Here is a 144,179-nt window from a genome sequence, read left to right on the forward strand (position 1 = left end):
TTCAACACACTGGTCCCGGCCCTGGGTTTCCTGACCAACCTCCAGACATCGATTCTGGGGTTCTTTTGGTCAGGAATGCACTGGGCCCCTGTAGGGGTTCTTCATCTACCCCTGAAGGAAGGAGGACAGGGCCTGAAGTGTCTGCACACTCAGGTCCGTGTCTTCCGCCTCCAGGCCCTACAGAGGCTCCTCTATGGTGCAGGCAGTTTGGCGTAGAGCACACTGGCGCACGCCATCCTGCGCCGCATCCCAGGGCTCCGATATGACCGGCAGCTCTTTTATCTCCATCTGGGAGGTCTTCCGCGAGACCTCTCCGGGCTGCCGGTCTTCTACCAGGACCTCCTCCGAACTTGGAAACTGTTTTTAACGACCAGGTCCGTGGCGGCCACCAAGGGGGCAGATCTCCTCGCGGAGCCCCTGCTACACAACCCCCTGCTCCGTGTGCAGGTGGCGGAGTCCCGCTCGGTGCGCCAGAGCTTGATCCTGGCAGAAGTCACGAGAGTCGGAGACCTGCTGGACTACAACCGGGGAGACTGGCTGGATCCCCTGATGCTCGCTCGGTGCATGGGGCTCTCCAGACCTCGTACCCCCCGGTGCGTACTTCAGGAGGTGAAGGCCACTTTGCCGCCCGCTGCTCGAGCTTTCCTCAACCGGGTCCTGCTCGAGGGCACGCCCCGCCCACCCTCTACCCCAGGCCCGCTGGACCTTTTAATTGGACCCCTGCCCCGTAGACCCAATCGACCCCCTCACCCCTTTACTGCGAGCCGGCTGCATGAACTGCAGCCAGTATGCTTCCAAACTGCGCCAAGGAAACATCTATACATGCTCGTGCTCCACACCCTTCACGCCCTCACCCTAGCGTCCCGCCCCGACACAAAGTGGCGAGACCTTCTGCCACCTTTGGAGGGTGAGCAGCCCCGGTGGGCCAGCCTATATTCCACCTTGGTTCCGAGGCCCGTCGGGGACATCAGTTGGCGGCTCCTTCACAGAGCTGTGAGCACGGGCACGTACTTGGCACGGCTCACCCCCATCCCAGATTCTTGTCCCTTTTGTGGTGTGAGGGAAACCCTGGCGCACGTATATTTGGAGTGCACCAGGTTGCAGCCCCTGTTCCGGCTCCTCACAAATCTTTTATTATGTTTTTGGTTCCATTTTTCCCCTCACCTTTTTATTTATGCACTCCCCATCCGTGGCCTCACAAAGTCGCGGGATCTCCTAGTTAACCTCCTCCTGGCCCTGGCTAAAATGGCCATCTATAAAACCAGAGAGAGGAGGTTGGCCGATGGAGTTTCCTGTGACTGTGGGGCCGTTTTCCGATCCTCGGTCCGTTCACGTATCCGGGCGGAGTTCCTCTGGGCGGCGTCCACCAACTCCCTTGATGCTTTTGAGGAGCGGTGGGCGCTGTCTGGGGTTCTCTGCTCGGTGTCCCCGTCCGGTTCCCTTTGTTTGACCCTTTGATGGGGGAGAGAGTAAGGGACCCCAGCCCCAGCCATTGCTGCTGCAGACACCACCACCTTAGAGGGGTCCTTTCACATGTGGGTGCACGTGCCCCCCCCCCGGATTGTCCACCCCACAGCCTGCCCCTCTTGTTGGGTGCTTTAAAAGGAGGGAATTGTTGGTGACACTGGGCGTGACGCCAGGTAACTCGAAGGGGTGGCAGACCTTGAAAGTCGATGAAGCCCCCTTGCTCTGGGCCACCAGATAACTCGGAAGGGTGGAAGACCACGAGAGTCGAGGAAGCCCCCCGCCCTGGGCCCAGGCAAGCTTGAACACTTCCTTCCCCTGAAGCTAATGAGAAAACAATTGTGATTGGTTGCTGTGTTACACATTGCATATGCTGTTGTTTTTGTTTTGTAAGTGTGTTATGCAAATAAAAACACTCTCCTGCTGCAAAAAAAAAAAAAAAAAAACACTCTGCTGCTGCCCTCTGGCCATGCTGTATCACACACTTTAGAATCATCTTAGTATGAAGGGAGACTCTAACAGGAGATTCCACTGGTACATGAATGTGATGTGGTTAAAACAATATAGAAAGTGAGGTTCTTAGGTACTAGAGGGATTGGTGTGGAAAATACTTTTAGACAGAGAGAGAATGGAATCGGTGTAAGTGCTAACTCATTCTTGTCCCGACTGATGATCTACATTTGCGACCTCCTTCTTAATAGGTGAAATTGGCAGATGTAATTACTTTGCTTGTCTATAAAAGTAAACAAGGCTGGTATGCTTAGAAAAATAGGATATTGAGAAAGCCTGTAACTCATTTGGCTTGCAAAGGATGCTGGACTGGGATTTCAATTGGTATATTACAGTAAAATTGCTCTTCAAGGAGGTCTGATGTTTGTTCACAGTGAAATTTTTGTACTATGTTTTTTAGTAAAAGCTGTGACCTGATTTATTCTTTGTGACCCAGAAACTTCTTGATACCAACCGGCAGAGGGCACAGGGGGTGCATAGGATTTTACAGGGCTCCTCTGGGTTGGATATATGCATAATAATTCACTAAAAGGTGCACGTGAGGTCTCTACCAAGAATCAGTAGCCCACTGGTCATCATAATCATTGCAAAATGTATGTATGGATAATATTTAATGGGTTGTCTCTTTATTTAAAATTATGGTCCTAAGGTTGGCAACCAGGATGTGACATATCTTGGACAGGCTCCTTTCAGGCAGGGGATAACAGAGACTTATCTCTCTTCCTGGTCATCGTCTATTGTGTGTCTCACAATGAATGCCTTTTTGCACACTAAGTGAGATGCTGAGTAAGAGATTATGAAATCTACAAGAGAGGTGTAAACAGGAAAAAACAACCATCAGGGAACATCATGTTAATGAATAAAATGGATTGTTCTGATACATCTGGAGGTGCAAAAAAAGACATGGGGACTTTCACCAAGACAAGCTGATAGTGTGACTTGTCTCAGGATAGGAAGCTCACAGCCAAGCCTGGCAGTAAAACACTGGAAGGATTTTGTTCTATAAGACATGAAAGTATCTGGTTAAGTATATAGGTTCCAAAATGTGTGTTATGTGACAATTTGTTTCCCATACTTCTACCTGTCATCACTTGGATCTCTATAGTTTGATAAATAAGCTTTTATTTGTTTACACTATAAACATATTCAAGTGTGTGTGTGTCAAGGTGATCTGAGGTAAAACTGGTAAGCTGGGGTGTCTTGTTTCATTAGAAGCAGTGAATATGTGACTAATATGAGTGTCCAATGGAACAGGAGCTGGACACTCCAGGGAGTTGCTTGGAGGGCTCAGGGGTTGGAATGTGCCTATCACTAACCTGTAAAGAGAGAGCGGGGCCTATATAGGCCTACAGGGGAATGCTTGTGTTGCCCATGGCTATTGGAGTTGGGGAGCTGACCCCTGGCAGACACAGACATGGCTTCCCATGCTAAGGGCAAGTGGTAACATGGTGCCTCACAGCTCTGGATACCTCTGGGAAGCATCATGTTCTTTCTGCAGCAAGTAGAGAGAAGAGGTTGTGGCTTGACAGGGTTCAATTTGGAAAGAAGAGTCCACTAATGAGAACAAGACTTTTAATAAAAATTCTGTATTGTCCAAAAAGAATAACTACCAGTGTTTTTGCCATGCTTTCTACAACCAAAACTATTTAATATTTGCTACACCTACTCTAAGATTTGAAGAATAAACATATTTATTTAATAGATTCCCCCTAAACAGTCAAACTTAGAGAGTATAACACTCTACATGCCAAATGTTATCTACATTAGCACCTCTTGTTAACTAGACATTAGTTTTACTTATTGCATTTGCTGTGCCAGATAGCACCTACCGGTTCTGCATGCTCAATTATCTATTCTTAACAGCAACGCATTATTTTAATATCTGCTTTTTACTGTAGTCAGCAAATATTGTGTATTTTGTTTAAATTGACATGTCCTATCTTATTATAAAATATGAAAAGAAATGGCTGGGACTCTCAGGGTTAGGCAGAATCATTTCACTGTGGTTTGGCTCACACATATAGCATATTTTCTGTCAGGCAAGCCTCAACAAGGCTATGAGAATCAAGAGCAACCAATAAAATAAACAAAAAGAGTAAAATGTGAAATGTGAACTAATGATCCATTGTTTTTACTTTTTTATTAAATTAAATACAGATCTCCCTGCGTGTTAACCTGCTGTTGGACTAGAAAATGTATGCTTTTTATAAAATGCCTATTAACTAAGATTAATCAAATTTAAGATTTCATGCCTACAAACAAATCTCTTTTCTGCTCTGAATACCACTTTATGTGTGTTAGCCAAAATTGATGGCAAGATTTGTGTTTAGAAACAATAACATCTGAAAATAAAGTGGCAAACTTTAAGGGTCCTCATTGATTGTGGCTTATTATGCAATTGTCTTAATGCTGAGCTGAAGGGTAAATAGGAGCTGCTCATCACAATCTCACCATGAAATCAAGACAGTGAGACTAAACAAGTTGAACATTCGGCTGTAGTACCAACTGTAGTTACTGATTATACAATAGGATCAACTATCAAAATACTGCAATAAAAGACAAAGAGACTCAAGAATAGGATGACTTCCAGTTATCTGAATGAAGTAATAAATCATCCTTCCATTGCCTGTTTTCTTGCAAAAGATGTGGGAAAACAGTAGTTTGTTGTGAAGTAGGTGAAGGAATATTACTGAATTATTAATTGACGTGACACTTACCTTACTCTACTAAAGTGAAACTTCTTGCTTGGAGACTTTTTATACACTGACAAAGCTCTATATGTTTGATATCTCAAGAAGATCATTTGAAATTTCTTCACTTTCAACATTTTTGTGCTGGAAAGATTGGTTGCTCACAAGATTTTCCCCGAAGATGAGATACCCTATATGATCCTATTCACTCGCCAAAATATTTAATTTCACAAAAAGAACAAGGGGAAAAATTGCCTCAGAAATACTGACCTTTATTTATATCAGATAAATTTACAATTTGTATATAACAGTACTCCCAAAGGAGTTGAAGCCATAAAAGAGTAAACAGAAATGGTTTAAAAATGAATATAGCATTTATATTTTTGTCTTCAAGAAAATTGCTTTAGAAATATCAAGGTGACAGTGGGTGACATAGGATTGCTACCAAAATGGCCAGATACAGGCCTTCCCACGTAGGTTGCCTTGCTGTTTTTATTTGCATACCATTATACAAAATACTCCGCCATACAGTTTTACTGGGAGGTTTTGGCAGTCACCCAACATGATTTATAGTATACTACTCAAATTGCTGGTATATGTTCTGTCTTTGACCCAGTCAGATTTAGATTTTTGTAGTTACCAGCAAGATAGGTCAATAGGGCATTCTCTAATATTGACCAGTCTTTTGGCTACAGCTACAGTTAGCTAGATGCAGGCCTGTATACTTCTAGAGTCTATTTTTGTAGCTGTATCTCTCCAGTAAATTTAGCATTTCCTAGAAAAGGCTGAATATATGCTTGGGTTGGGAGAAGCTGTTCCTTAGTCATAATTTTAATACTGATAGACACAATATATCCCAAGAGAATTTGTTATATGTGATTTTCATTTTAAAGAGCAACAGATTGCTGAGTGGGGAGATGCTCCCATTATAGAATTTCCTGTTTTAGATGAGTTCTCATTTTTTAAGGATTATCACTTCGTTGAGAGGATTCCCTCCTTAGGAGACTTACAAACATATGAAACCTGCTTCCTTTGAAAGTTTTCACCCATCATAAAAGACTCCTCTACCCTTTGAGATTTATATTAGGTTTTTGCCCTATATTAGGTTGTTTCTTCATTTAAGTGTGTATCTTTGCATTGAGGAGAGAGTCAATGACCATTGCTTGATTTCCATCATAAGAACTGGATCACCTGGCTTCGGGATTTGGGAATAAGCATGGAGACTTTCAATTCTAAATGATAGATCAAATCCAGCTCAGGTTAGGAGGTGCACTACCTAACACCTGTTTGGTGGCCTCTGCTTTCAGTCCAGAGCTTAGTGGACAAGACAACCCATTACAAATAGCATCTGTGTTGCTAGTCTCAACAAAGAATCCAAACTGTGAATAGGCATGAGGACTAAACAACCCTTCATTCGTAAAGGTCATCCTTCCCAGGTCAGGTTTTGATAAACTGACAGATCATTGTGGGGAAGCATGCAATGTAGCTGCTCAGTATATACCTTCTCTCCTGATTGTTATCCTGACAAATTCCATAAACATACAAAGACATACTGGGACCAACAAGGCTACAAAAACACTGCAATAAACATGCAAAGAAATGTCTATTACTGAAGATGAGGCCTCTGCAAGATTACTCTTCTCTTAGGGTTTTGTTGTTGAAAGTGAATTATGTTTCTTTATATTAATCAGTGCTGCTTTTGTGACTAAAGCTTGGTTTAACTGGGTCAGAAAATGCTATGTATTTATAAGCCTCTAAGTGAAATCATATGGCATTTCCACCTTAACAAATCTAATGGGTGGAATTCAATATGAAACATACAGTATAAGTTATCTTCATAACTCACTATCATAGACATAGGTAAACCATTAATTCTTATATATTGTTCAAGAAAATTAATTCAGTTTCATGAAGTACTTTTTAGGAGATGGATCAATACCACTGTGGCCCCGGGAGGAAAAGCAGAAATGCAGACTATCCTATAAATAGGTGATAGCATAATTCATTATTATAGGCAAAGAAAGTACCAATAATAAAAATAATCATGCCACCAGTTTAGGGTATTTTTTTTGTGAGGGAAGAAGGTCCAATTTTTAAACACCTTCAATTCCTTCCTCGGTCCCAAATATTAACTGGGATTTATTATCAGAAATTGCATATAATCATTGTGTGACCAAATAGTTTTGGCTTGCAAAAGAAAGAAAGCCTTTTTCTAGGGCTGTAAACCAATTAAAAAAAATTAATCATGATTAATCACACTGTTAAACAATGATAGAATACAATTTATTTAAATATTTTTGGATGTTTTCTACATTTTCAAATATATTGATTTCAATTACAACACAGAATACAAGGTGTACAGTGCTCACTTTATATTTATTTTTGATTACAAATATTTGTGCTGTAAAAAACAAAAGAAATAGTATTTTTCAATTCACCTCAGACAAGTATTGTAATGCAATCTCTTTATCATGGAAGTTGAACTTACAAATGTAGAATTATGTGAAAAAAACCCTTGCATTCAAAAATAAAACCATGTAAAACTTTAGAGCCTAGATGTCCACTCTGTCCTACTTCTTGTTCAGCCAATCGCTAAGACAAACAAGTTTGTTTACATTTACAGGAGATAATGCTGCTCGCTTCTTATTTACAATGTCACCTGAAAGTGAGAATAGGTGTTTGCATGGCATTGTTGTAGCCAGCATCGCAAGATATTTACATGCCAGAAGCACTAAAGATTCATATGTCCCTTCACGCTTCAACCACCATTCCAGAAGACATGCATCCATGCTGATGATCTGCTCGATAACGATCCAAAGTAGTGCGGACCAACACATATTCACTTTCATCATCTGAGTCAGATGCCACCAGCAGAAGGCTGATTTTCTTTTTTGGTGGTTCGGGTTCTGTAGTTTCCGCATTGGAGTGTTGCTCTTTTAAGACTTCTGAAAAGTCACCTCATCCATGAATGGATTTACCATGAAAGAAACCATGCGGTGGCATGGGGGCCCCCCAAAATGCAGGACAAATATCTGACAACCTGCCCCTGAGTTCCATCCGGCGTGCAGCAGGGGTCAGGCATGGACCTGTCAACAACCAACAGCACATCGTACAGTTTCAGAATATATTGATATCTATGCATAGCTATCTCTGCTTCTTAACTAATTTTCTATTATAATCACAAACTGTGATTGAGTTGGTCTTTAGGACTCTTACTTGGGATATTGTTCATTCACCAGAACCTTGGTAAAATATCATTTTTTTCTATGACACTTTCTCCATCTATTTCATATCTGCAAATATTATATAGTCTTACGTGTCTTCAGCTAATTCCAGAGACATTCATAATGTATGAAATTTCCTCACTAATAGCCCAGTCCTGCAAAGTAAGCACCCTCAATTGCCATTGGGTATAATGGAAGTTGAGGGTATTTACCATCTCTCAAGATTGGGTGGGATCCACAAAAGTACTTTGGCTCCAGACTTAGACATCTAAATCCCAGATTTGGCTCCACTATGATCCACAAAACTCCCTCCAAACCCTGCCTAAACTCACTCAATGCCTAAGGTGTAGTACTAAAAGTTCCCTAGGCACGAACGTTTCTGCCTCTGGGTGCATACTCTGCTGCCTCACTCTAAGCATCCAGACACCTATCTCCCACCTAAGACCCAGAGCAATTCACAAACCAGGGAAAGGCATTTGGCTGCCAAACTCATGTGCGGGACCCGATCTGACAGGTGTGCTCAGAGGACACCAAACAGATTGGGTTCCACTCAAAATCTGGCCAGAGGAGACTGTGGGGTGCCCATTCGATAACTTTTAGCCCAGTGGTTAGAGCACTGACCTGGGCTGTTGTACACATAGGTTCAGTTGCCATTTCTCTGCCAGAGGAATAGAAAGGATTTGAACAGGGGTCTCCTGCCTCTCAGGAGAGTTCTCTAACCACTGAGCTATGGGATATTCTGTTGGCGAGGGTGGGGGGAGGCTTCCTCAGTCTCTCCTGTTGAACCTGTTCTACTTTGTATAAATAATGAAAGAGTGGTTGGACCAGGGGGATTGGATCCGGGTCTCTCACCTCACACCCAAAGACTATTCCATTGTTAAGTTATAAGGTGGGGGTAGTGGCACCACTGCCACCATTTTGTTTGCAGTGGGGCATGTACTTAACTCATTCCCTCAAAAAGCAGCATAGGCACCTAAACTGCCTGACTCCAGACAGCTGATTCCTGTTGGTGGATTGCTAAGCAGAGATAGGTACCTCCCCACAGCCCAGACTAAGGCTATGTCTACACTAATGTGGTAAGTCGACCTAAGTTATGCAGATACATGAATAACTTAGCTGGAGTCGACGTAGCTTAGGTCGATTTACTGCGGTGTCTACACCACACTGTGTTGATGGGAGACACTCTCCCATCGACTTACCTTACTCTTCTCATTCAGCTGGAGTACCAGGGTTGACCAGAGAGCGATCTGTGGTCGATTTAGCGGTTCTTTACTAGACCTGCTAAATCAACCCCTGGTGCATCGATCACCAGAGCGTCAATCTGGCAGTAGCGTAGACATAGCCCTAGGCACCTATCTCTTAGAAAGGGGCGGACTTAACTCACACTTCTCTGATCTCCCCCGGCTAGCATAGGCAGATCCTCACCTGGAGTGCTGGCTTTTGTGGATCACATTCTAAGGTGACTATCTCTCCCTGTTCGTTAGCATAGGTGCCTAACTTGGCTTTGTGGATCATAGTGTTGTTACTATGATTTTCTAGGTGCCTAAAAGTCACGTGTCATGACACTCAGCACTGCACCACTTAACTCCTTTTGTGGATCCCACCCTAAGTGCTCTGGAGCTTATATTGCGTATATGTTTTCATATTCTATTGTAAACTGATCCATAGATATCATTTTTTAAAGTAAATACATATGAAAACAACAGGACAGGTGACTTTCCTCCTGATATTGTTTTCTCAGGTTTTGAGTGTTGATGTGATTTCACTGCATACTCTAATCAGAACAACAAGCATTCAAAACATTAAACTATCCTCTCACCTAATTGAAGGTTTGCTGGATTCTGCAGAGAGATTTTCACTAGATGAATGCCTGCTTAGTTTTTCCTGCAATGCTGGTTAACCTGACTAGGGTTTGTAGTGGAACTCCTCTAGTTCGCAAAGGATCCCCAGACAGAATTAAGCAGCCTGAGCAACAACATTTCTTGGACAACAAAGGCCCAGCTCCTCAAAGGTAATTAGGTGCCTAACTCCCATTGAAATAAATGAGAGGTAGGCACTTAAATACCTTTGAGAATCTGGGTAAAAAAGCTCCAAGTGGGAACCAGGCAGGGCAGGTTCAAGTGATCCTGAGAATGTTTAATAATAGGAGAGAATAACTACAGATGGAAGGTTTGGCATGAGAGTAGCCCATATATTCAACACACCTGTATACCTGTTTGTGAGGCTTCCCCTGCTCAAGTTATTACTCCATACACCTGATCTAGGAACATGTTCAGGAAATAATATAGCCATTTTGGAAATCTGATAGTTTACTTCATTTTAGCAGTGGTTTCATACACAGTATTTGAGGTTTAAAAGACTAAAGCTACCATATTGTATAATGTAAAACTACTGACAGGGCTGGATCCTTAGCTGGTGTAAATCAGTTTAGCCCCATTGATTTCAGGGGGGCGATGTTGATTTACATCCTCTGAGGATTGGGTACTCATTTTGTTTTTCCCAATAGGATTTCTTTTCTGATCTTTTCCAAGGGGGAAAACCTTCCTCACTGTCGAAAGAATGTTAAAGTTGTTAAGACAAGTACTCAAAGATTAGGAAATGCCAGAATTAAGGTTGTCTGTGCAACCTTAATTTGGCTTTCATGTGCCTATGAATTAAGAGTATGTGATCACACCCTATTTTTCCATAACACTCTTGCCTTATTCAGTGCACAAGATAACAAGGAATGGGAAACAATTTAATATTTCTTTTATCTTCCTCACTGAATCTGCAGATCAGAGCCTTGTTTATCATCCAAACCCTGCACTGAATACAGAATTATGAATTTCCTCATGGTCTTTTCCATAGTGAATATCATGGTGGTATATGAATCCTTCACAAAGATGAAAGAATATCTGAATGCTTCATGAAGCTCCCCGGTGATGTAGGGAAGTATTGTTATCCCCATTATACAGCTTGTAACTGATGCACAGAGAGATGCACTGCATCCAAGGGTGCTAAAGGAGTTGGCAGATGTGATTGCAGAGCCATTGGCCATTATCTTTGAAAACTCATGGTGATTGGGGGAGGTCCTGAATGACTGGAAAAAGGCTAATGTAGTGCCCAACTTTTAAAAAGGGAAGAAGGAGGATCCTGGGAACTACAGGCCAGTCAGCCTCACCTCAGTCCCTGGAAAAATCATGGAGCAGGTCCTCAAGGAATCAATTTTGAAGCATTTAGAGGAGAGGAAAGTGATCAGGAACAGTCAGCATGGATTCACCAAGGGCAAGTCATGCCTGACTAATCTAATTGCCTTCTATGATGAGATAACTAGCTCTGTGGATGAGGGGAATGGCTAGGCAGCAGTTCTGCAGAAAAAGACCTAGGGGTTATAGTGGACAAGAAGCTGGATATGAGTCAACAGTGTGCCCTTGTTGCCAAGAAGGCTAATGGCATTTTAGGCTATATAAGTAGGAGCGTTGCCAGCAGATCGAGGGACATAATCATTCCCCTCTATTTGGCATTGGTGAGGCCTCATCTGGAGTTCTGTGTCCAGTTTTGGGCCCAACACTACAAGAAGGATGTGGAAAAATTGGAAAGCATTCACCAGAGGGAAACAAAAATGATTAGGGGACTGGAACACATGACTTATGAGGAGAAGCTGAGGGAACTGGGATTGTTTAGTCTGCAGAAGAGAGAATGAGGGGGAATTTGATAGCTGCTTTCAACTACCTGAAACGGGGTTCCAAAGAGGATGGATCTAGACTGTTCTCAGTGGTACCAGATGACAGAACTAGGAGTAATGGTCTCAAGTTGCAGTGGGGGAGGTTTAGGTTGGATGTTAGGAAAAAAATTTTCACTAGGAGGGTGGTGAAGCACTGGAATGGGTTACCTAAGGAGGTGGTGGAATCTCTTTCCTTAGAAGTTTTTAAGATCAGGCTTGACAAAACCCTGGCTGGGATGATTTAGTTGGGGATTGCTCCTGCTTTGAGCAGGGGGTTGGACTAGACGACCTCCTGAGGTCCCTTCTAACCCTGATAGTCTATGATTTTATGATTCTATGATTAACATCAAAATTGTCAAATATGTACACCAGTTTTGGCTGCTCAGCTTGAGACACCTAGGGCCCAATTTTCTAGAGTACTTCGCATTTTTACAATAAGTGATATGTTCAGAGCACTTCAGCTGCGGTTGTGAGTGCTCAGTTCTTTTGCCGATCAGACCCGCGGTGTCTCAAAATGGGAAACCAGAAAATGAGAAACACACAATTTGTAGCCGACTGTGAAAAGTTTGGTTTAAATGACTTGCCCAGCATCACACAGGTACTTTGTGGTAGAAACAGGGATAGAATCCAATTGTGTAGGATGGCATGCAACTGCCTTAACATCAAAGGCTGTCTTTTCTGTCCCTAGAGTCCTGTGTCTCATTCAGTACCCACCTCCCAACTTCTGCAACAAATAAGGCAAGGTCCTATGGATAACAGCTTAATTCACTGCAAAATCTGATTAATTCCCTGAAGTCCTGTGGAAAATACAGAATGTGATCACATAATTTAAGTCTATACCATAATGCATATGCACAAGCTCTGCCTATAATAGTCATTTGTGCCAGTTCTGCCTGTAAAGAAGACAAAAAAAAGGCCTTGCTCTCATACACTGGCAACCTACTGTAACTTAATATTTTTACAGTTCCAGAACACTGTATTTATTAATAAATTAATTACTGATATTTCATAATGTCAAAGGGTAGAGTGTGGATACCATTTTGACTGGTGAAGAGGTGTTACCGTCCAAATGTAGCTGCACAATAACTGGGAGACAGTTGCAATGATTGATAAGTTGTTTAGCCAAATCATAGTTTTCATTGATTCCTGTGGATAAAGAAAACTATATTCTGAAACTTGTTTAAGAAAGATACATACGATTTGAATGAATCAAGTCTAGTACCCAGCTTCTGATGAATCCTTCTTGCTTCAGAAAAAAGTAAAGTGCAAACAACAACAAAACCTCATGTCCAAACCAAAAAAGCTGTATGTGTGCAGAAAAATTAATTCCTGACCTTTTTCAGTGATCAGTTTATGCCCTGAAGCATGAGATCTGATCAACCTTATTTTTGCAATATAACTACAAATGTTATTATTGGTCATAAATGTATCTGCCCTTTTTAAAAATTCAGCTTCAGTATTTATAGTCTACACTATATAAGCATTCTAAGTTTTAAAGTAGCAAAATGACATATAACTGATGAGCTGTGCAGTCATATTTTTCATAACCTTATATTTACCATCTGGCTTATTTATCTTTGTTTTACTAGTGCATAGAATATCAGACTGTAATACTTGACATAATGCTAGCACTGAGAAATGAGTTCAAATATGCAGTACTTACATCTCCAATATGTACAATGTTAGTATTGTGTTAATTCCAGTATAGTGATAAAATTATATGATGAAACTCTTTGGGAAATTTCATATGGCACCTGTAATGTTTTAGAGATATTTTAAATATTGCATGCCGTTCCTTCTAGTGGGTAGCAGTAATAATGGATTGGAAAGTATCCTCTGAAATTTCAAGAATCTTCATGCAAGTGAAATTGTGAATATAGTATCTTAAGCAGATAATTCTGGTGCTTAACCGGAGATAGCACAATTGATTTTTATGTGTGAGTGCTATTTTTTTTTGTCTCTATGCAATTCCACGTTAACTGTTCCACTGGAACTCTGCTGCCTATTTATCTTTCTTTCTTTCTTTCTTTCTTTCTTTCTTTCTTTCTTTCTTTCTTTCTTTCTTTCTTTTAAAAACTTTTTCTGCTCTGACCTGTGTAGAAAACATCTCTTTTGTGAGTCACTTGACTAAGAGTGAAGTTGAGCTGTTGACTTGACTGAGCTGAACTTTGAAGGAATAGCACTAGCACCTTTGTCTGAACAGAAACTTCTTTTTCTCACCCTGTTGCTTTTTCAGCATCTTTTTCACAGGCAACAAGTGATGGGTTACAGGGTCTTCTTGTTCTGTAGATGATTGTAAACCAGGGTCCAGTGACATACAGTTGGTACAATTAATAGGTATTGCTTTGTGCGTATTTAGTAGGTATTCATTAGCAGTTAGGTCATTTAAGTACTAAGATCAGGCTTCCTTGTTGTAGCCCATGAGAAGCCAGCTTCACAATTTATCACGTATATTGCCTTGAGCTGCAAAAGCAAAACAGCAGCATACAAGGCAGATGCATCAGTTTTACTTATAACAATTGCAGCAGCAGGTGCTTTCAGAGGAAGAGCAATAATAAGCTTTGCTGTGGCAGTTCTATTTCTATATGCCATTTTATCTGACTCCCAAAACATAACAAAATAGTGCATATGCAGATCCAAATCCTGGCTGGCTGCAAATAGGGATAAAGCCAGCAAACCAGCAGCCAGCAAGAAACTGCATGAGGCAGAAGTTCACTACCCTGATTTTGGCCCTTTGAAATATGAAGGCGATGCCACTCCTATGCCGTCTACTACTAAAACCAGGGAGGAGGGACAGCGGTATCACAGAGAATCGTATGCTCCATTATACAGCAACAACCAGTATGCAAAGACTCCATGCATAGATCATTCATCCACAACCAATTATTCATACTTATGGTAGGAGTAAATTGCTCTGGGCCAGGGGAAGAGAGGGGCACAGTGCAAGGAGCTTCTTAGAACCAGAATACAAACAAAAACATTAATGCTGCAATTGCATTGTGTATTTGTATACATATTCGTACACACACACAATTTGGACATTATAATTCTATGTCTATAGTATGATACTATCTTTATTTAAGAGCTGAAAATATACAGTAACGTAAACTGTTTTTTTTAAAGTTTGTAGATATTTTAGAATCCCTTATTTTTTTAACAAATACAAGATCTCAAATTTTTAAGATATCTTTCAGACCACAAAACTATTCTAATAGCCCTATATCCTTCTTTTAGGCTATCAGATGATGGTATATCATCTATTTTCTCTTCCATGAACTGTTACAGACAGCCATGACATAACATGCCAAGAGAAAATTAAAAAACAAAAGAAAAAAAAACCTCTACAAAAAATGCTTTGGAGCCAAAAGTGAGGTTTTGCATGTTTTTGTGTGAAATAGCATGTCCTGTAGTGAACTAGGTGTTTAAAATCATTCCAAAATTAATATTGGTACAGTATATTTACGATGGGGTATGGGCATAGTTGTTATAGAATTGAGGGGTTGCTTCCTCCCTGCCTCAATATGTCCTTAAAAAATAGTGAATTTTCACTGATGTGTATCATTTTTTGATCACCTAATCACTAAGGACCTGCTTGTACAATAGGATCAGCTCATGCAGACCCATTCACTTAGAGAGTCCCACTGAAATCAGTGGAAATCTCCAGGGGTTTGCATTAGTAAATCCCATGGCAAGGTCAGGGACTAAGTTTCAATTTTTAATTAGTTGTAAAACACAAAATTCTCTATTGTGCAACACATATTTTGTGGTGGAGAGAATATCACTGTATTTCAGGTTTAACTTTTGGTTTCTTTGTTTACATATAGGAATCTTAAGCAGTGCTTCATATGGGACTAAAAGGTTTACTATGTAGCCCGGTTTTGACATCTCTTAACTGGTTTTATAGAATAGTTTTTAAAGCTGGTTTCAGAGATCATTATGTAACTATATACAAGAACCAATAATGTCAGCATGCCATAACAACAAGTCACTGTGGTTCGATTTCAAATACTGCTGTGCATTTAATAGCTTCCTGCATGCTTTGTGTTTTTGTCCCAACAATATGATTGTATTTTGGGGCACAAATTAACAGGTTAGTATTGATAGTTCACATGTTCAATAAAAATAAATTGTGCATATTGTTCGAGACTTTCATGTGGAATTTCTCTTTCCCTGGAAAGCATACGGCAGTCTTTTAAAAAACGTACCACCAGGAAATGGTTTTTATAGTGGGTCCAACTCAGCTGATGTTTAGTTCATCATTTTTCCTTCGCTGCCTCCCTGACATTTTCATGTCAGGCTGTATTCTCAGAACAATAGGATTTTTGATTAGGGATTTCTAAACTGAGTGTGGAAAAAAATCTAAAATCTAGGAACCATAAGTGATTCTGGTTCCTTATTTTTTATTTATTTATTCTCATTCAGGTTTTAATGGGACCATGCATGAGGCGCTATAGAAAACAAGAGGGATGATAAAAATAATTGCATACTGCCAGAATGATCAAAAAGCTTTTGCTCAGATACATGTTTAAAGAATCAAGTAAACAACACTTTTTGTAGGTAATTCCACTCTGAAGTGGAGGAGGCATCACAAAATTTTCACATTATTCATTACTAAATATCCCCACATAGATTTACACATTTAGTTAAACATGCTTAGTTATACAACAAACATATATAAATAAAGTCTCAGTCTCTTATTAAAGTTTCAATAGCATTAACTTTTATGGACTGAAAAATAATCAACAGAAATTATACTCCTCTGGCATGAAACGGAGATTAATCGCAGACAGAATCTGTTACTTGTATTATAATACCAACTGAAAGACTATACTAAACATCTTGAAAGTTAAGCTCTAAAGAGACCAGTAAGGCTAACTATTCCCCATATTTCAACTTCACTACATTAGTAGAAGCCATGTTGGGGGGGGATTTCTAAGGTTTCAGTTTATTTTGCATTTTCAATTATACATCAACACACAAAAAGGGGAATATGGTTCTTTTGATCCACAGTGGGCGTAAATTACAAAATATGAAAATCTTTAGTCCTCTGTCCCATGTTCGCTTAAAAATGTCTCCTATATTACACTTCTAGGTGATTTTACCTTCTCTTAACCATGCAAAAGCTATAGTGTTTCAAAGCTGCAGATTAGTGATGGTGGCAGCTTATTCCTTTTGGTTATCTACAGCACCATCTTAGTGTCTTGAGGCATAAAAGAATATTATCTGTGTGACAGTTATGGCTGGAGCCATCTATACTGTTCATGCTATCAGCACTCAAAGAGCTCAGAATAGAAATCATTCAGTTTAAGACATTTTCTGTAGTTTCATTAAAAGCTTAAAATCATGAGGTACTGCAAGCTATGACTAAGGTAATATGAAAATTTCAGTAAATCTACGATGTGGAAAAATATGTATGTGGTTGGGATGGTTAGGATAGAATTGCTAATCTTTTGTAAAGGCAGTTGACCATAAGCAAGACAACCTATAAATCTGCTTTCCTTCTTTACTTAATTTTCATCACAAATAATGTGCCACTCTGATTGCATGAAATCATCAGGAGTGTCTTCAATTACTGTGTGCAGCCTCTGATCAAAACGACTTCCTTTATTCTGAATCTGGGGGGGAAGATGGGGAGGAAAGGAGGAGGGAAGAAATGCACAGCTAGTTATGTATTACAAATGTCAGGTAACTGTGCAAGTGGATATATTCATATTTAATAATTTCTAAGCTGGAGTTGTGATTGTAATAATGGCTCATTCATATCTGCATTTCATTTAAATGCACTGTTTTGACTCACTGAACATTTGTCAAAGATATTATAGCTAAACTTTTTCACATGACCACTGAGGTAATGACAGCATTACATTACCAGAAAACTGCATGACTTGCTGATACTTCCATTTTCCTCAGCAGCTTATAAAATAATCAAAATGTGTGCATGAAATGGCGGCCTGTTCTGAATTTATTTTAATACCGATAGGCTTATAGAGAGAAATGAAGAAGAGTGTAGGATCTCAGACACCAGAGACAATGACTTCGCACAAAGCTGAATTTTACTAGCAGGAAAGATGGATATATGGGTATTAGACTTTTCATAGCTATAGGAAGGATAATCTTTCAATCAGATTAATGAGAAAATATATTGCATGGGCCCTACAGCACTTTTTGCTTTCCAGGCTAATACGTGATTTAAATCCCAAAAGTACATTTTCAGCATTACAATATCCTTTGATAATAATGTCGCTTGCACAAAGACAGATAAAAATAAAACAGTCCCCCTTGATTTCCCATTTTAGATTTGAAGTATATTTTCTGTTCTTTGCCTGCAATGAAGTGAATTCTATTGAGAAGAGTCACATTTAATAAGACAAAGAGAATTTTCTAATTATGCTACCTGTCAAGATTGGAATCTATGGGATTGCAACTGCAATAGAAGAAACAGAGGAAGCAATTGCATATAGTCCAGTTTACTTTGGTGTATGATTACTATTTGCACTTAGATATTTCTAAATGTAAATCAGGCAAACACAGAGAAGCATGCTTTGAGGTAAACACCAAAAGGCAGGTCTCAAAATGGATTCTACAGTCCTCATTTCAATTTTCAGTAACCAATTTCCCCAGCTTTCCTAATTTATCTATAGAAAAACAGTGGAAACCTGTGAAAATGAAAAACTGCTGAATTACTGTCTGAGTTGCATAAATATGCAGTGCACCAAATGATAAATATAATTAAAGCCAGGAATACTAATGGAATAAGGATGTATATGCATAATTATGCTAGGTAAAGCATTTATGCATCTTACTGGAGGGAAGAAAATACTGTATCAGTGAAGGAAAACAATAGCCAATTAAAATTAGTGCAGTAAGACAAAATACCTTTCTATACAGTTTGTTACCATTTTTCCTAGTCTGTATTAGTTACGCACAAACATTAAAGAATATCTTGCTGCTATAAATGTAGCCCTGAAAGTTATCACATGCTGTCCTTTGGGGGTCTCCAGGGAACCATTCACTGTGCCCCATCAAACATTACTCTTATTTGCAGCACTGCAAACTTGGAAACACAATGGCACATTAGACAAGGAAAATAAATAGTGTCTTCTTGATGGTTTCTCAATATTACAAGTTTACACAAATCTGTTGCACACCATCAATTATTACAATTATTTAAAACAAACAATAAATTAGTTCTCTTTGTAGTACAATAGTAATTTTGATAAACAACATTTTTATTAAAATCACATTTGCCGGGGGTGCCACAAATTATGACAGACCAAATGGGATGCAGCATAAAACAATGCATTACTGAGCTTCCTACAAGCTTTTTAATTTTTTTCAAGCATGGTCATCTTTAATCTCTAACAAATAATATACCTCATTTAGGACTAAAATAAAATTGCATTCTATTCCTTCATTCTGCTTTGTATAAGTTTTAAGCTGACTTTTCTAACTATTGAGTTTTCATCTCTATTTAGCTGTCTCTTTTGTGTTATGCTAAGAGAGAAGGAAAGATGGCCAGATCATTTTTCCCCCCTTAAAAACATTTAAGCTTTGTAGACTTTTTAATAACTCTCAAGTGCTGCCTTTTTGAGTACTGCTATCAAATATCTTATTACCAAGCTACAGACTTAAACATTTACAGTAGGAAGGTTACTAAAAATTCATAAATGATTTGAGCATTCCATTTGGGCTCAGATTCTGAATGCATAAATATGCAGCAGACTCAGTTCCAGACCAAATATTTGGTGTCATCATCTACCCATATGACAACAGCACAGCATAAAATTCATAGCTCTGGTATCTGCTCTCAGATCTTCACTGCAGAGCTCCAAAATTTGGAATAATATGTATATTAGCCGAGCTGACAGCAGCCTCCATGATAAACTGTTGATCTGCCAAGATTCTTCAATTCCCCAAATGGCATCAGTACTTCTACATGTCTTCGACATTTGTAATCATCACTCTCTCCAAAAGGGCATGATCTAACCAAAGGTAGATTGATTTAGCTACTGTTGGACAAATTTTCAAAAGTGGCCGCCTCCAACTTGTTTGAGGAGAATTAGATTGGTGCAGTAGAACTGAGGCAGAGTGAATCGTCTGGACCCAAAGAGCTACAAAGCAGATGGAAAGCTAATGCAATGAACTCCCTGCCCCTTCCATCCCTTTCTCCTTTATGCAGGCATCACAGAGGCTAACGCAGTCCTGGGGATACAGAAAACGTCCATGGAGTGACCTAAAAGGGGAAACGATGGGTCTAGGGATGCAGGAGCTCAAACTCAGAAATTTCACTTGTGAGTGGGAGACTGGGAGAGGGGACGTGCCCTGCTGTGTTTCTCCACTCCCAGTTGTCCATGGGCATGAAAGACATCTTTTAGCTTAATGGGTTCCTGCCACTTCTGGCTGATAACTCTCTGCTCTACTGGCAGGGAACCACTTGGACGCCACATCAACTACCTGGCTGTCATTCAGCAAAGGAGTGATTGCTCTTACACAGGGATGTTAGGAGGTACTGTCTCCTTCAAAATCTCCAGTGACTGCAACATCATGTACAGCAGTAGGTGAGACAGAGTCACTTAATCAATTTCCAGGGAAGAGACTAGTTGGTACTCCTGTGATCTTTCCTCTTCCCGATTCTATTATTGCACTGCAAGTTCAAAACCTGGCCATGCCACATTGTTTCTGGCCAAGTTCCGCACCCAGACAGCCTCTAGGTCAATATTTGGCCCAGGTTTATCAACCTATGCAGATCTGTAAATTGTAGCCTGTCAGTAGAGTGGAGCTCTCTGAATAGAGTGGGCAGGCCCCTAGAGCTTCACTTATTCACAGTGGTGGTATACAGATAGGTATGACTCAAATTCTCAGTCTGGTTTGAGCCTACAACTCTGTACTAACCTAAAAAGGCACATTTTCACAGACAGTTGTATGTCACCATGTACCAAAAAGGGAAAAAACTGATGCCAGTTATGGTCAGTGTGCAGTACTGTTTCATTCTTAAGCAATTGCGGCGGTGACTGCATTTCATTGGTAGATGAACTAATCTCTGTATATAGTTTATTTATCAGATTGTTAAATTTGTATTCCATTTTAGCAATCAGTAGGGTGGAAGGCATTATAAAATGCAAGTTAGTAGTAAAGAGAAGTGAAAGAAAAGGCAGATAAACCCAGACAGAGCCAATAGCTATTTCTAACCATGCAAAGGAGTGGGCCTTGAGCAGATTTCGTCCCTTTAAGCCTGCCTTTCAGATCTTGTGTTCTGAATGTATTTAGGATTAATCCTCTACTTCAAAAGAGGTGGCACTGCTTGTGGAGCAATACTTTTCCTTCCTGCACCATATCTATTGCCCTTTTGATCCTGGTGGAACTCTGTGGGTTTAGTTTAGTGTTTCTGCTCAGAGTGTGGGGAGAGTAATGCGTGCCAGATGCCTCAGACCTGAGTCTCATAGCCCTGGGAAGGGTTGCAGTCCTTCTTCTCCCACTAGACTGTGCTGGAGTGAGCTGGTTTTCCCACTGGTGGAAATATACTGCTCCACCCGAGTCATCATAGAATATCATAGTTGGAAGGGACCTCAGGAGGTCATCTAGTCCTTTAAAGCATGACTCTGGAAAGGGTGAGAGTCCCATGCATTGTCCCCCACTCCCATTCTTTTTCAAGCAGTAATTTGAAAGATTGGGATGATTTTGTTTCAACCTACCGCCCTCTATCACGAAATGCGGAGGGCTAAGATTTACTCTCCTTACGCTGACCATTCATCTGCTGTTTCCTTTGCTAAGGAGCAGTGACACCTGACCAATCTAAGGACTTCATCAGCCCTCCTTGCTCCTACCAAAAAATAGTAGTATCTGTTCTACAGGCCTGTTCCTCACCTCACTTACACTCAACAGAGAGGACCAATTGACTTCACAGCTGGAACTTTGGAGCAAGAACAAGTCCTCAGTAGGAGAGACTTTTCCAATGTCTTCAGGAACCAAGATTATTTGGAAAGGATTTTGATAACATCACAGAGAAGCTGTTTTAATCACAGAAATGCCCTATTGTCCAGCAGCCAAAGCATACTGCCTTCAATGGTGGGAACCAGAGGAGGAGCTACTCCCCTTCACCAAGCCCTTCTTGTTGTCCTTTCTTTACAGGAGCACCCTATGTCAACAGGGACCTTTTCCATTTGTGGTACGTAAAAACACTGCAGAGTGATTTGACTTCTCTCTTTCTTATCTCAATGAAGTCATTGTGCTAAGTATCCCTTCTAGTGGATGGTCAGCTTCCTCCTAAATTAGGGTGATTTTACCATTCCCTCCAATAGTAGTATATCTGTGATGCCTTCAAAAGTGTTTGTATTGGACAACAACTGCAGTGGACTCATGGGCTCAGGACTTCACACTTGACTTCTTAGAGTGGCAAACAGGCACAGGGAGCTTCAATGGAAGCAAGCCCTAAAATAGATAATCCTAATGCTTTTCAGTAAAAGGATGATGATAGTGGGACCAGAGGGTGGGTCTGCTATGGGTTTCTTCCCTTGCTACTTCCTCATTCACAAAATGACTCAGAGTTTCTTCTCTATTTTGGTCCTGCAACATCTCTAGAGGCATCACACCAGAAAAATGTATCACCTTTAGGTTCTAATCTCCCGAGGAATTTCTCTGTTAAAACCTTTAGGTTCTAATCTCCAGAGGAATTTCTCTGTTAAATGGAACTGAATGATACTTACCTTCACATCCCCTTAATCTCTTCCTGTTGGCATTATCTGTGAAGAAAGAAAGAGAGAAATGGGACTCATTTTCATTTTTGCACTTTGCCTTTTGTGTCTGCTTTTGGCATCTAGGTTATTTGGAAAAGTATGGAGGTGCCAGTGGAGAGCCTCCATCAAGGCAGGAGCCACCTTTATCCCCACTTTGATGATGTCTTGAGCAGGGCATGAACAGTAATCTACCTTCAGAAGGCCAGAGATGAGACTGATCTTTTGTGTTTCAGACTACACATTCCCAAACAAATGAGTTGATGAAGAGAAACTAGTCCCAGATGTGTGAATCTTGATCCAAAACGTCTCCCAACAGTTCTGTCATTATCTGATGATCTGCTGCAACAGCCTTGCTTACATATAGAGAGCGAGTGAGGCTCCCTCACTTCTGTTCTCATGGATTTGACCGTGGGCCAGTCAGGATAGATTTATTCTTTATTGTAACTTAAATATTTTTTTTCATTACGAACATTGAGTCAGACTTGGTGGAATTGCCACCAATTCTCCTGTTCTGGTCTAGACAACCATGTTTTTCTCACCTCAAAGGCTTGGAAGTATGTTACCTATGGGTGCTGCCAGGTCATCCAGAACTCCTCCAGGAAGGTCTGAATCCATTCTCAAATCCCTTTGGCCTCAGCCTTTTGGTTTGGAGGAAAAGATACATGAAATAAAGAAGCTCTATGTGGCAAGTTTCCTGGCATTAAACCAGAGGGCAGCCAAATCAGAGACATACTGATATTAAATATATATTTCTGAATTGGTGTGGATGGAGATATCAGCTAGGGTCTGCTCCTGGAAAGGTATCCTAGACTTCCTGTTCATTAGTTGCTTTAAGACCCTTGGTATTAGTTCTCTGTCCTCACTGCTATTTGTAGCTCCTTCCAGATAAGAATCTATTGAAAAAATATGCATATTTCAGGGAAATTACAGATACACCATAATGAGGGCCCAGATTCATAAGGTCAGACTTGAAAAATTCAGATGCTTTTGCAATCTAAATATTTTACAGTATACCTTTATTTCCTGCACTTGCTTCTGTCATCTGCTAAATCCATCTTTCCATCATCCCTATTCCCAACTCTCTCTCACACTCAGTTCCCAGAAGAATACTTGAATATTCAGTTCTTTTTCCTAACCCACAGAACTCCCTGGATATTTGATTCCCTCCACCCAGTAGGCTCCCTACAAGTGATGATTTCACATTAAAGAAGGTTCCTCTGGCCAGGCATGCTTTCTACTTATAAATAATTCAAACTTTAACCTAAAAAGAGTTACAGGTTTGATTTTGGTTTGAGATTTGGATAGATGCTAGTGCTAGCTATTATTTCTTAACTGGTTTGGCTGATATACATCTATGTTTAGGTGTCTGTGTGTTATGACAAAGTTCCTCCTCTACCTTGCTGAGTCTTGCGCTTGTTGGCAGATTTGCTCGCCTCGGAGATTCATGGCAGCCCTCAGTTTGGCCGTTTTCATGAATCCACAGTCCAGGTCAACTCCTCCTGTGTCTGATCAGGAGTTGGGAGGTTTGGGAGGAATCTGGGCCCGCCTTCTACTCCGGGTTCCGGCCCAGGGCCCTATGGAATGCAGATGTCTAGATGCCTCCTGGAACAGCTGGGCGACAGCTACAACTCCCTGGGCTACTTCCCCATGGCCTCCTCCCAACACCTTCTTTATCCTCACCATAGGACCTTCCTCCTGGTGTCTGATAATGCTTGTACTCCTCAGGGCTCCAGCAGTACACCTTCTCACTCTCAGCTCCTAGTGCCTCTTGCTCCCAGCTCCTCACACGCGCACCACAAACTGAAATGAGCTCCTTTTTAAACCCAAGTGCCCTGATTAGCCTGCCTAAATTGATTCTAGCAGCTTCTTGATTGGCTGCAGGTATTCTAATCAGCCTGTCTGCCTTAATTGTTTCCAGAAAGTTCCTGATTGTTCTGGAACCTTCCCTGTTACCTTACCCAGGGAAAAGGGACCTATTTAACCTGGGGCTAATATATTTATCTTCTATCACTCTCCTGTAGCGTACTTCAGGAGGTGAGGGTCGCTTTGCCGCCCACTGCTTGGGTTCACCTCGACCGGGTCCTGCACGAGGGCGCGCCCTGCCCACCCTCCACCCCAGGCCCTCCGGACCCTTATCATCGGGCCCCTGTCCCATGGACCCAACCGACCCCCCCAGCCCCTTCACCGTGAGCCGGCTGCACGATCTGCACATGCTCGTGCTCCACACCCTTCATGTCCTCACCCTTGCATCCTGCCCCAATACAAAATGGCTGGACCTCCTCCCACCTCTGGAGGGTGAGGAGCCCCGGTGGGCCAGCCTATACTCCACACTGGTCCCAAGGCCCGCCGGGGATATCAGTTGGCGGCTCCTTCATGGAGCCGTAAGCACGGGCGTGTACTTGGCGCGGTTTACCCCATCCCAGACACCTGCCCCTTTTGCAGCGTGAGGGAAACCCTGGCACACATATACTTGGAGTGTGCCAGGCTGCAGCCCCTAGTCCAGCTCCTCAAGAATATTTTGTTATGTTTTTGGTTGCATTTTTCCCTTCACCTTCTTATTTATGCACTCCCTATCTGTGGCCCCACAAAGCCACGGGACCTCCTGGCCCTGGTTAAAATGGCCATCTATAAAACCAGAGTGAGAAGGTTGGCCGATGGAGTCTCCTGTGACTGTGGAGCCTATTTCTGATCCTCCATCCATTCACGTATCCAGGCAGAATTCCTCTGGGCGGCATCCACTGACTCCCTTGATGCCTTTGAGGAGCAGTGGGCGCTGTCCGGGGTTTTCTGCTCGGTGTCCCCATCCGGTTCCCTTCGTTTGACCCTTTGACCACACTCCTGTCCCTGTTATTTCATTAGTTGTCCCCCGTACTTATTTGGTTTCCAGGTCCTGTGGATCCTCCTCTTAGGCTGGGGGGGGGAGAATCCTTTAGCAGTAGGCGGGCTTTGCTTTGCCCACCCACTTCCCGGATCCCAATAGGATCTCTCCTGTAGCCATCTGGCCCGACCCTGTCACAGTGCATATAGGTATATAAACACCCCTAAACATGGGCTAATTACCGGCTATGGGTTAGATCTTGCATGACATTGAACATGGGGAATTTCTTTTAGCAAGCAACTTGGGGCTAAGGGTATGCAGACCTTCCCAAGAGATACACAACACTTTGCACCATAAGGTTCCAAATTTGGCAGAAACAAGTTTATAATGACCTCTTTCAAAGACACAAAGGCATGCACACATCTATGCAAATCAAAAGACACAATCTAAGTTCTGTGCAGGGATAAGTAACAATTTTGTGGATATAAGTTTTATAAGAGGGATTTTGAACATTTATGAGGTTATGAACTATAGACATCTGATCTAAGTATTTCTTGAAAATGAGAATTTTGAATTGGGGTGGGAGGAGATGGTCATTTGTGACTGAGGTCTGCGTACTTCTGGAAAACAGCATTAAAAACCCAGAATGGTTAAAACATCTTTTCAAGAATCAGAAAAAAACTCTATTATGCTACCACTTTTTAACCATGAAGTAACAAGTCCTTTTTGACACCAAAACTGCTTTTGTGAAGAAATACATTCATTTGCAATCATAATGAACTGGAAATGCTGACTCCCAAATCACACAAAGAGCTCTATATCCCTAACATGCATTTAAAATACTAAGAAATTACCCTTACTGCAGCAGCAACTAATTGGTTTATTGCGCTGAAGAGCTAGTGACAAGAAAAGCAGTTGGTAGCAGGGCTTTCATCACAAGTTATTCTAAGAAATAACTAATTTAAACCTCCTCAAGCGCAGACACAAACTACTCCACATGGGAGTGCATCTCCAGAGGGTTCATTAAGTAACTGGCATTCTAGATTTTGGAATCAACAACTAAACACTATTCTAACCTTTACCATATGATTGCTTGTAGACCCTGTAGGCTTAGTATATTTGCGAAAGAACTGAGAGTTGCAAATAGCCTGGAATATAAACTAATGTAGAATGTATGAAATTGTATGCAGTACAGCTACTTATGTTTAAATCCAGTAAATGAGAAGATATTCTTTGCTATAATAATTTTAAGACAGTTATCTATTATGATTCAGAGAAATATTGTCTTTTTCCTGTTACAGTGAAGGAATATATTGCTCATGAATACAAGAAAATATTATCCCTGACTTGAACTAGGTATAGTGAAAAATTTGCACATTTCTCCACATGGTTCTGCATATGTATCTTAGACCTGTTCTGTACAGTTCCTGCTCGTCCTGGACCTCTCTTGAGCAGAGATGAATTTACAGGTCTATGTGCACCAGTGTCCTCTATAGGAGGGAATCATACATATTCAGGTGTGTGTGATTGTTGACCTCTAGTGATTGGCTTAGGAAGAAGACACTCAGAGCAATATGAATATTGGTGGTTTGGGCTGTAGGATGTTAAATGCACACATTTCTGAGTTTGGTTTACATGGGTTCACTTCTTTCTAGTCCTCAAGCTTTGTTTTGTGGTTCTTTCATTAAATGAACACCAAAAAACAAAGCAAAACTCAGTCAGAATTGCACTTTTTGTCTCTTTTATGGAAAATAATGTGGCATTTGCAGTTTTAGGATGGTTTCCACCAAAAACCGTAAGTTCCTCCCAGCAGCCATACTTACTGCAGGTTAATGAATCTGTACCAAGTCTGTGGTTTGCAACAAAACCTGAAATCGTGAAAATTTCACCTGGTTCTGAATTTTGTTTTTTAAATTCTGCACAGCTCGACCTAATACTGTTGAGAGCTATCTAGAGATCAGTGAGAGTTGGTTCGGTTTTCAATTGTTGGTTTAGAAAATCACCTTGGTTAAGTTTTGGTTTTATAAATCAAAAATTGGTTCAGATCCTTGACCTATTTCCCTTAAGTTCAAGAGGAAAAAGATAATTTGTTCTATTTTTGGCCCATCTCAACCACTAATGGATTAGGGTAAGTGGGAAAGGCCTACGTTTTTAGAGCAGAAGGTTCTGAATTATATTCCTAGCATTGTTTATGTGCAGATTACATGACAATCGGTGTTTATATTTACAGTTACACATTATTTACGGTGCTGACCATTCTGTCACATTTTATGGTTTTCTCTGTCAATGTCTAAACTAAGATATCTCAAAGGGAAAGGTGTATGCACCGTAATACACCTGTATGTACCGTGCCTACCTGTAAAGTTCATTACATTCTAATATCTAAAAATCAGGAACAACAGAATACCATAAATAACCAGAACACTAAGAACAAGGTTAACTACATTGAAAATGCTGGTCTCTTACTACGTGCCGGGTGCTCTTTAATTTGTTGACAGGAGTGAATGAAGGTGAGGTGTCATCCCTACAAGGGTGGCTCTCACAGTGGGATATTTCCCCATCTTACTGCAAATGAAGGAGAAAGAGATCCTGAGGGAGAGTGATACATACCTGTCCACCTTCCCGTTATTCTTTTCCCTCTCTCTTGGCAGATCAAAAGGCTACCTCTGGGCTGGCAGGAAGAGGAGAAGAGGTAAGAAATTTGAGGAGAGTTGCACAGCATTCTGCAGGGGCAGTGAGGCTGCTCAGTACTCAGGGCCAGCTCTATGTCAGCTGGCCCTGAGGACACAGTTGGCCCTTTCTAACAGCTGGCTCTCTCTCTCACTCTGGGAGAGGACATGGCTCTCCACAGCTCCAGACCAGGATGCTGGTTTCTTTGAAGTGTGTGGTGGGAGGGAAGGGAGAAAATAGGCGCTCTTGTCACACCCATTCTAAACAGCCATAGCCCTCTTTGGGGGGAACTTCCTCCCACATTCACACAGCCTCTGGCTGGCAAGGTTTTTTTGATGTGCAGTATTCCAACCAAACCACTAAGGGTGTTGCAGTGGCTTCAGGCAACACCACCCTGAGTCATCTTGTTTCTTCAGGCAGCCTCTTCTACATTTGCCTCCTGCTGTTGCTATACACACTATCCCTCAGCAAAGGACAGGGCTTCTGGGGTCAAAAAGGAAGCAGGGCTGTTGGGTCCCTGAAGTATGAAATTTACATATATTTGAAGATTAATATTTTATTCACTCTGACCCTCAGTTTTTATTTTTAAGTGTTGCCAGTGGTTCCAGCCCCTGTTCATAAAAGTACGTTGATCCTGTTAACTCTGAGGTGAGGGGGTTAGAAACATACACTGAGGAGTGAATAATATTGGTAAAATTTTCAAAATCACCTAAATTACTTAGGAGTTTATGTCCAGTTTTCAAAGCACATCAATCCTTTAGAAAGTCAATGGAACTTAGGCGAGTGAGGGATTTCTGACTTTTGAAAAAATGACCCTATATCCATAGAATAGTACATTTTACCCTGACTCTTTAGATTAAAACATATTGAATTTTTTCTTTTACTACATTCTCAAACAAATCCTAAAAATTGTTAACGTCCCTCATTCCTCTTTTTGAACTTCTTTGAGGCATAGTTTTCAATTACATATAAATAAAATATCATTCACTCTCATATGTTCTGCGTGCATGAACATTTTCTTAATAAGTGATTTCCATGATAAAGTGTATTAGCAAAAAAATTAAAAATTTCTGGTACTACTACACTGCATATAGAAAGGCAGAGTACTTTTATGGTCCCTCGTGGACATATATGGGAGTAGAATTCAGCACCTCTTTGCTCTCAGTCTAGCACTTAGTTCACTAAATATGATGAATGAAGTCCTGGCACATTGAACTCAATGTATTGTGTTCAACAGGGCCAGGAATTCACCCAGTGGCTTTGCAGGATATTAACACATTTTCCCCCAGCAGCTCTCAAATTCAAATGCTCAAAAGTGGTTTCGGAGTTGTATTGTTGTTGTTTGGGTTTGTTTGTTTGTTTGTTTGTTTTTGCAAATATCCAGAAGTGAAAAATATTTGGTGCTAAGTTTCACTGCCAAATTTAGAAGTTTTGTAAAGCAGCTTCAGTTTCACAAAAAAATAAATTTAACAGAGCAAACATAGAAACATTTCACAATGGATACTTGACCAGCTGTAGTTAGACTTCCAAAGCTCCGACAGGTTTCAGAGTAGCAGCCGTGTTAGTCTGTATCCGCAAAAAGAAAAGGAGGACTTGTGGCACCTTAGAGACTAACACATTTATTTGAGCATAAGCTTTCATGAGCTACAGCTCACTTCATCAGATGCATTCAGTCGAAAATACGGTGGGGAGATTTATATACATAGAGAACATGAAACAATGGGTGTTACCATACACACTGTAACCAGAGTGATGAGGTAAGGTGAGCTATTACCAGCACCAGAGAAAAAAACCTTTTGTAGTGATAATCAAGGTGGGCCATTTCCAGCAGTTGACAAGAACATGTGAGGAACAGTAGGGGGGGAAATAAACATGGGAAAATAGTTTTACTTTGTGTAATGACACTTCCACTCCCAGTCTTTATTCAAGCCTAATTTAATGGTGTCCAGTTTGCAGATTTGACAGTTGGTTTCACAGAAACACCATGCATCATTTTATGGGACACCATACACACTTCCCCATTCCTTTCTGCAGACACATGTAGACCCTTATTCTATTCTGCAGGCATGCACATAAGTAGTCCCATTAGTGTTTGCAGCATCAAGGCCTTAGGGCCAATTTTAAAATTGGCCCTGAATTTGCACACAAGGGGTGAAAACCTGGCCCCTTTAGAGTGAATGAGAAAGCTCCCAAGGGGGCCAGCATGTAGCTACTATTTGGCATACAAAAGATCACCTAAATTGTATGTGCAAAAGTATCTGTTTCCACACTGATGGGTATGGGCGTAAAGTTTTTATGCACAACTTTAGAAGCTGTGTTTGAATATTTGGCCCTTAACCTAATTTGCCTGCTGTTGTGATTCCTTAAACACCTCCCTTCACATGCTGGTAAGTGGCCACATTTCCATTTTTAAACTAAAAGGAGGAAGAGAAAAAGTCAGTCTAAAAGAATGCACTTATGGCCAATATAGAAAATATGACAATTTAGTAGGAAAAAGTCAGAGAAATTTGGTAAAAGGAACATGCAAATGTCAAAGACAGCCCAGGCAGCTCCTACCATGTGATTTGCTCATTAAGGCAGATTGTAGACAACTTTGTACTGCATTTTTCAATAAAAAAATGGATACTTGTTAGAGCAATAACTGAAACGTGGTATATGTGGTAGCTCTGAGATACACAGCATTTCCATAATCAAACACTCTCACCAATGCATAAATAATGGGACCTCTTGTACTTCTTGCTATGTTTAGTGGGGAAAATAGGTTTGCAAGTGAGCTGAAATACTTCTCCAGTTTTCCCTGCTCATTTAAACAAACTTGCGATTCAAAACATTTTCCTTTCCACTGTCTTCATTTTAAGGAAAATCAGAGTATTACTGTGCAAAAAGGCATACAAATAGGGAGTAGTGGGAATAAAAGATACATGCCTGTATCAGGAGCAATGGATCTGCCATATGACGCAAGTTTTGCTATTAAGGAAATACAACAATAGGGGGCTAGTGCAATTTTAGGGGAACAGTTTCTGCACAAAAATTCCAGCTGTGAACATGTGACAGATGCTTCCTTGAATATGTATTAAATTTCTGTGTGCATCTACAATTCACTCAAACCTCTACATACATATCCTTGTAAATATTAATTTCCTTTGGGCACAGAATATGATAATATTGTGGAAAATCAAAAATGGATACATCCCTATTCTTGATTAGAGGCTATATGATTTGAGATCAAAGTTGCAAGAAAAGCCAACCAACAGCTAAGCTGAAAAATTAAATAGTGAAAAGAATTTTATAATAAAAGGGCATAGAATTGATATGCTTTATATCTTAGCACAATTAATGTTACAAGTAATAATACAACCCAGGTCGACAAGCCCTTTTTTTCATAATAGAAAACTGCTGAATTAAAGAGGAAATTTAAGACAGAACTGCCCATGTTGTCTTTTTTCAAAAAAGTGCACTACACTGGTTTATGGAACACTTCAAAACAGGATTAAATGAAAATGAATTCAAATGTATATGTCATCGGCTGTTCTTTCTATCACGAGAAAATTTTCAGGTAGCCAACTGTTTTGAAATAAAATTCCCTGCAGTTGCTATAGTGATGATAATAAAGTTCCTACCTCAATTTGCGTGATAGAGGTTCCTAGCAGAACACTTGAAAAGGTAAGCTAATCAAAATGAAGACCTCGTTAGTTCTCATACTCAAAGCAGCCTCCTTGAATTTAGTTCACAATTACAGGACTCCTCCATTGTTGTCAATTTTATTATATGTACATTATCATAATCTTCCTCAATGTGGAAGTAACAAATTATACAGCACAGACAGTACCACTCTTTTTATAGGTTAAAACCAGAGGATAAAGGATATGTAAGTTTGCAACAATTATCAATGATTGAATCAAAGACATTTCTCTATTAACTATTTTTGCCCATTACAAATCTTCATTTTTTAATCATGCAATGATTGTATGTTATTTTGCTTCTATAGTACATATTGTTTAGGTCTTGTTTTATCTCAGTGTTGATGCAAACTAAATAGCTTTAAAGGCGACAGTTACCTGTCAAAATGGATGAGTCATCAAAGCGATGTCAAAGATAAAACACTATTGTTCAGATGTATGTTCTTTGGCAATAATTTTGTAAAATAACATAATTTACTTTAAAACATTTGTGAAGCTAAAATAGCTCCCCTAATAGCTGGTTTAGAAGGAAAAATACGCAAAAGAGCTGACAAAAAGTAGAATGTCATTAAATATTATTTACATAAATAAGATAAAACAGAAATACTAAATCTGACAAAAAATAAGACTAATCATTGTGAAAACAATAATGTTTTAGTGAGTTCCTTCTAAAAATACCCATTATTTACAATTGTAGTTTAACTACCTGTGCACGCATGTTTCTGTGTGGGTGTTTGTATGTGTTTTGATGTCTCTGTGCACCTGTCATTAAAGTTATATGAGCTACCTACACTCTGCTACTCTATTCTTAAGCATAAATCATGCCCCAATAAGGATAACATTTTATTTGTAAAAGCATTGTTTGTTGGTAAAAAATAGATAAAGACTAAAGTTCAATGACAGCTAATGTTTGATGTGCAAGGACACAAATATTGTGATCAGGCCATGTCATGTAATAAGAGAGATCAAATAAATTAATGAAAAAGGCTGACAGAGTTAATGACCATGATGTCAGTAAGCTTTTAATTAATATCATTCATTATTTTAAAAGTCTTTTATAGATGGACTCATTAAGACTGCATGTTCTGTTATCCAAAAAAGCAAAAACAGTTAGGATGATTTTACCATAAACTGAAATCCCTATCCCATCTAGTGCTGCAGTCTCAATAACAGCATATGCTCTTTGGCCAAATGTGTGAAGCCTTAATCTGACCAGTGACATTCAGGTCATGAGTACACATATGGTATGCCATACTGACTCAATTAACCATCCATCAATTTAATTGCATAATATATCAGAAGATGTATTCCACTACCACTTACAGATAGATGGGAGCATAAAAATAAATAAGACAAAGCAACAATTTTTTGCTGTTTGTTTACTTAAGTGGGACTATTATAAAGATACAACAGTATATTTTATAAAGTATTTTTTGTTCTCGGAAAAAGAATTTTTTGACAGCTAAACTGATCGGGGACTGCTAGTTTTACAAATGATGCTCCTTATAATAAGTGAGCGTAGGTGGAAAGCGCACCTTACAAGAAAATTACAGCGCTTCAACTGATTCTAATCACATTAATGTAGGGATAAGAAAAAAAGAAGGTATATTATTTAAACATTATGTAAATTATGAAGAAAGTTAACACATTGCAAACTTATAAGTAGTGACACGACTGAGTTGATTTATGCAATCACTCCAGACATCAAATCCTTCTGGAATAATATACATGACAAAAAAATGACAACATGGTGACACATTAAAAAAAAGAAGAAGAAAAATTTAAAGCTATATTTTAATATTCTAATGCAAAAGCTTGAAATAATAGAAGTCAAATATAAAGCCTTCCAAACTAGAATAATTCATATGAAGGCAGAGAGGATTTCAGGCATTGGGCAAGATTTCCAATATTTAAGAAAAACCTCCTTAGACTTTGTTACTTTTAATCTGTTGATTTTAAACCCCAGTTTTGAGAAATAAGTGCCAGCTCATCCGCAGCATTAGGAGTTTTAAAGGCTTGAGCTTCCTCTTTCAGTTTTGTCAGTGCACACCTATTTTGTAACCCTCCCAAACAATGACCTGGTTTGCTGCTTCTGTGTGCATCACAACCAATGCAAGGATCACCAACTGTCAGCCACAGGCCATAATGCTATTGCGTGCATCTTTACTTTACATGAACTAACTCCATACTGCAGAGGTTCTTCCCATCCTCTCCCTTCTCTGGGGGTGAAAATCATTGTGGTGTGATTTGTCTTTACTGAACTGCAGTTGTTGCCTAGAATTAGATTTTGCCTCCATTTTTATTTTTAATGGAAGAACAGCCAGCTCAATGTATTTTGCTTCTTAGCACGCCTTATTCAACCAAAACATACCAGAGCTTCCTCATTGTTGCCTTCTTCTACAAAGAAACACAAAATTGGTACCTGCTAGACAAATTTAGGTATTCAAAACCAAGAACAATGTAATCATGTCTCTTCCAGAGGTGCAGCATCAGCATTATTCATGCACTTTTTAATATAGTTCCTGGGAGTTGCAGGGCACAGTGGGCTTGTCTTAGAACCAGTGTCCACCAGCAATTTCAGAGCAACAACAAAAACAAAACAAAAAACTGTTGTTACACAGTATTTTTAGATTTTATGACTCATCTTGGGGTAAATAATGTAGCTCTCTCCTATAGCAGAATAAATGAAAATTGAAATAATGTACCATTATTTATTAGGCACTTCAGAGTCCATCTAATTAGTAAGCCATTTTGTTTATATTTTTACATTTCTGTTCAATATTACATTTCATATATCTATGTGTTAACTCCCCTCCAGAGTAGTTTTATAAGGAACAGATAAGTTTTTACTCTTTCACCATTCCAAGCAACCTTTATTTGCCCTGTTTTCAGCTAGTCACAGAACTAGTCAGATGAGAAGCTTCCTTAGAAGCTTCTGTCCTTTGAACTGGCTGTTAGAGGGAATAACGTTAACTACAGCCTCGTGAAAGATTCAGGCAGGGACATACTTGTATGGTCATATACAGAAGGCAACCAGTTTTATTGTTATCAGATTGATTCCACTGTACATATAGAGAAGCTATTTACATGTGTCTATACCAGGGAGCAGTGCACTTCAAGAATGAGCAACAGAAAACTTGACTGACTAACTAATTAGACATTTTAAATAGCAGGCTTATTTCTTAAGGAATCGTTTCAGTGACTTCTAAATTTCTGTGTGACAGTGTCTGCAGGCAGTGAATCTAAGCCTGCAATCAAGATATATTTGGTCACAAAACAAAATTTGTTTCATGGCAGAATAAAATTAATTTTGGAATCATCATCCAACATCATCCAAACAGGGAACAGAAATAAAACCCTGGGACTTAGGTGACAAATACTGAACCACAAATTTCTCGTACTCAAAGTAATACTTTCAGCTAAAAATTTGTGAGCAATTCATAGCCTGACATTCAGTTGAGTAAAACAGATATTTAACAATCCTAAAGAGCAAACAAATTCATAAAAATTGATGCCTGTTCATTGACAGTTAATGGACAGGAAGAAGAGCTATAATTGCCAAAATAATTATTTGTTGCAAATTGTTCACCCACTTTTATAAATAACATGGTTTTAATATAGCTCAGGGATTTGCTTATCAGATTCACGAGACACTTTAATGTAAAAAAAATATACTTGATTATAAAAATCAGTAGTGAATATGATTAATCCATTTCTACAGATGCCAGCCAATGATTTCTGAATGTACTGGGTTAGCAAATTAAACAGGGCATCCATTTTTAAAATGAATGTAGTGACTGTGTTATTGTATTGATAGATGCAGGAAGCCACATTCCTCTATCCATGGAACATATACAGTACGGATAGTGGCAGTGCAAGCTGCCTGCCAATGATCTGGAGGAACCTAGAATAAATGGACACAAATCAGACGTCAAGAATTATAACATTCAAAAACCAGTCGGAGAACACTTTCAATCTCTCTGGTAACTCGACTACAGACCTAAAAGTCACAATATTACGACAAAAAAACTTAAAAAACAGACTCCAATGAGAGACTGTTGGATTGGAATTAATTTGCAGACTGGACACCATTAAATTAGGCTTGAATAAAGACTGAGAGTTGATGTGTCATTACACAAAGTAAAACTATTTCCCCATGTTTATTTTTCCCCCTACTGTTCCTCACACGTTCTTGTCAACTGCTGGAAATGGCCCATCTTGATTATCACTACAAAAGGTTTTTGTTTTTTTTTCTCTCCTGCTGGTAATAGCTCACCTGAACTGATCACTCTTGTTATGGTAACATCCATTGTTTCATGTTCTCTGTGTATATAAAATCGTCCTACTGTATTTTCCACTGCATGCATCCAATGAAGTGGGCTGTAGCCCACGAAAGCTTATACTCAAATAAATTTGTTAGTTTCTAAGGTGCCACAAGTACTCCTGTTCTTTTTGTGGATACAGACTAACACAGATGTTACTCTGAAACCTCTCTAAGTCCAGTCAGTCTTTGGCCTCCAAAAGCACAGTGCCCCCTAACCTCATGCTGGAGAACTACTCCAGCACTGTCTCAGGGTTGGAAGTGCTCCCTGCAATGCAAAATCACCAAAGCTACTTCTCGCTGCACAAAGCTATTGCTTGGAGGCCTCTCACACAAGTAATGTCAAGGCTTGCTTAGCTAGTGACCCGTAGCACAAGATGTTATGAATGCAGCTCATGTTGATTTGAAATTTGGCTGTTTTCCTTTAAAAATATAACCACACTGACTAAATTGAACAGCAAAAGGACCCTGCAAGAATTCACAAATTTTGAGATGAAGAGGAAACTTAACAAACCATGAAATAATGTTTGAGGCCTTTCACTAGAAAACAAGAACCTGTGTGGCGGGAAATGGAGTTACTTCAGTTAGTAGCTAGAATAACTGCTTGTATTTAACAAAGCAGCCTACTCCCCAAAACAGGAAGGCCACAGCAGGCATAAAAGGAGACATCCATAAAAGGCACGCAACAAACCTGTCTGTAAATAGTCCCACACAGACTTCTCTCTAAATAATTTATCCCATGCAAGAGTTTTTATGGCTTCTGTAGCACTTCTATAGTGAATTGGCTCAGGATCATTTATTTTAAACAAAAAATTGATGCATTACACATATTCAGGATCCTGACTAAATAAAATTTTATGTTTATTCATTAACTATCCTTTCAATTAAAAATGTACAGATAATAAACATAACTTAATTACTTTAGAAAGATATAACATCTGCTGATGGAGGATATAATACTAAATAATAATCACTAGAAAGCCATCTCATTATTCTTGGTTTTGTGTTTGATATGGGTTTGGCCCAAGGCAAAGCCCAGGGCTTTATTTATTTAAAAGGGTACAAAAACAAGGCAATATTCACATTTCATATTAAATATTATTATGGAATTATACAACATCTGTGTGAGAGAGAAGATAATGAAGAGCCATGCAGAATTTAAAAATTTATATTTTGTTGCACATTTCCTCAGACATAATCAGATTTCCTGAGGGGTTATGGGCATACTAATAGCCACTGTATTCTGCTAATTCATTACAAATCTCACAGTAAAAAGATATGTATTATTCCCCACATCCTTAGCTATGCCAGATTTCCATATGACAAGTTATTTGCTATTATCTGGGTTTTTTTAATTGCAAAGTCTGATGAGTTTAAGTCAACATATTTCTTAATGCTCCTTCTGCTTGTCAGCTGTAGCTGGATTGATAAAATGCAAATGAACAAATCATTAACGAGAGCTGGTTATGAATCTCTCAGGCAGTTCAGGACCCTATCAAATCCTGCACCTATTACTTTGTGTGATTGATGTACTATTGTAAGTGATTGTTCCTGATCTTATTAAATCTTATTGATTTTTTCCCAGTTTCTATTTTATGCAGGACCAGACTTGGACTATTATGAATGTTGCTGAACACTGTTAATCAAGCTTACACAGCTATTTTGATGGCAAACAATTAGAACTCTGCAGCAATACCTTGCAATTAGCTTCGGGGATATGGACCTCGGCACTGTAATAATGAAAGAGACCTTCTCCTTCAAGCAAGGTAATGAGATTTACAATTATGACCCCAAATAACCTCTGAGAAATAACCAATCGGCAAACTTAGATGTGTTTATCAATAATTTTTGCCCTTTTTATGAAAATGTATTGTTAAAGTTTTCTTGATAGTATAAATCATTGTTTCTATGAAACAGTGTACAAAGTATTGTAAAAACCAAGGAACATACAGATTTTAAATCCACACTATGTACAATTTGCACTGAATGTTGATTTTTACAAAATGATATGCATCAGTATCAATGAAGTTTTGAAAATGAAAACTAATAAGAAAATACCAATATACTGTATAGTTCGCATAAAAGTTGTATGCAAATACATGCATGTATGTTATTTACTTACTAGATATAGCATGGGCATCCATATGTACATATTTATTCTGCAAACATATATGCATAGAGTGTGTCTGTATACATATATATTTACACAAACCCACACAGATACACTCTATGCATATATGTTTGCAGAATTTAAATATTCAAAATCTCTTGACTAAATTCCTCTTGGAAAACAAAGTGCTCATCAACATTATTTTGAGAAGTTTAATGCAATACTGAACATCACAATGGAGAATTTGTTTTTTTCCTCTATCAAAAATAAGTATTTAAATTGCTAGTTGTTGCATACAAAAAATATCAGTGAACCTTTGAAATGGAAAGTAGAGTAGCCAGGACATCCTGCCCTTCTAAACATTTACAGTTAGTTCTTTATAGTTTCTTCCCAAACTATATTTCTGATCATATAGAAATGACTATAAATGATTGTGTACATATATATGTAAACCATATAAATATATATATGCATCTATAGTGGACATTATCTCTAATAGAACTATTTTGCTAATCAGCATATTTACTAATTTCTTTATCTCTTTCTTAGAGAGAACTCAACAAATGAAGAAAACATTCATATCAGGACACCCCTTGAGTATTAGAAAAACTTAAAAGGGTTTGACAGACCAGTGCATGACTCCATTTCTCCTTGGTGTTACTCTGCAACAATCAGTGCCTTTACACCGACGTTAAACTGGTGTAAGAACATAAGAACTGCCATACTGGGTCAGATCAATAGTCCATATAGCCCAGTATCCTGTCTCTGACAATGGCCAGTACCAGACCTTCAGAGGGTGTGTACAGAACAGGGCAATTTTGGAGAGATCCACCCATGTCTTCCCCTCTAGTCAGAGGCTTAGGGTCACCCTGAACAAGGGGTTACATCCCTGAACACCCTGACTAATAGCAATTGGTGGAACTATCCCCCATGAATTTATCTTGTTCTTTTTTTTAATCCAGTTATATTTTTGATCATGTCAACATCCCATGGCAATGAGTTCCTCATTTCCTGCAGTAGTGACTTAGGCCCAGACACTGGAAAGAATAATTTTGAAATAACACAGAAAAGCCCATCACCACCTCACTCTTTCCTAGTAATAACTGTGATACAGGAGGGCAGAGAGCAGTGGGAGAGTGCTAGAGGGGAAATATATAAACTCAAGGCTAATTAAGGCGTGGTTCCCTGTAGACTAGGGAAGATGGCTGCAGGTTAATTGGAGCACCTGCAGTCAATTAAGGCCCTGTTAGGAACCTAATAAACCCCCCTGCGTCAGGCAGACAAGGGAGGAGGAGGAGGAAGGAGAAAGGACTGGAGCTTGGAGGTGTGTTGAGAGATTTGGAAGACCTGAGAATTGGAGTAAGGGAGACCCTGCCCAGCAGGTAAGGGAGACTCCCTTCCCCCCAACATCTAAGGACCGAGGGTGAGAAACCCACAGGGTTTGAGAGGGGCTGGGACTCAGAGTGAGGAGCAAACCCACGCCCCTCCCCCGCTTCCCTCCTCTACCACCTTCCCGGGCTAGTAGCGGGGCCCCTCGGCACTCAAGAGCAGGGGCAAAGGGTGGCATCTTAGCTCCCTGCCAAGAAAAGTGCAGGACCCACCAAACTAAAATCAGCCATCTTGCCACATGTGGTGTCAGCAGTGGGATTTCTGTGCCGTGAACATAGTCGAGGGGGGTCACAACCACCCTGCCTCAAAATGGAGGATGTGGTCAAAGCACCGGTGCAAGCCACTGCCGCCCAGCAGGAGGCTACTTGGGTCCAGGCAGCTTCCCAGCAGGAGGCCATGCGGCTGCAGCAAGAGACCAATCACCTGCTGATGATCCAGGCCAACCAAGATCGGGCCATGCTGCAGGAACTAGTGAACCAGGTGAAGGCCCTTACGGAGAGAAGCCCCGAGTATGATGGGACGCAGACCATACGGGCCAGCTACTGTCTGCAGAAAATGACCCGGGAGGATGATGTGGAAGCATACCTCCTGGCCTTCGAGAGGACAGCCCTGTGGGAGCCCTGGCCCCGAGGCCAGTGGTCAGGCATCCTTGCCCCATTTTTGTGCTGGAAGGCCCAGAAGGCCTACTATGATAGGACCACAGAGGAGGCGGCAGATTACCCTCGACTGAAGGCGGAGATCCTGGCCAGAGCAGGGGTAACGACGGCCCTGTGAGCCCGGAGGTTCCATGAATAGCAGTAATGCAAAGACAAGACACCACGATCACAACTATTTTACCTAATTCACCTAGCCCGGAATTGGTTACGCCCGGAGGCTCTCAGCTCAGAGAAAATAATGGAGCTCCTGGTGCTGGACCACTATATGAGGGGACTACCCTCGGGCCTCCGAGCCTGGGTAGGCCAGAATGACCCCTCCCTGGGAAGTCTCAGAAATCCAGATGGGAAAGGAGGGCAGACAAAAGACTAGGAACCAGGATTTTGGCAGCAAACCAAAGAACTGCCCTGGTTGGGAGTAGGTCCCAGGGAGACCCAGAAATGGCCCCCAGCATAAGCGGAAGCACCCCAAGAGAAGAAGGGGAGCCCATTCCAATAGAATCAGGCCAGATCGGTCCTGCACATGACTGTTTTGGGCAGGACCAAGCCGATGACCCATTGTATGCAAACGTGAGGGAGGAGGTAAATGGCATGCAAGTAGAAGAGAAAACCAAACGCCCAGGTCCCTACTATATAATCAAGCAGGATCTGTATATGGGGGGAAGTGGTAGAACAGCTCTTGGTGCCACGGAAGCACATAAGGGCTATATTAGAGTTAGCTCATAGTCATCTGTTTGGGGGACATTTAGGAGTAGATAAGACCCTGGATAGAGTCCTAAGGAGGTTCTACTGGCTGGGGGTACGGGCAGAAGTCCAGCGCTATTGCACCTCCTGCCCAGAGTGCCAGCTGCATAGCCCCCAACCTCAGTTAAGGGCCCCGTTGGTACCCTTGTCTATAATTGAAGTACCTTTTGAAAGGATAGCAATGGATCTAGTGGGCCCACTAGAAAGAACGGCCCGGGGCCACCGAAGGATACTCGTCATTCTGGACTATGCTACACGGTACCCCAAAGCCATTCCTTTAAGAAACCCCACTTCCAAGGTGATTGCAAAAGAACTGGTGCAGGTTTTTGCTAGGGTAGGCATCCCTAAGGAGATCCTGACAGACCAAGGGACTCCCTTCATGTCAAGAGTAATGAAAGACTTATGTACCCTGCTCCACATCCAAGCCTTGCGGACCTCGGTCTACCATCCCCAAACAGATGGTCTGGTTGAGCAATTTAACTGAACTCTCAATAGCATGATCTGAAAAGTGGTGGCCCAAGATGGAAAAGACTGGGATACCCTCCTCCCATACCTGATGTTTGCAATACGAGAAGTTCCCCAAGCATCTACTGGATTCTCCCCCTTCGAGTTACTGTATGGATGCCACCCATGTGGCATATTAGACATCGCGAAGGAAGAATGGGAGGAACAACCCAACCCGGGGAAGAACATCATTACACGTGTAGTCCAGATGAGACAATGAAGAGCCCAAGTGACCCCCATAGTACAAGAGCATTTGGAAAAAGCACAAGAGTCCCAACGAAACTACTACAATCGTCGGGCAAAAACATGGAAATTTCAACCAGGAGAATGGGTGCTGGTGCTGGTACCAACAACAGAAAGTAAGCTCCTGGCCAGTTGGCATGGACCCTATGAGATCGTGGAAGCCGTTAGGGAGGTGAATTATAAGGTGAAGCAGCTAGACCGCCAAAGGCCAGAACAGATATACCACGTCAACTTACTGAAACCCTGGCATGAATGGGAGACGTGCCTAGTTGTCCTGCCGGTACCATCCCAGGCAGATGGCCCACAAGGGCAGGTAAAGATATCCCCAGAATTAGCCCCAGAACAACAAACAGAGGTTGTCGAAATGATCCAGAGGAATCAAGACGTGTTCTCCACACAACCAGGCTGTATGACGCTGATCCAGCGCCACATCATCACCTGTCCCGGAGTAAGGGTGACAATAAAACCCTATCGCATACCAGAGGCAAAAAGAGAATAAATTAGGGCAGAAGTAAAGAAGATGCTGGAACTTGGTGTGATTGAGGAATCACACCGCCAGTGGTCCAGCCCTATTGTTTTAGTCCCCAAGCCTGATGGCAGCCGGAGGTTTTGTAATGACTTCTGGAAGTTAAATGAGATCCCAATTCGATGCCTACCCAATACCACGTATAGATGAGCTGGTGGATCAGTTAGGTAAGGCCCGATACTTAACCACCTTGGACTTGACAAAAGGCTACTGGCAGATTCTCCTGGCTGAGGATGCCAAGGAAAAAAAAGCTTTCTCTACACCCAGTGGCCTTTTCCAATATACTGTCCTCCCTTTTGGGCTCCATGGGGCCCCCTGCGACTTTCCAACAATTGATGGACAGATTACTTCGACCCCATGCCAAGTATGCTGTTGCCTATTTAGATGATGTGGTAATCCATAGCCCTGACTGGGAGACGCACGTGGGGAAAGTGGAAGCGGTACTAGATGCTCTTAGATAGGCTGGCCTCATCGCTAACCCATCCAAATGTGCAATAGGGTTAGCCGAGGCCAGATACCTCGGGTATGTAGTTGGAAGGGGTGTGGTGAAGCCCCAATGGAACAAAGTGAAGGCAATACAAGAATGGCCCCACCCAATCCGCAAGAAGCAAGTCAGAGCATTTTTAGGGATAGTGGGGTACTATCGCCGGTTCATCCCTCACTTCACCACAAGGGCAGCACCTCTGATGGACCTGATAAGAGCTTGGGGCCCGGAGCTAGTTAAGTGCACCGAAGCGGCAGAAGAAGCTTTCGCAGACCTAAGGATGGCCCTTTGCAGTCATCCAGTGTTCATAGCCCCAGATTTTAAAAAGGAATTCATCCTACAAACAGACGCCTCGGAAGTAGGACTTGGGGCCATCTTTCACAGATGGTGGGGCATAAGGAGCACCCAATCCTTTACCTTAGCCGAAACCTCCTGCCCAGGGAGCAATGATATGCCGTAGTAGAAAAATAATGCCTAGCGGTTAAATGGGCCATGGAGATTCTACGGTACTACCTGCTTGGGCGGCAGTTCACCCTTGTGACAGATCATGCCCCACTCCAATGGATGCACACAAACAAGGAGAGGAATGCCCGAGTGATTAGATAGTTTCTATCTCTACAACCTTTCCACTTCCGGAGACAGCCTAGATCTGGAAGCCAACAAGGCAATGCGGACAGCCTGTCACGACAACACTGTCTCTCGTCCCAAGTAGCCCTCCCCCGTGGTGTTGAGCAAGGGGGGATATGTGATACAGGAGGGCCAGGGAGCAGTGGGAGAGTGCTAGAGGGGAAATATATAAGTTCAAGGCTAGTTAAGGCGTGGTTCTCTGTAGATTAGGGAAGGTGGCTGCAGATTAATTGGAGCACCTGCAGTCAATTAAAGCCCTGTTAGGAACCTAATAAACCCCCCTGCGTCAGGCAGACAAGGGAGAAGGAGGAAGGACTGGAGCTTGGAGGTGTGTTGAGAGATTTGGAAGACCTGAGAATTGGAGTAAGGGAGACCCTGCCCAGCAGGACAAGGAGACTCCCTTTCCCCCAGCATCTAAGGACCGAGGGTAACCCCACCTAAGGGGGACGAGGATAAGAAACTCACAGGGTTTGAGAGGGGCTGGGACTCCGAGCGAGGAGCAAACCCAGGCCCCTCCCCCGCTTCCCTCCTCTACCACCTTCCTGGGCTAGTAGCGGTGCCCCTCGGCACCCAAGAGCAAGGGCAAAGGGTGGCATCTTAGCTTCCAGCCAAGAAAAGCGCAGGACCCACCAGACTAAAATCAGCCATCTTGCCACATAAGGCAAACCTTTCTTCATTCCCCAATTCATTTGGGATGTAGCAATATCAGTAGGATTCCAGTGAGCTATTAAGCAATCCCTCCAAATGTACAAGCTCCCTATTAGTTACCCCTTATATTCAAACCCACCCCTATTCAGTTCTGCTGTTGAAACTGAGGAGAGTTCTGGTTCTGGGGCTAAACACAGGAGCGGATTGGAGTGCTGTAGCTGGAAAGAAAGCTGACAGTGGAAGATCACTTTTTAAAATCAATATGTTAATCCAGGTTCAAGATGAGATTCTTGGGCTAGGAGGGGGAGTGCTAAGAGAGAACAGTATTTTTAAGGCCTGTCACTTTAAAATATATCTACCTCAATGTTGTGTCAAAGTAGGAACAGGATTATGTTTTAAAATACAGGATTAACAGAATAAACTCTCTTTAACTCATTCAATGCTCCGTGCATCTGGGGAGTTCATCCGAAACAGCAGCATCCATATGTGCCTATGGGTGTATGACATATAGCTATGTTCTCCTTGCAATGATGTTATTTCACAGCACTGTGGGAAATTTCATCGCCCCTGAATACACACACTAAGTCGTGCTGAAGGGGTTAAATGTGAGAGTTTAGCAAACCTGATAAAATTTTTAAAAAGGTGCACAAGCTAATTCACCATATGAGGTTTTCCTATTTCTCCTAGCTTTGAACACAGCTAATAAATGTGAGTTATTTTAATACCAATTTCAATTTTTATCAAATAAATATAAATATGTTTTGCTGGATGTAATGGTTAATGAAATGCACATAATATGTAAAACCTATAAAAATGGTTATAGTTATACATTATTTTCTGACTGTTGGACAACCTTTATAAACAAAGTATAGTATATCAACTTTCTTGTGACAATAAGCAGATCTGTCATCTTGGGACAGCTAAATGAATTATTTAATCAATAAGAGACTACACTCTGATGATAAGAGAAGCTCAGACAAATTAGAAACTGAACCAGGTATATAACATGTCGAGAATGAGCAACACCAGTTGTGTAACATACATTTAATATTCAGTGGGAAAAGATGAAAAAATCCCCAAAATGTACAATAGCTCAGTCAAACCATTTTGTGTACTGTGAAACAGGAAAACAACTTTGAAATTAGTTTGGAAAACCAAACTACAAATAATTTGTTAATGTTTTAAGAAGCTTTGAACTGCTAAATATTTTCTAAATTTAAGGACGATCATTTTCAGTAGTGATTTGTACAACAAAACATTAAAAAGGGGGATGAGGTATGAGAGGTCCATAAATAGTAAGACTGTAAAAAACTCAAGAGTTTGTGTGTTATGTCCAGCTGTATAATCTCATGGGAGGAGTTAGGTGGACACTTGAGGGACTCCTACTGGCTTAAACACTGAAAGCCACTGTTTAAATGCATCTCCTCTTCCCCACCCCCTCAAAAAAATCACAAAAGGACAGCACAGATTCACTGTCGTGTGTAGTAATTCATCATTTTTTTCTGTTTTTCAAGAATTAAGGACAAAGATGTGAGTCAATTTATATCCACTCCCCACAAATTTTTCTAAACAGATCCTTAAATCTTTGGAAAACTGCGCCAATTACAACAGTTATTTTCCTTTTGACCCACACACTTTGAGCATGGTCACATGCTGCATTTTTATTGTTATTTAAGGTGGCTCTCAGCATCCCTGAAACAGCATAAATATGGTCAGCCTTTTGCTTTGAACATCAGCGTAACTGGATGATAAATTATAGTAGCCCCAGAGCTGATGTAACATACACACCTTCCATTTTGAAACAGTTTCAGTAATTTTTATTGAATACGTGTATTAGCATTAAGAATCCCACCTTTACAGCTTTGTCTATTCCCTTTTGAAGATGCACACCTCTCACATACCTAAAACAGAAAAAAGGCCTTTTACACTCAGGGAAAAGTTACATGCTTTACCTGGAACCCCCTCTCTACCTCCACCACCTTTTCTATGCTTTTCCCTCACAAAGAATGCATAAATCCCACAGAAATAAGAGGACTAGAATAATGTACATGTTTAGCAATCTGAATAAGTAGCACATCTATAAATAATGTGTTGGTTTTGATATGCAGGGTTAACTTTAAAACACGCTGATGGTACAAAACACTTGAGTCAACTAAGAAATCTGTAAAAAGAAAAGGAGTACTTGTGGCACCTTAGAGACTAACCAATTTATTTGAGCATAAGCTGTAGCAGATACAGACTAACACGGCTGCTACTCTGAAACCAAAGAATTCTGTGAATTACAGCAGGAAGACAAATTGATATAAGGACTTGCTCCTGTCCCGTTTACAATTGTATGTATTAACGTTGGGTAATTATGGTTATAAACCCCTTGATGTTAGTGGTAGCAAAGTATCTCTTTGCTGCCAATGGGATTCATGACAGCAAATTCCAATTCATCAAACAGAACACCTCTGCACTTCACATCATGCATGATAACTCTCTAATAACAGTGTATCATCTCCAAGAAACATGCATTAAAGAAACATTCATCACAGTGTAATACTACATTTTAAAAGTTATCTTTGATATGAGAACTTGAGGGTTCCAAAAACCTGTCTTTGAGCTTTGTGTTCTTTTGTATGGTCCTTCCTCCTGTTTTTTCTCTAATCTCCTTGGAACTTTCATGTCTCTCTCATTACCATTTGGGAGGTGCTCAGAGGCTATGGTGATGGCGCATGTTGGTAGATTGTAGCAGGAGAATTATTGTTTGCACAAATACTGACTATACATTAAATGTGTGAGTCACATTCTGCCACTTATCCATATATCAAAGTTGGCCTTTCTTAAGTCCCTCTAGAATAAGGTCCATAGTTGGGACAAATATATTGAAAGGTTAGACATAAGTGAAATAAAATCACCCAACCATAGAAGACTCAATTACCAGTTTTAGGATGTTCAGCCTTCGATTTTCTTTAGTTTATTTGCAGAGTAAAGCAATTTGGGTTTTATTCTGTATCTAGTATATGTCATGAGATTATGTAATATTTAGAAAGGCAAAAAAAAGAAAAGGTGCTGATGGCTTGCAGAAAATCGAAGCTGCTTCATTTGGTACCAATGTACACAAAGCAATTAGTTACTTGTCATGATGGGTGTTCCCTATGGCAGTGCACTTTCTCCATTAGTATTTATATCCTCATGCCATTATATATTGGACAGCACTAAGTATATCTGATATGCTCAGAAAATTGCTAGTCATGTGCCATCAAGAAAAGATATTCGCAAACATTATTAGCACACAGGTGGAGCTGGATCACTCAGCTAGATAGCCAGGCACCAAGGAGATTTTTTTTTCTTAGTACTTTTAGAGAATATAAAAAAGTAAACTCTAGCTACTTAGCCTGCAGATATGAAATTACCCCTTTGTTTGCTGGGGAAACCTCTCTTTGGCTAGTGATATTCATGACAGTTGCTTTGGAGTATCTTTTTTTCCTAATAGAGTATGCAGAGGCAACTCTCAGGAAGAAAGTGAAGGGAGAGCACTAGCCCTGTTTAAAGAATTCCAATTAAGAGACTTTAATATGAAGCAAAATTGCATGAGATAGTAAAATATTTCTTCATTTCATTAAGGTTGGTCAGCTGTACTCTTGACTTATTTACCTCTCTCCCACAATACTCTGTCCATTCCTCTACTTCCTAGCTTTGGCTACCCCCCATAGTCACTACTTCTACTCCTGCCTCCACTCTTTGGAAAAAATCTAGGGACTAAACTAGCTTTCTCCATTGTGAGTTCATTCTCTCTTCCCTCTGCCCTGTTCTTTTCCATTCTACACCATCTTATTTTCTCCATTCTGATAGCCTTTTGCTTCTAATCTCCATTGACTCCTAGCAAACTTCAAACTTTCTCCATAAATGTTCTTCCCAGCCTCTCTCTGGTTGGCTTTGGTCAGTTGTTTCAGTTCTTCAGTAACAGCCCTACCCAGCAAGAACTTTCTTCCTTGCTCTCCCATACCTCCATCTCTAGATGCACCATCACTTCTTTAGCCCATGACTCCAATTCCTAGGCCCCCCTGTTAACTGCTACCAGGTCTTCAACTTTTCCCTTTACCTGATTCACTCATACCCTCACTTGTTCCCCCTCTAACCCTCCTTGTTCCTTATCTTAACCATATTTTTATCTTGCTTCTTTGTGTCACAATAAAAACATGTTCCCATGTCCTGTATTCTAAACACTTTCCCCTCCAACTTTCCTCTCATCAGTTCTATCCTGGTTTTTGGCATCTTGACTCTGTTGAAACTGCCCTCGGCAAAGCAGTTAATTATCTTGTCCCACTGTACTCCAGTTGAGGCCTCACCAGTGCCAAGCAGAAAGGGACAGTTACTTCCTGTGTCTTATATACAATACTCCTGTAAATACACCCAGAATGATATTGTCCTTTTTCACAATTGCATCACATTGTTGATCTCCATGTAATCCCCAGAACCTTTTAAGCAATACTGTCACCTCTCCATGTATTCCCCATTTTGTAGTGGTGCATTTGATTTTTTTTCTTCCTAAGTGTAGTAATGTGCACTTGTTGAATTTCATCTTGTCGATTTCAGACCAATTCTCTAATTTGTCAAGGTCATTTTGAATTCTAATCCTGTCCTCCAAAGTGCTTGGAACCTCCCCTCGCTTGCTGTCATCTGCAAATTTTATCTGCTTACTCTCCACTTCATTATCCAAGTCATTAATGACGACATTGGACATATACAGAGGAAGAATTGTACTGGCCAAATTACAATAAATAATTATTAAACTTCTAGCTAAAGCCTAAAACCTACTCAGATCTACAAGGGAAACTATGCTAAACTTCCTCAAAGAAAATATACCTGTCTCATCTGTATCCTCATCCTGTAACTCCTGGACCCAGGACTGAACCCTCCGGGAGTACACTATATGTGTTGTCCCAGTTTGACAGTGAACCATTGATAACTACTCCTTTGAGTATGGTCTTTCAACCAGTTATGCACTCACTTTATAGCAATTTCATTAGATCACGTTTAGAACAAACTAGTTTGTTTATGAGAATGTCACGTGGGACTATGTCAAAAGCCTTATTCAAATCAAGATACAGCACATCTACAGCTTCCCATCTGCCCCAATCCACTAAGCCAGTGACCCTGTCAAAGAAGGAAATTAGGTTGATGTGGCATGAATTGTTCTTGACAAATCCATATTGGCTATCACTTATCACATTATTATTAATGCTTACAAACTGAGTGTTTAATAATTTGTACCAGTATATTTCCAGCTATTGAGGTTAGGTTGAATGTTCTATAATTCCCTGGGTCCTCTTGTTCCTCTTACTTAAAGATAGGTAGTATGTTTCCCTTCTCCAGTCCTCAGGATCTCACCCATCCTCCATGAGTTCTTGAAGATAATTTCTAACAGTCCTGAGATTGCTTCAGATAGCTCCATAACTACCCTAGGATGAATTAGTTTGCCCAGTTTAATTTTATGACAGAAAGTCTTCAAGAAGTTATCTAAAGATGCCATCTTGGTAAGAATTAAAGTACCTCAACATTTTCTCACAGATTCTCTCATACTGTAAGCCACCTGTAGGGCCAGATTTGTAGCCTTTTTGAGAACATAGCTTAACCCCTGCTAAAGTCTGAAGGAAAGCATTATCCTTCCCCAGATCAACCACCATATATTCAAAAGGCTGGGGAGGATTACTGGAGTCCTCTCTTGTGGTACAGGAAGGCTCTGGCAAAAGAAGTTTTCAGGTGGGGAAGCTTTTTTTTTTTGTGAGAGAGGCAGCGGGAGGCATTTCAATGTCTGGTACAGCGTAGGTCATTTGACGCCACTGCAGGACTAGCATTTTGTGGTAAATGGGACACCTGCCTGCTCCATCTCAGGGTTTGTCAACACTGCAATGTAAGACCAGGGTTAAATGGACTTAATTCAACTGACCCATGTTAGGGAACCCTGGGCTTGAGCATCTACATTCTATTTTAACCCTATGTTAAGACATTTCTAACCCATGCTTGCAGCTGGGGCTATGCTGTCCACATTGCAGCGTGCAGACCTGAGTCAAAGCAACATATCCCAGAGTCCCTAGTGCCCCTACCCCCATCAAAATATCACCACTCTAGCCCCAGGACCATGGTGCATTGTGGGGAAAGTTTACATTTGCACATTACTGGATGTTTGAATCAGTTCGCTTTGCAAAAGACTTGATCAGTTTGCTCTCCACTGCAAACCAAGGAGACTTTCTGATAGTGTGCTTGCAGATTGGTGTTCAGAAGAGAAGAGGTTAATGCTGACCTGAGCTTCTGCTGTTTGCAAAGCGGGGCGGAGGAGGGCTTCCATTTTCAATAGCGAGGATTGCAGATTGCTGAGATAGAACTAAGGAATATTCATGGAATTGTGGAATACTTCTGGCTGACTTCTGGGACCTAAGTCAAGCAGAGCTGTGTCTACACTGCAAAGTAATAGGGCTCAGACCCTGGGACCCGATTTAACTCAAGTTCGGACCCTCCAGTCCTGCAGGGTCCTGGAACCCCAGGTCTGAGGGCTGGGTTAGCGCAATTGATGTGAGGAGGGTGAGGCTTGAGCCCAGGCTCAGGCACAGGCTTAGGTTGCAGTGTAGACATAACCCTCAGAGACCTTATGCCTAAACAGTTAACTCCTTTCTCTGTCTCCCTAGTCAGGTCTCAGACCCAGCTTTTTAAAGGGATTTAGGCATAGTGGCAGTCAGTGTTGCAACACCTAACTAATTTAAGAGCCTAAACTGGCCTGAATGTCAGTGGGGTTTTGGCTCCTTAGTGCCTAAGTCCCTTTTGAAAATGAGATTTAGGTCCCTAAATCAGTTAAGCATTGTAACTCTGAGCTCATCAATGCCTAAATCCTTTAAAAAATCTGGGCCTTTATTCTTTGTTCCTTTTCCAGGTGCACCAGAAAGTTGTTCTTCCAAACCACATTCTCCAATCCCAATCAAGGTTGTGTTCAAAGAAAGAACCTTTTACACACAAAACTCAGAAAATCAAGACGAAAAATAATTTTAACAAACATTCATTAAAGAATAAATATGCCTTGTTCAATGCTGTAGAAAGCATCACTAGGCTTTCCCCAAGACTAGTTACAGAATATTGGACTATTACACATGATCAATGGGAGTTGTGTCATGATAAAAACTTAGTAAGGATATTGGCCTTCATTGTGTCCCTGAAAGCCTTTCTGTCTTTGTATAACCAAACCTTCTTCTGTTTCATATTGCAGCTCTGGGCCTTCTCACAAGTGCTCTCTGCTGCCTGCTCTCGCCACAAAGCAGAAACACGGTATCAGTTATAATTTATTTATTTGTATTTCTGAAGTGTGCAGATGTCAGAGTCAGGATGAGCGCTCCATTGTCTAGGCATTGACCTAATACATAGAAAGGGGCAGTCAGTGCCAAAAAGAGCTTACAGTCCAGTTAAAGACAAGATGTAACAAGTTGGGCAACATACAAATGGAGAGAGAGGGAAGACAAAATTACCAGTGATAGGAACATGTGGTTACACAGACTAGCTTCATGCACAATTAGCTAGTTTGGAGTTTATATGGATTAGTAATCCAATTTGACATGACCCTATGTGGAGGAGTCGGTTTTGTTCATTGAAAGTAATCTTTTGTGAGTTGGCATGGAGGAATAGAACAGGGTGATGCACTGAGGTACAATTGCAATCTCGACTCCCCAGCCTGAATGTCTCAGCTGGGAGCAGAGGGAAAAGAGACAAATCTTCCTACAAAGGCTGTTGACTAGCAGTGTCACCACTTCATGGAGCTGCAGTATCCTTATGATCCCAGCATGCTCTTCCCATTGGAGAGAAGACCCACAGAACCTATGGATTGGCCAGGGGTCCACCCCACTGCCACCCTCTTTGCTGCCACAAAGCGAGACTCTGCATTGCTAGGCACCTCTTTGTGGCTGACCCAAATCCAGCCCCACCTCCTGAGTAGTGTAACCACATCTGGTTAAGTTGACATGGGTCGCTTCATGCTTACTAAGACATGTATTTGTCACAGCACTTGCCCTTAAAGTGAAGAGATCTGTGTCTCTCATTATGCTGGAGACAAACAAAAATTCAGTAAAGAGGCAATACTGATAGCTCAAACCTTTTACATTGTTCTCCCTCCAGAATGGGTAAATATTACAGCCTACCATTTATGCAGGGAATAGTGCAGAAAGAATAATTGTATATGTTTTAAAGAATCAGGAAAACATTGCGTCATTGTAGAGAATACATTGCATTAACATCATCAATACAGGAATCTATTTTTCTCTGCAGCCAAATGTTATTTCATGTTCCCAAAATGCCATTTTTAATACTTACAAAATATACTTTAACATTTTCAGTGGATAATTGAGCTATGTGTGTATTTTAGGACAAATATTGGGAAACACCATGTTCAATATCAATGTCTATACCATTTAAACAATGAAAGCATCAGGTAAGTAACAACATTTGGACAGCAAGTCAATATGACTATGAAAGGTCTCCAATAATGAGCAAACTCAGACCAATACACTGTTTGAGTATTTGGCCTTCCTATTGACAAAGGTTGCTTTCAATCACACTCTATCTATTACCATATCAATCATCACTCTAAATGAATACAACATTATCATTGACGAAGACATCACTTAAGCAGAGAAACCACAGGTTCTATAAAAACAAATAATGAAACTTAGGTTGATCACAGCATGAAAATTAGACCTAATCCTTAATAATTCCTATTTGGTAAAGCAAACAAATTGAAGGTAAAAATGTTAACTCTGTTTCTGGCTAAGGATCTTGAAAGAGATAGAAATTGATATCACATGCTTAATTATTAAAGATAATGCAATCCAATACTTTGTTTGCTACACAAATTAAGATATGGAATTGAACTGATGAAAATGATTTACGTGCAGGATTAAAATATTGGCAGCTTTATAGAGTGAAATGTCACTATTCTGCTGTACCTTCAAGTTTTACATTTCCTCCTTTGAATCCCTGTCAGCCTTCATGAACACTAGAGAGTTTAATCAATGCTTGCAGTAGCCATAACATAACACTGAGTATTTTACCTGTGTAATAATCAAACTGCTGTTTAGTATAAGTCATAAGAAGAAATGACAAACATATATAGTCCATTTGGGAAATTTACAATTTAAATAATACAGAACATAAAAAAGAAAATCTCACACATTTAAATGGTTCTTATTTCTCCATGAAACAAACCTATATTTTACAACAGCTGAATGTACCCTAAAGCAATCAGCTTGTATTTTGGATGACTCAGAGGTCATAAAACTTAAAGTCTTATGAGTTACTGCACTTGAAACAATTTTTAATTTATATGATACAAAATACTTGTGAAACAAACATTTTATTTTCTTGATGTTCTCCAAAGGCTGGATTTCAGATTGTAATTTTGTTACATGTATTGAAAACAATCAATATCAAAGTGAGCTTCCTATAAAGATAGGAACGGTTGATATCCTAGTATTCTGGCAGTCTGCTCCTTTTTTAGATTAATTTTGTTTGATGCTAAGCTAAAATTCTGGGAAATCAGGAAATAATGTTGATGATGACATAATATGAAATTCAGAAAATTAAGACCACATAGAAAATTCATGCAGATTTTTCCAAAGGGTGTCAAATATATGGAAGTTAGTTGCAAAGTTTGAGCATCAAAGAAAATAGTGCAATGATTATAGACATGTTTTTTGGAAGGGAAAGAAGGAATTTTAGGGTAATGTCACAAGACAGGGAAGAAAGGCTGAGATGGGACTAAGCTCTTGAGTCGAATGTTCTTTCCTTTTCCAGTATTAACGTGTAACTTTAGACATTTAAGTAATTTTGAATATATTGAAATCTACTTGAAATAGTATGTATTTAATAAAGTTCAGTTAACATTATTTCCCTTTTTTTTAACACAAAAGGGTTAATTTTTCTACCAATTATGATGGAGTTACAGAAGAAGAAAATTTGGACCAAAATTTGAACCAATAGTTCCCTAACTTTTTAAATTGCAACCCATTTCAAAGATTTCAAAAGAGAGGAATCATATTTTGGTTAAAAAAGTAATCTTTACTTAGAGTTTTACTAAAATTATCTTGATTTGGATAGTTTGATAAATCACTCCAGTGCCATAATTACATTGGGTCATACATTTGTGTGAAAGAATGTTTTGTGTGTGAAAATATAAAGAAGAAACTTTGGTACAGTAAATGAAGTGCATGGCTGTAATATTCCTTCAGTACTAGACTATTACATGGCTGTCTAATTAATCTTTTAAGTAGTATTTTATGTGGTTATAAACTATAGATATATAGTAATTTAATGATGTAGAGAAACTTTGGTCCACATCGTCCATCCACATCATTGCTACAACGCTCAGCAGGAAAACCTGATTTCCAGCAGCTGTATCCAGAAATATCAAATGTTTAATCCACCTGTGCAAGATAGCCAATTTCAGAGCATTTATTGGTGGAAGTGGTTGCTTCACTCTCCTCAGTTCTATGTCTGATCATATACACAGTGGTGGTTCTGTAATATAAAAATACGCAGTTCTTCAAAAGTGTTCATTAAGCTAACCTCTGTTGTGAAAGTAATTTACATTTACTGTACTTCAGGCCATAGCAATGCCACTGTTTTAGGCAAAGAAATTGAAAACTAGAATTTTTACTCTAACTTGGTCTTCATTATTCTCACAGCCAGCATTCCTCAGGGCTAGGAGGGCAAGAGCAGGAATTTCTCCATACCCTGTTGCTCCCTGTCTTGGCCAGCAATAAACAATGTACCTGTCTGACTAGTATCTTGAATGCTTCCCCTCCTACCACCACCATTACACATAAGCCTACATGCTAGCAATGGGCCACCTTCAGAGGTTCAGAGATCACAGAAGCATCTAACAGTCTGGATCTTACTCCAAAGCACATTTAAGCTTTTCAGAACTATTAGCCTACACTATTTGCTTGGAAATCACACAAGAACAGTCTCCCCTAAGAGATTTCCTGTTCTTGCTTCTTTTTAGTTAGGTCAGAACTACCACAGTACTTATTTCAAAGTATTTTGGTGTTTCTGGCCTTGGTCCTACCAAATCATGTGAAAATTATTTATTTTTAATAATCATAATTAAGTTAACCGAACATTTCAGGGCCCTCAGAGAGGTTTAGTTCAGCTCTGGAGATGGACAAAAGTTTGGGGTGGAGGGAATATTTTCCCACCAGCTGCATTAGTCCCACCCCTAATGCACAGACAGTGTAAATGTACGGTGCCCATCACAACCTTTATGAAAGTGGGCCTCTGTCCAGCTAGCTGGAAGAGAAGTGGAAAGGCACCATTGCAAGAGGGGAAGAAGGGTGGGAAACTTACAGGAAGGGCTGGATGCAGGGGATCCAGGTTAAGGTCACTGCATTGCCCTTCCGCCTGCCTGGAAGAGTAGGAGAGATATTTCTAAAGCATACAGCTATGGAGAGGCCCTCTTTCCCAGGATTGGTTATTGGATAAATTGGATTGGAAAAGGATTTGAAGGAAAGCATCCCTTATGGAAGGTGAGTAATGGGAGTTTGAGGCTCCTATGTCTTGTCAGTGGGGAACCACCACCTCCTTTTCCTGGCCCCCTTTAAGGAAGCTGAGGAAGATGGTTGGGAGCTCCTACATCTGGATCAGCAAAGGGCCAACACCCTTCTCCATGCACTGTCCAATATGTTGCCAGGTACTCCCAGATATTATAAATGAATAATATTGCAGCCTAATTAAACCACATCCATGGACTCCTGTCTTTCTTCCAGTGTGGATGGACAATATGAAATAAGTTGTTTTCCCTGTTACCTGGGCACGACTGCAGCTAGGATTTTTACAGCCATGGACAAGACTTCAAAACAGCGTTGACCTGCAACAACACTAGCCTAACATGGCTGCTGTGGCATCTTCCTCTGGTTGGTGTACCCCATCCAGAGGACCTCAACTTGAGTTTCTTAGGCTACTATAGAGTTTGTACCAAGGACAGTGAATAATTGTCCTTTCAAGAGAAATGTTTGCACTGCAATAGAGAGGTTTATTCAGACAGTTCCTATTACCTTGACAACAGGGGCATTTTCATCAACTGCACATATTGGGAAATGCCAGCAATGTCTCAGCTGGGAGAAATGAATGGTCTGGACAATGAATACTCAATGTTTGTAGTCCTACAGCAGGAGATCCCCTCCTTTATATGAGGAATGGGGTGTGGAAGGACTGGCAGGGGAGCAACTGTTGGGAGATGGAGCTGTGGACAGATACTCGGGAACTGAATGGGTTGAGGAGAGCCAGAGGGGGCAGCAGGGGGTCAAGGGGATTAGTAAATTGGAAGCTCAGTTGCAGAGCAGCTCAATGGCCTGTGGAGTGAGCACTAAGCAGGGCTGGGGGAGCCAGAGGATCAGGTTGGCAAGGGTCTGAGGATGAGAGTGAGCTGATGTAGCAGGCACCCATGGAGGAGTTGTGTGGAAAGTGGCTTGCTCAGGACAGAGGGATATATTAGTACCTGGACAGTGCTGGGGCAGGAAGATAGTGAAGTCGCAGGGATCCGGGGAACTATTTCAAAACTTCTTAGGCATGAGAAGCCCTAGCTTCTGCTCCCTTTTTGCTTACCTGTCTCCCCAGCATGTCTCAGGTCCCAGTCTGGCTCCACATCCTGTTCACTAACTCCCCTTACGTCTCCTCTCCCAGGTGCTTGGTAGCCCCCAGTCCTCCTGCCCTGGTCCCTGGCCCATCTCAAAGATTTGCTTAGCAGCAAACCTTTTGACTTTCCCATTATTTTGCTTCCTGCCTTGCTGAGCACGACTCAACATCCTCTTCTCAGGTGTTTGTCAGTTCTCTTTCCAGCAATGATCTCTCTGCCCACCCTCCTCTGCCCCCACTCAAAGAAGGAGCTATGTGCAAAAAATATGCTTTGAGTGTCCAAGAAGTTGACCATTTTTAAAGGTGTAGTTGACATTCCAAACCAGTGTAGCAAGTTTTCTGTAAGTTTTCATTACAGTTTGTCAGTAAGTAGTTTATATATTTGTGAACATTTGCATGGTTTTTCCTTCCTGTTTAATCAAAGTTATATTTCAACAGGAAATTTCTGCTCAGTTCTACTTGTCACCAATATGGGGCACATTCTGCAATCAAACAAGCATACATGCCTTAATGGGAGCAACACGAGTGCATGGGCTGGCAGCATATGGCTTTGTTGCTTTAGATTGAGTCTCATTTTTACCCTCCTCTTCAGAACAACACATTTAGTTAATTTACTGTAACTGACATACACAATCTCTGATCTCTGTTTATAGTCCCTAACCACTATGTACTCAAAGTGGTGAATGGGTTTTAGCATGTGACTTCCTTTAAAATCAATGTGAATTGCATGGCATAATATCCCACACAACACTTTAAAATTAATTATTTTAAAAAAACACATTGTTTCTTCCATCTGAGGATTGCAAAGCATTTTGCAAACATTAATTAATTAAGCTTCAAAAGTTGCAATATGCCAATGAGACAGACTTTTTTATACCCATTTTTACAGTGATGTAAACTGACACATAGGGGGCCAATACTGTGTCTACACTGGGGACATTTACAAAATAATTCACACTGGTTCTGATAAACTGTTGTTAGAATGAGCTATGGGAACTGTAGTGACCAGGCTCCAGTGGCTTCCAGCCTTTTCCCCACTGAGTTAGTTAAACCTTAATAAAAGACTTAATTAAACATGTTTCAGAGTAGCAGCCGTGTTAGTCTGTATTCGCAAAAACAAAAGGAGTACTTGTGGCACCTTAGAGACTAACAAATTTATTTGAGCATAAGCGAAGTGAGCTGTAGCTCACGAAAGCTTATGCTCAAATAAATTTGTTAGTCTCTAAGGCGCCACAAGTACTCCTTTTCTTTTTTTAATTAACATGGTGGTGAAACAAAAGATCCAGACACAGAAACTTGTCTACAGGGCCAAGCTCCCATTGGTTCTAATAATTGTTAGATCAACTGGGGATTTGTGCGTTTGTGTAAATTTCTCCACTGTACACAAGGCCACAGTGACCTGAAGAAAGTCCAAGTAAATCTGTGGCAGAGCTTAGAACAGAACCCAGTAGTCAGCCAGTCAGCCTCACCTCAGTCCCCGGAAAAATCATGGAGCAGGTCCTCAAGGAATCAATCCTGAAGCACTTACATGAGAGGAAAGTGATCAGAAACAGTCAGCATGGATTCACCAAGGGAAAGTCATGCCTGACTAATCTAATCACTTTCTATGATGAGATTACTGGTTCTGTGGATGAAGGGAAAGCAGTGGATGTATTGTTTCTTGACTTTAGCAAAGCTTTTGACACGGTCTCCCACAGTATTCTTGTCAGCAAGTTAAAGAAGTATGGGCTGGATGAACGCACTATAAGGTGGGTAGAAAGTTGGCTAGATTGTCGGGCTCAACGGGTAGTGATCAATGGCTCCATGTCTAGACGGCAGCCAGTATCAAGTGGAGTGCCCCCAGGGTCAGTCCTGGGGCTGGTTTTGTTCAATATCTTCATAAATAATCTGGAGGATGGTGTGGATTGCACTCTCAGCAAATTTGCGGATGATACTAAACTAGGAGGAGTGGTAGATACGGTGGCAGGTAGGGATAGGATACAGAGGGACCTAGACAAATTGGAGGATTGGGCCAAAATAAATCTGATGAGGTTCAACAAGGATAAGTGCAGGGTCCTGCACTTAGGACGGAAGAATCCAATGCACCGCTACAGACTAGGGACCGAATGGCTAGGCAGCAGTTCTGCGGAAAAAGACCTAGGGGTGACAGTGGATGAGAAGCTGGATATGAGTCAACAGTGTGCCGTTGTTGCCAAGAAGGCCAATGGCATTTTGGGATGTATAAGTAGGGGCATAGCCAGCAGATCGAGGGACGTGATCATTCCCCTCTATTCGACATTGGTGAGGCCTCATCTGGAGTACTGAGTCCAGTTTTGGGCCCCACACTACAAGAAGGATGTGGAAAAATTGGAGAGAGTCCAGCGAAGGGCAACAAAAATGATTAGGGGTCTGGAACACATGACTTATGAGGAGAGGCTGAGGGAACTGGGATTGTTTAGTCTGCAGAAGAGACGAATGTGGGGGGATTTGATAGCTGCTTTCAACTACCTGAGAGGTAGTTCCAAAGAGGATGGTTCTAGACTATTCTCAGTGGTAGAAGATGACAGGACAAGGAGTAATGGTCTCAAGTTGCAGTGCGGGAGGTTTAGGTTGGATATTAGGAAAAACTTTTTCACTAGGAGGGTGGTGAAACACTGGAATGCGTTACCTAGGGAGGTGGTAGAATCTCCTTCCTTAGAAGTTTTTAAGGTCAGGCTTGACAAAGCCCTGGCTGGGATGATTTAACTGGGGATTGGTCCTGCTTTGAGCAGGGGGTTGACTAGATGACCTCCTGAAGTCCCTTCCAACCCTGATATTCTATGATTCTATGATAGTCTTGACTCCCATTTCCTACTCTGAACATTAGACAATCATTCCCCCCTTGGTAACTGTTGTAAAACTTTATATTATACTGGTTCAGTGCAGAAAGTTATTTGTGGATGAAAGTTTGATCTGCATTGCCTTTCTTGCTCCTCGGATATAAGCGGGAAAATAGCCCTACCTTTGGATGTTTTTTCATGGAATTGCATGATAGGATATCACATGTTCACATGTGCCCACTAGTATATTAAAGGTTGTGTACTCTAGGTGAATTTCAGTCTCCCGGCCTTCCAGACAAAGCCAGAGGAACCTTCACCTGACTGTGTGCAAGGAAACCACCCGCAGGTTGGGAAGGATGGAAACTTCTCTCCTTACTTTCCATGGTAGTTACTCCAGTCCCTGACCAGGAACAGCAGCCACAACCTCTGCAAACTCACTGCAGATACTATGAGGATGGGTACTGTAAAAATGCCTTAAATAGATCTGTGACCAGTGGATCCATTCATTTAACAGTAGACTCAGTAGCCACAGCTGTAATGCCATTCATTCTGTGCTGAGCTGCATGGCACTAAAGCAGAGTCCAGCATTGCCATATACTGGTTGAATGAAGCACTCCTGTGTGACTTCTACACAGCTGAAAAGCTTTATACAGTGGAACTGCCACAGTTTCACTGCGTTAGGAGCTAGCTTTGCACATCCCTAATGGCCCTTTTTGCAAACCTCACCCTGCACGAATATGATGCTAGTGAAAGGTGCTAGATTTAAAAGCTATGGAAAACCTTTATCCAGGAAATAAGTTTTAGTTTGGTCAGGAAAAGTCTGCTGTCACTATACATGAACACTGCTCTGAAGAGACTACATCTGGGATCCAGTTCATCTCCATGCCTCTTCTGTAGTTGGCCTTTCTGCTGCCTGAGTCCAGGACTGTACCCTAATGATGACCACAAACACAAACTTTTGGGGAAGCCTCTCACTAGATCCAGTTCTCTCCCTCACCTTATAATCCTCCTTTCCCAACAGGGGCTCTCCCTCTATGTATTTTGGGGGTTTGGAAGGATGGTTAAGTAGCTTGTCCTATCCCGACCTAGCAACAAGTAACCTCTTCACTGGACTGGCCAGGAAGCTCCTTCCACCACCCAATCCCTCTCATCAACCTGCTTCTCCTCTACTTAATCTTCTGCCGCATGACACAGCGACCTCTCCATTGGGCGTACCTTCTGCTCCAACTATTTTACAATGTACCGGACACAATTAGATTTCCTCACAATTTAGGTTGGATTTGGGTTCAATATTAGGAAATAGACAAAAACTGAGGTAGGGAGCAAGGAATTTATTTTTTCTTCAGAAATGATGTGCTTAGAATCATAGAATCATAGAAGATTAGGGTTGGAAGAGACCTCAAGAGCTCACCTAGTCCAACTCCCTGCTCAAAGTAGGACCAACACCAACTAAATCAACCCAGCCAGGGCTTTGTCAAGCTGGGCCTTAAAAACCTCTCAGGAAGGAGATTCCACCACCTCCTTAGGTAACCCATTCCAGTGCTTCACCACCCTCCTAGTGAAATAGTGTTTCCTAGTATCCAACCTAGACTTCCCTCATTGCAATTTGAGACCATTGCTTCTTGTTCTGCCATCTGCCACCACTGAGAACAGATGAGCTCCATTCTTTTTGGAACCCCCCGTTCAAGTAGTTGAAGGCTGCTATCAAATCCCCCCTCACTCTTCTCTTCTGCAGACTAAATAACCCCAGTTCCTTCAGCCTCTTCTTGTAAGTCATGTGCTCCAGCCCCCCTAATCATTTTCATTGTCCTCCGCTGCACTCTCTCCAGTTTGTCCACATCCCTTCTATAGTGAGGGGACCAAGACTGGACACAATACTCCAGGTATGGCCTCACCAGTGCCAAATAGAGGGGAATGATCAAGTCCCTCTATCTGCTGGCAATGCTCCTACTAATACAGCCCAATATGCTGTTGGCACACTGCTGACTCATATCCAGCTTCTCATCCACTGTAATCCCCAGGTACTTTTCTGCAGAACTGTTGCTTAGCCGGTCGGTCCCTAGCCTGTACCAGTGCACGGGATTCTTCCTTCCTAAGTGCAGGACTCTGCACTTGTCCTTGTTGAACCTCATCAGATTTCTTTTGGCCCAATCCTCCAATTTGTGTAGGTCACTCTGGACCCTATCCCTACCCTCCAGTGTATCTACCTCTCCCTCCAGTTTAGTGTCATCTGCGAACTTGCTGAGGGTGCAATTCATCCCATCATCCAGATCATTAATAAAGATGTTGAACAAAACCAGCCCCAGGACCAACCCCTGGGGCACTCCACTTGATACCGGCTGCCAACTAGACATCGAGCCGTTGATCACTACCCGCTGAGCCCGACAATCCAGCCAGCTTTTTATCCACCTTAGCTGTGATATTTTAAATAATAGCACAAATGGAAAAAATCAGGTTTGCAATAATTTATATCAATTATTCATTAAAAATACATTAACTATAAAACCAATTAATTACATAGTATTTGGCTGAAACTTCCATTTCAAAAAGTGTAACATTAAATACAAATATGCACCCTCAGATAACATCTGAGGTTTGACTCATTTGTTTGTGCAGGTCAAATTTATGCTCATCTTTGATAACTGCAGGGTTTACACCTGCAACCACCTGACTGCAGGTGCAAATCAGGCAAGTATTCAGATTTTCTCCAGCTATTCATTGGACAGGCACAAAGTAAACAGAGACTAAGTTTTAAGGTTACAGCTGACACCTACTTCGTTCTTCACTCATGTTTTAGTGTCTCAAAACTCAATGTGCAGCCACACCAGTCTGGCTTAATGACAGCATGTCACCCTAAACTTCAAATCTTTTGTTTTCAGCCGTTTGGGTTACAAACATAACTTAAAATATTTTTCTATCTAATCTATTAGAAATGGAGTGTTGGTGCATAGTTCAAGGTAACTGAAAAACTTTATTGTATCAGCAGTAACCTTGCATTATGTCTTCATTGTATTATGAAGGAGTTAATTTGAGGAGGAGACATGGTGAACCCTTCTATTATTTCTGTCTTAAAGATCCATAATCAGACAAAAAGCGAGAACCTTCAATGAAAGTCCTTTCAGACACTGAAAGAACAAGAGCAGGAGCCAAACCCCTAACTTAATGGGGTACATTTTCAGTGCATTGCACAATGGACTAGGTACACTTTTATATTAACAATACAGGGAGCTGAGAAGCTATTGTCCATGTAGCGTGCTGAATATTTATTCCTATTTGTCTAGAGGTTTTGTTTTTACAGTATTTCATTATTACTACACATTTTCACAGCTGCTTTTCAAATAAAAGAAGGAAAGATCTACTAAATGAACCCCCCCTCAGAATCAACTTTATAAGGGCCACATCTAGTCATCAGTCCCAATTTGAAACTCTCCATTGAGATCCAAGATAAATAGATATATGATAACTAAGATGAAGGAACCAAAAACTTCCACTGTTTCCATTTTATGGGACTGTTAAATGGAAACTAAAACCACCATTTTCTTGTTGCTAGGTACATGAACCTCACAGCTGTAGGTGCAAAATGAGAGGAAGCCGCCCTGCAATCGAAAAGGAACAATATATTTAAATAGCACTGAAGCATGAAAATAGCTGGCTACAATCCCAGAATCTATAAATGGTACAAACTTGCTCATCATAACTCCACGGACAATGACAACATCATTGGGAAATGAAAACAGAAAAAGCAGAAAAGGAATAAATGCACTGGATCTTGGGAATGAAAAGTCGGGCTTTTCCAGTGCACTCTGCTCAAGTTAGACAAAAATGCAAGGGTGGAAAAGCAGCAACAGGAACAAAACAGCACTGAGGGTCCAGCAACTTAAAGATTCAAAGCAAAGAAAGAAGAGATCAGAAAACAGCCAGCTGAAGAAATTAGCATTTACTGAAGCAGGTTCTTAAATATTATGAGATTGGTGAAACACAATGTTTATAATTTGACTTCAGCATGATGAATACAGTCTGTGATTTATACAAACTAAACCTTTCACTTAGCACAGAAGTTATGACATCCCCTTCCTTCCCTTTTCCGTGTAAATCCCTGTAACTTTTAAACAAAACCAGAAATAGCATCAATACTGTCAAGATTTTTTTTTAAACTTTCTTTTTACTGAGCTTAGCAATACAGAACCATAGTAGACTCCTGATTATCCAAACTGCATGGGGGATACAGAATTTATCAGATAATTGGGGGTTCGGACAATCGAGAGGGCAGGAGCCATTCAGCAGTGGGGTGGCCTCCTCTGTGGCCAGGGGCTCATCCTCTTTCTAGCCAGGGGTCTCCGCTCTGCCTCACTCACTCCCTCCCATGGCAAGGGGCTGCAGAGGGCTCCCGGTACTGTCACAGGAGCCATTCAGTGGCCAAGGTGGCCTCCCCATAACCGGGGGCTCCTCCTTCTTGCAGTCCTGCCTGGGGATCTCTGTTCTATTTTCTGAACCTCCGCATCGCCCAAATCCATTCTTGTCCCCCAGAATGAGACACAGGGCCTCTGCTGTTTGTATCTCATGTGTCTCATGCTGGGGGATAAGAAAGGGATTTGGGTAATGCAGAAGTTGGGATAATAGGGTTTCGGATAAATGGGAGTGCACAAAGTGATCATTAACATGACTAAAAGATATCTGAAATGATAGCTGTCCATATGAAAACAAGTGACTGAAGAGAAATAGTCTTCTCTTGTAAAATATAACACAACTGAACTCAGAGAGGAAAATGTCCCTGCATCTCCATTCACAGAAGACTTTTGCCAGGTCATCTGATGGGAGTTGTTATACAAAATATGTTAAAAACCAAAAGCAAACACCAGACACAGGTTCCAGCTGATCAGCTTTCAAATCCATGCAGCTCTCTGACCTCAAATGCATGTGGAGAACATAGATTCATAGATACTAAGGTCAGAAGGGACCATTATGATCATCTAGTCCGACCTTCTGCACAACGCAGGCCACAGAATCTCACCCACCCACTCCTGTGAAAAACCTCTCACCTATGTCTGAGCTATTGAAGTCCTCAAATCGTGGTTTAAAGATGACTTGTCATATACTGTCTTATAAACTTGAAAAACTGATTGTAGAAGACATCGCTTTCTCTCATTATTAAATATTTAGGGTTCATTTCTGGTCACCTTGATTAGTACCTTGCTCCACAAGTGCTGCCTTTGATTTCAGTGGGGTTACTTACAGAGTCTGATACTACTGAACACCAATAAGGATGGCAGATTCTGGCCATTAGTATGCATAAAAAAACCCAATGCTTCAGGCATCTTAACAGGCATGATGTTTGCCTGAAATACGCCACAGGGTTAGCAGGTCTTGATCCTGCTGCTAAAGGGTTAAATGGCCACTGCTGATTCACTAAAGCAGAGGATCATTGCCCTATCAAGATAATAGCAAGGTGAAAATAGCATTCTAGTGAGACAGGATGGAGGGTCTGGGCTGAACAGTCTTACGAGAAAAAACAGAAGAGTAGCTAACCCTGGAAAGAAGCTGACTTATGTTATGAGATTGTTACATTTCCTTATTAATAAATCCATACCCACCGAGGGTGCAGGGGGCATGTGTTAACTTGATATAGTATTCAGACTTTCTCTGAAAGCAAGCTGAAAAGGCACCTCTGCAGAGATACCCTTTCAAAATCCCAATATCATAAACACTTGATTTCAAAGAACACACAACTATTTACTCCAACCCTTTTTCATGACCTATTAGACTAGGAGATTTTTGGATGAGACATAAACCTGAGTCAGACCCACTTGTAGTAATTACATTCTCAGGGAAAGTCTTCTCCCTATGCCGGGGCTGTGATGCTGCCTCTTTCTCACTGGGAAATTCCCCTAAGCCAGGAAAAAAAAGCCTCTGTGGCTAGACACACCAGCTTTGCAGCCCTTTGCACCAGCAGAGCACCACAAAAGGTCCATCCTACAACAATGAATCAGTCCTATGGCATTGTTTAAATAAAACCAGTGTGTAAAATGAGTAAATATAAACCACTGTTAAAATTAGAACGAATCCCCACAGGGCTATATATGTGCAGAAGAAAACTTCCATCTGTTTGCAAGTAAAATATTTCTAAGCCTGATCCTCATATAATGTTAAATGGCAGCAACAACTTTAAAAACAGAAAAGTGAATTGGGAATCTATAATGTTTTCAAATAAATCCAAGGTTCAGATGCCAAATTTCCTTGAATGAATGTGATCGGGTGAAATTTTACTTTTGGACTAGGTTAAAGAAGCAAGCCCTGATTCTCTCTGATCTGGCCAAACTGTGCTCAGCACCGGACCAGAGGGAAGGGCGGAACACAAGAAGGCTGGCATTGCACCACATTTGTGGTCCCCAAAGCTGGAGCCAGCAGGGAATAGTTTTGCCCTCAGGTCTATTTGACTGGCCTCACGGTTGCTTTAATTGGAGCCTGATTCCATATGGTTCCAAGGCCAGCGCTGTTCCGAATACTGGGGCTCAGCAAAGCACAATGGCATCCTCGCTATGCCCCTTTTTCTACAGGCCAGGGGAGAGGATGGTGTAAAATAGAGCAGTGCAGAAGGGTTGTAGGAGGGCTGAGCATCTGGTCCAGTATGTTCAAGTCATACCCCTTTAATTGTTGGATAAAAGTGTGTGGGCTGTAGGGGCAGTTAAAGTGGGTAAGTGGTGGTGTGTATCAAAGTACTTAGAAATATATATGTTTCTGCTGTTAACATTTTTAATGAAGACTTAATACAGGATATAAATTCCTCCTATAAAGCAATCAGCATAATGTCAGGTACCAATTGAGAAAGCTAGAAATCTATTTCTTGCCAGTTGCCATTTGTGTGAAAGTGGTGCTAATGCAATACCCAAACAGCAGTGCACTGCCATTAGGCGTATAAAGACTGCAAATATCTCCCAGGACATTGATCCACTTAAGGTGAAAAAAAAACCCCAATGTTCCAGTGTGAGTTTGACCACGCCACACAATCCTTCAACTTTTTAAGAGGAGCAGATTAGGGACCCTTTAATTCTCTTTACCCCGTTGGGAATGATGGCTTCCTGCCAAAGAGGAACAGGTTCTTAGTACTGTACTAAGCCTCTGCTTAGACTATATTCCTCCTACTGGAATTTGCTGCCAGAGGCATCAGGAGGATTTGAAAGCAAGGGCTTTGGGCCACAGATAGAAATTCAATATTTTTGGGAGAAAAGATAAGCCCTGGGAGCCTATGTTTTACTGCTCTCTTCACTGTGGAGAGTGGCACTTGATGTGATCCTCACTGCAGAGCATGACACAATGCATTTTAGAGCTGAAACTACTGGACTGTAGCTAGATTTTGCTTTAGGGCAGAAATAGGTAGTGATCTAGAATCAAGAAAAAAATGAACTGCCCCCACCTTACACACACACACACTTTATTTAATTCTGTTTAACACCAATGTAAAAACGCTTTGCACTTCTGAACATGGAAAGGCTTCCTTGTTACTAGACTAAAAGCTGTATTAAGCCACCTCACCTGGGGCCTGCCTTATTCACCCTGTGCAAGCACACAAACCAAATACTCCAAAAATCCCCAAGCCTGTTTATATAATTTCAAATTACCTTTGAATTCTAAGAATTTATAATCAGGGTCAAGTTAATCATATGTCATTCAAATGATAGGTGAAGATATAAATACCGCTAACAAGGGTTTAAGTATAACCACACTTACAGTTTAATGGTCATATTTTCAAGAAAATGGATCCCTCTTGCATGCACTGAAATGCACGTTTGGCACAATTACTGTGATTGCACAAGCAAATTGTGTTTGTACACGCACCAGTGCTTATTTAAGACACCACAGTTAGGGTTCAATTCCTCTGAAAAATGATGCTACAAGAAACATGTGGCTACATGAGGGGCTGCTCAAAGGTCTCAGGTTAAAAAAACCCCTATATTCTACATGGAAAAGAGAGGAAGCAACCAAGATTATACAGTCAGTTAAGGCAAGCGAAAGAGTAGAAAAATAGGAGAATGGGTTCATGGTAGCCACAGGGGCTGGGGAGATTAAAAATGGCTTTAATACATAAGGAAAGCAGGGTGAGGGAAAGGAGTGGGGGCAGGGAGACGTGCTAGGGGAAAAGTAAGTTCTTTATATTAAATGAAGAAGGGGATGAAGCTAATGATGGCTCAGAAATAACCAGGATACAGAACTCCTTTTAAAACTTCACAAATATTTACACAAATGTTTTTGAGATATTTGTCCAGCTGTAATGATGACTAAGAAGGCAAAATAACAGTCTACAAGTATTTGAAAGGAGTAAACACCCAAGAGGGAAAATAATTATTTAGCATAATGAAAGAGAGCACAATTTAAACAGAAGTATGATGACGTTAAAAGCTGGAATGTTTAGACTGGCTATACAGGAAAAACATCTTCATAGCGACACCTCTTCGCCTGTGGAATAAATCCCGTGGGAAGTATCTGTCCCATAGCTCACTTAAAAGCCCTATTCCTTGGTCCTGAGGCTGCTCTAAAGTACACTGGAGCCATTTGAGTTCCCAGTCAGCCCCAAATCATGAGAGTGGAAAAGTAGCTTAAAACCACAGTTCCCCCATTTCGAGTTTGAAGCTGCGGATTGAACCCAATATTTGAACTGTGCTCTCCTGCCTTTTACAATATCTATTAAACTATGCAGCTGAATCCAAAGTTTCAGGAAGCATTCTTTGCAGATGGAACATTATCCACTCGCCTTTCAGTGCCAGATTTCCATTCTGTTTTAACATTTAATTATGCTAGAAATTGTTATTTTAAGCATTTGTGGGTTTTAAAATGCTTGACTTGTACAAAAATGGTATTTATCACATTTTTTTCAAGACATCTTACCATATACTCTGCCCTCAATGTTACAACAGAGATAAGGCACACTTATATTTTTCTCCCTGATAAGTGTTTTTATTAGCTTCATAGCACACTAAAAAGTTGTTGGAAATAGCAAGAATCAAACCAATTCTAGTGGATTATAACAAAGCTAACCTAAACTAATAGAAACATCCGCCAACCATCTTTCACCTTCAGAAGCAATCTATAGTACAAAAAATATAGTGCCAAATTTATCCATCAGACAGTTGCATGTAGATGAGACCATGAAAGTCCCACATGTTTACCTTTAAAAGGGGCCAGCAATGCAATTAACATATAAATTAACATATTAGAATGTATTATAAGAGTTTTTCATGATGGTCTTTACTTAATCTTCTGTTAATGGCATGGAAGACCGGTCCCTAAATTTAGCCAGTGATATTGATTATTGGGGCTCCAGCTGTGGGGTCTTGTTCCCCTCCCTCCCTCTGGAAGTTAAAACTCCGGCTTGTAGCTCAGGCATGGTGTAATCTTAAATTTCAGCATTCCTAATTGTCAATTCTGTGCCCAAAGAGTTGTTGATTGCAATATTTGGGGTTGTGAAGGAATTTTTCCTTTACAGTGTATTCACCCAGCAGTAGGTACTTGTATTATTATTTCTGATTTTCATCTAGTGCATTTAATGGGGGTTCAAATAGTCAGGTGTTGCCATCGGTCAGTTTTGATTACATTTTGGTTTGTGACTTCACCTATGCTGACATGTAGCTGGTTTGGAATGATTTTTGTCTTTATTTTATAACTACTTTGGGGGCAGTAGTTCAAAACTTGGCTGCAGATTTGGGTATGACCATAAGGCTGAGGCATAGGAAGTGGGGAGCTGGACTTAAGATTCAGCTCAGATACAAGGCACTTTCCTTTGGGGGGAAGTTCTCATTTGGAAGTTGCAGTTACTTGAAGGACTACTAATACCCACTTGACACCACTGATGGTGGAACTTTGATGGAGTTAAGTAGGACCACTGGGACTAGAGACACCAGGTTAATTTGTATTTAAGTAAAAATAGTTGCATCCAGAGGGCGTTACATTCAGTTTCCTGTCTGTGGAGTCATTAGGGATGGCAAGAGCAAAATTGCTCATACAGAAAAATATTTAAAAATAGAAAGCAGGAAAGTGGTTCAGGGATTAAATACCTTTAATTTGGTGAATTTATCATTAGTTGATCCGTCTGCAGGGATGCCCATTAAAGAGTTAAGTTTACCCACAGTTCACAGTAATAACTCAGATACTGCAGTGTAAAGCCAATCATAGTGGTAGTGTTTTACATTAGTTGAATCTGCCCCAGGTATAAATAATCCTAGTGTTAAGCAACCAGTTTCAGGGATGATCCTGAGAGGCAGAAGAGAAATATCTACAAAGTTCTGCCTAAAAAGCAGAAACATCTCATAGACTCTGGAGTATCTGAGGTGAGCAGCAGTTGAATCTCCACTTGACCACTGTAACCTTTATATGTAAAGCTGTTCAAAAGTCTGCAATTTCAGTTTGTGAAAGTTCATATATCCTCTTTGAGCTGCTGTTTTTTCAGTCTGTGTGAGCAGCCACTTTTTGTGTAGTTTCAGGATAAACTGGACACAATCCATCGAGTTTTACATGATTTCTCCCCCTCCCGCCCCCAACCCATGGATTAACTGAAGATTTCAAAACTCAGTCAAGATTTGGTAAACCTGGCCAGATTTTCAGGTTGGTAATCAAACCAGGCAGCGGCATTATTGAAGGTTTGCATGGCACTTGTTAGCATTACTCATCCCAAATTTATGAGAACTGCTGTAGAGAGTTTCAAGAGATGCATGTAAAACTGGCTAATGAAAAGAGCTCATAAACCAGAGCCAAACCAAACAATCATAAAAAAAAGCTCTGTGCATATTTTATCTAGATATTTTCTGGTACTGTACATTTCCTGTTTTGACATCATTTTAACTGCCACCATACATCAGTCCAAGGATATAACAATCCTGCAATAACCACTACAATATATCACTTTCATAGTAGTCCATTTTACTGAACAATGCTATTGGATTGTTTCTGGTGGAGTTCTCTTCTTTTTAAGAGAATATATTTTAATATACCATTGTTGTTGTGGGGCAGATCCTTGAAAATTTGCTCAAATAAAACTTCCAATGAAGTTAGCTTTGGGTAGATAAGGACTACAGGCTTTGGCCTTATACACATAAAAATTTATTCCTAACTTTCCTGAGTAAAAGCAATTTAACGGGAGCATTGAGAAACCTTGATAAAATATAGAATAGAAATTAAATCAGTTTGGAAATGAAGATGCAACTTCAGTATTTCTGTCAAGCCTCATATCCATATGAACATCGTTCTACAGAGGCTAGTGATGACAATTGACCATCCTGTACCTTTAAGCAGGGGGGTATTTGGCTTGCTGGCCAAATGAAAGGAACTTGCTTTATGGCTTGGGGGACAGGAGATGAAAACTGCTGCAAAAGGGTCAACGTGGTCACTGACTCATCCCCTGGGAATGAGGGGTTTAAAAGGGACAGCCCTGTGCTTTAGCCCTTCCTTTTGCACAGAACAGGCTGAGACGGCACCCACCCTCCCTCCCCTTTAGGTGGTAAAATACCAGGTTTGGTCTAGACCTGCTGTGGGCATTATGCTAGCCGCCCCTTTGTTGAGGGGGGATGGGAAGAATTTTTTCCCTTGACACTGTATTGGCCTAGGTAGAGTTGGAGGGGTTTTTTTGCCTTCCCCCCATCAGGTTCAAGTGGGCTCTGTTCATGCATGGTATGAAGGGTGGTAGGCTATATGTTACAACTCATTATTTAAGGGTAGGGCAGATGTCCAGTGCAGGTACTCTAGAGGAAAGGCATACAGTGACTGGATAAATGGCTTGGAAAAGGACTTAAAAGAGGTGTTCAGTAAAGGAGCGAATGGAGGGCAGTTGGGGACTCCTATGATTGGTATGGCAGTGAGCCAAGCCCCATTATTATAGCCCACCTTAACCCTCCTATGAGGATGGGGGTTCATGGTAAGGTTCCAGCAATGGATTTGCTGAAGAGACCTGGATGGGAAAAGGGGGGTGAGGCTGGTAAAAGCCCCCCAAGGTAATTATGGAATAAACATGGGGTTACCTGCACCGTACACTTTTATCGGCCGGGTAGTCCCAGACATCTAATAATAAAGTTGCGGCCTGATTAAACCCATGTCAAATGTCTCCTGTCCTTCTTTCAGTATAGCCAGACAATGACTAACATGCAAGAAAAAAACTAGACAGTATTGACAACTGCCTGAGGAAAATGCTGATCCTTAAGATGGCAACATGACAAAAACACAAACAGTATGATTAAAAACACAGAAGCCCTATTCAAATATTATACTGAGGAAACAATAATCCAGAGGGCTAGAAATGTTACATCACATGTATAACATTTGGTGTCAAATCAGTATATTGTGCTGAACATCAACAAAAAAATGCAAAAAAAAAAAAAAAGGACCGCTGAAAAAATGCAGTGAAATAAAATTAAACACTGACATAATGATGAATATCAACGTGGATGAAAGTGGAGAAGGTGGCACTGGGCTATAGAAATTGGACCACATACATTTCAGCTTAGCAGATGGCAAAATGAAGATGACAGCAAAAGCTGCATCAGAAAATTAAAGACATAATGCTGTCTTGATTTTTAAACTCTTTTTTAAACTTTAATTCCAGTTTCTAACATTGAGCTCTTTAGGTAGTAATGGCGTATTTTTTTCCCGTCTCCTCTTTTGATGTGTACAAAGATCTTTTTATCAAAACAGAAATGAACTACACAGGGGAAATAGTGAAACTGAGCATAGAAAAACTGAAAATATAGAGAATCTGGCTAACTTAGGGTTACTTGAAAGTGCAGCAGATACAAAATTTTCAAACAGAAATGTGACCCTCAACTTTTTTTGCCCCTTAAAAATAAGACAAAGTGACATCTACGCGGCACCATTGGGGCTCATGAATCTATTTTCACTACATATAACACAATACATTTAAAGTAGCAGAAACAAAAGTAAATGCTGTAATGGGTGGGAAAATGGCAAACATTCTGGTTATTTAAAATTTAGAACAACAAATTATTCTAACTGAAGCAAATGGGAAAATTGCTAGTGCCACCTATTGGTGAAAATGGAGAACTCCAAATGATTCTTGATCAGCACATTCCTAAAGAAGGCATCAGAAGGAACAGATGACCCATAGTTATTGTTCTACTGTTTATTTTTATTGCTTTGAGATGAAATACTTACAAGCGTGTGATTTTTATGTTGGACCTATTTCTTTAAGCTTTGTTTAGCTTTTAAATACATTACCATAATATCAGAGAATTGGAGAGAGAGATGGGAATTTGAACACTGAATTAGTATCTAACATGCTCTTCTTCTTCAAGTAAAATTTCCACAAAATAGGCCCTGATCATGGAACCATATGTTCACGTTTAACATTATGCACATGCATAGCCCAATCAGAATTAACTAAGGTACATGCATACAGATGAACACATGTGTGTGCCGGATCAGAACCTTAATCTTTTGCCTCAGTAACAACTGTAGAATTGGGCCTACAGAATGGATTCTAAAATTAGCTCTACACCTACTGCTCTTGAGAAATTAGATAGCTTCATTATGACATGACTTAGAAAATTTACCTGACACCAACTAGCCCAAGGACTAAACATGCTAGTCAGCGTGTAAAAGACCTGCACTGCCATATGCTTTCATCCCAGGGCTATGACCCTGAAATATGAAGAAATAAAACAGATGGTCTGTTTATTGCATAGTGTATTTAATTGTAACATTGTTATTAACTATCTATGTAATTCATTAGTAATATATGTCACAGTGCTTTTGTTATACGCTTTCTCCTTTCTTAGCTTCATCCCACTTTTTCTTCCTTATCTTTCCTACATACACCATTATTGATATATTCCTGTGATATATTTAGCATTTTTAACCCCATTTTCACGTGTTCTCCTTACCTTGTGTTCTCTAACTTATTATTTATTTTATATTGTATCCCTTCAATCTCTTCTTTTCACCCACACATCTGCTCACACAGCCATCCAGTCTCTAAGGCACCGCTCCCATTCAAAAACACACTTGCCTTCCCATCCCATGTTATACAGCCCATTTATTATATGAACAGTGGATCTGACTCTAGCTCTAGGGTTGTCACCTTTCTAATTGCTGATAACCAGACCCCTGAGGTCCTGCCACTTCTCCACCTCTTCTCTGCCTCTTCCCCCAAGGCCCCACTCCTAAAGAAACTGCACATCAAGTCGATCTTCCCTTCATGCACCTTAAACAAGCAGCAGCATTAGTTGCTTAGCTCCATTGCCTCTCCTCTCCATTTTAGTTAAAAGGGTAGTAGCCTCAGCCATTCTGTGCCTCACCTCTTTCTGCTCTCAATCATCCAATACTGCAGAAAAGTCACCAATGGTTTTACAGCCCCACTCAGCCCACTTTTCATTTCCCCAAACCCTGAACAAGTGAATTTCCCAAGTCCTGGGATACAGGGGGTGTCTTTTGGTCACAAAACAACTTTCTATTGAAATGTGATCAGCACAAATTTGTAGCTCTACATATTTGTTAAGGGTATTTTTTGTGTGTGTGAAACTGGCAGGCCAAGTGCCCGCTCATGCCAAGGACCCTAGGCCTCAACTGAACACTAACATATGCATAGCTGGAAACCAGTCTGGCTCACCTGTGTGTTAGTGTTGTTAAAATAGATATTAGAATTATAAAAATGTATTCAGTGTTTAGACTTTATGAAATGCTTGAAAGTTGCTGCATGCATTAATCTCACCTATAACAGCTATAACCCATAAGGTAATATTTAAGTGTTTGCTCTGAAGTTGTAAATCACCAGTCAGGAGAGAAGCATTACCAGGTGTGAAATACTAGTTTTCCACAGTAGATGTTGACTCCTGAGCAACAAAAGAAGGCCCATAGACACCAGAGAAACCACTGTGCAACATCAGAGGACAAAAGACTTTGTTGATTGCTCCCCTCCACACCCAAGAAGCGGACACGTGTATGTAGACTCATCCCATCATCTTGAACTCTGGGAGAAGGGAATAAAAATCCCTGACAAGAAGAAACTGTGTCTCTATGACAGGTTTCAGAGGAGCAGCCGTGTTAGTCTGTATTCTCAAAAAGAAAGGGCGTACTTGTGGCACCTTAGAGACTAATAAATTTATTTGAGCATAAGCTTTCGTGAGCTACAGCTCACTTCATCGGATGCTTATGCTCAAATAAATTTGTTAGTCTCTAAGGTGCCACAAGTATTCCTTTTGTTTTTGTATCTATATACTGCTTGTACTCACAGGGGCAAGGATTACTAAGCATAAGAAAAAGATCCCCGGTGTTTGGCTTGGGTTAGCCCTTAAGGACATATAGAGCTTGCTTATTGTAGAACCTAAGGCTGCATGTCACTTGTGTGTGTATGTTTATCTGCTTTAACTTTGTAAATAATTCTCAGTTATTTTTCTTGGTTAATAAATGTGTAGTGAATTTATTAAAGGATTGGCTACAAGCATCTTTGGTGTGAGATCTGAAGTGCATTCGACCTGGGGTAAGTGACTGGTCCTTTTGGACTGGAAGTAACCTGAATATTGTTGTGATTTTTGGCATAAGGGACCATCTACGGCAAAGGCAAGCTTACCTGGGTGGCCAAATAGATCGGAGTACCCAAGGGGACTGTCTCTGACTCCATGTTAAGGCTGTTGTAGTGCTTGAGGAGTTCACATAGGATAATTGGTTGGTGACATCTAAGTACAGAACTCACTAGTTTGGGGTTTGTGCCCTGGTTCTTAACAGCCTGCCCTGAGGTTGGCACTCATGCTCTTGAGCCATGCCAGACAAATTGACATTAAGTACATAAAAAGATGCCTTATCTAGAGCTGTAAATACCTTTGTCGTAAACTCCAAGACAAAGTGATTGAATCCAGCTGCTAGCACTACCCACCGCATCCGCCCCACAAAGCTCAATCCTGAATGAGACTTCTATCAAACTCCACCCTCCACTACAAACTTCAGCCTCCTTTGAGCTCCTCCCTTCCTTCTCCAAAGCCTAAGTAAATAGATAAGGCTTGGCAGGTACCTGGGAGATGAACGGAACCAGACTATTTTAGACCAAGGTGACCAGTAAGTTCAAGAACAGAGACCTCATGGAGCATACTCTACTGCCAGCTCCCTCTGGTAAATCTATGACACCCCAGCTCAAGTCCCTCCACTGGCTGCAGCTACTGTGGTAAGAATAGAGGTAGTCTCTCATGTAGACTGTTCCCAGGCCATTTGTGGCTTTATATGACAAAACTGTACCTAAAATTCCACCTGAAAATCAAGAGGCAGCCAATGCCAGATGTCATGTGCTCCGCCAAAAGCAACTCTTAGGACGTGTCTACATGAAGCAGTAGTGCACACTATGGAGTGTGTGATTACTAAAGCGTGCTGGCATGTTGTGCATTAACTGGTCCATGTAGACACTAAAGGTTCTCTAGTGCGCTTTAATGTAGTACATCACCTGGATCTACACAGATCAATTTATGAGCCACAGGTTAGTGTGCTTTAGCAATCACACCTCATAGTGTGCATTACCACACCATATAGAGAAGTGCCTAATGAGTGGATTGCTGCCAGTTGAACCAGCTTCACTTAATGGGTTGGCTTATCGGCAGCCCAATATACAACGTAGCACAGGCTTGAGGTAAAAAGGAATGGATTATTGTAGCAAGGTAATCATTGTACCAAAATGCTGAAGGCCATGTCATTCTCTCTGTCCGCTTTCAGTCGCTTCTTCTCCCCAGGTTCCAGGCTTGGCTCCTTATATTAAGGGTCTGATGCTTATCTGAATAAGCCATGAGAGAGGGGAGCTGAAGGAAGCAGCAATGGGTCAGAGAGCATGGAAGAGGAAAGCTGTGTTTCTGCAGCATACTTTTTACTCCCCTTCCTTGGAAGTCTCTGACAGGCACATTGTATGCTCTTGTGCTTTGAGAGTCAGGTCTTGTTTCAGGAGTATGGTGGATGAAAAGAGGAAGCCAGAAAGCAGCCCTCTCTATGGCATGCATCCCAATAGGAAATTTACATGAGAGTTAATCTTGACCCAAGCAACAATTAACTCCCCACCTTTTAACTCTACTTGGTGGGATAGTTGTATGAAGGGCTCAAGGCAGCACAGTTCCCTCAGAAACCATGCTGTCAGGGGAGGGTGACGTTGCCTCATGGAGGGGAAAGCTCCTTACATGGCTGTCTCAAGAGCCACAGGGATGGAGTCTGGGCTTCATGGGGTTTCCAGATGGTATACCCTTTACCTGCACCCCTTCCTCTTGCAAAGAACTGGCATTCCTCCCCTTTCAGGGGAGGATGTGCAGGAAGGGTAGAGTTTCCAGCATTCTTTTCTTCTCAATGTTTTGTGTGGAGGAGATAATCAAGCCCTATTAATGAGCACTTTAAGTTTAATTCCATGTAAGATATACTGAATATTTACTTGAGATTTTTTCTTCTGGAACACTATAAAAGCAAAAGAATAGCAACAATGGAAAAAACAGTACCGGCAGGAGTAAAAGCTGTCTGTACTTCCCGTGTGAATTAAGCTTGTCATTCTTTTCTAATTATTTCAAACTTAATTTGCATTTTCCAGGAGCATATCAGTAGATGAATATCTTCTTGATGAAAGCTGATATAAAAGATTAGTGTATTTAGCATGAAATCAGCTGTGGCCAGTCCTGGAAAAATTCTGTGCTCTAACAGACTAACCTACTATCCCATGTACACTCTACATGTATCTTCAGAATTGTTGATGGCACTATTATAGATAGAGGCACCCTGCTTAGTGCAGCTGGTGTTGAGTGCTTCACCTTTTAATAGAGGAAGGTAGACAGGACTCTGAGATTATACACTGACCCCGTAACTTGAACCTCTAAGGATAAAGCTGACCAGACAAGCAGTTAGGATGATCTATTCAGAGTGGCTGAATACTTTCCCTTTTGTGTGACATAAATGCGCCTGGATCTCCCACCTCCCCTAATCCTCCAGCAGCCCCCATCTGCCTCCCCACCCCATCAAAAGAGAAAATATATTTAGCTTCTGGTTAGTGTGAGAAAAAAACAGTCTCATATACTCATGTATATCAATCACGCACAAAAACATTCTCATATACATCAGTCATACACTGCTATAGAGTTTATGAACATAAGTGTCTCTGTGATGTATTTGTGTGAAGAACTCGAGAACTTCACCCATGCTAGTTTCTTGACATAAAGTGTGTTGAGAGGAGTATCCCTGAGAGAGATCAAGTCCTCTCCACGCTTAGAAAAGCCTTTTTTCCCTTTTCTCTGTTCTTTTAACTCCTCCTCTTCTCATATTTCTGTGTATTTTTCTCCTGTTTCACTCTGCAGCAGTGGTACTGAATGCAAATGAGACAATACTAAACCAGTCAAACAGACTAACATTTGCCGGATACATTTAACAGGTACCAAACACTGTAGATACATTTTTTCAGCACTAATATTGGCATGTCAGTCTACTTCAGGTACTTTGGTAGGAGCCATGGTTAGAATGCATATTTCAATCCTGATCTATTTGAATACATAATGTACCTGTCTTGTATACATCGGTCCTATTTTGCTATGTCTTTGGCTAATATATTTACACAGAAATGATCCTCTATTTTCACAGAAAATATAAACATTTAATAAAGCTACACTATATAGCGTACACGAAAGACCAGTTTTTGTAAAATACTCAACATCTTTATTTTATTTGAACAATATGTTCATAAGTCATCAGTACAGTAGAAACACAGGCAGAAGTAAGGAAAATACAGTTTATATCAAATCTTATAATTACATTTTAGAAGGAGAAAATCTAAAGGATATGCAAAGATTAGCACTTAATTACTACATCTTAGATACTGAATTGTATATAGAAATCTTCTAACCAGACAGTGAATCATTCTAATAATAAAATCACTCATAAATCTTATACTAAATAAACATATCAGTTGCAAAGTTTAACTAGAAATTCGTTCATCTTTACGCAAAATCTGAAATAAATTAATGAACAATCTTGCAACATTTCTAACGACAAACAACTTATTGTATGATCTGATACAAGGCTTATTTCTAGTATTAATGAAATTTCATAGAATTTCATTTCCTCCTTGGCTTACTAGTCATTCTTGCCAGTCTAATTATGACATTAAATCTATACGATCATTATTAATCACTGGCCATTATCCTTTTTCCTATAAATTCCTGATGGTGGTTCATATTACATAAAAATTTGAACTTGGTTACAATACACAACTACAATTGCACTTATCTCAGAAAATCTATTTTAAGAACCCAATTATGTGACAATTCAGCAAGGGAGTCTACACATAAATTCAGGAGCCAAAGCCATCAACCCCTATATATCTTATACGGTCCATTGGATGATGGTTAAAAAATAAAGTGATGTCAGGAAGGGTATGACACATTGAACTCAGGACTTAAATCACTTTGGCTCTCCAGCATCTTTGTTGTATGAATTGAACTTGGATAAGCTCCCTGTTCAAGATTCACAGTCAATTATTACAGATGTTTTTCCAGTTATAAAATTATTCCAATATATATTGAAATTATTGAAATGTTGAACAAACTTGTCAGAATTGACGTCAATAGGAATTTTGCCTCAGTAGGAACTCCAGGATTGGGCTGAATATTGATTTATAGAATTAAATGTTTAAAAATTAACAATATTCCTAGATGTAAATTATAATATTCACAGACTGAACATTCTGCTAGCTAATTATCTTATTTAAATATCATAGTATACAGTTTATTATATGTATTCTTGTTCTTCTTTCCCCCCACCCCCTGCACTAGAAGGCAAAGATATTTTCATAAGGACACACAGGCAAATGAAACACAAGACACAGGTACAGATTTTAAAGTAGCAGCCTGAAACTTTATTAACAATTTAGTGGGTAGAGTGGTGGAGAGGGACAGCATCCCATTCCTTCCCCCTGCCCCAAAATACTAAGTTTTTATTGGGTCAAGTGTGGGGTTAAATAGCATCAGACAATATTAGCAGTAAATCACTGTTAGCCCTCTTCCAACTAGCCCCTAGGATTTAGTCCATCTCTGAATGATCTTCTCCTTCCTCTGCAAGGAGGGATGTGTGTACCTCTGAGGAGTTCCTCACTCTGTTAAGACTTACAGTTTGCCCTTCTCCTTATGTGCTAAAAAGTCACCAGCTACATCCTGGGTCTACTCAGATTTATCTCTGGGACCTGGCCCTTTCAGCCTTTATCTGCACTGGACACTGACCAAAATGTGCAAAAAAGTAAACATTTGAACATTTCTTCTGGACATTAAAATTCCTGTTCTCACCCCGCCCCCACCCTTTACCAAAACCTGGGCCTCCAGAATGCTACAAGGAAGGCAAATCCTTTCCCTTTCCAGATAATTTGCCAATATTCAGGGGGGAGGAAGGGAGGGGAAATAAAAACACAACTTCCTCATTCCAAAGCAGGCAAATGGGTCAAACCCACAGCATCTTGGAAGTGCAGCTTGACAATACTTCAACTGTAGGGAGGGTAGCACTTGCAGATACAATGGCAACATGGTCACCAACTGAGAGAGAAGTTAGCCAATCAGGAACAAATAATCCATCTCCCTCCCCCACCCCTTTGGCTGGCCAGTGGGAGGCAGAAAACCCTCCACCTCCTCCTCAAGATCCCACCACTTTGATGGACAAAGAAGGGCACTGAGAGGCGAAAGGCTCCAACATCTTTGAGCATGAGCACTTTTCCCCCACTCCAAGGCCCCCTGCCCCAAGAGATTGGCCATTCCCCAGCCGTTCTAACCAACCTTCCCCACCACTGGGTTGGAGGACGTCATTTAGTTTTTCACATGGTTAATATTTCATAGGGGTAGAACAATTGAAATATGAACACAAAATCAAACCCAGTCCATTATTATTATTTTTATCCATGATGCTTTATAAGAACAAAGAAGAAAGGACAAGAAGAAAGACAGGGTTCCTGCCCCATAAAGCCTATTCATAAAAAGAAGAAATATCAGCATTTAAAAACATATTCCAAGAAATTTTCAGTAAATATTAATAATTTATTTACAGATGAACATTAATGCAAAGTGACACATATAATAGCAAACATATAGGAACTGCAAATGTCAAAAATAAAAGAGATCCATGGCAAGGTAATTATCTTACTTCTGCAGTACATTATGTGTTAATGCAACAGACAACTTAACTCTGCAAAACTTGTCCTCATTTAGAACAAATACTGTTGAATTAGCCTTCAGTAAATGAATTGACTGCATAGAAACTCTGAAATAGCTGAAATTCTAATACTTGCTTTTCTGATTCTCCTGGCTCTCCCCACCCTCAAATGAAGATCTAAATCTTTGGATGATTTTGAAGGCATTTATTTTCGGTTTCTAAATACTAGGCTACATTCCATCATGTTAATATTTTAAAAAAGCAAATCAGGAAATTAATAACAATACTACTGTATGCTTAATATGAAGCATTTCATGAAGCACGCACAGAACCCTGAATCTACTTCATTTTCTCAATCTTTTTGTTTCACTTTCTCAAGTTCTCGACTGCTTAATTTAGGAAGAAACTTCAAAGATGCAACTGACAACTTTGAAGCATCATACGGAAACTGAATCTGAATAGCCCTTTTTACAAAGGCTTGAATCCAGGATGTAACGAGGCTCAAAAAGCAAATGACCCTGCTTCTGCTCCTTACACAAAAAAGGGTCATGTACAATACAGCTAACTTTGAAATTCTTCCATATGCTGTGGAATATTCAGTTATAATGAGTTCACTGATTGTTAGCCTGCTGTTTAGAATTTAACAGAGAAATTTTAACATTAGCCAATTTGAAATGCACATCTCATCAGAATCTGAACTTGCTGATGAAATGGTTACTTTCTCTCTATAATCCTATTTTTTTTTCTTGCTAAGAATGAGCTTTTAAATTAGGTAAAGAGAAAATCATTTTAAATAGTCCAAGAATCAAAATTGTCATTTCTCCTGTTGAACAACTGAAGGAATGAGCTCTTGCTCCAATATTCACCCCTTGAATAAATTTCATAGCAGTTTGTCTTGACATAAGCATCCACGTTGCACTGACCTTTATTTTTCAGTCTATAGAGGCTGAGACCACACAGCATTGGTGCTGTTATAGCGAACTGTACTTAAACTTTGTGTCTGATCAACTTAAGTGTATTGGATGCGAAAACAGTTAGTCAATTGTTTCTAGTCCCTAGGTGGTGGTTTATGGTAATGTTTGCATCAATACTAACAAAAGCCATGCAGCAGTACAAAGTACATCAAGGAAATGAAAGACAAGGCTGCCTGTTGTCAGCTGTGTCTACAATAAAGGCAGGATTCAGAGCTGGGGCAGAGATCGTTAGAGAACCACAAAAATGAATGAACCACAGAAATCGTAGGGCTGATGGTTCACATCAAAGGTTTGGGGACTGGCTAATGGGCAAGGTTGCGCACAGGCCAGACGACACACAACCTAGACTTATTTGGCCATACAAAAAGGTCACAAAGGAAAAAAAGCACACAAGCCAGTATGATATGGAGTCATGTAGAACTATGTAAGAACTGAAAAATGTTATTAATCTCAATGCTTAAAGGTATATTCATTTGTAATTGTCAATCTAATATGTAAAACCTGTAATATTTAGTATTTCTGTGGGACAATATTTGTATTGCAGAATGCACAGTATAGTTTTTCCAGTCTTGTAGGTAAAATATTGGAATTTATTTTCAGTTTAAGTAGTAAACAGTAAATTTTATATGCTTAATGAAGAGTTCTATCAAATGGGAACATTTCTCCAACATTCTTAATTCCAAGCAGCGTCCCATGTATGGAAAATATTTCTATTATATAAAAAGCTAATGTGCACAAATACAACAATGATAAAATAATAGATTGTGATATTTTTCTCACTTTGTCTGAGACCATGTTATCATGTATAATTTAAAAAAAACAATTAAAGGAACTAAATGCTGCCATAATATGACATATTCATACAATGCCATCTATTAATGTAAGAATGTAGTTATCCTTTATTTGAAGCCTAACCTCTGGACACCTGCTGTGCTGCTAGATGCTAGAATGTCAAAGAAAAATAAGTGAAAGCATATCTCATCATGGGGTAAATTGCCTGTTGAAAAGAAATGTACTTAGTTTCTCATTTGAATGCTGCTTTCTGCTAAAAAAAATTATCAAGGTAAAGACTAATCTTTTCTGACCCCCCCCCCAAACAAAGTTAATTTGAACAAAAGCTGCAATCCAAAAGGAAAGAGTACCAACATCTTCTCCTTTGTGTTTTATGCCCATTTCAATCTATTTTAGGCTTTTAACATCAATGAATGAAATCTGAGATCCATAGCATGTAGCAAAGGGGAAAACAATGCATGATAAAAAGTACAGATGTAGAATATCAAGAACTTTTTTTCTTTTACAACATAGGAAGAAATCTTTTTTTAAGTGTTCGTATTTTATGTCATGTACATGTTGCACAGATTGAAAAAATAGAAACATTACAAGTACCTAAATTATCTGTGCTGGGTATTGCATATTAAATTGCTACACAGAACTTCCACTGTACATTCCTCAGTTACTAAGGAAATAATGAATCTATACTTAAAAGACATAATTACATAGCTATAACATTTGTTTAATAAAGATTCCAGGAGAAGCAACATAACCTAACATTTTCATATAATATTTTCTACATATCACTTCAAAACCTTCCTCCACTTTTCATTCCTTAAGTCCATTAAGCAGTTCTGAGTTGAAAGTTCAGAAACAATTACAATAGTTCTTAAAATTAATAACATAATCTACATTTTAAAGAGTTTTGAAAGAAAAATGTACTACGAAGAATTCAAATGAAAATAATACAGACCCTTAAAAAACCATCACTAAATTTATTTGACCTACCTTATCTGTAGCAAAATGCTAAGTCCCCAGAGAGGCCTTTGACTAATTTTTCTAGTAAATTCTTCAACGACACATAAACAATCAAGGTTTCCTTTACAATTTACTCATTTTACAAATACTATATCATTTTTCAACCTTTAGAGATTATACTAAAACTCCCCAAAAGCTTAGCATACTGAGCAAAGCAGCATTTGTACTTTAAAACAGGACCATCTGCATTTCATTAACAGCTTAACCACCATCTTGTCTACAGATAAATACAGCATTATTAAATCTGTTTTTCAGAAAGTAGTTATTACTCTGTGTTCTTAAGTTGCATCAAATTATATTCTTATAATATTCCAATGCTGTAATTTAAAAGAGTTTACAAAATAAAGGGAAAGAACATAAAAATCTTTCTGAAACAAGTTATTGATGCAGCTTATAATAATGAGGTATAGTTTGTACCTACTTTGCAAAATTTCATTACAGGAAAGGATTGCTCCAATTTTATACTGAAAAAAACCCCAACCCATTCAAAATGACAAAATGTGTTTGGATAGAAATTTTAAAAATTCAAGGACGTTTGAACGTTAGCTGTCATTATGGTCCAGTTCACTGTTTATTTCTTTGGTATGCATCTCCTGACCTGTATATAAAATTCATAGTTTCAGAAGTGACATGTGCAAGCCTTGGACAACTGGGGAAAAGGCATATTTCCTGACCTTGTAACCATAGCAACCACTTGCTGATTGGTAGCAGGCAGGCTTTCCATCCTTTACCACTGAAGGCAAGTAAGTGAGATTGCTGGCTTTGTTTGTGGCTTTTGCTTTATTTACATGCAAACATGAATGCCAGGCTTAAAATCACTGTTTTTGTTAAACATTATGTTACTGGAATGGAAAATAAAGACAATTTCATAGTTTCATAATCAGATCACTACTAAAATTAAAGCAATATGTACTTCCACTTTAACAAATATACAGACACCTTGGACCAAGTTACAAAGATCACCAAAATCCTATCATTTTGTCCATGTATATGTGCTTATAATATACAGCAGTGTTTTCATAGTTACTCCAATTTACAGAAGAAATTTGCATCCTTTCTATGTATATAAAAATCAATTCAAGTGATAACAGTTTGAGTTTATTTATACTTTTTGCTTCCATTCTTCATCTTCATTTCTGAGGAATTAACTAAAATAACATTAATTGAAAAATACGGATAGAGTGAGCCTGTATGGTTCTGAGATTGATTTCAGACTTTTCTTTTCAGGATCAGATGCTTAAAGTTCAATAAATGTGCCTGAAATGGGTTGGGAATTCTCAATCCAGCCGAATTCTTTGTTGATAGTAGCCTAACACCCCCCACCCCTTCACTTTCTCCTATACTGGAATTCACTATAATTCAGCTTGATAAATAATCTGTTCAGGAGTGGGACAAGACTAAGCAAGCATGGAGACACATTTTCTTATCCTTAGATAGGGGCTGCACCTCCAGGTCAGGGCTGCTGTTACTGATAGGGAGCCAAAAGGGAAGTCCCCTTTGCCAATTCCTTGCTTAAACACACTATAATAAACCAAATAAGAGCAGAAGAGAACAGTCAACCTAATTCTATTTCTCTAACCTATTATGAAAACACTAAATTGTGTTAATTTATTTGACATATGAATATTATGCATTTTACTTTTGTTAAAGTTCATCAATAACACTATCAAAACCAACAAAAGCAAAATATTTTACTTGATAATTGCAATAACTGGCATTTTATAGGTATCTTTCTTAACCATATTATTAAGTACTGTATAAATGATTTTGCAGAATCTTCAAAATCTATGTGCTTATGTGTATAGGAATACTCTTGCTAGCATTCTTTCAAGTTAACATAAATATATAGTGATTTATGTAATTATTTGATAATTAGAGGGTATGTTACTAAAATAAGAACATTGGTTTAGAGTTTTGTAATACAAAACATTCTTGGGAATAAAGTCTTTACATCCGGTAGAGGTACAGCTAGAGTAGGGTGTTGTAAGTATAAAGTTTATATCACTTTACTGAGCTTTCCTATTTTTAAAGAACATTAAGATGCATATATTAAAACCCAGACAACATAAGCAAAATAAATGTCAGAATTCTTTTGATATATACATACACTCATTATATTATACAATACACAATATGTGTTTAGTAATGGAAAGATCAGCAAACAACATTTCAAAAAGGTACTGTTCTATCCATTTTTTTTTAAATGGACACACATAGGGTACAACCCTGCAAACACTTACATGTGTAATTTTACTCACATGAGGAGTCCTCGTTAACAAAATGGGACTATTCATGTGAGGAAAATCACTCATGTACATATGTTTAGCAGGATCAGGCCTTATTTTTGAAACCTGAAATTTTACCTTGCACTTTGCATATTCAAATAAGGTTTAACAATTATTGTAAGTATACAGCCTCTCTCTGGGACTTATTTAAAAATCCTCCGATTAAAAGCTCTCCGTTACTTATTTTTTACACATACAAAGGTCAGTTTCTAATGCATTTAAAAAAATTTTTCCAAGAGAGAGAGAACTCTAGAAAAACATTATTTAATTCTTAAATAAGTTAGTTTGCAGTGTATTTAATGTTTTAAATAATGACATTATTTTAATCTATCATTGGATATAATGATTTATTCTAAGCTGGAAGAGTCACGCACGTGAAGGAAAAAGGAGATCTCATCCAAGTAGTAAAATTGCAATCTCCCTGTATAATGGGGGGAGAGGGGGAAGGGGGGAGAAAGGCTTTGTTAAATTTTCAATCCTTTCTTAATATAAACATTAAAAATCACAGGATCTTGACTGGACAAGTAGCTTAGGTTAGTGAAAGATTTTTCATTTTTTACATAATGGTAGTCCTCAGAAGTAATTTGCTTTTACTAGAATACTGTAAAGTTCTCTCTCAGCCCTGATGTACTGTATAAAACATTTCTTAACTCATTAATGTCAAATATAAATTAGTTGTATATTGGAACTTTAACAGATCAGCTTCTATAAGCAACATAAAAATCTAGACCACTGTCTGAAATGGTGTAAAGCTGAATGCAAATTCAAACCAGGAATCATCTATTATAAAACAAATAATTTTTTTTTTAAAGAGCTACACTGCACTTCTGAGGGTGTTGTGCAAATATTCTTGAATAACGCAAAACATTATTAGTTGCTTAGATTTTTTAAACCAAAAAGTCACCAATTTTAACTGAACCAATGTAAGGTGACTGTGTCTATTTTATTTAAATATGTGGCTTGGATATAACAACCCATAACTACGACTAATGTTCAAATGTCCCAAATATGATTTTTTTCCCACATATACACCCTTTGAATATCTGAGCAAGCACATTGTATTGTATTAATATCATAATTCAAAGGAAAATTTATTAGCCCCCTCAGAGGGTTCCCATCATAGCTTAAAAGTTGCAAATTCTAGGTGGCAGAGCCTAGACAGTAATATCAAATTTTAATAACAATTTCTCTTCCTCAGTCACTGCTATACTGAAGAAAAGCATAAATTGCTGTGACTGACCGTTAGTTGTTGGAGAAGCAATCTGACTTCTCCACACCCTTATTTCAGTGTATCTGCTCTGTCCCTCAGCTGTATTAATGATAGCATGAAAGGTCACATGATAAACGAGTGACAAAAATATCAAAACATATTAGCCTGTAGCTTTGTTATCAGTGTATGGCAGAGATGACAGAAAATTGTATTTTTCCCCTGAATAATTTTGTGTTACATTTTGCTGGCTAGGCAGAGTGAATTAGGGAGAAATTTCTGCCTCTGACTGTTTGTCTCTTTTTCTGACATACTGGAAGTAATAATATACATTAATAATAGGGCGTATGCACAGGGAAGAGGCAAGAATTCAGGAGCAGACTGTCTGCTTCAATTCTACAAGGTACTGTCCTTGTTTTTTCATAAAAACAAATTTTGTTGAAAAATATGCAGAACACTGAATGATATTAATGCTAGTAACAATGATCTGCTGTATATTATGACTACAGCAAGTGAGTGATACACAAAACGTGGAAATGGAAAAATAACTTTAAATTACTGAGGACCTGCGCCACACAATTGTACTTCAGCACTACAAATGCATGTGTCCACTAATTAAATAAAGGCAGGCCCAAAAGTGCTTGATCCATCTCATTGTGATGTAGACCCAGTAATTACAAATTAGAGACAGATATTACCCACACTGGTTTACAGGCTAGCAGGAATTGCAGACCCTGGAGAGATGAGGTTAGCAATCTTTGAAAGAGAAAATAGAAATTGGCTGCAGCTTAATATCTTGTGGACTATCAGTCTCCACAGTCAGAAGTTAAAGTCATGCCATATCCAGGCTCCTTTTCTGCTGGCAAACTGCATCACTGGCAAACTCCTAACAGATCAGAAGGTGTTGAGTAGAGGCCATTCTGAAAGGCAGGGGAAAGAGGATCACAAGCTAAATATGAAATATTAATTTCATGTAAACGCTAATAAACAGGGGAGTTATATATGGAGCATTAGTGAGCTATTGAAATACAACACGTGAAGTATGTTGTATTTAAAAAATTAGAGTATATTACTTTGCAGTTTCTGACAAAATTATAATATATAACTAGGAATGAGTGAGCCAGACTGGAAGAAAGAAAAACTCTCTGAACCCGAATATCAAACTAGCCTTAGTAAGTTTCTGAACTGTTTGGTTAACTTTTTATCTCCACTATTATTAATTTTCATGTCCCTCTGCCCTTCCTGGTTCTCTCAGGGAACAGAAATGCAGAAATACCACTGAAAAGGCTTTTCTAGCAGTATTTACGAGCTGGCTAAAAGCAGAAAGTACAGAAATCTCATGAGAGAGCCTAGTTTTCTAGCCATATTTTAGAGACCAACACACACTGATTAGTTTGACTCAACATCCAAACTCCAAGTCCTTTAAGGTTTGCACCTCACTATGTATGTCTCGTTACATATTGCAAGGATAGAGAGCACATTAGGAAGAAACAAAACCAGGAATCCCATCTAAATTATCTGAGTCATCAGTTACTCTGCTTTTCCCCTAAAAGATTATATACTTTATTTTTAAAACTATTTTATTATTTGTATTACAGTTGCACCTCAAGGCTCCAACCAAGATAAGGGTCCCATTGTGCTAGGCACTGCACAAACAGACAGTAAAGAACAATTCTTGACTCAAAGAACTCACAACCTAAATAAATTATACTAGTGGTTCCACTGCTCTCCCTGGTAGTTTATCCAAGGCATAACTACTCTGTAACAAAACCAACCAAACAAAACCCAGCTAAATTTCTAAAATACCTAGCACTGCCTCAGCTAGAGTTCAAATTCCTTTTTTCTTTCACTTGACATTTTGCTCATGCAGATTTTCAATGTCCATATTTAGCCCAATACTACCTTTGTTCCCTGAGTAGGGCCCTACCAAATTCACAGTCCATTTTGGTCTATTTCACCGTCATAGGAATTTAAAAAGTGTAAATTTCATGATTTCAGATATTTAAATCTGAAATTTTACAGTGTTGTAACTGTAGGGGTCCTGACGCAAAAGAGGGTTGTGAGAGGGTCACAGTATTGCTACCCTTACTTCTGCGCTGCCTTCAGAGCTGGGAACCTTGGCCAGCAGCCACCGCTCTCTGGCCACCCAGCTCTGAAGGCAGTGAAGAAGTAAGAGTGGCATGTAGCTCACGAAAGCTTATGCTCAAATAAATTTGTTAGTCTCTAAGGTGCCACAAGTATTCCTTTTCTTTTTGCGGCTACAGACTAACACGGCTGCTACTCTGAAACCTGTCATAGTATAGTATTGCCACCCTTACTTCAGCGCTGCTGCTGGCAGGGTGCTGCCTTCAGAACTGGGCGCCTGGCCAGCAGCTGCCACTCTCCAGCCACCCAGCTCTGAAGGCAGGCTAGAAGTAAGGGTGGCGATAACACAATTCCCATACAATAACCCTGTGACACCCCTACCCCCCAGAACCCCTTTTTGGTTTGGGACACCTCAGTTTGAGAAGCGCTGGTCTCCATCGTGAAATCTGTATAGTATAGGGTAAAAGCACATAAAAGACCAGATTTCACAGCGGAGACCAGATTTCACAGTCTGTGACACATTTTTCACGGCCATGATTTAGGTAGTCATTCTCCTCTGGTATCTTCATTGTTTGCGATACTTCAGTAAGTCTATGTTCAACCTCTCTCCACTTTCTCACCTCTCCCCCTCCAAAAATATAGTTTTTTCTAATCTTTCTGAATAACTATATTCTGAGTTATATAAGTCTGGTTGCACTCTTCTGCATTTCCTCTAGTCTGTATACAATAGATTGATTTTTTTTCTGATTTATATTCAGTAGCTCTGTTCAAGCACCTCAGATATTAATACTGCTTTACATATTGCTGTTGACCTTTGTTCCAAAATTTAGAGTTTTATGAACCCCAGGGGGTTTTATTGCACTTTTAGATTTAAGTTGTGGTTTGTCCTTACTATGTTATCTGTTTCATCCTCATCGTGCCACAGGAACAATGATACAGACAGAGAGAGAAGAGCAAATATTCCTCACTACTGCTTTCAGATTCTTTTTTATTGATATGGAGATGTCCCAGAGTTTCCTTTCTCACTATAATAAACTTCACATGCAGATTGCTTTTTGCACTAAAGTCCTATCAGCATCTAGCTTTTCAGATGCTCCAAGTTCATCCATGTCTTCTCTAATTGTTGTACATCTTTTCAGTCAAAAATTGGATATTATACCCATGAATGAACTCAAGTGCTATAACCGCATATTCTTTAGTTATGAAGTTTGAATGATCATATTGAGTTGCCTGGTTATCTGTATATGTTTCTAACCTATCATTTTGAATTTTATCATTATCCGCCTTTCAGTTGACTGCCTTCCGCTTAACATTTTGCATCATTAGTGAATTGAGCCACCTTACCTACTGCATGTTTTTTTCCTTCTAAAATTCATTTTAATAGTGATCCTGGAGGGCCTCAACTAGTAACCTCCCAAAGTACTTCCTCTCACATGTAATCTCTGACTTCACTATCCAAGCCAGTTCAAGATTCACTGGTAACAGCATTCCAAATTATAAAGATTTTTTTTTAAATACAGTGGCTATTTGTTTTGCCTCTTTGAAATATATTTATTCCAGCATTTCAGGGTTTGTTTGTTTATTGTGAGATTTGCAACATAGTCATCAGCATTTCTAGAAAAATTCCTGATTTCCTTCAGAATTTCTTCCTTCTCTTTTAGTAACTGTTTGACTGTTTCTAGTATTTATTGTACTACTTCATGGTCATCCTTAACATCTCTCAAAATCCTGACCCTATTCTACCTGGGCATAGGAGACATGTAAGCCTTTTACTGCCACGTATGCTGGTTCTCCACCAACCTAACTGGATCTGAGGATGGTCAGGAAGTTTGAAAGGACTTCACAACGTCTCTGCAGTCAGGAACCACATGGCTGCTCAAGGGGACAGGGAGCTCATGTAAATGAGCTCCCTGAACCCCAGAGTAGTCCTGCGCAGATCCAACTCCTTCCTATATGCAGGCTTCATGGCCCATACTGCAGTAACCCTTGCAAACTAGGCATGAGGAAGAGGATATATGGTCATGAAACACAGCCTGAAGCTAGCTTTTAGAATAGGATTGTGTACTCCCCACTTCCATCTAAGTGTCCTTGGGGAGAAGGAGGAGTTTTGGGTCTTCCTTGGCAGATGATAGCTCCATTTTGGGCCTGCTCAGTGTGCATCATGTGACATATACAGTCTCATTAGCCACCACTCAGTCAGGAGTCACCTCCTTGGAAATCACTGGAAGAACCACTGCTTCTCCTAACATACCTCCTCATTTCATGGCAATCAGGGAGTAGAGTTGCAGACTCCACCTAGGGTAGGGGTGCTTGGGAAAATGCATTACAACTACTTGAGAGCAGTTGAGAGGATTTTCTATCTCTCAGATTTCCATTCCTCTTCTGAAGATGTAGAGGCTGGGTGCACCACGGAGATACGGTGTGATCCATGCTATCGGGGAAGCATGAGCCAAGATTTATCCCTTAGAAATCTTCCTTATGTTACATACAAGATATTTCTTCCTTATTTCAAGCTCTTCTGAAGTCTTTCTCTCATTCTCATCTTTGTTCTACTTTCCTGATTTTCACACGCTGAAAAATTTTATAGCCGCTGATTTTAATCTGTCAAACAGTATCTATCACATTTTTCTCTTCTCTCTAGTTATCCAAAGAGCAGAAAAAAACTTCTTAAAACATTGGATCATTGTCTATGCGTTGTACACCTGAATTTTTATATCCAAGCAGTATATTTAATAACATACATACGGTCATTTTGCACTCTATCATTCTGCTGCACTTATTTTATCATTCTGTAATGATGTAATCTTTTGCAGGGCAGGAAGATCATGCAAAATCTTCCCTAAACATCATTCGGGCAACACCACTCAGTCCTAGCTTGCTCCATCAACATTATGATTCCTCCTCATTAGACTGATTCTTCTGATCAGGCAGCCTATCACAAAATTCTATTGTTTATTTTACTTTTATCATCCTTGGTTCATTTTGCTTACAGTTTCTTCAGAGCAATAATGACTGCACCACAACTAAGGTGGGGCAGAGTTTGTCTGGGGCTTACCCAAGAAGAACAGCTCCGCTTTATGGTGTGGGTGGAGGAGGGGAAGGAGGTGAGAAACTGCTGTAAAAAAGGTGCTCGGTGGTCAGCTTTGCAGCAATGACTCCCCTCCGCCCCCCGAGGAATGTGAGGTCCGAAGGGCATAAAGGTACTAAACCTGGGTGGGGCAAGTCTCTGTTCTATGCAGCGAGGAAGCCAGCACCCATCCTCCCTCCCCTAGTGGAGGCGAATGGCAGGCTGGGTTAGGACCTGCTGTGGGCATTACGCTAGTCGCCCCTTCTAAAAGGGAGGCTGGGAAGGAATTTTTCCCGCACCACCAGAATTGGCTTTGGTGGAGTGAGGTTTTTTTCACCTTCCCCACAGTGGGTGTGAGGGAGGACCTTTTCTGGTGACAAGAAAAGATGATAGGCCATATGCCATAACTTATTTTGTAAGGCTGGGCGGATGTCCAGTGCAGGTACTCCATAGGGAAGGCAGCCAGTGACCAGATAAATGGCCTGGTAAAGGACTTAAAAGGAAGTCCTGGATAAAGGAACAGAATGGGGAAGGGGGTTGGGGACTGCTATGATTGGTACGGCAGGGAGCCAACCTCCCCCTCCCCCGCGGTTCTCATAGCCCACTGTAACCCTCCTATGAGGGTGGTGGATGGTAAGGTCCAAGCCATGGGTCGGCTGGGGGACCTGGATGGAAACAAAGGTGGGCTGGTGGAAGCCCCAGAGAACTGAATTGAATAAGTATGAATTAAACAAAGGGGGGGCTGGTGGAAGCCCCAGAGAATTGATTTGAATAAGCATGGATTTGCCTGCACTTTACACTTTATCTGCCGGGTAGTCCCAGACATCTATATAATAAAGTTGCAGCCTGATTAAAATCCATAACAAGTGTCTCCAGTCCTTCTTGGTGTGTACCCAGACAATGGCTCGGTTTCACCTATACTTCCTCTGGAGTCTTGTGTCTCAGTTATATCCCAACCTTTCTTTAAGTTGCTCTTCCCATCTGTTCTCTTCAATCTCTTTAAATAGTCTAGATTTCACAATAAATGTTCCCTATTTTGTGTGTGTGAAAGAGTAACAACACGAGGTAAGAACTACTGCTGAAGATCCCCTGCTTTATTTCTTTTGTGATAAAATGGTTTCCTTATTGATTCACATATGGTACTTATTTAATTATTATTACAGGTGAAGCAGGTAGTGACCCTATATTAGGATGCCTAACGCTTCCCATTATAACAGATTCTTAGGACCATTTTTAAGGAGCTGAAACACTTTTCATTGCTTGCAGCCGGCCTTTGAAATTCAGCAGGGAGAAAGCCCTCAGGGTAGTGAAGTGCCTACTTTCTAGATCCCATGAAATTCCATTCAGATTAAGCTCATTTATAAACAGTTAGATAAATAAATAAAAATCATTAGTTCCTTTCTCTCACTTGTCTTTCTCAGGGCATTTTTCTACAACAACCCAAAATAATAACGGAATGTGAACATTCTAACGTGCCTACACCAGTGCCAAGGCAGCAACAGCTCTGGCTTGAACTGCACTGGGACTGCCTGGCAGCCACCAGAGCAACTGCTGTGGCAGGTGACCTAGCTGCCAAGTTGTGTGCAGCTCCACAGGCAACATGTTGCACAATTATTTAATACGTTTCACACGTGTACAACATTTTTATACTGGCAGCTCATTTGCATATAACAGTAAATTTCGTCTTTGAAAAACTGTGTGGGGCTCAGCGCTCGTACAGCCCTGGTGAATGAAGCCCCCTGTTTCTCTACAGGGCAGTAGCAGGTCAGGCTTCCCATGCCCTCTGCCCTGCTCGTATGCCTGACTTCTGGTGGTAAAGAGGGGTTGTTCAGTTTCAGTAGACCACAAAGTCCTTGATGAGTCTGTCGCTTTTGCAAAGTACGTTGATGAATTTGGAACTGAGATACACTAAACTCATCTCACAGAGGGGCCACCAAATGTCCGTTAGATGGGAGCAACTTTTCATCTCTCCTGAGATTGGCGGGGGATTCATACTGGTGACCTACAGGCGCAAAGGGCTCTGAAACTCACTAGCAACACTGTGCTACATCCAGTCCCTTAATAATGTTACACCTTCAGAAGTGAAGCTTGTTCTCTGAGAAGATCAGTTTATTAAATTAAGTTCTGCCCTTTGTGAAGCTTATGCAGACAGGGTCTTCCACTTTCTGCACACAGGAGCAACATCTCCCACACACTGCTCTAGCTTCTTCAGACAAACCCTACAGTATGTTCCCCACTGTATTCTTAAAGGGACAGCTCCTAATTACCAAAATAGAAACACTAACAGTTCAGTAGTAACACAAATATTAACACAACATACAAATCCACCTGTTAAGTATAATGCTTTGCAATGTAGAATAAGTTCAAGAAATTTTTCAGTGCCCTACTAACAATAACATATATATATTTTCCCACATAGATTGTGAGTAGGCTTTGAAGGATTAGATTTTATTGGTAAATGTCAATAATTTCATCAGATTTCAGAGTAGCAGCCGTGTTAGTCTGTATCCGCAAAAAGAACAGGAGTACTTGTGGCACCTTAGAGACTAACAAATTTATTTGAGCATAAGCTTTCGTGCACACACAACACAAACCGACAAAAATATATTTCTATTTATAGCAATCAAAATTTACAGTTTACAGTTAGGCAAAGAACAATGCTGCTTCAGAACTTGTAAGAGTTTGATTTAAGAATATTTACTGTGTATATTTTGACATGTGATGTTGACAATTTGTGTTTTAACAGTTACAAAGCTTTAACTTTTTGAATCCTTATCTACTGTAATTAAATAAGTATTGTCTGATCTGCTGTATTTCCATAAATTTCCAACAACTATAAAAAATTAAAAAGATACAAATTAAAAATGCTTAAAAAGAAGCATCAATATTATCCATCTAAGTTATAAAAAAAATTGAATTCTGCCAAGCCTAGTCATAAGAACAATTTAAATCTTCAACCTTCAACCACAGCAAAGACCTCTACCACGTCAGCTATTGAAGGAACTGCTAAAGGAGGCATGCTTTATGCTCTATGAAGAGAAGCCCATAAAGGCAGGAACGATGCATACTTTAATACTGGGTGACACAACTATTTGTGAACAAGCCCTTTTGGGGTATCAGGATTTCTGGGTTATTTTTCTGGCTCTGGGAGCAGAGCATGGTCTAGTAGCTACAAACAGCATAGGCAAGTGTAACTATGTTCTTTTTGTGTTACCTATGGGGAAAGATCTGGAGCTAAGAGCATCAGCTTCTGTCACATGAGCTAAAGAGAAATGCCCATTATCACGGAGTCAGTAATAAACTCATAAACCTCTCTATATGGTCTAGCCACTAGAGCAGGATGAACAGCCCAAACTCCACTAGGAATGGTTTAGACAAGCACATGATTAAGCCCATTTCAGCCAAAAGGCAGTGTGACAATTTGAGTGAGGGTTGGCTTTGTCATATCAGAGACCTAGGTTCTATTCCCTCCTGTAACCTTATCTAACCATTCAAGTACTTTAGCCATAAAATGGGTGGATGACTGTTGCCTTCCCTAAGGTTGTATGATGCCTAATTTATTAGTGACATTCAAAGTAGTACCATGAACAGATAGTAGAAGAACCATGATTAGAGTTCTTGGCTGTTAGTTCAGGGTGCCTTCTTGAACAGTCAGACATGGGTACACCCACAGACTGTGTTAATGCCAACAGGTGTGGGGTATCTAATGCTCATAGGTCTCTTTGAAAATCCAGGATAGAAGGAATATGCAGGATAGGCAATATATGTTTGTAAATTGGAAATGGAGTCTAAGGACTAAGTTGTCTGTAGGTTATCATTTCCCAGTTATCTTATTTAGATATTATATTTGTTGATCATTTGAGAACATTAAAAGGGTCAAAAGTCATGGTGATGAATGAGGAAGACTGCTATGGCAGTGAGGACTGTACTGGATGCATTACATTTTCATATGTTTTAATATTTAGATTTTTGCATTGAAAGAGTACAACTATTTGTCTTTGGCATTAGCTGTAGCCACCGTCAACACTGTCTAATTCTTTTCTATCTTCAACTAGGTTTTCTGTGGCTGTATTTATCTAAGGTTTACCTCAGCTCTATTAAAAAAAAACAACTTTGCAGATTCACCATGCAGTGTGTGTCTAAAGTGTATGAATGTATTTTCCCTTTCTGTAAAATGGGGATGATACCTCCTTTGTAAAGAGCTCTGTGATCGACTGATACAAGTGCTAAATAAGAGCTAAATATTATTATTAACCCTCATCCTTCATGACCCCACCCCCTTCCCACTGCTTATTTGTTTTAATTATTTCTATTGGAGTAGCACCTAAGAGCCCCTGGTCATGGATCAGGACCGCACTATGCTAGGCATTATCCAAACAAAAAGATGGTCTCTGCCCCAAAGGGTTTGCAATCTAAGTACTGCTTGTCACCTTCGCTCACACTGTCATGCATAAAATTTAGTGTGTAAACTTTGTGGGGGAAGGGCCATGACTTTTTATACCTTTTGTGAAGTGGTTAGCACGTCTTTGGACACTATAAAAATAACAATAATTACTATAGTTTCTTGATGAACTGCCCATGTAAAAAAGGAAAGAACTGTTTAACTCCACTGTTCTGCCAGCAATGATATATGGAGTGGAAAGCTGGTCAACGATGAAAGCAGAGGAAGAAAAATTCGCTGTCACCCAGAGAGCAATGGAAAGGCAAATGTGCAAGATATCGCTTCGTGATCAAATACTAAATGAGGAGATCAGAAGGTGTATAGAAGTGACTGATGTAGTGCAGGTGATGTACGATGCAAAGCGGAGATGGGAGAGTCATGTGGTCTGTAGGCAAGACAATAGGTGGACAACCTGCCTCAATGACTGGATCCCCAGAGACCACAAGTGACCACTGGGGAGACTGAAAATGCACTGTGCTGATCCCATGACAAAACTCTTTGGCCAGAAATGGAAAGAACATGTTCGCAACAAAGCAGAATGGTATGGTGTTGACTTGTGTTCATGGAGGGATAGATGAGGACAAGCCGGACAAAGGTGACAAAGGTGATAGTGTCTTTCTTCTGAGGATCAACAAGCCAACTCTATATAGCCAACATTTCTATGAAACATTGATAAGTTATATATCTTCCACAGATGGGTATAGTAAAGCACCAACAGGTTAGACCAGGGTTTCTCAACCCATGGATTGTGACCCAAAATTTGGTCACCAGAATGTTTCAAAGGGTTCCATGGGTGAGAACATCAGGAGGGGGGTGTTGGGTCCTAGAGGGATAGGATGCCCTGGGAGGATCAAGTACTTCCTCTGGTGGGGAGGCTCTCAGAGGGCTGCAGAGCCTGACTCACACTCATCCCACAGTGGTGGCTCCTGCAGCTCCAGTACTGCTGGGCTCAGCCTCCTGCTTCAATCATTGCAAACTGGTGTGTGGGGTAGCAATGCTGCTGAGGTTTGGCCCAGTCCCTCTTCCATCATGACAACAGGAGACTGGCCAGGCTGTGACCCCATTTTCCAGGTTTGCTCTGAGGGAAACCTGAGCAGTGCTGTGAGTCAGGAGATCGCAACACCTGGAGCTTGGAACTAAGCCCAGTCAGCTCCCTGGGACAGGAGCTGTCACTATAGTATGCATGGTGTACTTATTATGCTATTTATGTATTATATATCATGGGTAAGAAATATTTTGTAAGCCAGATTTTTTTTGCCTTAAAGCTATTTCTTGGGTCATGACAAGCTATCAAGGTTTACAAATGGGTCCTGAGCCCAAAAAGGTTGAGAACCATTAGGTTAGACTACTAGCCTGAGGTCACTCAGCAAGTCGGTGTCAGAGGACTTCCCATGATCCCAGATCTGGCATTTCTACATCATAAGGAAAACACAATAGGTGTGATATGTTATTGCACATTTATTTTTGTAGTATCACATTTTTCCCTCTCAAGATTCACTCTATGCACACTCTATACTCTTTCCCTCCCCACAACAAATACACCAACCCCAGGTAACAAGTTTATCTCAGGAGGATTTGGGGAGATTTGAGGAAAAGAAATCTTCTCCTACCATTGCCATGGGTAGGGCCCTACCAAATTCATGGCTGTGAAAAATGTGTCACAAACCGTGAAATCTGATCTCGCCCATGAAATCTGGCACCCAGCCGGGGACTCCTACCCTGCACAGGTCTCCAATTGCTAGTCCTGGCTGGGGATGGGAGGGACAAGACTCCCTCTTCTCCTGCAGGGGACACTCCCAGGGCAGGTCAGACCCACTTCCAGGATCTTCCCCAGCTGCAGGAAGCTTGGCGGCTCAAGCTGTCACCTCCACCTTCCTGAGTGGGGAGGCTGCGGCTCTAGTTGTCAGGAGGAGACCGCCAGGAAAACCAGACGTATGGTCACCCACCCCCCAAACCTTGAGAGCTCATTTCTGCACTGCTGCTGCTGGCAATGGTGCTGGCTTTAGAGCTGTGCACCCAGCCAGCAGCCTCCCTTCAGATCTGTGCAGCCACAGCCAGCAGCAGGGCAGAAGTAAGGATGGCAATCCCATGACCCTCCTACAGTAGCCTTGCAGTCCTCCCACCCTGATTGCCTTTTGGGCTGGGACCCCCACGGTTACAAAACTGTGAAGTTTCAGATGTAAACATCTGAAAATGTGAAACTGACTAAAATGGACCGTGAATTTGGTAGGGCTCAGGCCATGGGCTAAAGTTGCTCTGTGGCTGCAACAACAATCACAGGCACAAGTGCTGACTTTGGTTCTTCCCAGTAGGTGCTCTGCCCCGCTTGGCCTCTTCCCCCAAACTCCACCCTCACTCCGCCTCTTCCCACCCTCACTCTGCCCCCTCCCGCAAGGCCCCCCTGCCCGCGGCTCGCTCCGCTCCACCCCTCTCCTGAGCGTCTCCGGCCAGCCCTGGACCTACTGAACAGCTGATCTGTGGCCAGCCCCGAGGCCAGAAGCACTGTGGCTGATGGGTGCTGAGCACCCCGTATTTTTTTTCTGTGGGTGCTTGAGCTCCGGAGCACCCACGGAGTTGGCCCCTATGGTCACAGGGCTGCAGTAGCTGGCAGTCCTCTGTCCCTGCTCTGCACGGATTGAGGGAAGAGTAGAAGAATTAGCATTGTAGTGAGTGATCTGGAACACTTCTCACTCTGTCTGCCACTCAGTATACCCCTGCCCTGCTAGAGTCACCAGTATGCAGAAATGAGGGAGGACTAGTGAACCATACTAGTTCCATCATATCTGGGATTCTCTGCATTGTGGAGGCACGATGGATTTGCCCTTGTGCATATATATCAGACAGCATGACTAATTTTCTAACAATCAGAAACCTCGGAAACTTAAGTGACCTTCTATGCCTGTGTTAACTGAGATTGCCAAATAAGGATCGACTGAACTATGTTCAGAACTCCACCCAAATTCTGAGGTCTGAAAAAATTTGGTTAAGTTTTGTTAAATTTATTTCTCATTTTTGTTCACATCTCTGCTTCCCAGTTCCAGCCATGATTGGAAGCAGAAGTACAATAATTTTATGAGGAAAGCACAGATACACCTAGCTTAACTAAAAATTGAAATTATGGAAAATGTGTATTGAAGTGAATTCTCAGGAGAGTCCCAGTGAAAGATTACAAACACAAGAAGTCTAGAGATTTGGCTGAGGCATTCTACTTTTGGGTACTTAACCAAACCAAATGTCCATCCTGTGGTTCACCTCTCTTAGCATCTCTACTTCTTACTGTCTGAACTTTTTTTAAACTTCTTGCCTGAGTTATTTTTCTCTTAAATTCTTCTCTCTAGGCGTTATATTATTGATTTCCACTGTTTAAAATTGCTTACCACATATTCAGCCATCTGATTATTTTTGTTGCATCTTCCTAATCCCCTGGTCTATGTGTAAATTCCTCCATATTTCTGCCTTATGGCTCCACTCTTCTAATTTAAACATTCTGTCCACAGCTCTAAAGAGACAGATTAGGAATCTGAATGCATGGCTGAAAAATTAATGTAAGTTAAACTGCTTTAGGCTGTTCTGGTTTTGGGAGGTCTTATTGGAATAGATAGGATACATGTGAACTGGTAAGATGCTAGGATAGTTTAGTAAACAAATGACTACCTAGACTTGTGTAAAATAGAGTAAATATTTCTGGAAAGAAACCCCCCAAGAGACGGAGGTTCAGCTTCATTTGGAATCATTTCTAATTTCTTAAGTCAGTACAGTGTATAACTAGCCCTGAGGATACCTGCCAGAAATGTGTCGACCCATTATGTGAAGTCTTCTATCTAGGAATACACGTGACCACCAATTATAGTCCAAATTTATCCCTGGTGTAACTCCAATTCATACCAAGAATAAATCTGACACTGTATCTTCTGCTGCACCTTCGCCGTGTCCCATTAGTTGGGGTCAGTGGTTCTTGTTCTTCATCTACAAGCATTCCTGTCGAGTGCATCTTCCAAGCTGACACTAAGTGTCCTCCTTCATCATCTTTTTCAGTCTTCCTCATGGTCTTTTTCCTGTGGCTGCTAGGATTTTGTATTCTCTTAGCAACATATCCGACATCCTGTCATATCATGGGACACAACCATCTCAGCTGATACTCCCTCAGCATCATGGCTTAGACCATTTAATCGCAAAGTCCATCGGCTCTCATCTTACCCAGCAGCTAGCTGAGCATTCTCATTTCCTCAGTATGAAGTAGCTGTTCTTCTTTCTTCTTCATTGGCCAGCTTTCTAACCGTATGTCATTGCTGGCCTAATCATGGTCTTATATACTTTGTTCTTCAGTTTATGTAAAGCTTCTGCCAGGTGGAGTCAGCAGCAACAAGGGCTGGATTCAATATCCAGGGGTTCCTCTTAACAACATAAAACAAAACCAGCTCAAGGCCCCGTCCAGTAATCTGGGAAAATGTTCCAGCACCCCTAGGTACCTTTAAGAGATAATACTCCCCGCTTGAAAGCACTGAATCTGTGCATAACAAAAAAAAAAAAAAGAACTTTTATTAAAAGGGAAAGGGGACCAAGCATTAAACCACAACCACATTAAAAAGGATGTGACCGTAAGCAAACCAGACCCCACAGTGCATTAGGCAGTGTCTTTTGCCTCAGTCTTCCACCTTCACTGGGAAAGTATGACAAATGAATGCCCCCTTACCACATCAGTCCCCTCACCCTCTGCTGCACCCCACTCACAGCTGGATGTCCCTGGTTAGCAAAGACCCTGAGTTCAGAGATGTGTTTACAAGGAAATGTCTTTGCAACAGGCTCACAGCTGCCTCTGTCTTTTTGCTACCTCTGCCGCTGTTTCTCTGCCTCCACTGGCTGCTGAAGCCACTGTCTCTCTGCCACTGCTTGACCACCGCTAGCCACCACTGCTTGCTGCTCCCATGACATACGTTCTGAGGTTCTGCCACTTAACCCAGCTTTTAATGATTTCGGCTCTCAGTGATTTCAGGAGGTAGTGGGGCAGGCTCTGTGTTGTCTTTCACTGTCCCCACAAAAGGTCTAAGACTTAGTCCCTAGACCTGCTCAGCAGTTATGTCTAGCTCTAGGTATCCCCAACTAGAAACAAGGACTCAATTAAGTCTAATCAACTCTATCAAACTCTAGAGAGCAGCAGGTCAGATGGTGTCTAGGACTCTTTAGGCAAAGTCCACACTATTATCTATGAACACCTGTCCCCACCAACTCTCCTCTTCACTGGGATTTGGCATTCCTACCCCCTGCTTAGCAGGTCAGGTTCAGTTTAGGGTGACCCTCTCAATCAGGTGTGCTCAGCACAGTTCTGCTACTCTTTACTCGTACAATAAAGACAACAACATTCCATTACCCCTGCATTCAAATACTAGAGTGATTTGTAACCCAAAACCAGCCCAAATTGATCACTTTCACAAAACAGCTCCATCTGCTGTGCACCTAGGTAGAGTGGGCGTGTCTAGCCAAACACATTCTGCTCCTGAAGTCTTTTCCCCCAACTCATCAGTAGATGTCAGGGGATAGCTCATTCAGACCCTGCTTACATCTACTTGGCATATGCTTATCACAGAGAATTCCCATCAACTCCTGCATTTGCACTGAGCACTCTTCATGTGACTCCTAACATCCACATCTGCACTCCCATCATAGGTCAATACTGACCAAAGGTATTTGAATTGTTGCACAGACTAACTCTATGCCATCTAGTTTTACCGGTTTCTCATTGTCCCTCTCAACAAAGCATTGCATATATTCTATCTTTTGGAACATGATTCATTAACCATTTTCTTCTAACGCAGCCCTCCATCATTCTAGATCCCTTTCCAGTTCACATCTATCTTCGCAACACAACAAAACATCACTGGCAAACAGCATGCTCCATGGAGCCTTTCTCTAATCCCCTGCATCAAGGTGTCCATTACAATCACTGATAGGAGTGGGCTTAAAACTGATCCTTCACAGTGATTGGTTCACTGTAGCTGCAGCTGCTTTTCACTGTTGTGCAACCCTCCTACATGTCATGATCGTATGAACATATGTTTCTGACATTGTGTTACCATAGGCATAACTATATTAATTCTCTAGGAACCCTGCCATAAGCCTTCTCTAACTCTACAAACTTTAAATACAATTCCTTGCATTTCTCCCTGTACTTCTCCTATAATATTCGGGCTGCAAACACTGAATCCATTGCTGATGTTCCTGGCATAAACCCAAATTAGTTGCTGCTTATTTTGGTGTTCCAGTTCCTCCAAAGTCTTTTCTTCATAATTATTTCCAACCATTTCATCAGGTGACTCATTAGTTTGATGGGTCAGTAATTACTACATTCTTGCACATCCCCTTTACACGTGAAGATAGATACCAATGTGATCTTCCTCTGCTTGTCAGGCATTTTTCCAGTTTGGAGGATTCAGTTGAAGAAGTTTGTTATTACCACCACCACCTCATGGACTAATGCTTTAAATACCTCAACAGGCACACCACCAGTTCCCACTGCCTTCCAACTTTTCATCAGCTTTAGCACTGTCTGCATCTCCATGCCCGTGATAGGTCTTCTTGCTTCACATACTCACCTCAACAAATAAATTGGTTAGTCTCTAAGGTGCCACAAGTACTCCTTTTCTTTTCACCTCAGCAGTTTCCTCAGATTCTCTTAACTGATCAGTTTTTCACAAAACCACTGCCATCTCCTAACGATTTCACTGTCTTCCACTAGTACTCTTCTGTTTTCAACTTTGACACACTTCATGGCTCCAAAGTCCTCAGCACTTTTTTGTCTGATCTTGGCTAATCTGCATGTTCCTTTCCCCCCTTCATTTGCAAGTAGTGCTGCATATAAGGCTTTAAGTACCTGATCCTTGACTTCTAGAATTGCTCTTTTCACCTTTTTCTTTACCAGCTTGTATTCCTCATACCTTTCCACAATTCTCACTTTCTGCCATTGTTGCTTCTTCTTCTTTACTGCCTCCTGCACATTGCTGGACCACCACCACATATCCATGCCATGAAATTTCCCTCCTTTTATTTGGTCACAGAAAGCTTTTGCATTTTCTGTAATGTTTGAATATTTTCCTGTGAGCCTCACTGGCATCATTTTGGTTGGTTTGGTCATTGTCCAACCTCCACAGAACTTCATACTCAAATCTCAGAATAACTTCCCTATCCACAAGCATCCACTACTTTATCCTTTGTTTCACAACTTGTCATTTGTCCCCCACTAGCCTAATCACCCAGAAGTCTATTACGAGCAATCTATGTTGCTCCACAATCTGGTCTCCCAGAATCACTTTACAGTTTCTCACATTTTTTAGATCTCTTCTTTTTGTCATGAAGTTGTCATCTGGGACTTGTTGGCACTGCTATTGTATGTTCTTTTTTTTTACAATGTATGTATTGGTAGCAATCAGACCATGGGCTCTGGCTAACTCTAAGATATCCTGACCAGCTTCATTTCTGATTCCAAAGCCTCATCCTCATTATAGCACTCACTCTGTTCTCCCACATCTGTTTGAGATCTGCTCCAATAATCAGGCACTCTGTTTGCGGTACTTCATTTATCACTTGGTCCAGCATTATCTGGAATGCCTCCTTCTCTTTTTGTTGAACAACCAGCCTGTGACACGTATCTGCATATAATCTGCATATGCATATATGTGAATTAAAGTGCATAGTGAAAATGTAAAATAAAAGTATTCATTAAACCAATACACTTACTACTAGAAGCCTTTTTTTTTTAAAGGCAAGCTCTTTTCCCATGGCATGCATTTCTCAATGCTGCACATCTTGATTAAGGAGAATGAATGGTAACTTTTTCTTGATGGTAACTTTTTTTTCAATTCAAACAAGAACTTGTTTGATGTTTTGGGATCTACCCAGACCTGTAAGAGGTTCTGTCTCTGCCTGTCTTGTAACTTTGGGACCCTTTGTAATGTGCACTATGGCTCATTTCCCTGACACAAGCCAACAAGCATAAGGTGTCACCCTGGCACTCACCAGCTTAGTTTCTCTTTGCAGGGTGACACCATCAATGCTTCCATTTCCAAGTCTCCCCAAATATATCCTCCCGAGTTCTTAACTACCAACACTCAGACTGTTATTTTCTAGTTCATCACCCCCAAAGGGTTGAAGCCAGCTTTCCACAGTTATCTGCTCACTTTTGCATATACACTCCACACAGTTTGCACACCAGAGACCTGCTTAGGATAAAACTAAACAAAAAGTTTATTTACTACAAAAACCACAGATTCAAAGATGACACAGTAAGGGGAATGCAAACATATACAAGTTACACACAAAATAAACATAAACCTCAGACTTTATACTTTCACACTAGATACAATCCCTTTCTTCTAATTTATTTATTTATTTAGTGTTTGCTTATTCACAGAGACAAGCAATAGCATTCTTAGTGGCCAAGTGGAGCTCTCGGAGGCCACCGCTGAATTTGGTTAGCGGGCATTCCCCAACAATGTGTATCATTGTTTGATCTGCGCCACACCTGCAGCTTGGATGATCTCTGTGACAGGTTTGGGCCCTTTGGGGTGCCACCTGATGTGCTGGGGTTTAGTCCTATTCTGCCAGCCTGGTCCCCTTTACCTGGCCTTGATGGGTTAGGCTCACAAGCGTCTTCCAGGCAAGCACACAGACAGGGCCACACCCAGCTGCACAGAGAGACAAAGATCCACTCTGGAAAGATTCAGCCTTAGGGGCTTGCTTCAACATTCTGGTGCCCACTCCTTTTAAGAGGTACAAACCCAAAGGTTTTATGAAATTCGCCCCCTCCCTCAATGTGGAGGAAGATATGCACAACTTCTCCCCCTGCCCCAGTTAGAAATTACCAAAACTGGGTTTAATAATAAACAAAACAGATTTTATTAACTACAAAAGTGAATATAAGAGATAACAGACAGAACAAAGCAGATTACTGATCAAATAAAGCAAAATATGCAAGCTAGGCTCAATACACTTAAGAAACAGGTTACAAAATGACTGATTGGTGTTTGATGTTAAACAACCACAGTGGGTGTTGTGATGAAAAGCATGTAGCTGGTGAGCTAAAAAGGTCATTGAACAAGGGCAAGCTTGTGCTGGCACATACCTTCTCAAGCAGTTGCTAGCTGCAATGGTTTTTTGATGTAAGGAGAAGCAATGTGTCTTAGAAGATGTGTCGATCAGAGAGTTCCTGTGATGATGTGCATTATTGAGTTCAGTTGCATATCAACAAGTTTGCTGTGAGCCAACCAACTCCATACTGGCACACAGTACTCTGCTATTGAGTAGGAGGTGGCAAGGGCTGAGGTCCTTAGGCTTGGAGCATCCGCTCCCCATAGAGAACGTGCCAGTTTGCTGAGAAGGCTGTTGCGTGTCTTGACCTTTGCTATCTTGTTCAGCTGGCTTTTGTTTGTCAGTGTTCAGTCGAGGGTCACACCTAAGTAAACCGGGTATGCTTCATGCTACAGCCTCTAGCCATTAAGTATTATGCTTAGTTCCATTTCAGTATTGGCATGGTGGAGGAGGAATGTGCTAGAGACTGTCTTGCTGATGCTAGGCTGAAAGTGCCATGTCTTGCAGTAGTCGGCGAGCTCTGTAGCATTGTCACTCAGGGTCTTCTCCAGCTCAGAGGAACTGGGAGCCTGTAGCCCACAGCAAATTCATCTGCATAGATGAACTTCCATGACTAGGTTGGTGGCAGGTTCTTGATGTATAGATTGACAAAGTTTGGGGCTAGAACAGACCCCTGCGGTAACCCATTCATCAGTTTTTTCCAAGCACTTGTTTTCTCATCCACATGCACCCTGAACCATCTGTCTCGGAGTAGCAATTCGATGGCACCAGAAACCCATGGTGGGAGGACTCTTGATATTTTAACAAGTGGACCCATGTGCCATACCATATCATAGGCTGGAGTGAGGTCAAGGAAAATAATGCCTGTTTTCAGGTTTCTTTGAAAACCATTTTCAATTAATGTGGTCAGTACCCAAGTACTTGGTCGTATCTGCTTTGGCCTTGTTGAGAGCCTCCTTGCTTGACATTCAAGAAATTTTCCAACTCTGGTGTTATTCGCTGTAAACTTAAGTGCTCTAGAACCTTGACACACACTTTTCTAATAAGAGTTACCTACTGCATAAGAGTTTCCCAGCATACCCCCTAGCTATAGTATGGATTCAGTGTTCACGGATAGCCCCCTGCCTTGAGACTGTCCCCCAACTTCTGGATGATCTTCAGTTCAAACCCCCTTCCATTTTAAAAGAGTTTCCAGGGTTTTTTTACTTCAGTCGCTATAGAAATTCAAAGTGGGGACAACACCCTCCTTTCTTAGTTTTCAGAGAGTGGGTTTTTCTCTTCAGTTTCAAACTTTTCCAATTTGCTTTGATGGTTCCTCATTGTTTCTTCCTGAGCTTGGTGCTTGAAGCCAGTCTCCTTTAGTTGGGGAGGTTGCCCTGCCCTGCCTGATTGCTTCACTGCCCTGTTGAGAGGGGATTGTGCAAAACTGTTTTAATGCAATAGGTAACTCTTAAGTCACACCACAGTTACAATTACAATTTTGTATACATACATACATACACACACCTTCATAATCATAACCTATATGCATGCCTTATGAGTTCAGGGTGTTACAAGCTTTCATAAAAGATCTTACTCAATACATTCTTGCAGTGAAATAACACAGTATGCTATCAGTGATTTAACTGCTTATTTTGGGGGTTTAAACCTTCTGTTCTCCCCTTGAGATGTCTGTACCCTGATTGTCACCGTTGCTATACATAATATGCTAACCTTGCTTTGTGACTTTTAACATACCTTATACTTTTCCCCAAAAATCTATGCGAGGCTCTCTCCATGGTGAGATTTCCACTGTGATGTTATATATCCTATAGCTTCTAAGCAAAACTACTTTACATGCCAAATTAACCCCTTTGCATAAACAGGTCGCTTATATCAGAGTTACATCAGCTCATAGCAAGGAGGTGTTGCTCGGCTCAGTATTGCAAGGCCTAACTGATTTAGGTGTCATTTTCAAAAGATATTTAGGAGTTGAAATCCCATTGATAGTCAATAGAATTCAGGATCTAAGTGCCTACATCACTTCTGAAAATGAGGCTCCTAAATCAGTTAGGGACAGCAACACTTAAATACCTTTAAAATCTGGGCATAATTGCCTAAACTATGAGCCTTTTATCGTCTTACTTTTGTATAGTGTGACAAGTTGACTCTCAAGATATGCTACTCATTTTGTTATCAAGGTGTTGTATAAGCCAACACTACATTTACATATACCGTCCTTTGACTGTTTGTCCTAGAATTAACACATCCAGCACTGTTTACAAATAATATTGCTCTCCATTATAGGAACACAATCCCTCAGATTTGCAATATCTTGAATCCTGTATGAAAAGCTGAGACAAGAAAGATAAATACAATGTAAAAAGAACCAATGAGTCTGTATGCCCCACTGCCTATGCACAGATTCAGCTGCAGCCCAATTAAACGCAAGAGTTCACAGGTAACGTTACAGGACTGACCTTAACAGACAATTCTATTTACAACTCCTTGAAAGTGGTTTTAGAGCTTGTTTTATACATCAGCAAAAGCAAACTAAGCCAGGATAAAGCAGGAACAAGAAAATGAGACAATAAAAACCCCACAATCAGCATCAACAAATTCAGTAAGCCTCTGGTATTCATAGGAGAGTAATTATTCTCCATCTACCCAATGAATTTCACTTTCAAAATAAAAATTTCATCAGTTTTTAAAGAAATCCTATTCCTTATTATGGTCTGTTAGTATTATTTGGCTTTTTTCCCCTAAAATGTTGTGCATAAAGAATATTGAATATATACCAGTTTCAACATCAGCAATGACTACCTCATCTTCCATGACAGAAAACCCTGACAAAACAGAAGTACAACTATTCTCTGTTGAGTGGTCCATTAAAAAACAATTTAAACACACATTTCACTAGCACTCTATTCTCATAGACATTTCCCCTAGTTTCTTCTGGCCCTGATTTTAGTTTCTTTTCCAGTATCAATGACAATGCAAAATTCAGCATCATCACTTGAACATATCAATATTTACTTAATTCAAAAAGCCCGTTAGTTACTTGGGGTAGATTTTAAGAGTTTGGAACCTTATTCCAGAAGGCATCTAAAAATTCAGATTCTTTTCTTAAGCATTTCTGAAAAAAATGGAGATTGTAAAACTGGGCTGGAAAGAGTTTTTCCTTATAAGGAGGAACCATGGAATGGAGGGCCAGCACAAGCCCTCTGTAACAAATAAGCCCAGGGGGTGCAGTGGATATACATGAGTGCCTGCACTCTTGTCATGCCACAGAAAGGTATAAGGAAAGGGACACAGATCCATCCTGGCATGGGTCCAGTGGTCCCATTACCTCTTTAACTCAGGCAGAGGAGATACAAATTCTATTCAAACCTATTGGCTGAAATACTGTCCACAGTGGGAAGCCCCATACTCCGATCCTGAGCTGGGAGGTGATTTTCATCTAATCTGATTTACACTCCACCTGCATAAAAGCAGGATACTTGCCCTTTCTAAGTTACAGTGGATTTCCCCACCAAGAACACTTTTCACCAACGGCTTTCAGCAGATCCGCTTCCATGCCTGAGCACTGAAAATTGCAGATGTACAAGAATGAAATTTAAGAGGCGGAAAAGAAAGTTACCCCACACCCCAAATCAGAGCTAGTTAAGGTTCAGGACAAGTTTTGAGTGTAACAGGGCTAGACTTGCATGACAGTGAGATGTGCTGAGAAATTAAGCTCAAATGGGAGAGCTCTCAGACAAATGCATAATGAGAACCAATGCCTAGAAGCTGAAGTTAGACAAATTCAACCTTGAAATAAGATGCAATTTCCTAGCAATGACGGTCATTAAACACTAGAATAGTTTGTCAATGGACTCAACATCACTTGGGGTCTTTAAAATGAGATTAAATATCTTTCTAAAATATATGCTTTCATTCAGCTTCTGGGAAAAATTCCATGGTCTGTATTTGCAGGGGGTCTGGCTTCATGTTGTGGTGATCTCTTCTTGCCTTAGACTCTATGAATCCATCTGTACATTCCTTCATGATTCCTTCTCATCATGAAGAGAACAGGAAGTTGTGCATTGACCTGAACATGCGTATAACATGCGCCTCTCTGCATTAAGACAATGACTATAATGAAATCTCATGCTTCAGGGCCACAGTCAGTCACCTAAAGGGATCAGAAGGATTTTTTCCTCCCTATGGACAGTTAGCAAGATGTATTCTGGATTTTTTTCCCCTTCTCCTGAACCATCAGGGATTGGCTACAGCTGAATATAGGACACTGGACTGGGTAGACCAGTGCTTTGCAGTAGTACAGAGAATCTTTATTCTTAGATGCCTCACTGGTGAGTCTTGCTCACGTGCTCAGGGTCCAACTGATCACTAGACTGAGGGTCAGGAAGGAATTTCCCCCCAGGTCAGATTGGCAGGGACTTTGAGGGGATGTGGGGAGGGGACTTTCTTCTACAGCATGGAGCTTGGATCGCCTCCTAGGATCATCTGGGCATATCTCGTGTAATCAATTCCCTGACACTGCAGGGGCATTGGACATTGATGGCACTTTGCTCCCTCCTGTTCTCTGCCTATGACAGACAGCAGTTTAGTCTCCAAACATGTGACATTTATAACAGTGATGTTACAAATTAAGTACTGGGGATGAGACAACTTTTAAAAAAACCAGAACAAATAAATATCCCCAAACAATCTAGCTCAATCAAATTCTAAAAAGACACTCAGTACTGATGAACCAATGACATTTACAAGGTATAATTAAGCTTGAAGACAGACTTGAAAACTATGCTATATATATTTAATTATTTCACTGCCTATATAATTTAAACAAACTTTTGTTTCTGAAATATAAAATGTTCTTCTTACTTGGAATTTAACAGCAAGGAAAAAATAGAATTATTTCATACTAAACAGTCCAGTCATTTACCAGAGAACATCCTATAGCTAACACGTAGTCAGAATAAGTTGAACTATGTACTGAGATTTCATAACAACTACAAAGGGTAGGAATATTTATCCCCAGAGTTGCTCTCCTTTTAGATCAAATGTTCCAGGGACTGGACAAGTTCTTGAATCTTCTTCAATTTGTAATAGTTTTAAAATGTATTCTTGGTACAAGAGATATTTCTCTACTATATTTCCTCAACTTGCATTGTTTATTCAGAAGATGACTGCTGTCCATTTCTGTACCCATGTAATAAAAATATTTTCTAATGACATTTTTAATGTCTAGTTTTATTTCCTGAAATGCATTTGCAGAAAGATTTTTGCTATATTCCCCCCACCCACCCTTTTGTTTTTAAATTAAGCATAACATCTACGAGGATAGTTCAATGTACATCATCATAACAAACTCTAAGTTTACAGTTGCCAGCAGTTAGGCCTTGGGTGAGACATTTAAATCAGCAGATATAGGATCTTGAGTCATTCAGAGATACATAGAGTTTAAGACTGGAAGGAACAATTAGATAATCTAGTCTGATCTTCATATTACAGGGCATTTAATTTCACTCACTTGCCCCATAATGAGCCCAGTAATTTGTGTTTGACTAAAGCAAAACTTGTGTTTGGCTAAAGCATGTCTTCCAGAAGAGTATCAGTCTGAAAACACCACAAAAGGGAAAAACCACCACTTCCTTTGGTAGCTTGGTTCAGTGGTTAATCACTCTCACTGTAAAAAATTGATGCCTAATTTCTAATTTGAATCTGTTAGGCTTCAGCTTCCAGCCATGGTTCTTGTTGTGCCTTTCTCTGCTATATGAAAGAGTCCTTTAGCACCTCCCTACTCCTACCCACAACTCTCCTATTTATACAGCCAAGGATGCATTACCCTTTTTTGTCACAGCATTGCACTGGGAGCTAATGTTGAGTTGCAATTCATGAAAGCCAACCCCAGTCTCCGATCTGCAAGATTACTACTATTCTGCATTATAGATCATAACATTACACTCAGGAAAGAAAAGTTATTGATTGGAGATGGGAAGTATTAAAGGCTTGTTAGTGATCATGAAAGATTCAGTCTTCCATTTATCCACAAACAGCTCAGCCAGGGTAAAAGCAGTGAAAGCTTCCTTCTATCAACCTGCCCCAACCCTGTCATGGAGGGATCACCTCTAGGGTAAGAGAAAGGTTCAGTCTTCGTAGTCCACCCAATCTTTGGCCTCGATGCAGAGATTAAGAACAAAGGTGCATCTTTGTAATATGGACATGGGAATTAGCAAAATGTGCAGTTACCCAATTACTATTGACCTGAGCGATACTGAATTGGGGGCTAAGACATTAAACGCCCATAACCAATTCCTATTCCCTAGCCATATAAATCTGCAAATCCAACTCTTATCATGATTTTTCTCACAGTTTTTACCTAATATATCTCCTTTTAGGATAAGAGTTTCAACAACTGGTAGCCAAACCTGACAGCACACAGTGTAAAGTTTTCTTTGTACTAGGCTTCTGTGCAGAGGCAAGGATCTGTTCTTCAGTAACTTCATTACTGTCATGGTGGTATTTTGGAAAAAGTTATTGGAGAGCTAAAAACTGTTTGATCTTCTCAGTCACAGACTTTGGAGACATGACAACCCAGATAACAAATGTATACAAGGCCTTGATTTCTAGCTTTGGACAATGCAATATGCAATACTCAGCTTTTATTTTGGCCACCTTTAATGATTAGTGAAACTGCCCCATCCAGGCTGGTACCCTGTCTCTGGTGGTGGCCAATACCGGTACTTCAGAGGAATGTGCATGAAACCTCATAATGTTCAATTATGGAATACCCATGCCACAGGAGAAGTTTCTTCCTAACATTTGTCAGTCAGAGGTTGGCTTATACCCTGAAACATATACCCCATCTGATTTTATTTAATTTATTTATTTATTTTATATCCTATGCAATGTAACTATGATTGTTCTCATTATCCATATAAATATCATCTATTCTTTTTCTGAATCCTATTAGCCTTTTAGTCTGAATTATATACTGTGGCAATGAGATTCACCAGTTCATTATGAGTTGTGGTAAAGTCTGTCTTTTGACTGCATCAGGAGTCCCCTTGTTCATGTATTATGCGAAGTGGTAAATACAAGTGCACAAATTGCCCTGTCTATACCATTCATTATTTTGTATTTCCCTGCCTTTCCTCCTCTTTGTCTGCTCTCAAACAGTCCCAGTCTTTTAAGTTGCTTAATTTATGGAAGTCTCTCCCTGAGATTAGTCATTTTGCTCTGAATCCTCCTGCTACTTCCTATTTGAGACAGGGTTGACCAGAACAGAATATAATATTCTAGGAGAAACTATATCATTACTCCATATTATGGCAATATCTCTTTCTCCATGGCATTATGATGATGTGCGCTACAGAAAAATCTTACAATTAACAGATGGAGAGACATGACAGGATACTAGCTGGCACAGCACCCATTTTCTGCAGGAAGCATTGACCATTCCAACACACACACACTCACAAGTGAACAATTATTTGTCATACTCCAATGAACACACATTTCTCACCACTTTGAGCAGTATCATATTACTTAACAATATGGTTACAAAGCAAATAGATTTTCTGGAACCGTTCATCTGAATAGTTATGGAATCATTTGTTTAAATGTAAGCTTCAACAAGTAGTGCCAAACACACATTGCTTTAGGATTGGTACAGCCATCTACACTCCACTATGGCTTTCTATTGCACATACATTCAGACTGGCAGAAGAAAGCATGGAAGGGATGTACACAAGTAATGACTTCCAACACTGCACAGTCCCTCCCTTACATTTAATGATCACATAGGGTGTGAAATTCTCAATTCTGGCAGTTTGTTTGTAGAGTTTTGTGATAGGTCTGACACTGCTCTGTTCAAATTTTGGGAGCCTGTGTATGTGATGTTCTGCAAAGCACTCTATTTGAGGAAGTATGCAAGATTTCAATCAAGTTATTCTGGGGCTCATCAGAGCCTCAGTTCCAGAGACAAGAATCCCCTTCATGGGATCAAAACCAAGAATATTTGATTTGGCCTAGCACCCACAAATGTTGATGGTTATCCACACCTTTCCAGACTTCTTGTGTTTGCAAGATTGAACTGGAATCTCCTAAGATTCAGTTCTCTTTCAAGTTTTCCATCAATTCTGTTTCCAGTTTGGCTACAAATATAATGAGCTGCATCTATTTTTATAGCATTGTGGCCTTTCTGCTTCCGATTATGGCTGGAATCAAGAAGTATAGATGTAAACAAAACTTCTATTAAAGCTATTTTTCATTTAACAAAACTTTTTCAAACTAGATGGAGCTGTGCATATTGTCCCAGTTGGTTATTTGTCTAAACCAGTTCACACACCGATAATAAGCTCACTGGTGAAGAATTTCTAAATTTCTGTCAAAAATGCCTAGTAGTGCTGTCTCATATATACCCAGGAAGACTATATGAAATACTAACCCTTCTTTGTGGTGCAATGGTCCTCAAACATAGTGGAACTGGTGTGATTTTTTGGCATATAATGGGACAGGATTTGTATAGGCTGCATATAGGGTGTCTACACTCCCTGCATCACAGATAACAATTCTGCTGGGTCCCCCATCCTCATTTTGCCCGGTGAAGATTGGCATCTGGGCTGGAGTCAGTTGGGAGATGAGTGTGAGGAAAGGAACATTGGAAACCTCTGCTATTAAGGGGGGCAACCAAAACTTGAAACCCAGATATGAATTTGCATGTGAGCACAATCTTATATTCTAAAAAGTTCAAGAGATGTGTCAGGGAACAAACAATTCACTAATTAGAGTGAAAGGTAAAGTTATTTGCCTTTACTTTCCTGTTAGAGGTACCATAAGAGAGCACACAACATTAGGCGTGGGACTCTGGACTAATTTTGCTGGTGAAAAAGCTGGCAAATGCAGAAGCTATAGTCTGCAACTAGGTAACAGAGTGGTGGTATACACCAAACTGCACTGACTGAGAAGGCATACAAAATGTGTATTATATAAACCCAATGTGCTGGTCATTAGAAACAGTGTTGCATGTTGTCACTGGTTGATATTCTAGTGAGAATGAATAAAGATGTTACATTTATTAAGTGGATCTAGCCTAACTTTATGTCTCAAAGTGGGGTAAATCAAACATACTAAATTCATAGGGAAGAGGATTGAACAAAAAGTTGGGGCCTTTATTTTCCTATAATGAAATAGTGCTAAATTATAATTTTAAGGATGGCTTAAAGAGGCACAGCAAAAATTTAGAGGCATTTGAAATATTTCCTCCAAATATCAAAGAGGATACATTTAAGAGGGTCGCCTTCCCTGGCTATTTTTTCAGTATGCTTCACGCCCAGCGAGGCAGTGGGCAGGGAAAGTAATGGTTACATATGTCTTTACCTCCTAAAAACTCTACACAAGCCGAAGCGGGAGACACCTGATAAAACAGAATGCAACCAAGCTTCAGAGTTTGTGCCACCTGTGGAAAGTCCCATGTGCTTATTGTTTGTAACATATTTTAGGATGTCTGAGAATCTTCAGCCTTGGACTGTTTTCAAGGGAGTCCTACTTGTTATCTTAAGAAAAAAAAGCTAGGAACTTTCATATGGACTGTGCCATATACAGTGTATTTCACTGATTATCATAGGAGACAAGGTATGGGGGCAGGAATGAATGAGCTGTTATCCTGTTTTATGGTTCAGAAGCATAGGCAACTGGTGAAAATATTCTTTGGAGCAAACTGAGCCCACCCCACACACACCCTGCAGTGGCAGCTCCCACCCCTTGGGGCTGGGTCCAGTCCCCCACTCTGGCCCGTTGTCACTCACTGTTCACAGATTTGGAGGAACCTACCACAGTGTCACTTTGACACTCACATCTGCATGCAGTCTCCCCACCCCGCAATGTGACAACCCACCCACTTTCTGGTCCTGGTGCCATTGGACACAGGGCCTTCCCCTTCTCCCCCCACACCCAACCCCCTCAGGATCTCCCCCCACCTCCTGGGCCTCCCCTTCTCTCTCAATCCCCCCTGGACTCCCCTTCTTCTTACTCCCCATCCACTCAGGATCTTCCCCCTCCCCTTGCAGTCCCCTTCTCCCCCCATCCCTTTGGGATCTCCCTTTCCCCCAGGAATCCTTCTCCCTATCCCAGCAAATTCATCCTGATCCCCAATGGGGGGCTCTACTCTCTGCTCTGTCCCAGCCCCATTTTCTCCCCTGAACTCCCCCTCCCCCCGAGAATATCCACTTGGACAGGATTCTCCTGCTCACCTGCTGGGACTCCCAGGACACCACAGCTCCTCTTCCTCTGTGGCCCACTCCACAGATGGCTACTGAACCTCTGCACCCAACAGAGCTTCCCACAACAGGCACTTTTCAAACTTCAACCTTCCCAGGAAATGTCACTTACAAGCCCAGAGCCAGTGCCCCATGCTGGGACTGAGGAATCTAGCTCCACCTGCCAGGAATCCAGCACACAGACAGGGCCCTTTCCCCACCCCACCCTACCCCCGTTCCTGTCTCTAGTGCCGCGGGACATGGGGCTTTGCTTGCTGAGTTGGCACATATGTGTGTGGTGGAGTGGCTCAGAAAATGACAAGGCAGAGACAGAAGGCAGGCCCGGGTTGGGGGGGGCGGGGGGAGAGGAGAGTTCTGAGCTCCCTCTACTCCTATACCTGCTGCCTAAGTTCAGAAGTATGAAATCACAGCCCTGATCTCCAGGAAAAGATCTTCAGTCAATTGGCTGGGATGATTTAGTTGGGATTGGTCCTCCTCTGGGCAGGGGGTTGGACTAGATGGCCTCCAGAGGTCCCTTCCAACTCTGTTATTCTATGATTCTGTGATTCTACGACACGGTGTGTAGGAATTCTTCACACTTACAACTGCACCTGGCAACCCTCTTTTACAATGGGACCTTACTCCCAGATGGAGAATTCTGCTCAGTAGATGTTCATCTGGTTTGCATAACAGTCATATGCAAATGAAACTACAACCTTTACTTTCCAATTATAGTTCATTATTAATATTACATTGGACAAGGAGGAGGGGATTTGGTCACAGAAGTTTAGTTGCTTACCCATCAAAAATTTAACCGTAAAACAAAAATAAATGAAGGCATTGGAACCATCTTCTGTGGCCCATTGTTAAGTGTAGAAATATCTTAGTCTGTCAATGTGATTTCATAGCAGGATGAAAAATGTCAGAAGTGAGGATGACAAATCAGTCTAGTGAGGAAAAATGACTCTCAGACAAGAGATGTCATTTGTCATGATTGCCATTTGACTGCATTTTCCCCTGTCTTCTCTTTCAGATGAATGTTACTTTGCCATTAATTTAAAATTATCTTAAATCAACGATAGGCTGAACATGAAAAAGTAAAAGTCTTTTAAAAGTTTCATAATAAGTTGAAATATTTTAAAATGTAAACTTACTGGAAGCTACAAGCACATTATACAGGTGGTTATCATCATGAATTGTTAATTTAGAAAATATTACAGTTCTTCAGTTCAAAAGTCCATTTTTTCTAAATACAGGCAACAGCATGGCTTTTGTTCAAAACTGACACAGCTGAGCACAGCTCTCTGAGCCACGGCATAATACGGGTGGTAATTAAGCCACAGCTTCAAGGTTGCATGGGCACAAGACAATTCAGCCTAATGAAGTATCGATCGGCTGCAGTCGAGGTAAAACAAGTTGACATTCGTTTAGAGGTAGCAATGCGAATATACCACAATGCCACCAAAGAAATAAGGGAAAAACACAATGAGACTGAATTTTAATCTTGCAAACACAATTAAGAATCTTATTTACAGCATGTTGCTATCACTTAAACTAAAGCTAATTGCATACTTACTGCCCTGACATAGGATTCTTAAATCAGCAGAAATTATATTCATAGGCTGATGGCAGAAAAGCACATGAAGTTCACTGTTTCAGAAAAAACAGTGTTAATACTTCAGAATCCTTACTGCTGAAAAATACTTCGAATTAAATTTAGTTATTGCACAATTGAGTTTATTTTAAGATGCTATGACAAACCACTCTGCTACAGAAGAGTTTAAATCACATTAGAGAACTTTTGGAGACAATAGTTTTGTCTCATAAAATAATTAGACATTTCGGTATGCTAACTACGGTATGCTAATATCTAATTTCTTTCATTTCTTAAGCTTAAAGAATTTTTATTATTTTATAAAAGAGGAGTAAAGCAAAAATAAGTTCTCTTTATACATCTATTTTCACACCCCAGCATATTTTATACATATATAATTGGTACATGCAAAGCCCTGCAAATAATATATAAATGTACATATTGACATTATTGTAAGAATTTCATTCCTAACCACGACATCCAATTTTCTGAAAAGACCTTTCGTATTATTCACAAGTAACGTAACATGACTGCAGAATTTTCAACATTAATAGCAATACAATTCTCAACGAAACAAAAGGATTTATTTTTGGTCCTATTACTGAATATTCATCAGTCTCAAGATGAAGATGCGGAACTAGACAGCTTTGCTGAAGTATGCTTAATTAAAAAAAATCCTGAAATGATACCTATACACTTCAATTCTTAGAATGGCATTAGTAAGTACTTAAAAAAACCCAATGAATTATGTTATATGTAATAAAATCAGCTGAAAAGAGGTGGTCCTTAAGAACCAAGATTGCCAACAAGTCCGATTGTTGGTTGCAAAAGAAATACAAATTTATACTACAGCAGCTTTACCATTTTCTTTAATTTTATATGGTTTATTTTAGTTTTAAATAATTCATAACCCAGCATGGACAGTCATTGACATTAATCACAAACCCATTTCTTAATATTGTTTCTGAAAATATTATTTCTGACAAAAAGAGAAACTTCATAAACTACTGTAGATATCATCAGACTTAAGAAGACTAAAGCTTTAAATCTTGCAAACAGACACTGAGAAATGATTACAAATGTGTACGTGCAACTTGCACACGTCATTCTACCAAAGCCCTCTCTGTGTAGCTGAAATACAAATGTATGAGGACTTTTCATCTTCCAAAACTGTAAACATTTTACAGTTTGTACCAATCACATTTTCTCATGAAAAATACCCCTGAATGATTAAGAAAGTGCTAATGTGCCTAATTGCATTTTAGACCCCCTCCGGCAGACAGACATTTCTTTAAAAAGTAACTCATTAAAACACTCTGATTGCCAGATGTTGGGATTCACATCAATTGCCCTACTTGTGTATTGAATGAAAACAGTACGAGCATGGAAGTAAGTCTTTTAACATATTTTAGTAATTAATTGATTACCATACAAAAATGAGGGAAGTGACATCTGTAAATTGAAATGTATTTATTGCTTTTGGATTTTGAAAGGTGTTGTATATTTCCTTACTTAGAACATTCTATCGATGCTCAGGCAGACTACAGCCCAATCTTGATTAAATAGTGCTTTCTTTAATCTAAACAAATGAATTCCACAGAAACAAAACTACATTTTTTACTATAAAAAAATCTAAGCATACTAGCGTATGTCCTTATAGCCACACCTTGCATTGAAAGTTGTGTTATTTCTTGGTAATGGAGTACCGATCACAAATCTGATCACACCTTTTTTATCCAGCTGTCATTGTTTCTTATGGAGGCAATATAGGTTCAAGTTGGTGGAAGATTTTGTAGGAAGTTATATATATATAATCTTACTAAAGGTATGTAGTTAAGACATTTCACTATAGTAAAGTAAAAGACTATATTCAGATTAAACTTTAACTGGTCTTCTGAAAGAAGATTTCCTCAATCCACAATGCCAGAAAGAAAAACCCAGCTTCCCACTTGAGAGCTGTGTCGCTGCTCATATGTAAATTAGATTTCCCCTCTTTCCCCCACACAGCTTCTTATCTTAGCTGACCATCTCTAACATGTTGTATTAATTTAGATGGAATAAGTGGGCCAAAGGTGTTAACATAACCCAGTCACTGTCCAACATTAAACAGTATTTAACAACGTTCGGAGTTTGGCATACAGTGACCTCAGCCTGCTTAGTAACATGGCAAACACATCATTAAACATCCTTTTAACCTTTATTAAAGATAAAGGAAAGAAGGAAAAACAGTTAAAACATTTGAAATGTAAAGTAGTAAACAAGGCTTTCATTTTAACAGCATCCCTAGTTCCCCTTTCCTTTAGCTGGAGAGAGTTTAGCTGAAGGAATAACCACCTTCTCTGACAGTTCCTTAGATGATCTCAAAGATGGTAATAAATGTCCTTCTGGGTAAAAGAGAAGTTTGTTGAGATGAGCTGGAGCTGTTGCTGCTGCTATTGTTAAGGTCCGAAACAGTCCTTTTTTGGGGAAAAAAAAAAGAAGTTAGCTGAGATAGGCTGGAGGTGTTGTTCTTCCTGCTGCTGTTGAAGTCTGATTCCACTTCATCTCAGGGGGTGTTTTGGATTCAGTGGGAACTGTTAGCGGTGGCAATATCATCTGGAGCCCTCTCTCTGGCTGCTCTGGTCAAGACATCCCTCAGGATTAGGATGATGAAGGCCTGGAGTCTGAGAAAATGGTGGGGGTTGCAGTATGCTGGTGAAGCTTGCTGCAGTAGCCTCTGACTTGTTCCTATTCTTCCCCCCCCCCCCCCCCCCGCCCCCGCATCTCTTTCTTTAAAGACCCAAAAGGGAAGTGATGGGTCTAATATCCGAGACACCAATTTGATTCATTGCTTTCCGGTTCCTCATCTTCTCTTTTTACCAAGCATGATTTCCACACAGTCCTTGAATCACATCAACATGGCCTTTTTGTTTGGACTAATTTAGTCTGTCTGATTCCTGTGCACTTCTTTATAACATTCATTATTGAAAGCAACTTGATTTATTTTCCATTAACATTTGTTATTGTAGGTGACTGTAACATCTTCTGAACTTTCATATATTTTTTTAATTGTGATAACTGGGCCTACAAATGTACCCAAATTGTGAGCTCAATTATAACAAAATGACAAGTGAGCACAAGTCCTAATCACACAAGTCCAAATATTTAATTAGATGAAAACTCTTCCCACCCTGCATCCCTACTGTGGAACAGTGGTGAGAGGGGTTCAAACCATCATTAATGCAGTGAGGATACCGTCTCTTTCCCCAACTGACCTCCTAAACAGAGTTCATCGCAAGAAGGCATCTATTTTGTGTTTCATGACTCCTTTAAAATTCTTTCCTTGTTGGCATGCTATCACTAAGCTGTTCCTATATAAAGACATTGGGGAAAGCACTGATCACTCTTGAGGCAACCTAACTATTTCCATTAGCCCAATTTCTATAATTGGTCTGGATGGAATTATAGATTCCACTTCAGGGAAGGGGATATGTTGGGGTAATTGCTTAAAGAACAACTAGGATATATATATAGTGCCTTTGAGATGTTTCTACCTCCTTCAGAACAAGGAGTAGCTTCTACTTGTTTATAGCTCAGATTTGATAGAGCTGACCTGGGGCTAAGGAGAGGCCATCGCTTCAGTTTGGGAACCAGTTGGAATTAGACAGTGTTACATGACGATTTTGAGGATTTGAGCTCAGAGTAGCAAGTAGATTTTGATCCACAGTTTATATTCACGCACCTACATTTCTACAACAGAGTGTTCATAACTGCCTACAAAAAAACTAATATTTTCACTGCATTGTTACATAGTATAGAAATAAATGGCTGATGAAGCACAACGTGTTGAAATATTGTTTATTTCAACACATTGTGCATCATCAGCTATTTATTTCAATGCTTTGTAATGTCATCAGGATTTTGACTGATGGCCTTTTTTCAATTCTGCAGTTGTATAAACAGTACATACCGTACAATAACTTAATTCTAGATAGGGCATTAATCTTCACTAGCACAGGGATGAGTTGTCACAACGCACTTGTGTTTGCGCCATCTTTGTGTTATGATGTCATCTCTTCTGAAAATAAATGTGGATCAATGATAAAATTGGTTGCCAGTTTAAGCGTAATGTAATTTTACAGCCTAATTATGAACTTCATCAAAACAGTCAGAGATCAGTTATTAGGAAAATTGTGAAGTTTCAATTACCACATGCTACTGCTGTTTCCATAGAGAACTCCTATTCACAACCCCATACCAGATTGTTTAGTCTGCACAATATCCCCTTTTAAAATAAAAGCAAAATAAAAAACCCAACTCTTCAGAAAGAATACAATCACAAAAACATGAACAGTGATGAGTGATTGTTTATTTTGAAACTTTTTTTTTTTAAACTTTCAGCAAAATTACAAATTTACGATGTCTCTTACCATGAAGTGTTCTTATTTCTTAAGAATATGACAGGATTCAATTTTCTATATAAAACCTGAAATTCTTATACAACAAAACAACTGTTTGGAAGTGCCTTTATTCTATTAAACAAATAGAATGTATTTCCTCTCTTTTGCTCACACAATGAATATATTCAGAATGCAAGACTGATCATAAATTAGGCCTGAACTTTTAACAATTTACAAGTATTAGATTGTCATTCATTATCAGGTTTTACTTAACCAACATTGATTATTTCAGAAAAAGGTCTTTATACTCTTAATTATTAACATTACTTACTCTTCTAAATTATTTAACGTGAAAACACCCTTGCTATTTGTAAATAATCAACCCATAATCATTACTCTCCCAAAATAATCTAAATTAACTTCAGTGGTGATTTCTTCCAATCTGAAAATGTGAGGCAAAGTATTATTCTTTTCCAGAAGTATTACCAATGGGGACTTTCAATTCCTTTGCTCAGAAAAGTAACACTAGGTGTTTTATATTTTTTCTCCCTAAATTACTTTCCTACAAAATACAATGCTACAACTCAAATTTAAGTTTTTTGTTTTTTAAAGTGACAGTAGTGTAGGCCTATTTGGTTTCTAAAGGTCAAGCCATGTCCTATCTATTATGTATAGCATCCATTACAAATATAACTGACAGCTGGTGATTCTAGTGATGATATATGACGCAGTATAGAATGCAGTTCACTCTTCTGAAACTGTATCAGTGTTACTATTTATCTAAGATTCTTATATCCCCTCCCCCCATTACCATAGCATTTGAGTGCCTCACAACCTTAGTATTTATGTGAGATAGGAAAGTAATATTATCCCATTTTACAGCTGGGGGGTTGAATTACAAAGAGATTAAACGATTTGACCAAGGTCAGAGGGGAAGTCTGTAGCAGAGCAGGGTATTGAATCCAGGTCACCCAAGCCTCAGGCTCTCACCCTAACCAATGGGTCATGTTTCTCAGACCTTACAGGATTTGCACCAGAAAAAGTCACTAACTCAGTTGGTATGTATAGACATAGATACCTTTGTATATTTTATAAGTTAATCTTCAAACAGCAGTTTCCTGTGTGGTGTACAAATCTGATCTCATTGGCCTTGCCACCCACAAGGGGAGGTCTTCCTTCACCTATCCCCTTCCCTATTCCTTAGGACGACGTCTGATACCAGACCCCATATAATTCTAGGAATCTGAATACAATTAAGGGGCACATCAAACTGTGCATGACATGGAAATGCCCATCTCTATTTGAAAGGCAGGAACCAATTCAATTTACACCTTCACGCCAGACCCTGTAGATGGGTTTGGCAGCAAATAATACCACCACCTGTCTCTTATATAGCACTTTATATAGTACATCTCAAAGTGCTGTACAAAGGAGGTCCGTATCATTATCCTCAGTCGTCGCTTCACAACTTTTTGGTGAGATATGTGAAATGAATTGGTAGTTTCTGTTCAGATCCTAGAGGACTAATGTCCAAATCACAGAAGCCTTGGTCAAAAACACAATTTGCCATCCCTGTTATAAGTTTTAATACTGGAGGTCAAGGAATAAATGGATCTAGATATGAATTACTTATTCATTCCAAGAGATTTTTTCTTTAGAACAGACTTGAAGCACATTGAAGGAGTAATGTGAGAAAACTTGCACGGTGCCCTCCATGCAAACCACAAAACAATAGACTTCATTGTACTATCACTAAATTAATTTAAAAATTAGTTTGGCTGCTAGTTGGTCCTAAATGAAAACCTTTTTGCCTTATGTTATCATGATACTGAAAGAATGAAATATAGTTACCTAGTATGAAAAATATGTACTTATTTTTTTTTCTAATGTATAGTGCCAGCCTCACTCATGTGAATTTAGCACTGTCACAAGCGCATCACAATGTGAACCCAAGTCTATGCAAAAATGCAACTGCAAAGATATTTTTATTACAGTCTATGGTCAACACATTGCAATATCAAATTATGGTGAAAATTGTTTTATTGTTTCCCCCATCATCAAGTTATAATATCAAGTTGATGACACATTGAGGTGAATACAAATCGTCATAGATCTGATTGTGATGTTCAGACAGCAACAACAGAATCCTGCAATCCAAACAAACGGGACCCAACTACGAGTGTCAGGTATGGGTAGGGTCAACTGGGAAAACAACACTGGGCTCAAGTCAGCTCCCCTCCTCCTGCCCATGTGATTGGCACGGCAGTAACTGCATGCCCCACTTCTGCCAGGTGCCACCATCTCACTCCACTGGGTGTGCTGTGGTGTGAGCGTGCCAAAGAGTCACCATGCCTCTCTCTCTGCAGCACACACACACAGCCCAGCATGAGCATCAACCATCAAAAGTAGGACATGCAGCTACCACCATGCCAACCCCAAAAGCAAGAGGAGGAAAGCCGACACCATGGGCAGGAGGTGGCGGTGACACTGACTCAGGTTCAAGTGGAAGGGTTGGGGTCAGGTTGGGTTGGATCATAAAATGACTTGACCTTCTTGGGCTCAGGTCTGGTGGGCTTGAATCTGGGGTTCAGGCTTAAAAATTAGCCCTGAGCAGACCTCTACATGGCAAGTGTGTGGAGACACTGTTGTCAACATGATGGGCAAACAAAGTGGATGGAAAACCACTAAACTTTTATTAAGATGCCAAAACAATGCCTAAAATGACGTCAGTGGAAAGCCATTAAAGTATGTTTTCATGTCTAATGAATTAGAAAGATTATCTACCTTTCACTAACATTAATAAACAACAACAAAAGAAATACTAAACAAAAAGCTACTCGATCCACCAGCCTCTCAGACTTCTTTACAGCCTTTTCTTTTTCTTAGGCTCTCCTCCAACTGTAATCTGTTGGTTTAGGGCTTGTCTACACAGGATCTTAGTGTGCAGAAAGCCAGGGCATGAAACTACAGTGCACTAGCTTGCCACACAGTAAGGTCCTGTGTAGAGAAACTAGCAATAGTCCCCAACTTCAACTGCATTCTTTCAACTACACAGTACATTGGAATGCTCCTTCTACTGCTCAGTCCTTTCCCCCAATCCCAGGCTCTAGCTCTTCCCTTGCATCTTTTTCTTTTAGACGTACTCAAAGAGTAATTATCAACTGTTTGCTCTCAAACTGGGGGACATATCTACTGGGGTCCTGCAAGGATCTGTCCTCAGTATAGTACTGGTCAATATTTTAATTACTGATTTGATAATAGAGTGGATGCTTATAAAATTTGCAGATGACGCCAAGCTTGGAGGGGATGTTAGCACTTTGTAGGACAGGATTCGAATTCAAAGTCACCTTGACAAATAAGCGAATTGGTCTGAAATCAACAAGATGAAATTCAATAAAGACAAATGCAAAGTCCTACACTTAGGAAGGACAACTCAAATGCACAACTACAAAATGAGAAACAACTGGCTAGGCAGCAGCAGCACTGCTGAAAAGAATCTGGGGCTTTAAATTGATCACTAATTGAATATGAGTCAACAATGTGATGTAGTTGTGCAAACAGCTAATATCATTATTGGATGATGGATCATTCTTTAGGAAAGGTGTGGCTACATTGGAGAGAGTCCAGAGAGAGCAGCAAAAAATGATAAAAGGTTTAAAAAACCTGGCCTATGAGAAAAGATTAAAAAACTGGTCATGTTTATACTCCAAACATGTGTCTATCTGCCAAAGCCTTCTTGATTCTCTTGCTTTTATTGGCAATTTCAATATACTCTCTGCCACCCAGGCTGACAACCTCCTTGTTTTTAAATATTTGCTCCTTCTTCATCTCTGACATAAGGCTTTTGTCAAATTCTACCACTTCTTCCTTCTTCTCATGCTTCCAAATTCATCTTTTCCCCTCCATCCCTATCACAAAAAATATAGTCCATGCCGTGGTCATTTCTTGACTACCTCCTTCTCTCTGACCTTCATGCATCTCAGCTCTGATTTCCTCCTGCACTGATTTCTACCTCCTATATTTCTTCCAAACTGCCATATTAAATGTGATTGCTTCCTTTTCCCATTTATGCCTTCTTCCAGGTTGCCCTTTACACCTAAAACCCATTCATTCAAGTCCCTTTGTAGCACAAACTTCTCCCACAAAGTTGTACATTTGAGTGTCATTGAGCAACACTATTTAAAACCAAACAAAAAACAAACCCTATAACACTTTGGATAACCATGTGGTGTTTTATGTGACTGAAATACACTACCTGAATTAGATTATATTGTGCATAGTAAATTGGAGTGGAAAGCCCTACCTCTAAGTTTGTACAGCACTATTCACACTGATGATATTCAGAAAATAATAATAAGAATTAGAATATTGACGCTGAAGCCAAAACATACACAAAAAATGAAATTTTGACTTACAACCAGTCAGAAATCCTTAATTCTACTCCACTCTGTGCCTATAAATTGTGGGACATGTTGTACTTTATAAGAGCAGCATAATATTAAAGTTACATAGTAGGATAATATTTCCAGTGCTGTTGTAGCCATGTTGGTCTCAGGATATTAGAAGGACAAGGAGGGTGCGGTAATATCTTTTATTGGACCAACTTCTTCTGGTGAACAAGACAATCTTTTGAGCTACACAGAGTTCTGTGTAGAAGAAGAGCTCTGTGTAGTTCGAAAACGTGTCTCTTTCAGTAGTAGATGTTGGTCCAATAAAAGATATTACCTCACCCACCTTTTCTCTATAGTAGGATAATATTTATTTTACAGATATGTGCAAACAAATATACTCTCCTCGTGTGAGGTATAGTTTTAAAATGTATTTGAAAAGAATCATCCATGGTATTCAAAACAGCTGAAGGAATGGATAAGCCACATGGGATAATCTGTTTGACTCAATACCAATAAACTGGTACATCCTGACAGTCTTTCCTGTTATAATGACTGCAGGGCATATTCCTTTTCTCTTTTTTTCACACATTTTAATCCTTCTCTTTTCTGAGTGGCCTTTTCTAAATTAAAAGATGATATTTAAAATCATAACATTGTTACAGGTCTCTAAATTAAGAATTTACAAAGACTTAAATTTTTCCACTTGTTTAAAGCTGGTATTCATCAGAACAGTGTGAATAACAATATTATCTTCACTGAAGCAGATCATTCACACTTGTTCTTAAATAATAAATTATATTGGTGCAATTTATCCAGAACAAGTGTGATAAATATTTTAATCTAATGCTAATACCAATCAACAGGGATGTTGAATGCAAATGCAATGGAATATATTTATCATGATTTTCTCATTTTAGAACCTACTTCCCCAGAACTGGTATTTACACCTACACTGACTGATAAGGACAATGGCAAAACACTATTGTGGACTCTCTTTCACCATGTCCACAATGCACCAGTTCAGTTGCACTAGGTCAATAAAGATTCCCCTCTTTGATTTTTTACCTCTTCAGCAGCCATAACGAAAATAAATAATTTTATTGGGTTATGGTAAGCCTTAAATTTACCAGTACACAGTTGCAACTCTCAGAAGTAAAAGAAACTTGAAAGCAATGTGTTATAAGAGCACTCAAGGAGGATTTTTGTTTGCAGTGTTTTTCAAAGCACAGCACAAAAACATTACCAAAGGCATTTCGATCTGCAATCCAAAGGAACGCTGCTATGATACCTGAATTTAGTATCACATATTATGGTTTATATGTATTATGCTTTCACCAACAAAGAAGCAATCACTAGAAAAAAAGAAAAGATTGTCAATAAAGTTCCCTACATTCACTTATTAAGAACGAAATGCATGTGTGATTAAGTCCATGTCCATATGATTAGCTTTGACACTTTTGGCTAAATTTTTAAAACATTTTGTACCAAAGGAACATCTTAAATGTAAACAAAATAATCACACTCATATAGCCATGGCCCATGGTGTTAGATGTGAACATCCTGGCACACCGTGAATAGATGAATGTATGTGCATCCAGAATTAAAAGACAATATATGTTTAAAAAGAATGAAAGTGTTTTTTATTATTTAATATTCATATACAATAAATGTCCATAGGTCTAGATTGAGGTTTTATTGTACTAGATGCGGTACAAACAGAGCTAGATTGTGAATAAGATTACATAGGGGAGTAAGGAGCAGTAAGAACCTGCCTTAAAGCTTTGAGTGGGCTCCCCGGACCTTGGATATTCCCACTGACTTCGTCCCTTGAAGCAGTGGGTATGAAGTGGTCAGAGAGGATTGAGGAATAAATGGAGCCTTGCCTCCACTCTCCCATTACCCTGGCCAGCACAACTGAGTTGGCAAAGGGTCATTGTAATATTTTGTCAATATAGCAAATTACTGCCTCCTTCACACTCCCCACCACTTCAAGGCAGAAGTACGGATAGAATTCTGCCTGGCAGGAGTGTCTCTGAGGCACAATAATGCTTAGGGATTTTCCTTGAATGGTACAGTTTACTCATCATCCCTTGGTCAGGGCTGTATCTAAAGGCACAATCTTTTCCATAAAGGAAAATAGCATTGCCATCCTGAACAGCTTACAATCTAAGAAAAGACAATAAATAATATTACAATTATAAAATATAATATTTAATACCATTATGTAATGGTAACATGTAGTATTTAATGCCCTGGAACATAACTAAGTGCAAGTACACTACATCTGATTAACGAGGCAAGGGTGTCAAAATCCTTGGGGCAAGAACTGAATGGTAGGGTTGGTAAAGTATTTTCCTCCTGTTATCTCGTGTAGTCCGTCAGTTCGACAATGACATTTTCATGCTCTCTCTTTTTACGGATTCTGGAGTGGCTCTGAAGTCCAAAGCATGACACGCATGCTTGCAAGCCGATCAGGCAGACACAGTGATTGCTGAACATCCTGGTAGCTAAGGCAGTGGTATGATGCTTTTCCCTTGCAGCTAACAGTCGATTATTTGTGTCCTCTTTCAAAGGCTCAGATCTATTTGCTGATCTATTTGACACAGCCTTCCTGAGATCATCTGGTTTTATTGCACCAAAGTTTATGCTGTTCTTGATGCTGTCCTTGTAGCCTTGATCCGGTGTCCATGTGCCAATTCTCCATAGAATATTTTCCCGGGGAGTCCATTTTCAGGCATTCTAATGATGTGTCCAACCTACAGTAGTTAGGCTTTTATCAGCATTGCTTCAACGCTTGTGGTATTTGACTTTTGGAGAACCTTCAGATTGGTAATTTTGTCTTGCCAGTGGATCCCCATAATGGCGTGCAGAGACCACATATGGAAGGTCGCTTGCTGTTTGATATGCCATTTGTATGGTGTCCAGGTCTCACAGCCATAGAGGAGAGATGTGATCACAAAGCTTTGTAAAGTTTTATTTTTGTTAAGAGGGTTATGTTGTAGGATTTCAGGACTTTGTTGCATACCTTTCCTAGTGACTGAGAATACCTCCTGATATACCATTACTTATAATACTTTACAGATGTATTCACCTTCATCTGAAACATCTGAACTAAATGGACAACTGGTCGGTGTGATCCAGAGAACCCTGGGTACCAGCTGGCAGAGAGTACACAGATTATAGGGCTTTACTGGGAGCCCCTGGGCCAGATGTATGCATAATAGTTCACCAAACAGTGGAGTGTAAGGTGTGTAACGAAGGACAGTAGTCCAATGGTCAAAATAATCTGTGCAAAATATGTGCAATGGATAATATTTAAGGACTTATGTATCTACACTGAAAATTATGTTAAAGTTTTGGCGTTAAGGCAGGTCACCAGGAGATGACATACCTCAAAATTTTTCCTTTCAGGCAGGAGGTAACAGACAGGCCTTGTCTGGCCACTTGGATATAGTGCACTTTAAGCCTATTTGCATACTAAGCCAGTTGCAAAATGAGAGAGTTACAAGATGCTTCAAACATCTACTAGCAGATGGCAAGTAGAGTTTGGGAGCTGACCCCTAGCAGGCACAGACAAGGCTTCCTCACACTAAGGGCGGGTGGTAGTGAGGTTCCTCACAACCCTTAGTACTCCCAGGAAGTGTCACAGTCGATTTTAATCATAAGGCAATTTTTACACTCCCAAATATTTTAAGGTTCATAACATTTTTAGCAACAAGCTTAAATTATATCAAGCCACAAAAGTGTAGACAGATACCATTCCAAGAAAACCTGTGTCTTATTTAGCCATATAAAAATATCCATCCACCCCAAACCCATTTGCCAGCTGGAGGTGGCATTCCCTATTTAAAATCTCCGGGTATGTCTACACTGCAGCTGGGGTCATGCTTGCTAGCATGGTTAGACTCTCTCTGCTTGAGCTAGCACACTAAAAATAACAGTGTAGCTGGGGGTATTATGGGTGGCAGCTTGAGTAGCCGTCTGAATACCAACCCACCTGGACCTGCGGAGTATGAACTCAAGAAGCTAGCCTGAGCCGCCACGTGTGCTATCCCTGGTATTTTTATGCAGAGCTAGCATGGGTACATCACACCTCCCAGCTCAAATATAGCCATAGTTGTATACATACCCTTTCGGAAGCTCCAACCATGGCACACTTAGATACCAACATAAAACACGATATAAATCCTAAGGTAGGTAGATAAAAGTCAGATGATATTGGTAAGATTTTGTTATTAGTGCAGGCTGTGATTTGCAAAACAGCATAAGGCAGTTAGGTGCCCACATCCCATTGGCTGTCAGTGGAAACTTGGCAACTAAAACCCTTACATGTTTTGAAAATCAAAGCTTTAATTTAAAATTCTCATTGCCACTTTAAGAGCCACCCCATTGTATGCCAGGGGCATTTTCATTAGATTCAAAGGCAGTTACTCCACCCTCCACTGTAGTCAAATATACTCCTTCGTGAACGTAATGCACTGCAATACAGCCACTTCTGTGAATAATTAATGACTCTTGCTCTCACCACTTGATTTCAAATCATTTGACTTGTATGCAAGACACTGAGTCAGTTTCATATCTCCAAGTCTTAAATGCAGGTGTCCGATCACCAAGTGCAATGGAATATGAAAAATAGAGTCTAAATAAAGAAAGAGAACTGCTAACCTGTCTTGCATTTCTTAAAAGCGCTAGTATAAAAGGAGACTCCAAGGAAGAAAGTTTATGGGAATGCACTGAAGCAGGAGCTGTTTTTCAAGTGTTCTTATTTCTAATAAAATTATTTGTAACTAAGTTGTTGTTGCTGGGTGGGGGTGGTGGCAGGGGGCGCGAGGTGGGAGTGATGGCGCGCTGTGTGTGTGCATGTGTGTTTAAACGTGACTGGGGTTGTGTTTGGGAAGGTTTAGTTGTTACTCAAGTTAGTCTTTTACAATGGGCTCAATAAAGACTGAGTCTGTCAACTGGAAGTCAGGTAAGAAGTTGCCATTCAGTGGCAATGCAGGCTTCTCTTGCCTAACATTCTGGAAAGGCAAACACTACAGCACTGAGCTAAACTGATCAGAAAGTCTCCTGTCACAAGTTAGACCAGATTTTTTCCCATGAGAGAAGAAGCTGGACTAGTCTGGAACTGTTCTGAAAGGAATGAATGGTACAAAATGAAAGTGTCCAGAAAGGAGACTATAGTCATTCTGAGAGTAGTGGGACTAGACTAGATTCAATCAGGAAGAAGAAACTAAAGTAAACTGAAAACAGTTTTAAGAGAAGACCAGATTAAGAGGAGAATGGGAAAAAATAGCTCCAGGTCAACCCAGGTAAACATTTTCTGGATTACCTATACGTCAGTGGGTAGACTATTTGGAGAAGTTTCCGTGCATCGTGTGCTAGCGTGATACTGAGTTAAAATGATTGCTCCTAAGGGTTCTAGTAAAATGTTTAAAGTCTAATATTTTAACATTGTTTCTTGATGGATATTTACTGAATAAATATTGTATCTGTTATTCAACCTGCAAAGGAGCTAGCTGAGTTTTTGGTTTCAGAAATATTTGTTCATTTTAAGAGGGTAGCACACCAGTATAAAATGTCTTATATAAATGACATGTGATGCAAAATGGCAGTCTGATTTACTCAGTGTATTTCAATCAACCAAACAGGCTTATTTAAGAGCCATTTGTTCAAACTGAACAAAGAGGGTAAGATTCTGATCTCAGTTACGCCAGTGTAAATCTGGAGTCACTCCAGTGACTTTATGGACTTCTATCCCAGTATTTTTTAAAGTAAAATATTTTTGCAGAGCATCCAAAATATTTAAATGATCTTTTACTTTATCTCAACATTTTCAACATTACACGTTGTCATTCAGTAACAGTTAAATCACTGCAACTTGCAATTACTGTACTTGTCAGATATTGCTCTTACCAATACCAATTCCTTCTTAACCACTTACATTAACTTGTTGACATATCTATTATACCTGAAGAATAAAAGAATTAACAAAACGTATCAGCCATTATCTACAACACATTTTAAGCATCAGAGAAGGGAAAGATGATACACATAACAATATTAGGCTGGGGTGAAATCCAGCATTTGTTCAATTGCCTTAGTGAAAAGATCTAGAGAGCAAATTTTCTATTTTAATACTATGGGCAAATATACGAATAACTGAATAATAGTCATATTTACGGGCCCTAAAACATTTTCATGACATTCAGATACCCTGGATATGAGTATCATCTGATCTGTATAATGGAATATTTCTCCACTAATCAAATTCCTTTAACCTATTTTTGTAAGGGAGGCAGAATGTACTTCTACTCTCCTTCACTCTGTCATCTTTTGGGAGCAGAAATGGGGCTGAATCCCTTTTGACTCCCTAGGATCATTCACTTGGCATTCTCCAGCAGTAGGGCTGCAAGGTCAGATTGCAACTCAGCATGGGTCCCAAACTTTTCCCTTCAGCAGTAGGTTGCAGAAACGTATTGCTGAGTCCCACTACTGCTCACTATTTAAAATGCATTCTGAGGTGCATGCCTTGGGGCGCACTGACACATGGGGAGCTTCTTTTGCGACAAGGAGAAGTAATATGGCTGCCTCAGGCAGTGAGAGGAGGAAAGAAGATAGGTAGGTAGTTTCTCCCTCTCCAGGTATAGGATTTTGAGGACTGGGAGTCTTTCAACCCCCGCACCCTGGTGGAAAAGGAATATATGTCCTGTGGCTTTTCAAACACTGTCTGACCCAAGTAGAGCCAATGTAGGAGCACTGATCTGTGCTAATCCAGACAGTATCAAACTAAACAATAGGTAGCCAAAGGGACAGTTATGATCATGTGTATACAGGAGGTCAGACAAGTTGGTTTTTCCTTTTCCTAAGGGCTGTCGATTAATCGCAGTTAACTCACCCGATTAACTCAACAAAATTAATTGTGATTAATCACAGTTTTAATCGCACTGTTAAACAATAGGAACAGGAGTACTTGTGGACCTTAGAGACTAACTTAGTACTTGTGGCACCTTTATATATATATAAAGCATTTTTTGGTAAAAGTATAAAGTTATTAAAATGTTTCCATTGTAATATATGAATAAAGAAGGTGCATACAGTGTCATTACCAACATTTTGTAACTCAGATGGTAGTATCACAATTGCTGCTAATGCTCCTGTTCATGTGTGTATATGTTTCTGCCAGATTATAATGGCTGCCACATTTAATTCCTGTATTCACACTCTTTACTACTGATGAGTAATTAAACACTAAGCTCTTTGGGATATCCATTTACATGAAATGGACTCTAGAGATGCAAGTTGTTGCTGTTAAAGATCAACTGAAGAAACAGAACATGTGTAAGATTTTTGTCTTGGATGATTTTACTGCCTATGTTCTAGCGGCTTTTATTCTTCACTAACTTATCTATAAATTAATGCTGTCCTAAATATATCATTCTTTTAGAATTTAAATTCAGACCTTTGCTTTCATCTAGCATTATACATGTTTAACTTCAGAATCATATGAGAGGCAACATATAATTACCACCTTTGAAAACTGATTTTATTTTTCTAATGTTCCTGTATAGACGGCTTTCTTGGTGATGAAAGGACACAGAAGATATGTACTTAACTAGTTTATTTAAACTTGAACAAGCATTGTGTTTGAATAACTCGTTTCACAGCAATCAATCAAAAAATGAATTTAACTGGTATACGCAGTTCTAATACCATGAAATAAAATTGTGGAGACTCAGTCACTAAAAGTACAGAACTTTGATTCAAAGCAAATGCATAAGATAATGCATGCAGAAAAAGCATTTTTGTGAACTCTATGATTCTGTTGTGTATATTTAATGATTTTTTCTAATAAAAAATCATTAATTGCACAGATTAATTCAGAATAAATGAAATCTTCATACAAGCAACAGTGAATCTTAAAACATAACAATGACAATAGTAAGAAACTCATTATCTATATTATGGCATATACATATTTTGACTAAAATTTTTCAGGTGGCTGTGTTTGTGGTCTTTGAAGAGAAAGAGGAGGCTTCAAACGTATTGCTCAGAATTCAGTCTCCACAACCTCAAAGCAGCTTTGTCTGGAATGTGGGAGGGAAAAGGTAATAGCTTCTTTAAAAGTACCCATTCCCTCAGGAGTTTGGAGGAGGGTTGTGGGGGAGAGGGCAAGCATCACCTGAGCTGGTGAGCAGGCACCCTCAGCTAGTCATTCCTTAGGGGCACCGGTTGTCTGATAAACTGGAACCAGGAGTGGACTCAGGGGGAAGAAACCCCCTAAAGAAACTGGGGAAAGGGACTGGGGCTTTTGATGTCTGGTGCAGTGAGGAGGAGACAACTCCCCTTCTTCAGCCTCTTAACCCTCTCACCAAGGGAAGAGCAGTACTGTTCCAGTAATAGGCTGGGACCAGCTCTGAATGGATGGGGGCCTGATAGCAGTGGAAGGAATTCTGACCCACACTGTCCAAATTATTACTGCTTAATTTCCAGATAAGTAATAAAACTGCAGTCCAGTTAAACCATATTTTTTGCATCTTGTTTTTCTGGAACAAATACCCCCTTCTCAGGACTGTAGCAAACTGATTGTTCTGCAGGGAGTTGTACAATGAATTCTACCTCATGATAGATAAGAAGGCACAAAGTTGGTGATTTGTGGCAGGGGATGAATTTGAATATAAAATGAGGGAGAAATACTTCCTGAATTATTTGATTTAGGACCATGAATAACTAATAGATCTATATGTATTATAGATCCCCAAAATTAAGCCTAATCATTTGGGAAAGTGGCAGAAGTGATAATACTAGCTAGAGGAACAAAAAAGTGGCCATGAACACTTTAAAAGTCAGATTAATTACATGCTCATTTGTAACTTTTTTCTGAACATTAGAAGGAAGCCAATGGAAGGAATCACTACTTTTTGTGCTGAAAATTTCTTTATATTTTTTCCTCCAAGGAGAATATTTATTATAGATAGAATATAGTCCTCTTATATAGTTCCCAGCTAACAAGGGTCTTGGGCTTTATGCAGTCTATGTTGGCAAGTTTTATCCACAGAGACATCCTGTGTTACAAAAATATATATTTCTAAGGGCCTTATCCTGCCATCAATCGAGGCATGAGATTTCTCCTTAAAGGGGGAACTCTGCATAAAATTGAATGCAGGATATAGTGTAGGGTTATGCACTGAAATTCAAAAACTCTGAAATTAGAGAGTTCACATATTCTGAATTCATAAAATTTCTCATTTCATGTTTGGGTTTTTTTTCCCTCAAATTAAGGCCACTTCTAAATGGAACAGAGTCTATTTTCATTCAAAAATGATTCTATATCTGACCAAACTTTTTGAATTTTTTATTTTGTAATTTGATTTAGATGTAGATATGTCTTAGTATTAAAACATGGGAAATCTAAATTCACAAGTTTTAATACTAAATCAGCCATATCATACAAAGTTCTTGAAAGGGGACATTTCTGGACTATATACTGACTATGGAACAAAATAGCCACTTTTGTGTGGGGGGGTTCCCCTTGGTTTTCTGAAAATTAATAATATGGTCAAAATGTAAATATCATTACAAGGGGATGAATTTTGTAATGCACAAGATTTTAGGTTACAAATAATATGACTTCACAACCAGTGAGTTTTCTGTCCTCCATTCTGAATTTGCATTCTTTGTCTCATTATGAAGTATTAAGAAATGTTTGGATAAGCAAATTGGTTGACTGAGTGGATATTTCTTATGCTCATTTTGACTGCATTCACAATAAAATAAAAGGATGTTCACTAATATGCTAAGCAGTCCAGGAGAGGTGATGGAAAGTTTACCAATTTAAAAGAAGGATTTTTTTTCCTCTGAAATTCTCTAGATGTCCATTTGAGTATGTGTATGGATGGTTCTATTGGTTTTCTGTATTGAAATTCATAGTTAAGGCATCAGAACAGCAGTTTTGCATGTTTGTTTATCCTGACAGTGGTAACCTAGGAGCAGTTTAAGCAAATTTAGAATCTTTAAGGCTCCACCTTCTGTAATCAAGTTTTGCATGTACTGTAATCTCTGGCCTTTCTTTTGGTCAGCACAATACTCAACAGAAGAAAATAACTGTGTGTGTAAATGCAGCTAAAATCTCATGTACTTTAAAGCTACTTGTGAATTGTACATTGAGGTTATTCCACACTATACCCTCCCCACCCTCCCCCAACCCCGGCAGCTCTTCTTGCTTATTTTCCTTTTAAAAGTGCCTTTGTTCTTAATGTGTGTTTGTCTCCCTTTGGTTGTGACATTCCTTCTAACTATAAGTTTCCCTTAATTGGCAGGTTTGCATTTGAGTTTCCTATGTTGAATGACCCCTTGTTTCTCATTCTGCAGTGTCAGGAAGCAGAAATGTCATTGCTGATTAGGGGCCTGAACCCTCTGCTCCTCCTTTTCATACAGTAGGCAATCTTGTTCTGTACACACTCTAGCTGCAGGGTCAGCCTTAAGGGAACTCTAAACAAGTGTTCACATGGGACACCAAAGTGGAAGGGGCACTGATAGGGGCAAGTGTTCTTTGAGCTCATTTGTCTCCCACAAAAAGTCACTTCTGTCCCTTTAAATGTAAAATGTCCACTGGCATTGCCCAGGTTTCTACATTTTAACCACATGGAAACAGTTCTGTGCCTCTGGCTTACTGCACTTGTACATCAGTGATGATAATATCATCTCTGCCTAACAATGTGACACTGAGATGTACTTCTAATGGTATCTTTTTTTCTGAACGGAAATACTAAAGCTTTCATTTTGGGTTTTGAAAATCTCTGCTACACCAACTCTGACTCTATTCAGGGCACTATTATCTAGTCTTGCTTGGGGCACCAGAAGCTCTAAAAATGGTTCTGTGTAGTTGTGGTTGAAAATTTCTCTGCTGAGTGTACAGATTGCATCCTATCTCACAATCATGTGAAAACCTCTGCTTCTTCCACTTTCACTCCTCAGCTAGGGAAGTATAACAATAAGCTAAGGGGTTGAGGGGAGAAGGGGAGAGTTTACAGAAAAGAAGAATAGCAGATAAGTCTTCCAAGTGACAGTTTACACAAAAATTCTAACTCTTCCCCAAACCAAAGACTAGTGCAAAATGGCCAGAAACTAAATGAGGAAAAAACTGCCATCCCCCAATTTTCACAGCCCAAAAGAACTCTATGGTCAGAACAAAAATATGTTCTCAGCAAAGTCAAACTTGAGGTATACAATTTTGTTAGAGACTGTGGAATATAGATTTAGTGTTGATTCTAATTATCTACACTTCAACAAAAAATAAAATACATGCAATTTAAAAACACAATTTTTTTAAAAAAAGCCAAAGTTCCACTTGCATGTTTTATTATAGCTGTTTGTGACCTTGTGTATATTTATATTCTTCTACAAATCTGATGCTGATATGGAGAACATATAATACATTTAATTCAGACTTCAGGTGCCTGGCCTTGGACCGGGCAAAGAATCAGCTTATAGTGAGAAAGTTTCTAAGCATGCCTTCAGGTCACCAGTCATACTTAGTGCTTTTTTATGGTGGAGTATCCTAAAGAACTAATAAAAATTACATGTTTTAGTGATCTAAAAAGCCTTCTCACTTCCTTCGGTGGTAAGATAAAAGAGATCAAGAGCAAAGTGAAAGGATTATCTATAGTTTATGCTATTTTAGCCAATATAAATGTAAATAGTTAATGGGTACAAACGCTCTTAGTAAAAGTCAACAGAATTCTATCTCAGTTTCATGAACCAATCACTTCTTTTGGAGGACACATAAAACTGAAGCCTTCCTGACAACTTGTCATTAAAGATCCCATGGCACTTTTCACAAGAGCAGGGCTATTAACCCTGGTATTCTGGCCAAATTCCAAATTACTTTCCGGCTACCTAATTCCCAAATGGAGAAATTATTCTCCATTTCCCTCACAATCCTGTTGCATAGTATTTCTGGCACAGAACTGCTTGTACCCAAGAGATAGCAACATTTCAATAGAGTTTAAAGGATCTCCTTATATGGTAAGGTGATTTGGGATTAACAAAATGGTCCTTTGGAATAAATGCTAAAATAATGCAAAATGTATAACTATAAAGTAGTATGTGACAAAAGACATAGTAGTTTCCAAATCAAAAAACTTCAGTTATTTTCAGACCCTGCTTTTCATATTAATTTTGTTGCCATTTGGGATAAGCGGGCCTTACAAACAAGGCTGTGATACTTACTACCAAAATTCAACATCGCTGCATAAGAAATGACATGAGTTAGGCAATTTCACTCAACCTGGTCATGTCCCAGAGTACAATACCTGACATCCAATCCAGTGGCTGCCTCTAGGTCGGGCTGTTGTGGCTGCCAGTCTCTGCTTAAAAGAGGTTCAGTATTGCCCTAACAAGTGGCATTAGAAACCAAGATCTGTTACTGGCAGTTCCAACTGCTGTAGCTCTCTGCATGTCTTAAGCCCATACTGTTAGCAACTCACTTTCATGAACATTCAATTCACCCACAAATGTTTTTAATATAGTCCTTTATATTCTTTTTCTACTAATCATACATAATGGGGTACAATTTCGCCAAAATGCATTGAGATTACATGGATTGAGAGCAGGGTAACTGACATCTAAAAACCGTAATTGTCAATGGAGAATCTTATCATCAAATGGGGATGTTTCTAGTGGGGTTTCCCAGGGATTGGTATTAGGGTAGTCAATATTTTTATCAATAATCTGGACTAACTATAAAATCACTGCTGATCAAATCTGCAGATGACACAAAGTGGTACATAATGATGAGGGCAGGGCAGAGCAATCTAGATTGGTTAGGAAATTGGGCCCATTTAAACGAAACGCATTTGAGTACAAATGTAAATTATACATCCAGGAACAAGGAATTCAGGACCTACTACAGAATTGGGAACTGAAAGCAGTGTCTCTGAAAAAGATTTAGGGGTCATAGCAAATAAGCACCTCAATATGAGCTCCCAGTGCAATGCTGTGGCAAAAATGTGATCCTTGGAGGTATAAACTGGAGAGCAATCAGTTGGGGTAAGGAGGTAATTTTTCCTGTGCATGTGGCATTGGTGAGAATGATATCAGAGTACTGTGTATCATAGGCATCGACTTCCATGGGTGCTCTGGGGCTCAAGCACCCACGGAAAAGAAATAGGGGGTTCTCAGCACCCACCACACACAGCTGTTTGGCAGGGGCCACTGATCAGCTGTTCGGTGGCTAGCAGGAGGTGCTTGGGGGAGGACGAAGACTGGCTTGCTCGGCCCCTGACCCTGGCAGCTGAGGCGGAAGCAGTCTGCCCCCCACCTGGCTCTGCTGCCGGGGACAAGAGCTGAGTGAGCTGGAGACCCCCCTGCCTCCTCAGCATGCTCAGCCCCTGTCCCCAGCAGCAGACTGGCCTGCCAGGGGCGGGGAGGCACTTGACCCCCACGCCCTCCCCACATGTCACCTCTGCCAGAGAGCGAGCAGCCAGTGTGGGGGGGGGCTTCTGGGGAGGGGGCAGAGCAGGGGCGGGAAAAGGCAGAGCAAGGGCTGGGCCTTGAGGGAAGGGGCAGAGTGGGGGTGGGGTCTCAGAGGGTGTGGGGGTGGAGCACCCCCTGGGAAAAATAAAAGTCAGCACCTGTGCAGTGTATAATACATTTTTTAAAGGATGATGAACATTTGCAGATGGTGCAGAAAAGAGCCACAAAAATGGTTTGATGCCTTAAGGAGCTCAAACTGTTTAGCTGATCAGAAAGAAGATTGAGCAGAGACTTGATTAAAGTGTGCAAGTATCTTCACAGGGGGGAAAATACTGAGAACTACTAACAGGGTCTTTAATCTAGCAGAGACAGGCATAATAAGAACAAATTGCTATAAATGAAAGCCAGATACATTCAAATGAGAATAAGACACAATCTTTTATTTTTTAAATAAGTGAGGCTAATTACCTATTGGAACAAACTGCCAAATGAAGTGGTGGATTCTCTATCCCTTGATTTTTCAAGTCAAGACAGGGTGCTTTTCTGGAAGATATGCTTTAGTCATATACTATGCCATGCTATGCTTTAGTCATATGTAAGTTAGTGGGCTCAGTGCAGGGTGATGGGGTGAAATTAATTCTATAGGATATGTTATACCAGAAGTCAGACTAAATGAGCTAATGGTCCTTTCAGGTCATAAAAATCAATTAATTTAGTAGCAGATTTCTAATTAATACCCCTAGCAATCTCCACCTGCTATATGCCATCTGCAAATCTTACCTGTTCTGAGGTTTCTCTGGAGTATGTGGTGTGATGGGGTAAGGCCAGATAGCTATAGAAAAGTAGTGGGAGATAGATATATTAGCTCCAGGCTAAACAAATCCCTGGTACCAGGTTATGTGAAATGGAAGCTGCTCCAGGTCAATTAAGACACCTGGGGCCAATTAAGAACTTTCCAGAAGGCAGGGAGAAGGCTAGGTTGATTGGGACACCTGAAGCCAATCAGGAACTGGCTGAAACTAGTTAAAAGCCTCCCGGTCAGTTAGGTGTGTGTGTATGTCAGGAGCTGTGGAAGGAAGTTGTGCTGTTGGAGAGGCTGAGTAGTACACACCATATCAGGCACAAGGAAGGAGGCCCTGAGGTAAGGGTGAAGTGGAGCTTGAGGAAGTGAGGGCTGCTGTGGGGGAAGTAGCCCAGGGAATTGTACATGTCATGTTTCTAAAAGGTCAGCTACCATAGCTGATGCTATTAGGGTCCCTGGGCTGGAGCCTGGAGTAGAGGGTGGGCCTGGGCTCCCCACCATCTTTGCCCCCTGATTAATCACTGAGACTGGGAGACAACAGAGACTGTGCAAGGAAGGATAACTTCTCTGCACCTCCCTCGCTGGCTTATGATGAAAATGGCTCAGTAGACTGTGACCCTTGTCTCTAGAGAAAGAAGGGTTATGTGGAGGGTCACAGTGAGCCTCTGAGGCTAGCAAAATCTGCCAGGAAACATGGGACCCACAGAGGCAAGGACAGAGCTTTGTCACAGTGGGCAATCCCTTTGAGAAATCATTGACTTGGGAGATGCCAAAATATGAGATTTTAAAACATCAGGGACTAGAAAACAGTTTTTTAAATGAAACCTCATTGATAAAATTTCAAAAAAGGGTGTGGATGGACAGAGTAATTGGGCTGGCAGTATGGAATATGACAAAGAACATGTGTAGTCTGGGAGGGAGAAGGAGAATAGACAGGAAAGATGGAAGAAAAAGACCTTTAAGAACAGCATCCAAACTTTTGGGGATTTCTCTGAAGTAAACCTCTGGCCCCTTTAAATTTCACCCATCAGTAGTTTGAACTGGTGTTGAGGAATCAGACCATGTGATTTAAATAACCCAGAGCTTTTAAAAGGTAATTTATGCTAATTATGTTTGTGGACTAATTTTTGTTGCATGTCTACATACACACCACCTGTTTATCATTTAGGATGTGTTAGCAAGATATGAAAACTCATTGTATAGTTTCCCACAGCATGTTACAGTTCAGTGCAGTAAAGTACAATAGAAAAAAAACTACTTGATCCCTCATTAGAACATAAGTTATATTGTCCCCCCCCTACATTTGCTTTACATGTAAGGTACTATAAGAGAGCTCATAAAAAATTTACCCACACAAAAATCACATAGTTAAATGCGATCCAATACATACACTGCTATATAAGGCTCCCTGGAATAATTCTGTTAGTCTGTAGATAGGATCTTTATAAATCCATCTCTGACATTTCTCCAGTAGTGTCATAAAACTCTTGGAATCTCCCTTTTTCTGCATTTCCTTAAGTGTTTCTTGTCATTTAAATGTTGATCTTAAATCCTTCTGGGTACTATCAATAATTCACACAATAAGTCATTTATATTCAGGTGAATATTCCCACTTGATGAATCTTTGTGAATTAGGTCATTGTTTGTCTTATTGATAGTCTCTAGGACTGAGGGAAATGCCGACAACTGAAGTTTTACAAACCTGATCATTTCTCAATTTTCACTCTATATGCTGAGATATTGGCACAGTGTTGACCATCTATTGTATTTATTATACTTTGTATACTATTATCAGGTATTTATTTACCTTTCACCTTGATTTTTTCTTTATCTTTCCTGTAAATCTTAATTTCTCATTAGTAAGGCTGACACCAAAATTCTCTCTCATTTTGTTTGACTTTCATAACTTTAACTACCCCCTTCTTGGTATGTAAACAGTTTTGTAGTCATGATTCTGGACCTGAAAAGTATGGTAGCCATGATCTCCACAATTAAAATCTTTTATTTAACAGGCTTGTAGAATAAACTAGTGACTAGTCTACCTAGAGGGCAACAGTCTACTATTGCTGTAAGCTAATGGAATTACTCCTTTAGCTCAAGCGGTAGAAGTCTGTATTCAGGTGCTGCTGACCACCTGTGTTAGGAGTTGTCAAAGAGACACAAAACTACTATATATTCTGGTGCAGGAGAAGATGAATTTTGTTATATGGTGATTTCTCTTATATGTACTTTACCAAAAGCTACCAATAAAACAATTTTGTTTAAAAAATCCAGCTTTGTTTTGGTTTTGAGAAAAGCCTGCTGCTCTGGGTCCAGCCCCCAGTGCATTATCTTGCCCATCCCTAGTTAAAATGTTATAACTAACTGGAGGAGGATAGTTTGTTTTGAATGGATTAATAAAAAATTGGACAACACAAAACGCTCTCTGTGTGAATGGGGGTGGGTTAGAAAATTTGTACAGGTCTCTCCTTTTTGCAGAAAAAATATCTAACACATACAAGTTATTAGTTACATGCAGACAGGTTAAACCACTCATCATTATGAATACTGTGTCTCACACCACCACTTAGGTGACTAAAGACTGAGTAAAGGCCTCCAGGATTTTCTGCATCAATGTAAGGTATTTTCTGCACAAGTTTCTAGCTCTTTTTGTTTAAAAAATAGGCTTCAAAATGTAGATCATTGTATTTTTTGAGTTAGCAGCCAAAAATATGAAAATACTAGCAACCAGAAAGATGCAAATATCTTCCACTCATTTTAACGAGGGTGTTAACTTTGAAGCCTAATTGCAAGCATTTAAATACAAAGTACTATTAACTGGTTCACTGCTGGACAATATATATCTCCAGCAAAGCTCACCCAGTGTGTTTGGATTTTCTAGAGACAAGGGGGGTGAGGTAATGTTCTTTTATTGGACCAACTTCTGTTGTTGAAAGACAAGCTTTCAGTTTTCCAGCATATCTCAACAACCAAGTAATTTGAATGGGCATCACATAGAAATATGAAAAATTGATGCCATAATGTATTCATGTTATATAAGAAACCAGGATTAATGAGATCTGTTTCAGTTCTGACTTAAGATCAATTAAAAACCAACGCACATATACAAAAACATACCTCACCATGGACTCAGGTTGAAAAAAATCAGAACTGTGTTTTCTGATCTACATCTACATTTAAGATATCAGTTATTTGCAGTGATGTCCAGTTAAACCAGTCTGCATTTAATTAATAACTCTTACCAGGGTTAAAACTTATTTTTCTGCAAAACCAGCCTTTCCAGTTAAGCTAACTGGGGACTGACTGAACAGCACTGAGTAAAATCCTCAAGCCCAGTTCTGGTAACCTTACTCATATAGGGTCTGGATCCATATTCTACTAAATTCAGTGGGCTTTATATCAGGCTGTTGCCGCAGGACCTCATTTTCAAAGTATCCATTGAAATTTACTATTTAATATTAAGACTTTTATAAGATACCCTGCAACCTCCTGGAAAAAGATGCAGCTTGTTGGGTAGTGTTGCTGAGGTGAGTGAGTTCATTTGGGGGGGAGGAAGAATTAGGGATCCCAGAAAATCAGAGCTCGATCACTACAAATATAAACTTATTTTCTTGTAAACTTTAAACTATTTGTATTAATTTCCAATAAGATATTTCACAGTGACTCTAAACACATGCTCCTTCATCAAGGAGGGTCCCAAAGCACTTTACAAACTTTAAGAATCATTTCATCCATCACTGAAATGATACAACTGGTGGAGTGGAATGGAGACACAATTTAACTGCATACAGGATCATCACACACAGTGTAACACCTTTGTGATGGACAAACCTCACACTGGCGAGCAAGGAGTTAAGGAACAGCTCTGGTCCCAGACACACCTGCACAGCCAGCACGTACTGGAGGCAGGGCTTTGAAAACAGGAGCAGAGCAGTTCAGAGGCTGGCAGTGGAAGAGAACAGATTGTTGCTCTGAGGGGAAAGTACTGCCCAGGAACTCATTGCCTGGGACCTGAGAACACAGACCTGTGC

The 144,179-nt window shown here is 40.1% G+C and overlaps 1 long non-coding RNA gene across 1 annotated transcript; it reads right to left on the reverse strand.

Annotated features, from left to right (window-relative positions):
• Positions 1-7,307: 7,307 nt before the first annotated feature.
• Positions 7,308-83,094, reverse strand: LOC141982286 (uncharacterized). The gene is made up of 3 exons (XR_012638011.1): positions 83,073-83,094; positions 12,628-12,737; positions 7,308-7,750 (listed from the first exon to the last, which is right to left on the reverse strand). It is a non-coding gene; the product is annotated as an uncharacterized LOC141982286 (long non-coding RNA).
• Positions 83,095-144,179: the final 61,085 nt, after the last annotated feature.

Source organism: Natator depressus, chromosome 2 (assembly GCF_965152275.1).
Source record: "Natator depressus isolate rNatDep1 chromosome 2, rNatDep2.hap1, whole genome shotgun sequence".
Classification (NCBI taxonomy): Eukaryota; Metazoa; Chordata; order Testudines; family Cheloniidae; genus Natator; species Natator depressus.